Source organism: Cyanistes caeruleus, chromosome 7 (assembly GCF_971803275.1).
Source record: "Cyanistes caeruleus chromosome 7, bCyaCae1.hap1.1, whole genome shotgun sequence".
In the NCBI taxonomy this organism is placed as follows: Eukaryota; Metazoa; Chordata; class Aves; order Passeriformes; family Paridae; genus Cyanistes; species Cyanistes caeruleus.
Window position 1 is genome coordinate 2,427,999 of NC_141707.1, and position 138,920 is coordinate 2,566,918.

The following is a 138,920-nucleotide window of genomic DNA, read 5'->3' on the forward strand; positions in this document are numbered from 1 at the left end:
TGTAGCCCCCAGTCCCACCTCATCCTGTCTCCACTGGGGCAATGTCTCTGCTTCCAATCACTCACCTCCCCCCGGGGCACACCAACAGCCCGGAGATAAGGCAGGGAAGTGAGGGAAGGAATTCGACCCCCTGGATCATCCTCCTCCACGTTAATAAATCACCTTGCAGACTAATTGCTTCCTAGGCAGGGGAAGACTCCGCTCCTCACCCCCCACCAAGGTTCTGGCTCAGCCGGGAAGCCCCAAATTTCAATCGAGTTCCTGGCATTCCTGCCTCGGCATGAAGCCGAGGGGCTCCAGCAGCACCGCCACCACCCTCAGGACAGGTAGTCGGTGGAGGGAGGTTGGTTGCTGTCTCCCCGGGGGACGGGGAAGAAGGGAATTCCCATTCCCAGGCACTCCTTTCCCAGGGGATAAGGGAGATCAATGCACCTGGCACCCCGGTTAGCATTGTGGACAGATGTGTAGCAGGATGAGGGGAGATGAGGGAAGGCATGGAGGGCTTATGATCCGACTCAATGCCATCCCAACTGGAAAATCAGAGGAGGACAAGGCACCCAGGTGGGGTACACGTCCCCAGAGCTCAAACAAAACTTTCCAAAACAACGATATCCCTCAACTATGCCAACAATGTGACGGAGCAACAAAGCACTGTCAGCAGGTAACCCAGCAACAGCTTTGAAGCCTACACAACAGAAAACCAGGAGGTGCCCATTCCTAGCTGTTTTCCAGGACTTCAGACATGAAGAAAATACCAACAACAGCTTAAGAACCCAAATTCACCAAAGAAAATGCAGAAGAGCTACCAAGAGATGCTGTACCTAAAGCTACAGCGGAGCGTCACAGCCTCCATCCCGTGCAACAGCATCCGTCCTGCGCCTGCCCAGCCCGTGATGCCGGGTGCCAGCTGGTCCATGCTGCTGCAGGAGGCAACTGCCACAGATCATGGATGCTTTAAAGAGCCTCACCATGGGCTTTCAGGGAGGAAAACCACCCATCAGGTCATTAACCTCACCCTCAGCACAGCATGCGGCAAACAGAATCCAAGCTCACACGCTTGCTGTAGGGCCAGGTGGTGAGGAACGCTATTTTCTTAGGGAATGGACAGGAAAAGGGGGATCTGTGAAGGGGGCTTGTTTTGGGATTTCAGCTACAATCTCCAGCTCATCCAACCAGCCTGGCTCTTGTCAGTGCTGCCCTCCTGCAGCGCAGGGGACTTTGTTTGGCTTGGAAGCCCCCAGCTGTGCCCGTAATAAGACTCCGTGTCTGCTCCGTGGTCTTTCCACCTCTCTGCACTCCTCAGACAATAGTTTGCCTGTGCCGCTGACTTTGGCAGCATTTCCAAAGTTTTGGCTCCTTCCAAAGTTTCCTCTGCACCAGGCAGCCAACCTTGGCCACGGTGCTTTGTTGTCACATCCCACTGCATCCCACCCCAGGCTGTCTGTGGGGCACCAAGCTCTGCACTGGACCTTCTGGACCCCTGAACTGGGGATACAACAGGCACAGGTGCCTGGCAGGCCCTTTGGGGGTGGATGTTGGGGTCATGAACAGCCTGGATGAGGGGCCACTGGAAGAGGGAAAGCGTCACCCAGGCCTTGAGCCCAGCCAGCTGCACACGCCCCAGTGCCACAGTGAGACATCAATCAATGGAATCAAGTTGAGCGATGACAACCTGATGTCAGCCAAGGCTGAAATCCCCCTATCCCTGCCATGTCTCCACAAGTATTTAAGCAGGAAAGCTCAGATCTTTCAAGGAAGTCCAAACAGCCTTGGAGATGGATAATAAAGGGGTCAAACAGGTGGGTGACCCCTTGCTGCTCCATGCAAGTGCTGGGGAAAGCCAGCAGGAGCTAGATGAGGCCAGAACACACACCATCCCTTTCCAACCAACAAGCAGAGTTGGTATTTAACCAACTATTCCCTTTTTCTACAAGTCACTTGGTTTTAAAGCAAAATACAATGCCAGTGAGCAGCTTTAATGCATTGAAGTTCACTACCTGTAACAAGTCCCAAGAACAAGGAGAGGTGTAAATTGTATTGCTGCTTGCATGAAGGTGGAGATTCCAGATCAGGTTTGCCCCCACCTGAGTGCAGGGACAATGCCACAGCCGGGCACTATCCCAGGCCTCAGCGTCCCAAAGCAAAGCTGCCCAGCCCACGGGCACAATGCCATGAGCCAAGGCCATCCCTGCAGCACAGCACCACTGAGATACCAGGTACCCACAGGCTGTTTCCTGGGATGATAAGGGGTTAAAAAAAAAAACAAACCCAAACCGCACAAAAAAGCCCAGCAGGCATGCCTGAAGGGGAGGATTAGAGAGAATAGGGCCATTTCTCAGCAAAGACTGTGGCAACGTAAATAGAAAAGTAACATTACGCTCAAGACAGGGGCCCTTTCCCTTTGCTCCTGCCCCACAATGCCACTATTGTTTTGCTGACAACTGGTAATTATCCCAAGCTGCACACACTGGTATTCCCACCCTTTAACCGGGAGGGATTTTGCAGCCGCCGACCCTCTGACACCAGCAAAAATTCACATACCAGAGGGTTCAAAGGGGGGGCGGGCTGGGAAGGCTGGGCAGTCTCTCGGGAACGTCATTCACTGCTCCTGGAGGGCTGCGGCTGGGAAGGGACCTCTGGAGATCGGCAATCCCAAACCCTGCTGCAGCCGGCTCACCTCCCATGGCAGGACCATGCCAGGTGGGGTTTGAGCATTGCCACAGGAGAGCTCAGAGCCCCTTCCAGGGCCTCAAGGGGCTCCAGGAGAGCTGGAGAGGGACTGAGGACAAGGGATGGAGGGACAGGACACAGGGAATGGCTCCCAGTGCCAGAGGGCAGGGATGGATGGGATTTTGGGCAGGAATTGTTCCCTGGGAGGGTGGGCAGGCCCTGGCACAGGGTGCCCAGAGCAGCTGGGGCTGCCCCTGGATCCCTGGAAGTGCCCAAGGCCAGGTTGGACACTGGGGCTTGGAGCAGCCTGGGACAGTGGAAGGTATCCCTGCCATGGCAGGGGATGGAATTGGGTAGGACTTAAGCCAAAACTGGGATTCTGGGATTTGGGATGGTTTTATTCCCGATGGCCACGCTTTGGGTTCAAGGTGCCCCAAAAATCAGCGGGTCTTTTACCCCATTGCCATCCCAGATGAAAAAATGTTCACCTCCCAAACATCCAAGTCTAAGCAGTGAATCCTTTCTGGAAACAAACAACAGAAAGCAATGAAAAAACAACCCCCCACAAAAACACAAACCCAAAAAAATAATCCTATGAAAGGAGAGTTTCTCTTCCCTGCTTAAAAGTTCTGGGGAGCCAGGACCCCCAGGATAAGACCCTGCAGACTGCTGCTGTCCTACTGCAAGAGGATAGGGATGAGTCAAATCCATAATTTTTCATTTATGGGATGGAGGAGTCACAGTCCCAACATTCCCTGCTTAACAAGAGTTCATCCTGGTGCCAGCCCCAGCTCAGATAAGGTGATAAAAAAAACTGTGGAGACTGCCTCAAGATGGATTAAAACATTCCCGTGGTCAAAATGTAGATTTATTTTTTTTCTGCTTTTGCAGGCTAGTGCAGGAGCCACAAAGCCCAGAGAAAGTGCAAAAAATGCTTTTTTTTTTTTTCTTTCCCTGCCACAGGCTGCAAGCAGCATAGCCAAGGTCAGAACAAGACAGAAGACACACACAACCTCCAAAGGATCCAGCTACGAGCCCCAGGTCCTCTGGCATCTATTTATACATTGCTATTTTATTTTCTTCTGCATTTTAATTACACGATCACAGAAATTTCATCCTAATGGGAATGCTGGAAACCAGTTTTTCCTGCAGGAAAGCCAATTCCACAAATGCTAGCAGTGGCCTGTAAAGTTAAAAAGCAAAAAAAAGAAAAATCCCCATAAATCAGCAGAGCAACATCTTCCCTTCCTCGCAGCAGCAGCAGTGTCACTCGTCGGGCTGGGATTTTATTTACTGTTGTTTTAGGCACCCAGGAGAAAAGAAAACGCTTCTAAAACCCCACTTAACCCGATCCAGCTGCAGGGGGGAAAAAAAAAGAAATCCCACGTCGACAGGAGCTACGCTCTGGGACTCCGGGCAAGCTGCAGCCTGCCTCCAGAGCACCCAGCTGGGATTTGAGGGAATGACCCCCCCTCCTCCCAGGCACACAGCTCCTCACTAAAGCGTGTGGCCTCTTGCTGAGGCTCCAGCAGCTCAGAGAGAGCCCTGCCCTGGGACCGGCACCCCGCTTCAGGGGACGCTGGAGCCCGCAGGAGCTCCCGGGGCTGTACTGGGAGCAGCTCCTGGCCCCCCTCCATCCAGATCAAACCCAGGCTTTGCTCATCAAACCCCTTCTGGCTCCTTTGTGCCCCACACTTGGGAACGCCAGAGCTCAGCAGGATGGGGGGAATAGCAACGCTTGCACAGCTCGTGGGAGAAACTCTGGGCAGCCACTTCACAAGCAAAGAAGGCAGGAGAAAGCCCGGAAAGGGGCCGCTGGGAAAGCAGAGGAAAAGGCTGAAAAAAGATTGAAATGGGACAATGTTATCAGGCAGCTGTGCCGCGGATGTGGAGGGCTCGGGATGCACGGCAGCCACCCGTCGGATGTTTGGGTGCTGAGTTCTGGCACCAGCTGCACACGGGCAGGGAGCAACACACACCAGTAACCCCGGGGGCAAACTGGGGCCTCAGGTGATTGAGCAGCAACTTCGAGATAAAAAGATTAAACAGCTGAATGAAGAAAATTGGAAATATTTTTGCTCCCGACCCAAACAGACACATTTTTACCGGTGTTGCTGCCACCGAGGCTGGCCCCGAGGCCAGAGGGATGTAAGGGGTTATCAGCCACCCCTGCACAGCTGGAACAGACTGAGGGATGTCCTGGGAGACCCAGGTGCTGGCATACAGGGGATGGAGCGGGAGGCAGGGGATGTTCTGGGAGGGAGATCAGAGCATTGGGATCAGGGGATGCACCGGCAGACCCATTTCCACCGTGACACTCAGATTTACAGTGCTGGTGTGGCGCATCCCACTCCAGTGCGGTCCGCAAACCCGGCCTGGTGTCATTCTTGGGACAGAAGTGCCTCACCACCCACCCTGTGGTGGATCAAACATCCACAAGCCTGTTCTACCATCGGTATCCTCAAGTCGCCTGCCTGCGGCCTGACGTTCGGCCCCAGGAGCCGCGGGCAGAGGCCGGGGCAGGTGCAGGGAGCAGGGCCGGAGCCCAGCCCAGCTGCGGAGCTGCCCGGCCATGCGGAGCGACACACCGGGACCGCAGCGCGGCCCAAAGGCGCCGCTCGGACACCTGCGGGAGGAGAAACACAGAAATCGGGAGGAGAAACACAGAAATCCAACACTTGGCGGATTAGAGTCTAGACGGGCTGACCTTTCCCTCCGCTGCCGAGCTGGAACCGGCCGAAAACCAGGCCCCGTTGGCTAAAAGGAGGGATTTGGTCGCTGTTGAGGTGTTCGGATTTGTTTCAGCCGGGAGCCAGGGAGGGAGGGACATCGCCTTGTCGTGTTTCACTGCCTGCCCCTGCAGAGGGATGTGCAGGAGAAGGGCCCGGGGCTCAACCTGCTGCCAAGCCCGGGCTTTGCCCAGCAACTCGGCTGACAAAAGAGCCTTTCATGAGAGGGGACGATGTCAACTCTGCAATTAGCAGGGGAAAAGAAAAAAGAGCCGGTGGGAAAGGAGCCATCAGTGTCAGCACCAGCCGGGGGCTGGCTGGAGCCGGGCTGTCAGCCCGCCCTTGAAGGATGCCACGAGGATTCCCATTCCCCCTGGCAACCAGAGGGAGCCAGGCCCACCACCCCATTGCATCCCAGCTGGGAGTGATGTGTTTGAGATCTCCATCCAGCCCAGCACTGGGAAAATCCTGGTGGGATTAGACTCTGACCAAGAGCCCAGCCCAGCCCACTGGTACCACACACAGCCATTTGGGACACCGGGAGCCCCACACAACCTCCCACCTTCATGGCCTGACATCGCCATCTCCCCACCAAAACGATGTTCCCAGAGCAGCTGCAGAAGTAACAACTGGTTAACCAAATCCTGAAACCTAAGCTACCTGGGATAGTTGAAGGTGTCCCTGCTCATGGCAGGGGGTGGAATGAGATGGGCTTTGAGGTCCATTTTAAGCCAAAACATTCAAAGAATCTACAGTAAAAACCAAAAATCATTGGTGTGCTGCTGCCACACGCCTCCTTCCACCCACAGCCCCGGGGCTGGGACTTTCTCTCACTTCCTGATCTCCAAGGGCACTTAGTGCCACCTGAAATCATTGCAGGTTTCTGCTCCACCTACTCCCACCCATCAGTACTCCCCTGAGCCCCAGCTCTCAGCAGGACAGGGCACTTCTCCAGTTCTGGAACCCAGCTGGGGAGACACTGGCATCACTTAGAGGGTCACATGAGGTGTCCAGGGGCTCCATCTCACTTGCTTGTCCTGGGTCCCCAGGATAAGGGTCCTGACCCATCTAGAAAATATTTTGGGACCTCAGGGGAAGGACCAAGCTGTACAGATGCCTTCTCACCATGCCACAAGTGAGCAGCACCAGCTTCTCTGGGGGTTATCAAAAAGTTGCTGTTTATCCAAAAGTCAATAATCTCCAACTCAATTAAGTTACAGACTAACAAGGAGGGTGGAAAAGGATAAATTGGTTTGATTACCGTGTTTCCCAGAGGAAAGGCAGGTGGTTATAAACTCAGAGTGAGCTTCAAGGACCTTTGGGTCCGTCCTCCACAGATGGACTAACCAACTAATTATAGATTCATCAGGTAGTGTAGTGTACTACTGTATTGAGTGTAGTCGTTCCTCAGGCCACAAAGGTCTTTCAGGGAAAGGACTCAATATTAGCCTCTGATCATGTGCCAGTTGCTTTGACTCTTGGTTTTGTGTCAGGAGGCGTTGAGGGTCCTTCTCCTGCATCATCATCATCATCATCATCATCATCATCATCATCATCATCATCATCATCATCATCATCATCCACTGGTCGATCGGTTTTGTCTGTGCACTTTCCACTTCTTGTGCTAGTAGCAACAGCATTGGTTGAGGCTTGCTGTCTGGTTTAGCTACCAGCTTTGTAACTGGGAGGTTGGCTGCAGCCTGAGTAGTTGGGGTAACTGTTGATTTAGCTCCCTGTCCCCTTTCCTGTCTTTGCTGGTGCATGATATTGGTGATTTATGCCAGTGGTAACAGCAGGAAGAGCACAGGAATGGTGATGCTGGGTTCCAGGTGCCCCAGCTCCTATTCCCACCCTGGGCTGTTTGAGCAGCCTCCCACAATCTGGGGACAGGGTCAGAGGAACAGACAGATTCCTCCCCCAGGGGAGGAAGAAACCAGCAGACTGAGCTTGGGAATAAAATAAAACTACAATAAAATCCACTAATGACCAATTTCCATCTTAGAAAAGGGCTGGGAGGCAATGCCAAAAAAAAGCAATAAAAATTCCACAAAAGCAACCTTTTTAAGACACGGGATGTTCCGGACCAGATGTTGCTTGCTGAGAAAGCCCTGGTGCCGGGGCCACTGCTGCCAAACAGCACTGCTGGTCAGAGCCAGGAGCACAGCAAGCCTCTGGAGCCTTGACCCTGGAGCAGCCCCAGCCCAGAGCCCAGGGGGTGTCAGTGTCCTGCTCCCTCCCAGCACTCCTTAGGAGGTCAAAGCCACCCTCTTTTGGCTGGTGGAAACCACCCCTTCACTCCCAAAGGGCTGATTAACCACGCTCACACCTCCAGGGTGTGGAGGTTTTTTGCCCTCAAGCCTTCTCCAGCTCTCCCCTTTGTCTCTCCCAGTGGCTTCAAATCCAAATATTAAGGCAAAACCAGAGCCTGTGTTAGCTGTACAAATTTCCAGACCATTTTCTAACCTTTTTAGCTTCTTGTGCTTCAATGATGTCTTTGGCAATGAGCTTCCCAGGCCAACCAAGGCCAACACTAAAAGCCAACATGCTGCTACCGTATGCCTTCCTCCACCCACAAAGTCAGGGACCTGTTCCAAATCCCAAGGATTTAAGAGGATTTAGCACCAGCTGAAACCATTGCAGGTTTCCCCTGCACCACCTCTCATCCATCTGCAGGACAGGGAGGGCAGCAGCACTGCTGCTCCACACACACCACCACTACCCAAGGGATGAGGGACGTGGCTGGAGGACAGGAGAGCCAGCGAGAGCCCCCCACAGCTGGCAGGGAGGAAACTGGGACCTGGGATTCCCTCCATCATGGAACCTTACAGAGTGGTTTGGGTGGGAAGGGACCTTAAAGCTCATCCAGTGCCACCCCCTGCCAGGGGCAGGGACACCTTCCACTGTCCCAGGCTGCTCCAAGCCCCAGTGTCCAACCTGACCTTGGGCACTGCCAGGGATCCAGAGGCAGCCACAGCTTCTGTCATCAACCTGTACCAGTGCCATCCTTCAGAGGGAAGAATTTCTTCCTAACATCCAAGACACTGCCTCCAGGCTGCACCCTCAGTCAGAGAGATGCAGCATGCTCTTGGAAAGGATTCCTCTCCAATGCTTTCCCAAATGTCATCAGATACCCCAGAAGAATCGTTAGAATGTTTTATTAATCCCATACCTCTGGGCTGCTGATATACATCAGTACTTAATCCCAGATGTCTCCTTCAGCACTTTGAACTCTCTACTGAAATGCCAGAATTAATTCTTGTCTGGGTAAACTATCAAGAGTTTGGGAAAAAGGATGGTGCACTTGCTGGGATTGTTATTCCAGGGCTTAGAGCATCATCCCCAACAGTCATGATAGGCCAGAGTGGTGCAGGGGAGACATGGTATCCCTGTCACAGAGTATGGGTGGGTTGGAAGGGACACTAAACCTTCCCTTGTTCCACTCCCTGCCATCAGCAGGGACACCTTCCACTGTCCCAGAGTGCTCCAAGCCCATACAACCCAGCCTGGAACGCTCCCAGGAATCCAGGAGCTCCTCTGGGTAACCTCACTGGAAAGAATTCCGTCTCAGTATTCCATCCCTTCCCCTCTATCAGTGTGAAGCCCTTTACCCTTGTCCTGTCACTCCAGGCTCATGTCAGAAGTCCCTCTCCCCCCTTTTTATCAGAGGATGTAGCCTTCGATGAGTCCTTGCCCCCTGCTTCTCATGCTCCTGCTTCCTTATAAAGGAGTGGTGACATCCCCCTGCAAGAGCAAAGCCAGTTTCCCAGCAGCACAGTTTTTTTTCTGCTCAGGGATTTTTTAAGCCAGGCAATGACGCTTGAAGCAGGATTGCAAAACGTTTTCTCCAAGGGCTCGGATTTGCTGTTTGACAGCACCCAAGTTTTGTCGCCATAAACACTGGAAGGAGAGGTCAGTCCAGCTGCAGGCCAAAATAAATACGGAGCAGTGTCACTGAGAGGCTGCTCTTCACAGCAAAAAAGCCCTGCTTCTCCAGAATATGGGAGTGTCTGGGCAGCATTTTCTAGTGGCCGCAGGGAAGATGAGAGAAGCAATCATTTTGCTGAAGTCTGTGTTTTCTATATCAATCCAGAATGTTGCATCCAATTTGGGGATCCCAATACTGGGAAGATTTTGATCATCTGGAGCAGGCTGAGGGCCACCAAGATAGCTGGGGCTGGATCATATTTGTGCTCTGAGGAGGGGCTGAGGGAGTGGAGCTTGTTCTGTCTGGAAAAGGATCACTGCAGGGAACCTGTCAGGAACTTTGGCACCCATGAGGAGATTGCTGAGAAGTTTGCTGAAGCAAGACTTCTTTGCTAAGGTTCAGAGTTGAAATATGAAACAATGGTCATTAATTTACATGAGAGAGGTTTTGACTGAATATGAGAAGAAAAATTATGAGGGTAATAACTAAAAATGGTTGCCTGAGAGGTTGCAGTTTTCCAGATTCAACCATACTAAACACTGAAGCATCTTGTGTGAATTCAGTATGGACCCTGCTTTGAGCATAACTTTAGATTACAGATCTCCCAAATTCCTTTGCAATCTCAGCAATGCAACAATTCAATTTTTTAATGGCATCAGCCACTATAAGAGTCCATAAGCTGTTAGACTAAATACTTAGAGGCCTCAAAGCTTCTAATGAATCGTGCAGTGCATAGCCCAGTGATGTTCAGGTGTTGGTTCCTTTCTCTGAGAGAGAAAGCTCTCCATCCCTCCAGGGACATGCAGCAGTGCAGGGGGAGCTCCCAGCTATGCTGGGCCAGCAGACACCACACGGAAACCTAAAATCAAGGCAAGATCTCTGGGAGAACAGAGGCTGTGGATGGACCAAGCTCTGGTACAGAGCTGGAGAAGTGATGGAAAAATTAGGATTAGGGCTTGAAAAGGTTGTGTGCTTCAGAGGAAGCAAACGCCTGCCAGGAAGCACAGCCCCTCTGCAGGAATACTCAGTCTCTTTTTAAAGCTAATTTCCAGCCCCAAAGCACCATTCAAGCACAGCCACTTCATCCCTGCTGCCACCTCCTTAGGACAGGCAGGAGGGACAGACAGACATCACCTGCTGGGTGAGGGACCAGGAGCCCAGATGTGCTGCAGGGAGATGCCCGCAGCCTCGGCTTCTTCTGGCTGCCGGCAGCCCGGGGCAGCTCCCCCTCCCCAGCAGCTCCCAGGCACAGATAAGGCTTTGCAAACAGCAGTCCTGCCAGCTGATAAGGAGGTGAGGAGCCTGAGCACAGCATCCTCCCCAGTTCCTCCAGCCCCTGCTGGGAACCTCGGCAGTCAAACAACGCTGTCAGAGCTGAGAGGTGCCAACCCTGCCCCAGCCAAGCTCTCGATGCTGGGTGCTGCCCACAGCCAATCCCCCTCATGTCTCTTGAAGAAATTCCTGAAATAATGCTAGGAAAGCTCTGATCCACCTGTCAAACCCCCCAGGTGCTGACACCAGAGCAGTTGTGTCACAGGCTGTAAACTGCTTTGCACAGCACCACATGCTTGTGAGGAATCCCAGCCAGCAGTACCCACAGCCCACTGGGGATGGAAATTAGAGGAATGAACCTCTTCACCTGCAGCTCCAGCACCTGCTGTCCATAACAGTGGGAGGAGGCAGCTTGAACTCCCAGGTGCTGCCTGCACCCTTAGCAGCAGCACAGCAGAGAGATGAGGCTGCTTTAGGGGCTCCTCCCAGCCCCAAACTGATGCACAGAAATTCAGTGTGAGAGAAGATAACAGAATCATGGAAGCATCACTGTTGGAAAAGACCTCCAAGATCATCAGACGCAACCACTAACCCGGCACAGCCAGTTCCACCATGTCTCCAAGAGTCACACCTATACAGTTTTCAAACACTTCCAGGGATGGTGAATCCATCACTTCCCTGGGCAGTCTGTTCCAATGCATGGTTGTTTCTATCACCAGATTGGGGTGGCCTGACCAGTTGATCACCTGTCTCCAGGGACCTGGCACAGGATTGCCCCCCTGGGAATTGGAATTTCCCCAGTGTCTGACCCAGCCCATGCTTGGGGTCAGTCATAGCCCTACTTGTGATCCCCGCCAATGCTCCCCAGACCAGACCCATGGCAGCATCCCCACACTATTCCTCACGGCTATGTGCTCTTCCTGAGGAGTCCCAGAGATCCAGTGATAAGAGGCCAGCCCAGCTTGGGGCAGCTAAGCCCCCAAATTTGCAAGGCAGGCAGATAAACAGAAAGGTTATCTCCATGCCAGGACAGCCTTTGGAGCAAACATTCCCCAGGAGCCATCACAAAGGCGGGCTGGCAGAACAGGCCCTGCAGTCCTTGGACATTGAACCAAGGGAAGGGGTGGGGGGGAAAGAAAAAAAGAAAAGAAGGAAAAAAAAGCCACACCAACCCTCTGAATTCCTTTAAAACCCGATCCGCAGCCTGCCTTTGGGAGATGGCCAAGTCAGCTGGGTGAGACAGGCACCTCCCTGCCAGTGGTGACCGGCGCCGGCCATGCTCCCCCAGCACCCATCCCTTCTGCACATCCTGGGGCCCCCAGCGTGGCTGCTCAAAGCTGGGGGATGGACCTGCAGCTCAGCAGAGGGTCCTGGCCAGCCCCGAGTGCCCAAGGATGCAGGTGGAGAGAGGGTGGGAAGGCCACAGATAACTCTGAGTACCCACTATTAAAGCAGTGCCCAGCCCTCCAACTCAGCTCAGCCATGCTGGACAGTCTCCAGGGACCTAAAATAGCCAGTTCAGGATTTCACATGGGAATGATGTTCCCATCTCTGCAGATCTCTAAGGGGAGCTTTGTTCCTGCGGTCCCTGGGGAGGCACCCACGCCACATAAAGCAGCATCATAAATGCAGCCCTGAGCAGTTGGAGAGTTTCCCTCAGTGTTCCCAGATGTGCTCTGGGAATGCTGGGCATCCCCGCTGCCCCACACAGCCTCCTTCCCTCCACAGCTGACCCCGCTGCCCACAGAGCAGTGCCAGAGCTGTTCCTAGATGACACAAAGCCTTACTCCAGTAAATAATCCACCAATTTCACAGCCGACTTGGAGCTCGCCTGTACCTGGGGATGCCACTAACAGAATTGTCATGCCCAGCCTGTGGCAGCAGAGAGGGACACGAGTGATGCTTCACACCATGCTGGCACAAGCCAAAGACAGCCAGATCACTACCCCAGAGAAAATCCACTCCATCCTGGTTTTTGGATTGCCACTTGCAGCTCAGCTGCTTTGGCAGTTGGGGTTCCTGGGATCCAAGTGGGGGCTCCCTGTGTCAGCCGTGGCTGTTCCTGCCTCTGGGCGCTGGGCACGCATCCAGAGGGCTTTCATCCCGCCTGGCAGCCGGCAGGAAGCTTCCCTGTCGGGGAGGTAAAGTTCACCAGAAACACAGGCAGTGGGAGAACCGGCTCGTGTGCCTCGTGGGGAAAGGACTGGGGAGCTGAGTCAGCGCTGAATTCCCCTCTCCCGGCGCACCGGCAGCTTGAGAAGTGGGATGTTACACGGAGCCCCGAAGGCAGGGAAAAGCCCAGAAGGGTGTGGGAGGTGTTGCATCCCTAGGGCACACGCTCGAGGCTCCCGACCACTCACAACACTTCCAAGGACACGCAGCCACAAGGAAGACTCGTGGAGAAACCGCTAACACATGGAGCGCGGCCGCTTTGGGGCAACGCCATCCCGCCTGTCCCGCAGCCAGCACGGACCTGACAAACCACCCTCCTCTCCTCCCAGGGAACTGCAGCCAGGGATTTCCCCAGCATCCCTGGCCACCGATGGCATGGAGCACACGGGGACCCTCCGGGCTCGGCAGCCACGAGGGATGCGGCCATTGAAGGGATCACCCCCAGCTTCGGGAATCACGACTGGGCTCAGCATTTGGCCCGAGGGGGGACTCCAGCCCCCATTCCTGCTGGGGAGAGCTTCCCAAGGGATGGGGAGGGCTTCAGGACAGGGAGTAGGTATGGGACCTGGACGCGGCGGCAGGCACCCCCCTCCCCAGCATCCCGCAGCATCCCGTCCACGTTACCCGGCTCCTGCGAAGCGGCGGGGACCAGCAGGACAAAGAGCCCGAGCAGCAGCCGCGCCGGGGGGCACCTGCGGGAAGGGAAGGAGAGAGCGAGATCACCCACTCTCCTGCCGAATGCGGGGCGCCCCAGCCCCACTCCGAGGTCCTCCTGCGGTCACAGCGAGGACGCCCCGCCCCGGCGGCTGCAGGGTCCCGGTACCCCCCAGCCCCCCGGGGCACCGGCCTTCCCTCGCCACCCGTGCGCCCCACCCGGCGGCTTCCCGGTCCCGGTGACACCTCCCGCGGTGTCCCCGCGGTCCCGGTGCCCCAGTGATCCCGCCAGGGTTACACCGAGGACCCCCCGGCCCCCGAGGTCGTCGTCCTCCTCGGCTGCTCCCTCCCTTGTCCTGCCCCAGGGTCCCGGTGCCATCGGCGCCGCCTCTCCGCGGAGTCTCCGTGCTTCCCGCACCGCCTGCGCCCCCCATGCCCGGCGGCTCCAGGAGCCCGGTGCTCCCCGCAGCCCCGGCGCTCACCCCGTGCGCATGGTGCCCGCTCGCTGCCGGTAGCGCAGCGCGGCTCGGTTCAGCTCGGAGCGGCGGGATCGGCACGACCCGGGGGGCGGGGAGGAGAGGGGAGGGGCGGCAGGGCCGGCCCGCCCCGGGCGGGTGAGCCGAGGCTCAGCCCGCCCCCAGCCCCCGGGGCCGGGGCTCTCACGGCCGTGGGTCTCTTGCAGCCGGGGGTGGTCGGGTACGCTCCCCGGGGATGGGCGAGCGAGAGAGATACAGCTCTTCTCCCCGAGGAGCATCCCTCCCGAGGAGCATCCCTCCCGAGGAACATCCCACCCGAGGAGCATCCCACCCGAGGAGCATCCCACCCGAGGAGCATCCCTCCCGAGAAGCATCCCTCCCAAGGAGCATCCCACCCGAGGAACATCCCTCCCGAGGAGCATCCCGCCGCTGCTCAGGACTACGGAACACCCTCACCCCCAAAGGGTACCCAGCGCCCGCAGGACCTGCCCTGGCACCTCCTGCTCCACCAAGCCCTGGGCTTCGGCTCGCAAGCCGAGTCTGGTCTTGAAGGAGGGAGTGAATCAGCGAGTTGAGCTCATTCCCTCCGCCAGCACTTATCCGAGCCCCGGGGCGCTCCCAGCATGGCACCCGCTCCTTTCCCGGCCCTTCGCTCGCCCTCGCTGTGTGCGTGGGGCTCGGGAACGCCGGTCTTGCCTGCTTGATGGTGCCGTGAAGGCAGCCCAGCCCGGCAGGGTGCGGGGCCGCGGGGTTCCTGGACACGTTCCCGGGGCAGCTCTGCCTGCGGGCTGCAATGCCAGAGCCAGGGCAGCAGTGCCCCGCACCTCACCTTGCCCGTGCCGGGAAAGGGGTTAAAGCTGGGGCTGCCGCCCACTTTCACTCCTCCCCATTCCCCAGCTTTCATCTTCCTGCAGCCCCAGCCCCAGGATTATCCCAGCGGGATAATCCCCACAAAACCGGCTGCCACACCTTGCTTTGTCTTCCGCAACATTTTAGTGCCCCGCGGCAGCAAAAAGCTTCTGGAATCCAAGCCCTGGAAGCTTCGAGGGGATGTAGAAGTGATTCACTAATGATGGCAGAGGCGTGTTTAGTCTAAGGCAGGGTTTGGATCTAGCAGGATAAACCACGACATGCAGCTGCTCGGCCCTGCGCTCGCACAGGGGCACGCTAGCGCTCTCCGAAATTTGGCTGTAAATCTCCCAACGGCGCCAAAGGCAGGCAGCCTCTCAGTACAGCCCTGGTCGGGAGGCCATGAATACAACACCGGAGCTGCCTCTTGTTCAGCCGCAGAATGTTTTCACGTGGTCAGGACTCTTAAATTTATGCTTTCCCAGCTGGATGCTGAATGATTTACCAGCCCCTTTCTTCCCCCGAAGCTGAATTCCTTCCCTCCAGGTTGGAGTACCTGAGCTGCACAAAAGGCAACACGTGGCAGCCCTGAGTCACCTTTTGTGAAGGGATTTTGGAGAGGTGGATGGGCTGCAGGGCCTGGAGCAAGGGGGAGGAGAGTCCTGGAGCAAGGATGGTGCTTGGGGGGAAAAAAAAATTCTTGAAAAATGGAGAAGGATCCTGCCTGATAGCAGAGCCTTGTTCAAAGTGACCTGGCTTTATATGGGCTGGATCAGAGGGTGAATAAGTGCTCCGGTGGGGTGGGAGAGCCTGTGGGCAGCTCTGGGAAGGCCGCTTTGGCTCCGTGGGGGAATTCTGGCCCTTCCAATGTTATCAGCACTGCCGGGGCTGGGAGGTGCAAACACCCGGGGCTACACTGCCCGCCTGCCCGCACCTTCCCACACACAGAGCACAGCGATGTTATCGCTGCTGCAGGTGAACTGGAGCTGGATTACATCCCACGCTTCCTCCTCACTGCACCCCTGGGCTCTGCCTGACCCGGCTGTGCTTGTTCGAGTGCATCACATTCTGCCACCCTCCTGTCCCACCTGTGTCTCAGCCCTGGTGCTGTCCCCACTGTCACAGCAGGGCCGTGGTCCCCCCAGCAGACCTCCATGTAAAGCCTGCCTGACACCGGGGCAGTTTCCCATCGTAAAATCTCCTCCTGCTGAGCTTTAAAGTCCGAGAGCCAGGGAGGACAGCTAATGAGGCTCATCTTTTCCCAAGCAAACAAACACTGCCCGCCGCGGGAGGGGGGACACCCACGCTGCCAGTGGAGGCAGCTCTTTCGAAATCCGAGCAAATGGAAACCAGCGGTGCTCCGACGGTGGCTCTGCAGCTTGCAGCCCAGACTTCCCAAGCCCCAGCCAAAAAGGCTCTCCTACCCCGCAGGCTCCCAGCTCCAGCAAAGCTTTGGCATTTTTCATCTCTGCGTGGCTCCTCCGATGTCCCAGTGTCCCCCCAGCCCTGCGCCTGGCTCCCACCTGCATCCCGCGGCCGCTGGTCCCACGCTGCTGGGTGGCCCCGGGCAGGGGCGCCCCGGTGCGGGGACAGAGGGGCTGCCCCAGCTCCCAGCACACGGCCCCTGCCAGCTCAGCAGCCGCAAAAGCACGGCCGCCAAAAAATGTCACCCTGGCAACCCTGCGGGACACTGGCCTGGTTTTCCTCCTCTGGGAAGAGAGGAGGGGTCGGACACTCCGTCTGCTGCGGCCCAGGCGTGTCCCCGGCAGTGGCTCCGGAGCTGGCAGCACGGCCAGGGCCCAGGGCCCCTCCCGGGAGGGTGGCGTGTCCCCAGGCGGGCACCGCCAGCTGTCACCAGGGCCCGAAACGTGCCTTGTGCAAGGCTGCCTTCGGAGGCTGCTCCGACCTGCTCGGTCCCGCTGCCACGCTGAGAGAGGAGCCTGGGGGACACAGGAATTGGGTCAGGGGGGCAATGAAGGACAAGAAGGCGGAGGACAATATTTGGCGAGTATCCCTGCAGAAAAACAAAGGCTGAAGCAGGCAGAGGGAGCAGAAAACCACCCCCAGGCTAGGGCTATCCCATGTTGGCCAATCCCCAAGGGGAGGCTGTGGCTGGTGCTGCCACTTTAATGTGCCACTTTAATGTGCCATTTGTCCCTGTTAAAGCCACTTCCTTCCGGGGCGGCCTCCGGGCGGGAGCACTCGGGACCACCGGGTGCAGCTGCTTTTGCGTCTTGCTGTCACATCTGTTGCTCTGGCTCAGAAGTCTGTGTCTGCTGATGGCCCAGGACCTGCCAGGATGTCCTCAGGAAAGGCCAGCATCGTGCCCTGCCTTCAGCTGACACCTCTGGCGAGGACGTGGCGAGGGGTGACGTGAAAACCATCCCTCTTTTCCAGAGGTGAAGCACGCACAGCCACAAAGGTGGGCGTTTGGGAAGGGCCCAGGCAGGGAGTGGGAACAATTGGAAATCCAGACAATCCCTCTTTGAGGAAAGCTGGCAGGCACAAGGGCTTGCCTGAGTCGGGAGCACGTTACCTGCCCATGTGGGAGGGGAATGAGCTCAGGCAGGCCGGGTTGCCGGGGCCGGGAGTGGGGCAGCACCACGCTGGATGTGTTACCGAGGGGCTGCGGGAGCACGAGGTGTTCCACTGGACCACTGGAGAGCTGGCTGGAATCTGGAGCCCACCCGCATCCCACCCATGGATGCAAAGAGGATAGGATGGAACAGCGCAGATTGCCGAGGCTCAGCAGGGAGGTGAGCGGGCCCGGGGTGGTGGGTACCACACCATCACCTCCTGGCGAAACAGGGGCAGGACAGGTTCCAGGTGGCACAGTCCACGGCCCCGAGCCCTGCACATGGAGCTGCTGGGCGGAGGACACCGGCCCTGGCCGCATCCCGCAGCCGCTGCTGTGGAGAGCTCCCATCTGGCGGAATCCTGACGTGACAGAGCCCGTCTGGCGCCTTCCCAAGCTGGACGTTGTCAATGAAATTGCCGAGATGAGAAGGGCAAGTGAGGGCTCTGCGGAGCCAGCAGAGACACAGCCACTCGCTCAGCAGAGGGACAGCTGGGAGCTCACCCCTACGCACAGTGACCTCCTCCCCGGGGAAGGTTGAGGGGGACCAAAGGAGGGACCCCCCTTCCTTTCCCAGAACTGGGGAGCCCCGTGCGGTGTCGGCAGGGACAGAGCCGGCCCCAGCTCCCCGGTTCACACGCATCTTTCGTGCCCTCTGCTCGCACCCCTGGGCAGTGCCTGCTCCCTCCCACACAGCCTTCCCAGAGGACAGGGCACCTGGGATGTCCGGGCAGCCCCCGCTCCCTCCCGACTTTCTCCGTGACTCATCCACTCCAGAGGAAAACCAATACTTCAGCACACATCAGACAAAGACAGGGAGAAGCATTCCATGGGAAAGGGGACGCGGCGGATGCTTCTCGCATGCCTCATCCTAGCGGCTCGCCCTCGGGTCCTGCCTCTGCGCTGGCTGTGGGAAATGGCACTTGTTTCCCTTCCTGCTCTGCAGACACGGGCTAGCACTGCAAGAGAAGGGCAGAGATCTGCAGCCACCTCAGACCTCGGGGCATCCACGCCCCAGGTGCGGGGAGCAGGTTTGGTCCCCCCAGAGCTTCCGAGGGATCCATTGCAGAGGTCTCTCCCCATCTCACTGCACATCCAGCCCAAAACCCCCATCCCTCTTCAGGGCTGGGGCTCGCTGGGAACAAGGTGTTCCTCACCTCTGCCAAACTCAGGAAGGCTGGGAGAGCTCCCAAAACTTTCTGTGATGCCTGAATTGCTCATGCAAGGGAGGAGTCCTTCTCCCACACTGGAACACCCCGGTTGCCAGTTCCAGCCCCTCCACATCTCTCCTATGACCAGTGGGGGCTATCCACAGCCTCCAAGTCCTGGCTGGGATGGCTTTCCCAGGATTTCCCTCCTTTCCATGGACTGTGCCCCTGCCACCTTCCTGTTTTCCCCCCAAAGTGCAGTTCAATTCAATTCAGTTCAATTCAATTCAAGTCATCTCCTACTGCCTTCCCTGCTGGGTGTGAGCTGGGGCCAGCAGCCACAAAGCTAGGAAACTCATCTGGATTCCTGCTTCTCCTCACCAGCCCTTCCAGAGTTCATTTTTAACTGGAGAAAAAAGACCATGTTCCTCCTCCTTCCTGCATTGCCAGACAGGTGCTTTCTCAAGGGACAGCTGTGAAATCCAGCCAGGCAAGACAAAGAGCTCCAGGAGGGTGTAACGGGGCTGAGCTCAAGCTGTCACTTAGTGGACAGGCCTGAAAGCATCCCTGTCACCTTGGCAGGTACAGCGCTGATGGGGCTGTCTCTGGCCTCACCGGGAGTTGGATGTGGACAGGACACAGGCTGCAGTGCAGGGTGGTGGCTGCAGGAGGGAGCAGCAGTGCCCTGGAGATGCTGTAGGTCCCAGAACAAACCTGGGCTTTCCCTGTGTGCTGGTAGCACAGAGGAAACAGCCCCAAAATGGAAGATCCTGACATGTTCCCAATGCTTCCTTGGGGATTGTCCCAACAGCCTCAAGGCTGTCTCTTCTACTCTCCCAGGCTGCACTTGGCATCTCCTCTGCAGAGGAATGGTCAATTTTGACTCATCTGAAAAAAAAAAAAAAATAGAGAAAGAAATCAACATCCTTTGCTCCAGTAAGACCCAAAATAGGAGCTGTTTCCTCCCCACTGGAAATTCCCAGCTCCCCACTGAGGACTGGACTACTCCAGGCTGCTCAGCAGCTGGATACCCTGAGGTTCTGCCCAAGTTCCCTGTGCCAGGCTCCCTTCTGGGGAGGGACAGTGGCCCCAAGAAAGGATTGCTCCTGTTAAGATCCCCAGTTCAAGGACCTTCCCTCCCTAGGACAGGACTTGACCATGCTCCTGCTGACTGTCAGAGTCCCCATCCTGGTGCTGGCCACTTCCAAACTGCCCAAGGATATTTAGTTTGTCTCTCCAGGATAACACCACCTGGAATTCTATTCCAATTTAAAAGCTTTTCCCACCTTGAGGGAAAAAAATGGGTAGGAGTATGAATGCCCCCAGGGGAAAGCCCTATCACTGTGTCCATCTCATCCCTATGCACCCTTCCCACCTCCCAGTCCCTGCAGAAGACTGGCTGAGCTGGTCACCACTGGTGTGAGCATATTTAGCAGAACAAGCCTCCAGCTTTCTCCTAGTCCTCTTGCTTCCCTATTTATATCTGACTTGATGCATTTTTTCAGCTTTCATGTTCTTCTGGGAGACCTCCAACTCCTCAGCATCACTTTTCCTTGTACTCCCCACCCCGTGTGAGGGGTTTACAGGATTGCCCTATTTCCTCTTTGCTCCAGGTTTTACTCAGACAATTTATTTTTATCTGGGATTGGCCTGGTTTGTTGTTTTTTTGGGCTTTTTTGAGACACATTTCCTGATTTTCAGAGCAGATCCAGAGTAGCACCTTTTCCTGGTAGTTCTCAGACTGTTTCTGAGGGAATGGGACCATATACTGTATTCAGAAGTTTTATCCTTATGTTCTATTCCCTGATAACTTCAATCCAGCCCCAGTTAAAGTGTCCTCTTATTACAGCCTCCCCCAAAATCCATGAGTAGCTGGTTTAAGTGTCTGGTGTTGATGTGGGAGCACATTTAGGTTTTCCCTTGCTCTGTTGTCCAGGCAAAGGAACATGGAGTCATAGAATTCCAGAATGGTTTGGGTCGGAAGGGACATTTAAACACCATCTCATGGGCAGGGACACCTTTCACTAGACCAGGGTGCTCAGAGTCCCATCCATCCTAGCCCTGAATGTTCCCAGGGATGGAGCATCCATCTGCACCTCTGTGGGCAAGCTGTGCCAGTGTTCCACCACCTTCATACTGAAAAAATGCTGCCTTGTATCTAATCTAAATCAACGCTCTTTCAGTCACACACTTAGTGCTCTGTTGGCACTGCAGGTCAGATTTGCCTCCTATATTTATTGCAGTTACACTGTTTGTTTTCCTGCTGGCACTTTCAGAGATGCATTTCCCACCTCAGTCCCTCCATGCCCTCTCCCTCAGCCACCTGCTGCTGGTTTTAATCCTCTTTGAAGGGTTGCTTCAATCACTGCAGTAATCAGTGGGTGTCCCTTTCATCTCAAGATGTGCTTCAAATGAAATCACAGCTAAATGAGCTCTCTCTGACTCACCATTTCATCCCCACCCTAAGATTCCAGCTCTCCAGGTGTCCCCTGGGCCTCATCCCTGGGAATGGTGGGGTTTTCCTGGGCCCCAGTGTCTGGATGTAGCTGCCAGGTCACCTCTGATGCTCACACAGCGTGGCACCAGCAGCCTCTGCACCAAAGTTGGATCATCTCTCCAGAGGTGTGTGTGAAGCCAGGGATCATCAGGACATCCTCATTGGCTCCCTCATGGCACACAAAGCCTCTGTCTCCAGGCACTGCTTCCCCCAGAAAGCCTGACCTGCTGCCTAACCCCAGTGATGAGCAAACTGGGCCATTTTCTCCCAGCATTTACAAGCTGCCTTTGGCTCATCTTCACTTGCTCAGCAAACGCCCCCAAACAGGTCAGCACTTTCTTCACAGCAAAGCTATGCAAGGAATTTCTCTCCTAAGGCAGCTGGACCCTTTCCAAAGAAGGAGAGCTGCCAGATTCCCACTCCCCAGCCCCCAGCAGTGAAACAAGGTGCAAATTTGGCCCCTGGAGGCTTTCTGTTTGCTTCCACTTCTGCCCTTGCTGTCTGCTGGAGGTGGGGAGGAAGGAGTCCTCTCCCATGCCAGAGTTGAGTGTTCCAGGGAAAGGGCTGGTTCTGTCCCAGAGAGAATTCGAGGTGTCAGAGCTCTCCCCAGATGCAGCAGGTGGAAGACACAGGTGTGGGTTTGCAGCTCCCTGTACTCCCCTCACAGTGCCTGCTGGGCAGTGGCCACCTCTCTGCCCCTGATGTGCTCCACAGGGCTGGGGACTCTTAGGCAGTTGCCTCCTGTGATTTATTTTTTTTCATCTCCAATTGCTTCTCCATACTTCCTGCTGTTTACGAGCATGGCTGTTGCTGAAGGAAGGAGGCTGCTGATCTGGGCTGTGGGTTCACAAACACAAAAATTTCTCTGCCTCTCACTCCCCCTCCCCAAGGCCTCTGCAGAAGGTGCAGCTCCCCCACCCCTGCCTGGCTGCAAGTTCCTAGCAGAAATCGGCTTTCTGGCATGTCACCCCAGCAGCACAGCTGGACACTCATCTGCTTCATTTCTCTGGCTACAATTCACTGATAGGAAAGTTGGGGCTTTTCTCTGCTGCCCATCTGCTGGGAAGGGCAAAGAGCATTTCCAGGGGATGAGACCCCTGTGCACACTCACATTCTAAGTGCCAAGGACCCCTGAAAGCCAAGCGCCCAGGAGAGCACGAGCAAGCCAGCCTTGGGGAGCCAATGACCCTTTCCAAAGCTCAGTGACCCAGGTGCTCTTGGCATTTCACAATCCCAAGCAAAAGTACCGAGTGTTGGGGCTACTCTGGGCTCTAGCAGAACCTCTTTAGAAACACTAAAGCCTGGCTCTTCGCCCTTTCCTGAACCAGCAGGTCACCCCCAAAAAATCCATAAACTCCTGTCCACACAGGAGAAAGTTGCAGGGAACTGATCACCACCATTCAGCTCCCCTCAGCCCGTCCTGAGCAGCAGCCCCAAGCAGAGTTGTGACTCCAGGCACTCATTGCTCCCTGCTCAAACCCTGGGCTGCCCCAAGTGCTGGGTCCCTGAGGGCACTAAGAGGTCTCACCTGGGGTACCCACACACCCTTCAGTCATAGCCCCAGGCACCTGAGCTGAGCCCTGGCTGAGCTCGGGGAGGGTGTGTTTATTGATGCTTCTGGCTCCCGGTGGACCTTGCACCTGTGTAACAGGTAGCTTATCTCAGCTGCTGCTTCCTGGTGGATCCTCACACTGCTGTGGTAGCCAGCTTTTCCCTGTCTCCCAAAGGGTGCTGAGCGAAGGAACTCTGGCACCTCCAAGAGCGCTTATTTCCTGCCAGGAAAGAGGCACCTTATTTAAGAGGGCCCCATTTCCTGCCAGGGACCCTGCCCAGCTGGCTGCACCCTCCCTGGGGAAGAGGTCGACTGGGCACCTTGGCCTCCTAGTCATCGTACGTGCCACCCAGGGCACTGCAGTGGGATAGCGGCTCCTGGGAATTGTCCTCATCCATCCTTCGGTGGGATTGCCCTGCCCTCTGCCGATCTCCCAGCACATGGGCAGGACACCGACGGCAGAATGTTTGTGGCCATCTCCAAGGACGAGTTTCTCAGGGATCTTCACACAGACAACCACGTTTGCATAGTCTGAAGTCAGGACTGGATCCAGCGGATGCCCCCCTTGTTTGAAAGGCAGCCTAAGCTGTAAAACAGGAGTTTCCCCCCACGGAACAGAGGGCGGGATCATTTCCCTGCTGCCTGACCATTAATGAGATGTACCTGTAGTGCCGTCGGTGCTCACCTGGAGCCAGCACTGAGGCACACCGGGGAGCGCCCATTCGTGGTTTAAAAGGAGAGGAAAAATACTCATAGCAAAGCTTTCTGTGAATTTCAGTAAGACTGAAAAGCCAGGGTGTGTTGCTGGAGAGGCAGTGGCCATGAACATGAGTTTCTTGATGGAGAGATCATGTTCATTCAAAGGAAGGTGGATTGTGGGGATGTGTTGTTTTGAGGATGGCCCTGAACACAGACCCCAACAATCCGAGCCTGTGCATCCCTGGCAGCACTGTCCAAGCTCTCCTGGAGCTCTGGCAGCCTTGGGGCCGTGCCCATTGCATGGGGAGCCTGTGCAGCGGCCCAGCACCCTCTGGGGGAAGAACCTTTTCCTGATATCCAGCCTCAACCTCCCCTGGCTCAGCTCCAGGCATTCACTTGGATGCTGCCACTGGTCACAGAGAGCAGAGATGGGAGCTGTCTCTCCACTGTTCCTCATGGGGAGAGGATTCAGACCCCGTTGAGGTTTCCCCTCAGTCTCCTCCTTCAGGGTTTTCTTTTAATCCCAAAGGGTCAGACTGCAACCTCCACACAGGCCTCTCATCCTACAGGAGAAAGAGACAAAGATACCTCAATCAACAACAAGGGCAAATGAGAAGGCAGTAATAACCTAACACTAGATCTGCCTAGTCATAGGCACAGCACCCAAGATGGGCTGGCCTGTGGGCAATCTCAGTGGCAGTGGATCGTTTTCATTGCTTGGTACAGGATCATCACCCTTTGGAATCTGTTAAGGCAGAACACTGATTTTGAGGCTCCTGTATGTCCCCCAATGGTTATGGAGGGTAAGAAAACTCTGCCAGTCATGTGTCCCAGTGGGGTCAGGATCCTGTAGAGCTCCTTCAGAGCTGCCCCCAGAGCAGGGCAGGTTGGATGGGCTGGGGGAGGCCCCAGGGCATGTGGCAATGGGTGCCCTTTGTGACGGTGGGTGCCATAGAAAGGAATCTGGCCATGTGTCACAGGGCCCTTTGTAACACAATCACGATACAGCTGCTGCTGGCCAGTGTCCAGAGGAGGCAACAGCACAGGCTGGTGTTGCACAGAGGCCCTGTGCAGCCACCTTGTTCCTGTTGTCCCCAGGCTTTAACCATTTTTTTTCTCATGTGCCCTTAGGGACAGATCTTGGTGGGACAAGAGAGGGACCTTCCAGCATGGCCTGGAGAAGGAGGATGCAAACCCTGACATCACGCGGCCAACAGTGATAATCACACCCACTCACAGCATGGCAAAGACAAAGGCTTCTGCTCCCAACCTGGATTTTTTTGGCGAGAGAGTTGTTTCCCACCCAAATGAAGTGAGCAGCCTGTGGCCAGGGCTGGATCCCCCCAGGAATTGTGTGGCTCCTCAAGCCAGGTCCGCTGGGCCCCCCCCAGCCTTTGAAGACATGAGTGTGGTGGGAAGGGAAGCACTTCTCAGAGGAAGCCGGGGAAGCTGCTGTTCTGGCAGCTCTCCAGCTTTCCCTGTGCCTCTTCCAGGTGCCAGATTTTGTGAGGAACATGCACCAGAGACTTGTGTCTGGTGCACCTCCAGATGACAGGATGTTCATGGACATCCTGAGGCTGGCTGAGGCACACCCTGCTGATGTTGCAGTCACTCTCCTACGCTGTGCCCCATCATGTGACAGGTATGGGAGCCACCTTCCTTGTGGCCTCAGGGCTCACTGGCCCTTAGGGCCCATCACCCTGTACAGCCAGTCCAGTGTGGTCTGACAGACTGGTCAGACAGAGTTCCAGGACACACCAGGCCCTCTGTTTCACAGCCATGGCATGTCAACTACCCAGCCTGCTGCCAATGCTCCCTCCTTGCACCCCAGGGCACCAGGGCTCTGTCATCTGGGTTCCCACAGCTGCCCAGGCCAAGGTGCTGTGGCTGAAATGCTCCTGACACACAGCTCTGCTCCCACAGAGCTGCTACAATCATGTGGAGGACCATAGCTTCATCAGGAACGGCAGTGGACAAGGTGCTGCCAACACTGCTCTGTGTGCTGGAGGACTGGCCACTGCACAGAATGTCCACCTCTGATGGGGACAAAACAAGAGTCTTTGCCCTTGCTGTGAGTTTCTGGAATTGCCCTTTGCTCACCCCAAGGCTGCCTCTCCAACAACCCTGCAGCCTCCTTCCCCCACTGCATCTCCCTGCCTCAGGCGCTGGGCTGAAACCTGGCCTAGGGGCAGCTTCAGGGGCACCAGACGTGGAGCTCCCCAAGGCTTTCCCCTGACCTCTCCCTGCCACACTCAGGCCCTGCCACCCGGACACCTCGGCACTGAGCGCTGTCTCTGGGTGCTTTGTCCTCTGCAGGCAACCAAGGTGGTTTGGGAGATCCTCCGCCTGCCCTGGTGCCCAGCACCATTTATGGAATATTCCCCCCGCCTCCTTGTGGCTCTGCTCTTCCAAGTTTTTGTCAGCACATTAGATATGCCACAGGAGGTTGATACCTTCTGGAAGGAATGCCAGGAGCAACACGGCCTTGCCATCAGCCCCAACAGGTGCTCCATCCCACTCTTCCTGTCCCTGCCATGTCCCCAGGGCAGGAGACAGTGCTCGCAGTGTGACCTGGGCTTTGCTGTGCACTCAGGTTTGCAGTGCAGACTCTGAAGGCACTGTTCCGCCATCTGCGGTGCCTGGATTTACTGGTGGCAATGGAACGCAAGCGTGGCTGGGACACGCTGCTCTGCGCTGACACCCACCATCATGCTGTGGGTCTGCTGGCCAGGTGAGACCCCTTCTCCCCACTGCCTCTGGCATTTGTGCCCTGTGCCCAGGGTGCTCCACACAGTCCCCATTGTCGTGGACCAGAGGGCCTGGTCACCAAGGGACAGCCAAGGAGACTGAAAAAGGCTGGGAGAGGAGGGTGCCCGCACGGCTACCTCCCAAAGGGCCCAGGTCCCCTTGCAGGGTGGTGGTTGGGAAAGAGAACTGTGTGAGTCAGTCCTGGGAGAGGTTTGCTCCCACTGGCTCAGGGTCTTGGTGCCTTTCTCTACCTTCCAGGGAGATGCACCGTACCTCGAACCCCTTGTGTTCCTGCATTGCACTCCGCCTGCTGGGGCTGCTCAGCACACAGGAGGCACACTGGGATCTGCCTGCCCTGGCATTCCTTGTGGAGGTGAGCCCCATGGCCAGAACTGCCTTGCTGAGCTGCCTGCTACCTCTTTGTCCTTGCATAGCTGCAGCTGCCTGGGACGGTGCCCATGCCCTGTGCTGCCACCCGGGCCCAGCCCCGTGTTGGTTCTGGGCTCCTGCTAGCTGGCTCTCCTGTCAGTGCCCTGTGCCTTTCAGGTCCTGGAGTGCCATGAGATGAGGGAATGGAGTGACAGTGCCCTGGAGATCATTTCAAGGTGCCTGCAGTGCAAATCCAGGGAAAAACGTCGCTTGGCACTCAGAGGCCTTGTGGTTCTCAGCAAAGATCTCTCAGTGGTGAGAAGGGGGCAGCAGCTGAAGCTGTGTGGGCAGTGTGGGGCTGGAGAACACAGTTGCGTGGGTTTGGCTGGGCTTCGGGCACCGAGGCAGCTGCTGCCAGCTCTCCTGCCTCCTGGTTCAGCTGCCCCAGTGCTTTGGGACAGGCCTTTGGCCTCTTGGCCCTGCAGCAGCAGGGAGGGGTTGCAGCTCCAGAGTGGCATTGGTGGTACTGCCATTCATAAATGACACAGCACTTGAACAAATGCTAAATAAGTTTGCTGATGATACTACATTGGGAGGAGCTGTTGACTCCCTCAAGGGCAGAGGCCCTGTAGAGACAAATTTGAAGGCTGGGCAATGACCAATCAATTCAATATGAATTTGAACAAGGGCAGGTGCCAGACACTGCACCTGGCATGGACAGCCTGGCTATGTGTCTGGAGCAGGGAACAAGATCGGAGAGCTGTGCTGTGGAAAGGAACCTGTGGTGATCCTGTGATGGCAAGTGGGAGTCAACAGTGTCCTTGCAGCCAGGAGGGACATCTGGGATGCATCAGGCACAGAATCACCATCTGGGCAAGGGATGGCAATGTCCTGTTCTGCTCTGGGCTGGTGTGGCCTCTCCTCAAGTGCTGTGTGCAGTTTTGGGCACCATAATGTAAAAAATACCATGAAACTATTAGAGATTGTCTAAAGGAGGATATAAAAATAATGAAGGGTCTAGAGGGGAAGTCACAGGAGGAGTGGCTGAGGGCACTCGTTCTGCCTGGAGGAGACATGGGGAGACCTCATTGTCATCTGCAGCTTCCTTGCAAGGGAAGTGGAGGGCAGCACCAATCTCTGCTCTCTGGTGACCAGTGACAGCACTTGAGGGAACAGCTGGAGCTGTGTCAGGAGAGATTTAGTTTGGATATTAGACAAACATTCTTTCCCCAGAGGGTACTGGGGCACTGCCTAGGCTCTCAGGGAATGGGCACAGCCCCAAGGATACCAAAGCTCAGGAAGTGTTTGGGCAACACTCAGGGATGCACAGGCTGGAATTGTTGGGGTGTCTGTGCAGGGACAAGGGTTGGACTGGATGATCCTTGTGGGTCCCTTCCAGCTCAGGATATGCCATGATTCTACAGTTCATGGCTTCACAGTGCAGCATTGTGTCCCACACAGGCCGAAGGCATCCGGAGTATGACACCAAGTCTCATGGCCCTACTGCAGGATGCAGATGGAGAGGTGGTTGCACTGATCCTCTCTGTATTCCTAAATGAACTGCAGAACAGAGCCACCCTAATATCCAGTCCCACTGCCCTGCAGCTGGCTGGGGCACTCCGGCCACTCTTTGACAAGGTAAGGCTTTGTGGCCACGGCCACTGGGTGCTGCCCAGACACTTTGTGTCCTGCGGATTTGCAGGCCTACGCCCAGGTAGGCCTGGAGAAACGATTGCTGGTTCTTTTTTTTTCCAACAGGACAACAGCCATGTGCAGCTGCTCTCCATTCGCCTCTTCCAAGAGGTGATGGAGCTGGTAATGGAAGAGGGAAAAAAACCCCTGAAGAAACATGTGAGCAAGAGCCTTCTCCCACTCTTCTTCCACTGCCACGATGAGAACCAGCAGGTGGCTGAGGTGAGGACTCCCGGGCTGCTGCTGTCACCTGGGGAGGGGGCTCGGCTGCCTCCTGCAGGCCTGGCACCTTGCCGGCTGCAGCCTCCTGCAGGCCTTGGCACACCAATGCGGGTCCTGTGCCCTGGCTTGTGGAGCCATCTGCGGGTCTCTGCTGCTCTCCAGGCCGCTTGGAAAACACTGCTTTGTGCGACCAAGTTCATGAAGAGGAGGCGATTGAAGCAGCTGGTGAGGAAGGGACAGCTGTGGAAGTTCGCTGAGGTCCTGGTAAGGACGGCCTGGAAGGCCCAGCCTCAGCCTGGAGAAGCCCCCTGTCCCCGGCGCTCGGTGCATGGGGCTGGCAGCTGGGCCCCTGCCCAGTGCCGCAGCCGGGGCCACACGGCTTCTTCTCCAGGCTCCTGTGGCCCCGAGCCGGCTGCTGATGGAGCCCCGAGTCACTGGGGCTGCGGGGCGGGGCGGCACCGCGGCTCCCCGGGCAGCAGCCGGCCCTCTGCCCCCTCCAGAGCCCGGCGCCAGCGGCTGCTGCCCGGTGCCTCAGGGCTGGGCCGGCACGGGAGGCCGGGGCTGGCCGCAGGCAGCGCCCGGCCGAGGGGCAGAGCCCGCACCGACCCTTCCCTCCTGCCGCTCTCTGCAGCTGGCACAAGACGAGAGCCGAGCGGCCGAGCACCTGCGCCGGGCTCTGCCATATCTGGATAGCCCGCAGGAGTCCCTGCGAGAGGCGGCCGTCAGGTTCATCGGTGAGCAACGAGCCCGGGGTCCGTCCCTGTCCTGCCACAGCAGGATCTGGGCCACGGTCCATGACAGGCTCTGTATTCCCAGGGATTGCAGGGCGGTACTTGAGAAAGCAGCAGGAAGAGACCCAGCTCATCTACAAAGGTGAGGGCAGCGGGCTGTCAGCGGGGCTGGCGGGGGGAGCTGCAAGTCCTGGCCTGTCTGCGGAGGGCTCTGCTCCCTGTGCGGATGAGGGGCAGCGTGGGCAGAGCACACCGAGATTTCAGGGCCACGTGGGGCATTCGTGGCCAGCAGCTTCGGGCTGATCCCCTCGGTCCCTGCTCCCTGCTGCCCATGGCAAGAGCCGGCTGGGATGGCCCTGGCAGGGGGCTCTCATTGGGTCACCGCAGGTCTGGGATCTGACCGTGGCTCTGTTCCTCTCTCTTCCAGCCCTTCAGGACCTGACTGATGACATCAGCCCTGCCATCTCAAGCTTGGCACTTCAAACCGTTCAACTCTTAGCTGCACAGAGAGCTCCATACTCTCCAGGTTTCAGAAGGTGCAAGACCACTTCCAGAAGGGTGGGGGGTAGGAAGCCTCCTTTGTGGGGCAGCTTGTGCTGTGAACAACTAATTCCAGGAGCTAAATCTGCTCAGGCCACCTGAGCTTGCAGGGAAGACCTCATCTGGGCATGGAAATATGAAATCGCTGCTGTCATGCAGAGGTCCAGGATCTTTCTTTTGCTGCCCCGGGTCTGCAGGGCATAGGGGAAGAGAGGAAAAATGGTGCCTGTGCTCAGCAAGCTGCCCAGGCGTGCAGCGGTGCAGGGAAAATGGCCAGAAGCCCTTGGCCTTTGGCAGTTCTGTTGAAGGCACAAGCCCTGTCCTAGCCAGGAAGCGCCATCTGTGTCCTCGTGCCCGTGTGGTGCTGGCTGGGTTGCTGAGGGCTCCCAGGTGCCTCTTGATGCAGCTCCTCTGGAGCTCCTGTGGGGCTGCGGCGCTGCTGCCGGGCCACGCTGGGGGAGACGCTGAGGGAACAGGGCACTGGGAGGCTGTAAATGGATGAGGGAGCGTGGAGGCCCTGACGGGACAAGGCCGTGGGAAGGCGTGAGGGGGATGTGTGGAGGCTGGAGGCTCCAAGGGGACAGGAGGCCCCTGAGGGGCCGGGGTGGTGGGAAGACCTGAGGAAGTGGGTGTCAGAGGCCATAAGCAGCCCCCGCGGGGGCAACCGCCTGGTTCCTGACACCCGGCTCATCTGGCGCTTCCCCAGAATGTCTGCCAGGCCTGCAGCAGAAGGCCTCGGGGCTGGGACAGTAGCCCTGCAGGAGGGTGGGGACAGCCCGAGGTGTGCCCAGGCTGGGCTGTCTGGGGACATGGAGGGCAGGGGGTGCTGCCAGGTCACGGCCACTGGGTGCCTCCAGGAAGGGGCAGTGGGCAGAGGCAGGGCTGGCGGCCAGGCCGGGCCCTCGCGGCTGCCCAGGCCACGCTGCTGTGACCGAGGCCCCCCTGACACAGAGCTCGGGGCCCGCAGAGCTGCTGCCACCATGGGGAGGGCGGCGATGTCTTCTCCAGCAGGGCTGCCCAGTGGCTGCTGCCCAAGCGGCTCTGGAGCCCACAGAAACAGCAGCAGAGTGTGCCCAGGAACAGCAGCAGCCCCAACGTCGGCACCTGCGCACTGAGGCGTCCGCAGCAGCCAGGTGCCAAACCAGGGAAGGCTGTGGGCACAATTGTCTTTGCTTTGGCAAAAGGCTTCAGCAGAGTTGGCCACAATGGCTTTCTCTTGAGTTGCCAGCCTGAAATGAACAGGCAGAAGAGCTGAGTTTTCACTTTTTGAGCCATTACTGAAGTTCATTTGAAGCTGTCTTCAACACTTTTGAGAACAGACCCTTCTGCAAGACGTGACACAGTTGGCGAATTGCAGGCGTATCTCAGCTGTAGCTGGAGGGGATGGGCTAGGGAAGATGGAAGCAGATATTTTGCCTACACTTGGTTTCCTGAGACAGTGCTTAGAGTGCTCTGCTGTCACATCAAATCAGAGGGAGACACCATGAATGGTGCACATCATTCTCTTCTTTCCAAGAGGGCTGTGTGCTGTTGTTTCTTATATTCACTTTTTAAGGTTCTCCTCAGCTACAGACAAAAAGAAGACACAGAGGCTTGGGAAAGGCCACCTAGTCTTTACAGTCTGCCTTCAAGAGAAGGGTGAAGGGCTTTGTGCAGCTTGGAGCTCTCCTTCACCTCTCTGTCCTGATGTAAGCAGGCCCTTCCTTTTTTCAGTAATTAATAGCAACAGTCATAAGGGCAATGCAAGAATAACTGAGGAAACCCACACAAGCACATAGGACCATGCACAAACAGCAGCTCCAGGGAGCATCTTTTTACTGCCCAGTGTGACTTGCCAGGTGTCTGCAGCATTTTCCACTATGGTGCCAACTTTCCAAAGCAACTGGTGGCTCTGAGTGGCTTTGCTCTTGGCTGCCCAACTTGGAAAGATTTTCAAGGGTGTACTTTTAGAAAAGCAGAAGTAACTTCTCCAGTGAAGTGACTTCGGTTGAACATCCAAACTTGCTGGTTCCTCGTTCCCTGTGGAAATGATCAGCTCATACCTCATCTCACCTCACAATTCTCCCTCCTCACCAAAAGTTTCCAGTCAGGGAGCTGCTAATCCCAAAACTGCTGTCAAGGAGTCTCTCCTCATCTGTGTCAGGGCCCTGAGGGCACTAATAAACCTTGGTGGCCCTGACCAGCCCCTCTACTGGGATCTCTACTCAGCCCCAGCTCCTGAAGCTCAGCCCTGGATCTCCAGTGACTGATCCACATGGTGGGAATGCCAAGCTCTAGCTCAGCCAAGGGAATGTGGGTGGCGGTGAGTTTTTTGAGTACCTACTGAGCTTTCCTTCACCCTCTGTTCTTCCTCTGGTGTTGCTCTGGGAAGCATCGGAAGAGCCTTTGTAGAGACTCTTACAGAGCAACATCAGGGAGAATCAGGCTATTTCCAAAAAGAGGGGTAGGTACTCTCAAATCAATTAACAACCCCCCACACCAAGGTGATGTCTTTGGTGAGATTTTCAGCCAAGCCACACGTGTGGCATATAACCCTGGAGATCTCACTGCACTCCCAGGGAAATGGCAGGTCTTGGGGCTGAGGGAACTCTCTCTCAAGGCAAAAGCTCACAGGGAAAAAAACAATCAGTATCCTGCCACTCTTAGACCCCTGCACATATTGGAGTTTGTGAGGTTATGTGGGGTGGGGACACCATGGGCATCCCATGCACTTCTAAGTGCTAAAGTGGAACAAGACATTCTTGGGGATTTCAAACACATTGAGTACAAAGTGAACTCCAGGAAACAGCACAAGGGAATCACAGGAAGAGCTCTGGGACCTTACACGAGGTGGGAGAAAAAAAAAACACTTCTGCAGAAACAGAGGATTAAAACCCCATAAAGGACTTCAAGTGCAGCTTGGGGAAAATACCATGTTTAGGACACAGGATTTAGAAGATGTCAAGTAAATACCTAATTCTTTGTAGAAGTCCAAACCTTTGCAATACAAAGTACATTTTAAATCGCTATTTCAACAAAAATGCCAGCATTTTTTTTCCTGGAATCGGCAAACACTGAAATGAACATTCACTGCATTTGAAACCAGTTTTCTTCTCTGCTTGTGTTTTTTAAAGGAAATTGTTGGCTATCCCTGCCAATCTTGTGTATAATATACACATCTTCCAAACAGAGAGCTAAGTCTTGGCTGCAAATCAGAATTTTCCCTACTGAAGGGACCTCAGAGTCATGGAATGGTTAGGGTTGGAGCAGATCTTAGAGATCATCTGAGATAAGGCAAAGACAGGGACACAATGCACCTGCCACCCCCAGAAATGTGGTTTTTTTTCTGTTCAAACACACCAAAACTCCTCATTCCCATGAAATCCAAGCAGCTCTCCCAAGTGACAGAGGGCAGGTTTGGATCAGGTATTAGGAAGAGACTCCTTGCTGCGAGGGTGGTGAGGCACATCCATCGCCCCTGCATGCCTCACAGGGAAATGTCTGGCATTGCTGCTGTCAGCGTCACCGTATGTAGGGACAGACAAAGCCCAGACAGGCAGAACAACCAGCCTGCTGACAAGGTTATCCGCAAACCCCAAAGTCTGGAACTGCCTCTGGCAACGGCCTGCTCAGGGTTTACTGCAGACAGGGTGACCTGCCCATGTCACAGCTCATTAGCCGGGTGGCTCCCAGAGGGAAGGCTGCTCCAAGCTGCTGTGCTGCTCTTGGTGGTTCCAGCTAAAGCCTGTGGGTCTCTGCTTCCAGCCACAGGGGCCAAGATGGAGGGGAAGCTCATGGGACAGTTACTGAGGCTGGGCATACCCAGCCACTGTGGGAGACAGCAGGAATTTTAGGGACTGAAATCTCAGCGTGGCCAAAGCAAACACAGAGAAAAGCATACTATGATGGTTATGTTTTCATTTTATTACACTGGGACATGCACTCCCAGGGAATGGGAAGAGCTGTCCTCTTACCATAATCCCACTCTCTTGCCCAGAACTATGAGAAGTTTCTTGCTAGGGGCTGGTGCGACAGGGAGAAACTGAGAGCTCTTTGTGTTGAATGAAACCTCTGGACCGGTCCTTGAAGATAAGGAGCAGCAGAATGGCTGTGCTTGGTACAAGGCCTGCACCAAGTGACACAGGATGGCAGTAGAACCACAGAATCAGGGAATCACTAAGGTTGGAAAAGCCCTCTGGAGGCCCTTGAACACAACCATTCCCATAGTACTGCCAAGCCTGCCACTAAACTGTGTCCACAAAGAGCCCCATGGCCTTTGGTTGCCTACCACCCACTGGACAGGGAAATTATTTTCTCTTCTCATATTCCAATTAACTGATGAGCACTCAGCTGGATTCATGTTTTCTTAAAATTCAGAAGGATGCTTTTGGTCATTAAGGATATGCATTGAGGTCATGAAATTTGAAGTTCAGAAGGAGATATGTGGTCCTCACAGTTGTGATGTTAACTCGTGCACATCCTGTGGAGCACAATAATATGCAAGGAGTTTTAAGACTTCCATCTTGCTTTTTCCCCCAGCCACTTTCAGAGAGGCTCTGGGGAAAAAAAAAACCCCTTTATTCTTTGAGATATATCCTTTTCCCATTAAAAAAAAAAAAATAGGCTTTGGTATTCAATAAGATTTTGTAGTTTTGAGCACTGCCTTCTACCTAAGCAAAGTCCCTTCCCTTCAGAAACAAGATAAATTCAATTCCAAAGTAGTCAGCCCTCCTCTTGCACCCAAAAACCACAAATGGACTTGGAAACAGATTTCTGTCCCCAAAAATGTTCAGGATTTGGTTTTCCAGTATTTTCATGCAGCCTAGTGAGCTGTTAGCACCTGGAGATCTGATCCTGGAGCAGCACAGCTGTGTCCCAGCAACTGCCCCAACACACTGGGAAATGTCCCCCAACTCTGATGATCAGGATAACCAGGAGGAAAAGGAGAGCCAAGGGGATACCCAATGCCTCTGGAAGAGTGCCAGCAATGCACCACACTGAGCTTCTTCCTCAGGGCAGGCAAATCTCCTCCTCCAGGGATGTCACCGGCACTCAGGCTCCCTACCTCCATCCCAGCAGAGAGAACACCCTGGAAGCCAGATGGGATGCAGCCACCTCCTCTGTGTTTTGCCCTTTTGCAAATTGACTTGCTCTGTGCCCATCTCCTTTGCTTAATTGATCATCTGCCCATCTCCAGCAAACAAATTGTTCCCCTGTCTCATTCATAATGTGCTCCAAATAAAGTGTGTTTCTGCCTGAGCACATGCCCTTCGGGGGTACTTTAAATTGTCACAGTGCATAAGGCTTTCCCAGAAATCTGCCTTTTTACAGTACTCACTCTCCACAATGGCCCCTGGAGCCACACTTAATCAAGGCATGTGGAGCCTTTCTAAAACAACCTGGCTAGGAAAGCAAAGCTCGCTTTAAGCAGAGGCCTTTCCATCCTCCTTCTTCCCCCAAATCAGCTGGGTTTTCCTTTTCCATCCTGAAAACAAAGATGCAAACCAGATTCCAAAGAACATCTATTGATCCGGCTCCCAGAACCTGCCACAGCAAAGCACTGCCTAGCTGAAACTGGGCAAGGGTTTAAATCCTTGTAGGTATGAAGACCAGAAGCAGCTGCAGCTGATTCAACTCAGCCTTGCTGAGGTTATCAAGGAGGTTGAAGCCATCCAGAGCAATTAGCCAGTGTGTCCAGGAGATATGATCCTTCTAAGTTATTCCAGACCCAAGTACAGTACAGAAATACTGCTGGAGGAGCAGACAGCCCTGCTGATGAACAGGGAGGAGCTCAGATTTGAGCTTCTCTGCGGCCTACTCATGTATTTCCAGGACACAGACCCAAACCAAGCATCTCCCAGGAGAGAGAGCTCCCATGTTTCTTTGGGATGGTTTCAGGGAGCAAGGAACTCCTCAGCATAAGGAGGCATGGATCCAAATGCTCCAGTTTAGTCTTTAAATCTGCGTATTATGGAGGGGGGAGATAACCCCCAAACCCAACAACCAAGCCCAAGGCCCAGAGCCTCTTCCCCAGGAGCCCCAAAATGGGCAGCAAGGCTCTAAAAAAGGCTGCTAGAAGTTGAGCAGGGTCTTTCCCCTCAATTGATGCTGGCAGGTTCTCACCACGGAGTCCTGCCTTGCTCAGAGCCAGCAAGGGTAGATTTGGAGCCTGGGCTTGGCAGGATATTGCAAAAACTGGGATTAGAGCTGCATCCCAGCTGGAGACTAAAATAACTATGAGATTACCTCCACGGGAGCTCAGCCAGCATAGATGATGCTTGGCCTGTTCCTCTCCCAGCTTGCCACAGCCTTGCCTGGCCTCCCTTCCATGTTTCTTCAAAGCCTTCTTTGCTGCAGGAGCTTCAGTCCTGCTGAGTGGAAAGAAAAGGCTGAGCTTCTCCTGTCTCACAGGAGCTGCTCTGCAGGCAGCCCCCAAAGGCCCCTCTCCATGCTGGGCTGCCCAGTCCCACTGCACCATCCATACCCCACCATGCTCCCAGGAGTGCTCCTTTCCTGCCTGCGCTGGGAAAAAACCCTGAGCCAGAGGCTGACAGGCATACAGACACCTCAGGAAAACAACTCCAAAATAAGCTGCAGGCAAGTACTTCAGGCTCAAGTCTGTAAACCCCAGGGTCAAACCCCTAAGTCCAGCTTTTTTCCTAGAGGTGGGAGAGGAGAAGCACAGGCTTCTGTCCCAAGGCAAAGGCACTCTGGGAAAATGAAATTTATCTCTGTGGGATTAATTGAGCCACACAGGATCAACTGCAATCTGGAGAGCACCTCAGGAGAGTCATAAGCCCCTGTGTCTTGTTATGCTCCATAAATTAGCTCAAGTAACTCTCCCCATTCACCCCACAAGAAGGGAACAGGATCTGAGCAAAAGCCAGGACCTTCCCAGGCTGCTTGGCACAGCACTAGCCACACAGGTTTGCTGTCCCTTCTGCCCCTGAGGCGAATGCACAGCTCAATCCACCTTTGAGCTCCTCCACTTTGAGTGCAGAACTCCTATTGCTTCCCTGATCCTTCCCTGCCAGGCTCTTCTCTCTGCAGAGTAATCCCAGTTATTGGCAGTGCAGAGGGCCAAGGTGCAAATGGGTTTTCTTCTCCCTCAAGAGCTCCCTTCCTCTTGTGTGGCCAGGCCACCATCAGCCTGGGCTGGGATTTTTAATACTGAAGATACTTCAGACTCTAGGCAAGGGGATTTCTGGCATGAAACGTCCTGTGAGGAGGCAGCAAGCTCAGAGGTGCAAACTGTTCTTGGACAAGCTTGAGAAACACATTTCCTCCTCTGGAGAGCCAAACCCACCAGAGATGTCTGCAGCAGCTGGGGCTGGAACCCAGCACCAGTACAGAGCACTGTACAAGGTAGATGAGACACTTGATCCACCTGTTCAGCTTGGAAATCTTCCTGGACGCACTTGAGGGTTTAGCAGCCACAGCTGGCCAGGAAAAGGGGAATTAAGGACTGGGAAGGATGGTGAAATTTAAAGCAGAGTTGGGACACCATGACACCAAACAGCCTGGGAACACTCCTCTGCTCAGTGGAAAGGCATCTGGGAGACATCAGCAATGTAGTAACAATGGTACATCTGTTAGCAAGGGCAGGAGTCCTCACAGCTGCAGGGCAATAGCCCCCATGTCAGCAGAAGGTAAGGAATATAAAATATAAACCTTTCTAAACCCATCAAGGAAACTGAAGTAAATATCAGGGTAAAATAACTAAATGAGAGATAAAAACATTTCTTTTAGAGCCTTCCAGTGCCTAAAAGGGTTCCAAGAGAGCTGGAGAGGGATTTTGCACAAGGGCTTGGAGTCATAGGACAAGGGGGAATGGCTTCCCACTGCCAGAGGGCAGGGATAGGTAGGATATTGGGAAGTAATTGTTCCTCTGAGGGTGGTGAGGCCCTAGCACAGGTTGCCCAGAGAAGCTGTGGCTGCCCCTGGAAGTGTCCAAGGCCAAGGCTGGATGGGGCTTGGAGCAGCCTGGGATAGTGGGAAGTATCCCTGCCATGGCAGAGAATGGAACAGGATGAGCCTTAAGGTTCCAACCTAAACCATCCTCCAGTTTGGAATTTCCCATTAGATTTGAGATTATTTTTTGAGGCACACACATTTATCAAACAATACAGAAAGTTGTGGCCCATTCATATCAAACTCCCCTAGGTCCAGAAAATAACAATGATGCCAATATCTGATGATGATGATGATGGTAACACCACCACCACCACTGCCATTATTCCAAAGCACCTGCTGGCCATGTGCTGGTCCTTCACCCCAGGATGACAGTTGATGCGCTCCATCATTCTTTATATCCTTCCAGCCAGGCTTGGAAAGTCTTTGGACCTATTGGAAAGATACACTAATATATTTCTGTGGCCAGGTGGCTGCTGTCTGAAGTCTATTGTACTTGAAATCATGGGCACAGAAGGTTGTGTAGATGACTGGCCACTCAACTCTGCAGTAGGAGTTCCTATAGCAATGTTTTGATGTGGCCCCCTATTAAGAGACTTTATTGTTTGTCCAAATAATTATTTTTTTTTTAAATTATGTAAACCAAGGTGGAGCGTGTCTCAGCTGTTACTCCAGGAACACACTGGTTAACTCTATGCTTGCTGTCACAGGTATCCCCAGCCAGGCTGCAGCACCAGTCCATGGCTCTCCTGTGGCCCAGAGCAGGAGCTCAGCATGGCTCTGGCACTGAGCAACAGCCAGCAAACAGGACACGGGCTGGGTGTGAACAAACAGTGGCTCCCCATGTGCTCCTTCATCTCTATTTAATGCAGGAGCCATCACAGCACATTCTGCTCTGCTGCCCACGGATCCTGGCCCCATCTATAATGGATGGTGCACGGAGGTGGCGTGGGCAAACACCAGGCTGAGCTTGTAGAGAAATATTTACCTTGCTCTCTGCTACCCTGGGGCCCAGGGATACATCCTGGCCTCCGTGATGGCAGCTGGGGACCGGTGCTTTCAGCCTCATGGATGCAGCCGGTATCAGATGTAACCTTTCCCAGCTGGTTTGAGACAGGAGCCCCCTTTTGCTGCAGGCTATGTCTCACATATCCTCATCCTGGCTGCAGGAAGGGAAAGGGAAAAGAGACAAACAATAAATGCCCTCTGCTCTCCTCCTCCTGCCCCTCCATTGGTGCATCTTACCCTGCTGCAAGGAGCACTACAGCTCCTCCTGCTCTTTCCTGCATGGAGCTGAACCTACAGCCACACAAACCTCCCCAAACCCAAGCACACTGTAGGATTCTTGGAGCTGTCCTTCACAGGGCCAGGACTTCAAGTGATCCTTCCAACTCAGGATATTTTATGATTCTGTATCTCCCTACACTCTTCCCTTGGCCTCATCCAGCTCTTGGGGATCAATGTGCCCCTTGGGACTGTGCTACCTCCAGATGTGCAAACCAGAGCACAACAGCACAGCTGCCCAACTTCCCTTTCTTACCACCACAGCTCAGAGCAGGCTGCAGATGCTGGGGCGATGAAAAGAAGCATCTCCCCTACTGCAGCAGGAAGTTTTTTCTCCAGCCAGGCTCCCTGGGCCAGCCCAGCATGTCAAAAATCAATGCCATGAGGCCTAGGGAGCAGCTGGTGTGAGGATGGGCATGAATTATGGATGTGCCAGCCTGCTTTGGGAGCAGAGGGCACCTTCCTCCACAGAAACGATGGCTTGTGCTCCACAGGCCTCACAGACAGAGTGCTGTACAAATCCATGCTGTGCTCACTAAAACAGAACCCTGGTGACACACCCAGCAGGGTTGCAGTGTTCCTGAGGTCATCTGGGCTGCAGGGAAGCTCGTAGTGCTGTGGAGACATGTGGCAAGGAAGAGGAAAAACCCATTGGGGCATTTGGTCATGGAACACCACTACACATCCAGGACCTGGCTCAAGGAGAAAGTGTGGCAGTGGTCAGGTTGTGCTCAGCACCTTGGACTCAGTTGGGAGTCACCGAGCTGCAGCCCCAGGGATGCTCTGGTGCCATCCCTCTGTCCCCCTCAGCGCAGGTGGTGCTGCCCAGAGCCAATTCCTCTGAAGGAAAAGGGAGGAAGAGGCAGAGTAGGGCACAGAAACCATAAAAGATCAAATGCCCCCAGCGTATCTCCATCAAAAATTCAGAAACATTACAAAACTGCCTTGTTTTGCTAAGGAAAAGCAGGTACCAGGTAGGGGTGGGAATGTTGGAAAATTCATCATTCAGAGAAAACAGACCTGTGTTTTCTCTAGTTTCCAGGTCAAAAAACAGCAGTGCAAGGGAAAATAATCAGCTCATTTATCTTAAAAAATGTTTTCTATTACATACTAGAAACTATATATAGACACTTTAGAAATACACACACTTTATATTTCAGTACATCAACATGCAACTTTATATACATATAATATATATTATATAAATATTGTACATGTTTTTTTAATACACTCACCCTTCTCTGTCAGATTTCCCAATTCTTTTCAAACACTCCTGGCAGGAGCTGGCAGATGGACTGTGTGCATCCTAAAGGCTCCAAGTGCTCCTTGGGATCCCTTCCAACCTGACCCATCGTGTCCCAGGTAACCAGTGGCAAGGCCTGAGCTCCAGTGCTGCAGCCAGCAAACCCTGATGTGCTCCAGATTGGGAAGAGACACAACCAGCAAGGGAAACATCAGGGAAGATCTCCAAAACCATTTATTGAAACAAAACCAGTAAGAATCCGGATGAATCCAAAGCTGGGCAAGCAGGAGGAGAGATAAGCTTTGCCAGGTTTCTTAAAGAATCACTGTGTTTCTGATCTTTTAAACAACCTCTTCATCCCATTCCACTGGACGCTGCTTTGGGATGCTAAGAGGTTGTTTTTTCCTTCCACTGGAGTGGCATAAAAATAAAATCTGTCAATTCATATTATATACACACATATGGGCTGTGGGTTTTTTTTCTGTGGGAAGATACCACTCTCTCAGTACTTACAATTAAGCAGCATTATACTTACTTTATCTTACTGAAGTTTCTGGTTTTTAACTGAAAACTTTGAGACTTGAAGTCTGAGGGTACCTGAGAGGCCAGCACCCAGAGAAAATCAGCTTAGGAGCCAACCTGGGCATGTCTTGTACAGTACACAAAAGCCAGGGTGTTTGTTACAGGAGCTCTAACCTGGATCCCAAACACTGGGAACACCTGGGACACAGGGAAAGCTGAGGTGGGGAAGGAGCAGAGCAACACAAGAACATGATACAGGGCTGATTTTCCTTATAAAAACAGGCAGTATCTGTACAACATGGCCACAGCCACTGATACCTGGCTGGGATGGCAGGAGATTTAATACCAGAGGTGAAAACATTTTCTGTCTCTTTTTTTAGGACATGCGAGGCTGGTATCCATGCTGGATCATGTATGTAAATACAAAGTTTTGGTTGTACTTGTAGGCTGACCTGCAATCACAGCTCAGGTTGCTCCAGTGCCCTGGGAAATCTGTCCTCCAGCCCTGCTGCTGTCCCACCCCACACCACAGACACCAAGACAAGAACAGCACAGGGAGCAGGATGGTGGGAAGTTGAGAGAAGAGCAAAAACCCCCAGGTGACCCAAAGCAACCAACATCAGTAGCACCCGCAGGATGTGCACAGCAGTGGGGAAGGTTTGTTATCTGCAGCTTGAAGGCAGCTCCTTCACCAGGGAACAGTCCTACTTTGTCCATCTCTCCTAGAGACAGAAGTCCCCCCTGGAGGCGTGAGTGGGATCCGGCAGCACTTCTGCTTGGGACTGAGGCTGGCAGGGCAGTGCCAGGCTTCCCCCTAGCACTGGGTGGTCTTGGGGCAGTCCCATGGGAGAGCTGGGCAAACCACAGCTGCTGCGGGGCTAGGAGAGACAGAGAACAGTGGTGAGGCACTTTGCAGGGGGTTATTAGCACTGGCTGGGCAGACTCCCAGCACAGAAAACACAGAGCCCCAGAGTGGAGCAAGGACCTTACCCAGTGCCTGTCCTCCTGGCTCAGCACAGGGGCTTGTGTCCTACAGGAATTCAGAGTCTCCAGAGGGCTGCTGACGCTCCCTAAGTGCCCTGCAGCTGAGCTGGGGAAAGGGTGTTGAGGCACGGAGAGACCAGGGCTCAGCTGCTTTTCGGAAATAAGCTGGTAGGAAGGGGGAAAAAACCTGGGGTATGGAGCTAACTCTTCCCAGGAGTCTCCAGTGCCGGCACCTTCCAGGGTGCATAATCCATTCAGGTCCAAGTGCTGTGGGGGTACACCAGGCCCAGGGCCCAAACAGCCCTGGGGCTGGGAGTGCACGTTTTGGCTGAGGCCATGAACGCCAGGCTGAGCTGGAGAGCCCAGCAGCGGGCAAACGTAGTCCTGCCATGGGCTGGGGAGTGGAGAGGAGTTAGGGCTGTGGCCACATACCCCATTCAGCAGCAAGTGACGGTGTTTTGGCCAGCTGGGCAGTGCCACATGGTCCTGGTACTGGCTGGACAGGGGGAAAGACTGATGGGCATCCTCTTGGAGGGGCTGCATGGCTGGGAAGTCTCCTTGCAACTGCTGGGCCCCAGGCATTTCCTGTGGGCAGTGGGCTCCAGGGGCTGAGCTGGGGGCCCTGTCCCATGAGGTGCTCTGTGCTGGCTGGAAGTGGAGCACAGTCTCCTCCCTGGCTGGTCTCCACTGGGAGCCACTGGGCAGCTCTTCCTGCTCAGCCAGCTCTGGGAGCAGCCCTTTCACAGCACCGAGGGGCTGCTCCCACAGCGGGCCAGGGGGCTTGCTCAGGGCAGTGCTGTGCTGCCCTGCACCCTGTGCCAGGTGCCACCTCGAGTCCTTGTTCTCCATGTAGCATATAGCAGTGCCTCCCTGTGGGCCGGGGGACATGCCTGGCAAGGGACAGACCTGCTGCCCTCCCTCATGCTCATCCACCAGAGGCCTGGGGACGTAGGAGAGATTCTGGTTGCCGGCCAGGCTGTTGTTCAGGGACAGGGACTGGTCTGGGTCCATATTGACCATCACCATTTTCTCATCTAGCAGCAGGAGCTCCAGGTCCTCAGCATGCAAGCCCAGGCCCTCCAAATCACTGAAGAGCTTGTCTGAACAGCGCTTGTCACTCTTAATTGAGAGCAAGTCCATGGTGGCCAAGAGAGAGTCCTCCTGCTGCAAATCCAGCAGCTTCTCTTGGAGGCTGCTGCCCCTTGAAGAAACTGGAGCTGTGGCCATACTCCATGCATCCCCTCCTGCTCCTGGCAAGGACTCGCCCCCAAGCTGGAGAGTGCTGCTGAAGGAAGGGTTGGGAGGGGAAGCTAGGTGGGAGGCGTACACCACCTTGTCCTGTCGCACCACGGCGCCAAGTAGAGACCTGGGGTCAATGCTGTTCTTCTGGGAGCGCCCTACATGGCTGCAGGAGGGCTTCTTGGACTTGCTGGGCTTCCCTTTGCTTTGGAAAAGGTCAGGGAAGCCTGGGAGAGGGTGAGAGCTTTGGTATAGAAGTGCCTCTCCTGTAGCAAAGGTAAAGGGAAGATGTATGGACCGCTTCTGAAGGTGCTCTCCTCCTTCTTCATCTCTGCAGGCCAGGAAGAGAGCACTGTGAGTGACAGTGCATAAACCCACCCCACAAGTACTTCTGCAATGGGCAACTGTGATCTCCACAAGCCAAAGCCCCTTTGCTACAGCCAGCATCCAGTCACACAAATACACACACAGAAAACCCAAACATCTGCAGCATAATCAAGCATCACCCCCCTGCTGAGGGGTGGTCTTGCAAGCAGGGATGTGGCTGAACAGCAGCAAGAGCAGCAAGCACAGAATCCCACAGCTACTCCTTTAAAAGGCACAAGCAGCAATGACAAACCCAACATCCTGCCCTGCTCAGGACATCCCAGAACGATGGAAAAAGCCAGGCTGTGCCCATGCCAGCCCCAGCACGTACACAAGGGGTCTCTGTGTGACCACAATGTATTCGGGTTTGCCGTTCTTGTAGACAAGCTGTGCGTTGGCCTGCACCCACTTCCAGCGGTTGTCCTTGGTCAGCAGCCGGAACACTGTCAGGCCACTCTCCCCCGTCTTCATCACTGCCGGGAGGAAACATGAGGGCTGTCACCATGGCACACTGCCCTTTCCAGCTGGAAGCATGGCTGGCAGGCACAGGAGACACTGAGCAGCTGAACAACCCTCACTATGCTCCACCCCAAGCACCTGACAGGAGCAGCACAGCAAAGCATCGTGTGGGGAAAGAGCCACTGGGCTTGACAGAGCAGCCAACATATCTGCCCCACTCCCAGCCCACTCATCAGCACTGGTGACCAGGGAGGGGACTCTTACTCCTGACGTGGTTCTCAGCACAGTACAGCGTGTCAGCAGCGTGGACAAACTGGTACCCGGTACCACACATCCGCAGCTCTGCCTCGGTGTAGCCCAGGACGATCTTCCCCCTGTGAGAGACACAGAGCACACCCAGCTCACAGGCAGGGCTGGGCTGGGATGTTGGGAATGGAACACTGGAAGCTCTGCTACTTACTTGGCATCACACGCCAAGGGGGTGAAGTCCAACTTGTGCTTGGTCCTGAAGATCATGTTCTTGGTTCTGATCTGCAGGATGGATGGGGGCTGCAGGGGTGTGGAGATGGCGAACAGAGCGAGCTGGGGGGCCAGGGCAGAGCCATCTTCAGACCTTTTGTTCTGCCCTTGAAGGAATTTCAGCCTGCCTTGAAGGTTTAATGCCTGGGAAGAAAAAAAAATCTCAGTGCCATGCAGAGAAGTGAGAAGGAAGAGAGCTGCAGGGAAAGCAAGACATCTGTCTGCATTGTTGGTGTAAATAGAATCATCGCAACACAGCATGGTTTAGGTTTGGAATGACCTTAAGGACCATCTCCTTCCAATCCCTCTGCCACGGGCAGGGACACCTTCCACTGTCCCAGACTGCTCCAAGCTCCAATGTCCAGCCTGGCCTTGGGCACTTCCAGGGATCCAGGGGCAGCCCCAGCTGCTCTGGGCACCCTGTGCTCTCCAGTGCAGAGAGGAAGAGGGATGATGACCATCACCTACTAGATCTTAGGACATGCTTTTAACAGAAAAACCAAGCAAAACACAGGGGGAAAAGCACGTTTGTTCAAGATTCAGCATTTCTGAGGAACTCAGGGAAAACTCACAGGGAAAGGCTGTAGGTACAGGCCAAACCTAGGAAAAACAGGGCAAGTCTCTTGCTGAGACAGGTGCTGCGCATGGCAGAAGGGAGCACGGGCTCTTTCCATGGGGTGGTTTCAGAGGTGGTATGAACCTCTGTGGTAAGCCTGCCTCTCTCTGGCTGGGGAGGGTCTGTACTCACCAGGAAGCCGGAGGAATTATCCAGGAGGCAGCGAAAGCGGCACACAAAGCTCCTCTCCAGGAAGGAAGAGTTTTCTGGGGGCAGCTGATCTGGCTTGTAGATGGCAGCAGAAGAGTCAAGACTCTTCCCCGCTGTGGAAGAGAGGGACTGAGAAAGGATCAAGCAAGGATTCACCCCAGCGAGGGCTGGAGGTCCCCAGCACTGGGCACTGCAGCAGTTTGCAGAGCACAGGAACTCAGGGAAAGCCACAACATCTGGGTGAAGCTGTGGCCTGAGCCACATGGGTGCAGGTGGTCACCCCTGGGGAGCCACACAGCTCGTGCCATGCAAGATGGCAGCTCGCCTTCACCTGCTGGAGGAGCCTCACCCTTGGGAGTGAGTGGTGGGTCCACAGACCAGTGGAGGTTGCGCCTGAACTCCGGCTGGTCCTCAGTGTGGATCAGCTCGAAGACGCTCTGGTGCATGACATCTGTCTAGAGGGGACACACCACCTGTGAGCTCTGCATCCCCAGTGCCAGTTTTCATATCCCACCTGGGAACAGCCCATCACAGCCCCAGCTGGTTTTATCTTACCCAGCTTCCCTGGTGCTCAAATGGGTCCCTGGTTAAATGAGGTTGGAAACTTTCCCTAATGTTGGCGGAAACAGACAGCACATCTGGCTTTAAGAACCCCTTGCCCATGTTTGGCCTGACTTTCTCCCCCTGCAGAAGCCTAAAGAGCAAACACAGCTTCCCTCTGACATCCCCATAATTCAAAATCCTAGTGCTGACTTATGAAATGAGATGAAAACATGAATTTGGGAACAAAACAGCAGCAAGGCCACCCCATCCCTAGACTATTCCCATGAGAACAATGCCCTGGGACTTTCTCCCAGTGTCCAGGTGGACAGGTCTCATCTACCCCAGCTGCTGGGGACAGCCAGCTGTGTGTGGGTGACACCAAACCACAGTAGCTGAAGTAAGCCCCATTTCCCTGTAAATCTAGTGCTCTCCAGGTTACCTGGGTGCCCAAAGTGTTGGAACCTTGTGGGATTTACCAGGATTTGAGTGGATACCCCAGGCAAACAGGCAGGGAACCCAGGACATCTCACCGCGGCCATGAACCCTATGAAAGCCCATGGACATGGCTGGTAGAATGGGTTAGAATGTGCCTATGGGCTGATGAAGTCCCTTGTCACCTACCAGTGACCACGTCTGGCAATACAGGCTCCAAATTCCCAAGACCAAGGAAAAGCCCCAACAGCTCCCTGAGACCCTGTGATCCCTGTGGAGCCTCCTCCCTGCAGGGAACTTGGGGCTATTCTCCACCACCAAGGAAAAATCAATGCTCCACAGCAAGTCAGAGTCCCACCAACCTGATGAAATCCCAGGTAGTCCTGGATTGTATGTGAGGAGTAAAATATCAGCCCTTCTGCTGTCACCACCAGCACGAAGCCATTGAGAGCCTGTAGGAGAGAGGAGATCAGGCCACAATCACATCACTTTTCACAGTGACCAGGACACTGGTCACCCAAAGCCTGGCTAGCAGGCAGCTGAATCACCAGAGATGGCCTCTCCAAGGTCCCACAGCTCTTTCATATTCCTGCCCCAAAAATATCCTAATCCAGACCGATGGAAAACTGTGCTTCCATCCTGGAAGCATTCACTCAGACTTAGCTTCAAGCATTTATCCTCAGCCTGTGCAGGGAGCAGATAAACATCTCTGAACTACTTGCAGGATGAAAGTGGACACCATCAGGAACTGGTCCATTCTGGTGGAAATGAGCCTTTCCAACAGTCTCGAGGGCCTTGGCAGCTGTGTTTGGCCATCTTAAGTTCCAGAGAAGTGATCTGGAGAAGGATCATGGATGGTGTGCTTGGACTGTCCATGGATAAGGAGCAAAGCCAAGGAAGGTGATGTCTCCACTGCCCGCTCCCTCCTCAAGGTGGCCAGTGCTGAAAGGGCCTTAACCAGTGGAAATGGAAAAGCCACAAGCTAAAGCATAAGGGTTCAGATTCAAAATTGCAGCAAAAACAATCTGATTTCTGAAAAGCCAATTTCTTCTCAGCAGGGGATTCAGGCTGAGTCTGGTGCCTGAACTTGAGGGAAAACCACAGAATCCTTGGGTGACCCTAGCACCTTTTCCTTTCAGCCAATACATCCCAGAATTATTTAGGCTGGAGAATCCCTCTAAGATCTCCACCTCCAAGATCACTTCCTCTGGAACGTTACCTGGCTCATGCACACCCCACACCCCTTAGGGCTGAATGCTGTACTCTGTTTTCACAAAATAAATACCCAAAGCTGCTGTGCCTGTGTGGGTTTGAAGCCCCAAGCCCTCCCCACAGAGAAGAGCAAATGCAGCCATCAATCTGAAGTTTCCATTGCATTTTTAATGTTACACACTTAAGACATTTCACAGTTTGCTGGCCCTTCCATCCTCTCCTCAAGCTCCAGGATTGCAAAGTCAATATTCAAGGGAGCACTCGGCTTCCTGGCAGGAACAGGCTGAGCTGATCTGAGCCTCTGTCTTACTGAAGAGGGACTCAGTTTAAAAAATCTGGGAAGTAATTTGGTTGTTTTCCCTGAGCTAAAAACCCCACAGCTGCCAGGACAGGACACATGAGAAGGGACCAGGGTGCTGGCTGACAGTGTCCTTTACACCTGGAGAAGACTAGAAGGAGAAGATGAGCTTCCCTAGCAGTTTGGGAATGCAGCTCCTTTCCAGGAGCCCTGGCTCTCCATCCCTGCTCTCCGGCAGCAGGAAGGAGCCCCCAGGCAGAACATTGCTGACACAGGCACTGGCAGGATCAGGGAAGCACCCTCAAGTGCTGCAGGCACAGCACCAACCCTTGCAAGCCTCTGTGGCACAGAGCCCAGGGCTTTGGAGACCTTGTCACCCCCCTGCCAGGGCTGAGAGCAGCCCCACAGCAGTACTCCCTGAGCCCAGCTGGCAGATACCACTCTCTGGCTCAGTGTCCTCAGCTCTGAGAATCCCCAGAATCACCCAGCAGACACCTTCAAGCCCGTGGTGCTGCCCAAGAGCAAAGGCAGTGAAACCCCATGAAAATCATTGGTTTATTTTCCCAGAAGCTGAAGAGCTCTCACTGCCCTGGCACCACCACATGGCCACCCCTCCCTAAGGACAACAGATCCCCATGGGGACACTCTGGCAGCACAAAGCAGAACCACTTTGGAAGGCAGGGCTCCTGCAGTTGTGGCTTTTCAGAGCCAAAATCATCCTGTACCACTAACCTGGCAGGGAAGCCACAGTGGCCGGCCCTGGCCTGCTTCCCCCCCTTCATAATGTACAGACATCAGCATTAATTAGGGCCTGGCATGTAGTCTCAGCCAAGCCCAGCTATTGTTGCTGCCAACTCCTGTTTCATTGTCCAGGTCAGAGTTTCTCCCCCCTCTCCTCCCCTTTATTTCGGGCACAAACACTCTCTCTATTTACTGGGGTTGATCTCAGTGTGTGGGAATCTGCTGCAGAGGTTAATTAGTGCAGCCAAATGCACTTTAACCCTTTGAGCAGCTTCAGAGAAGGAAAGGGGAAGAACCAGAGCAGACCAAGAGACAAAGGAAGTTTGCCTATCAGAGGTGACAGACCAGGTGGAAGTATGTTTATAAGTATGGAGGAATGTTTCCTTGGGGGACTGAGACAGACTTCTGAGCTCCTGCCACATCCGGGCTCACACAGACCCTGAGAGAGCTGAACCAGCTTTTCAGGCCCAGTTTGGTACCCCTAAAAGGATGGTACCTGTGGGAGGAGCTGATGAGCAAGACTTCAACCCCCAGCAAGTCCTGCTGAGCAGTTCTCTTGTATCCTGAGGGGAAACCCGCAGGCTTCTGCTTATTAACTAGGCTGGCTTTAGTGCCTCTCCCAGACACAGAGATCCTCAGCTCTCAGGCAGGACAGTAATTACATGTTGTGCTGAGTGAGCGCTCAGACAGGAGCTGGGGCTGCCCAGCACACTCAGCCCATTCTGGAGGACAGCCAGGCAGGCAGGGGACAGTGCCACAGCCTGTGCCCGGGTGCCAAGCAGGCAGGGGACAGTGCCACCGCCTGTGCCCGGGTGCCAGGCAGGAGATGGCAGATGTGTCCTTGTAGGACCTCGTGCTGCCAGAGCCTGACCTATTCCCATTCACTGCGCACAGTCTGGGGACAGAAGGTACCCTCCTGGCAGCTCTAAACAAACCATGACAGCTGCAGCATCACCAGCCTCGTCTCCAGCATCACCAAAGGAGATCACTTGGGAAAAACAGCTCCTGGGATACAACCACCTACCCTGTGTTTAAGGGATGAGCACATGGCCCATCAGCACCTAGCTGTGTCCTCAGTGTCACACATCACCTCCTCAAAATCAGGAGAGACACCCACAATGTTTTCTTCCCTGTTTTCACCAGCATTTGACCAATATCCTCCAGTCAGGATCAGTGTGCCCATGATGAAAACTCAAACACTTTGCTCAGTTTGGTTCATTTCACCTCTGGCACATTTACACATGTGGGTGGAGAAGAAGAAAAGATCAATCTCCATGACTGGTAATCCAGCAAGATGTTCCCTACATATAGACTATTTACAGATGGCATTTTTTTCCAGGAATAATGGGAAAAGCAGGGAAGAAGCAACACAATATCTGCCCCAGGGAATTTTGGAGGTCTCAAATCTTTGCCCAGTGAGAAACACAGTGAGCTACACCACAAGAAATCACAAATCACCTGCCATCAGGGAAAGAACAGCCTGGTTTTGGGGTAAAACTCAAAGGAGATGGAAGAGGGACAAGAGGAAGATCCCATGAAGGCATTTGTGCGGAGCACTAACCTGTAGGAGCAGCTCACCCTCTGGAACCGCTGCTGAGCCTGGAGCCGGTCCAATGCCACAGGCTGCGTCCGTCTGGGCTTCTTTGGCACCAGGATTCTTCAGAGCAACTGCACCAAGGAAAAGGAAGGGACACCAGTGCTGCAGCAACACAGTGCCACAAAAGCTGGAGTGCTGTAAAGCTGGACAGTAGCGCAGGGGAAGCCACCACGCAGTCACAGCCTTTTGCTTCGCCCCTCACCAGAGCTGATTTTAAGGGGATGTTTCCCCACCCCTCAAACACCCTCAGCTGTTTCAGTCTAGTGGTTTTTTTCCCCACTTCTTTTGCCCCACTTTCAATAACATGAAAGAAGCAGTTAAAGCCAGGGATCCTTAAAGCAGGTAGGCATCAGAATCATTGAATTATGGAATCCTTAAAGTTGAAGAAGACCACCAAGATCATAGAGCTCAACCATTCCCCAGCACTGCCAAGACCACCACCAAACCATGTCCCCAGTTGCCACATCCACAGGTCTTCTGAACGCTTTCCAGGGCAGTGAATCCATCACTGCCCTGGGCAGCCTGGTCTAATGCCTGACTTCTTTTGTGACAAAATTTTTCCCAATACCCAAACTAAACCCACCCTGGCACAACTTGAAGTCATTTCCTCTTGTCCTGGCCCTTGGTCCCTGGAAGCAGAGCCAAGCCCCTTCCTGTCAGGGAGTTGTGGAGAACAAGAAGGTCCCCTCTGAGCCTCCTTCTCTTCAGGCTAACCCCCTTTCCCAGCTCCCTCAGCTGTCCCTCATCAGATTTGTGCTCCAGACCCTTCCCCAGCTCTGTTCCTTTCATTGGACACACTCCAGCCCCTCAATGTCTTTCTTGTTTGTGAGGGGCCAAAACTGAACAGAGGATTCAAGGTGTGGCCCCAGTAATGCCCAACACAGGAGACAGTCACTGCCCTGGCCTTGTGGCCACTCCATGGCCTTCCTGAGCACCTGACAGATGCTCAGCATGAGTATGACAGATGTAGGGCAGCAGCAGTCTGCCCTACACAGGGGGCATTGCAGCAAATCCCAGGATCAGGAACGAGCCATTTTGAAGGATACAGCTCAGTCAATGATGTCTCATTACAGTTCAGCAACACACTGGGTTTACTCAACCAAATTAAGGCAAGCCACAGCTCACAGTGGGAGAAAAACAACACAGAAAACACACGGACCCAGACCCAGACACTCGAGATCTAACAGCGGTCAATGCACTATCCAAACACGGGGGAATCTGTCACTCAGCTGAACTGAAGAATGTGCCTGTAAATTTTGCTCTGCACTCCCCAAGAGAACGATTCCTGGGGATAATTTGGTGTGGATAATAATTAAAGGGTAAGATGACAACCAGTCTGTGCATGACAGGCCTATCCAGAGGACAGAGGAGCTCACAAGAAAGCTGGGAAGCCTCTTGCCAGCACCACAAGGACAGAGGACAGCATTTGGCTGCTGGTAAACCAGTTGCTCCCACTGGGATCTGGGAGGAAAGGTGCAATACACCAGCTGCAGCACCACTGTGGCCTGCCAGCACACAGAACAGAGCAAGAGCTCTCTTGCATCTGCCTTTCCCAGCTCCTGGACTGCAGGGCTGCCAGGCTCAGAGGCAATGGGAGCATCAAGTGGACTCCAGAAGCAACTGGACAGCGAGTCAGAAGGCAACAGCCACCAGCACATTAACAAAGCCAGGCTCTGCAACAGACTCTGCTATCCCTGTGCTTTGCCAAAGCAGCTGGTGAAACTCAGCTCCTCCATCTCCATGGAGCACATCCTGAAGGATCTCAGATACTACAGAAAGCAGCTGTTTCAGAGTCAGGCTTTGGAGACAAAGTTCTTTCACCAGGCACAGGACCATCCCAAAGATCGACTTTGCTCCATAACCAAAGGCAAAGTCCACCCCAGTTCTAATACGAGAGAAAAACACGTGATACAGCAGCAATCCCACTGCTTCTGGGAGCTATGGGGAATTCCCCGAGCTCAGCCTGCCCAGACTACTTTTAGGAGCTGGCCAGGGGTGGGCTGACACCAGGACTGAGGTTACAGCACATGCTTGTAGCACTGTGTGTCAGGCCCCAGCCAGCTGGGGTGAACACGCACAGGCTGCTGTGGCCTCACTCTTCGCCACCCCAAAGGCCCACCAGATCCCCTGTCCAGATTGGAGCCTGCACAAAACCTCGGAGAGGGCCAGGCCAGCAGGCAGAACAGCATGAGAGAGGCCACAACACCCAGGTGGGGCCCTGGGCTGTGGATGGAGGTTTGTGCCAGCGCCCTTCCAGCAACTCCCTTTTCTGATTGCTGGGAACAAAATGCAGGAGCTATGAATTATTAAAGGACTCCAGATCTCCTCTGCGAGCTCCCAGCCCACTGTGCTGGAGGTGAGAGATAAAAATAAACCTGGCTGACAGGAGAACATCTAAAGATGCTGCCCTCTGCTCAGGGCCCTGGGTTAATGGTTTGGTATCGCACCTGCAGACAGAACTCTTGATCCCAACCACTGCCTAGAAAGAGGCTTTGCTATCATTATCTGGGCTGTGGGCCCAGAGGAGACAGAGTAACAGCAGAGCACAGCCCACTGTCCTCCATGGGGATGTCTGCCACCAAACAGGATCCAGTCACCAGTGTGTGAGGGATAAACCAGAATTTCCATGGAGGCTTCCCCACCAACTTCACCAAAGAGCACCTTTTCTGCCCGAGTCACCCAAGGACCCCCAAAGAAGACAGGCTCTTGGCTGTGGCCATGCCAGGCTGGCATCCTGCCCAGTGTCCCCCAGCTTTGTGTGTCCATAAATAACCCCGTGCAGCCCCTGGGGTCAGCAATTCAGCAGAACTGTCACAGCACATCAGGCTGATGGAGCAGAATGAGCCAGGGAACCACGGCATCCTCCCTGCTGTGTGTATCCTGCCTGGAGCTGGGCACCAGGAAAGGTGGGATACGCTCCAGACACAGCACTCTCCTTCACCTAGGGCACAAAACCAGGTGCAGCCTTTGTCCTCGCTGCTTAAGGGGGGACAGGCACTTGCAGGAAAAAAAGATGGGAATAAAAAGGAGAGAAGTGGCTTTTCCTGGGCTCCCTCCCTCAGGCCACTGGTGTCACCTTTGTCGCTGGAGGGTGAAGCTGGTCACCTGAAAGTAGTGAGGCTTGCACAACTTTCCTGCTATTTCTTCCAAGAAACAGCTTCTGCCAGGACCTGCAGGCTATTTGGCCCCAAACAGCCTTTAGCTGAGACTAAGAAAATCTCTCCATCTCAGGGAACGAGCTCCCAGCCCACGCCTGCCTCCTCACAGGAGGAGGATGCTCCCTGCCCTGCAGTCATCCTCACACGTGGTGCTCACCAGCTCTCTGCTGCCTGGCCCCGTGCTGTCACTAGGAGAGCAGGAGGGGCCACCAGGGCTGGGTTTCCTCCCTCCATCTCCAAGTGCTTCCCAGCCTGGGAATCTGTTTCACATGGTGCTGCAGGGACACCTCGCTGTCTACCAGGTTTGCCAGTGAACTCCTGAACCTGCCAGGGCTTTGCAGACCTAGAAAATCTCTGCACCACCAAGCAGGAATTAACATTTTTGAGAGGATATCTCCCAACCCCCTTCCCTACACACAGCAAAAGCTCCTGGTGGGAGCAGGGTTTCCACCAGCAAAGGAGAAAAATTAAAACAACTCGATCCCAAACCTGCTCCAGGTGTTGATGAAGGAGAAGGAAACCAAACTGCTTCCTGACTCTTCAAGAGCTGCAGGAGAGGGCTGGGCCACCTGCATGGCCACTGTTAGTCTGAGCAAGTCGTGGAGAGGGGAGAGAGGAGGATTTTGGTAATGGTGCTCCCTACAAGCTTTCTGTCAAACACCCCAGCATGTACCAGCCATTCTGGGGGAAAGATTGATTGACTTCTTCACAAAACTGCCTTTTATCCACCTCTTTCAGTCATTTGTGCCAACCCCCTGAAGAGCTGGTCTTACTTCATGGTAAAGTCTCTACTCCCACGAGTGGATCTGCAGATCTCCCTTTCCCATCCACTTCTCCAGCTTCTCCTTGCTTGCTGGCAGAGGGACCTGCAACTCTGCTGCTTGCTACACCCCCCTCACATAAAGTAACCCCTCAACATTGCTTTTTTTTTACATTTCATTGCTAGTAAGAGAGAAAATATTGGAAATTCAGAAAACATCATATAAATGATGAGGGAAGTGGAAACAGATTTGCTGAGACCAAGCCACAGAGCCATCTTCTCCCTGCCTTGCTGAACCATCACTTGGGTTCTCATCATCTGTTCAAAGCCCATTTTCCAGCCGCTGGCAAATACTTCCTGACCTCCCATTTGTTAAATCATAATGGATACCAGAGTTTTACTTAACTTCGTACCTGCCACAGCTCCCTGTTGGCAAAAATTTCATTAAACAGATAAATTATTTATCCCTGCCTGAATGGTGTGGATATCCCACTTTCCAAGAACACTTGTGGTTAATAATGGATGGCCTCTTAAAAGATCTCCCTGCACTTTTAGAAGCAAGAAGGCCTTGACTACATGTAGCTTTTGGTTGTGTCACTTGGGTCTCAAAGGGAGAAGCATGCGCAGGAGTTTAAATAAGGACAAAGACACAAGGACCTGCCAGATTTTCCTTCTTCCTGCAGCATCATCAACCGTTGGAACACTCCCTCAGGAGCTTTACTGTCCATCACAGAATGGTTTGGGTTGCAAGGGGCCTTAAACACAACCTGGCTCCACTCCCCTACTGTGGACAGGGACACCTTCCACCAGATCTGGAAGGATCATCCCAGCCCAAAGCCTCAGCCTGGAGTTTGTTCCTACCCTGCTCCCCTTTGCAGGAGCCCTGAAACAGCCCAGTTGCTCATAAGCAGCCCTCAGGAGCCCCAGGGAGCTCCAGCAGCATTCCATCAGCTGGTCTCCAGAGAGCCAGGGAAAAAACACCTGGCAAGGAAAGCATGCAGCAGAAAAACTGCCTACCTAAGGAAAGCCACAAGAATTCTCCACTTTAAATTGCTCCTCCGAGGTCAGCTCATTACCTAGTCAATAAAGAGAACAACAGTGATCAAAGGACCAGGCTTTGTTTTTCTTAAACCAGCCCTTAGGCTTCACTGCTACAGCTCTCTGCAGTGCTTGACAAACAGCTCAGGAGGGAGGGCACACAAGTGAAGAGATGAGCAGCGTTAGTCCCATGCACCCTGTCTCAAGCCCTCATCCCTAAGCAGGGGTTTCAGGGGCACAGTTATATAGTATATAATTATATAATTAAAAGCACTTTTCCAGACTGACCTGACGGCAGCTCAGGCACTTTTTGGGCCACCACAGCCCCAGCAATAACAACCTGGGCTCATATCACAGTTCAAAGAGTGAGGCTCAGCCCCGAGGCAGCACATTGATCCTACAGCAGCCCCCAACGATTTAAAGAGGACTCTGATAAAATCTCCAAGCCCCCAACATCCACAAGAGTGCTATCTTTTGAAGATACATGGGAGAGAAAAACTGCTTGAGTTCTGGATACATGACCTTAAGCATGCAGAGCCCAGAACAACTCTCTGACCCACAGCCAGAGACTGTGCAGCCGACAAGCTCCTCTGGAACCAAAAGTTTCAATGGCCACAACACATGCCAGGGAGCCAGGCAAGATGCTGAACACAGGCAGAGGTGCATCTCCATCTCCGAGGATCCTCACTTCAAGGTTAGCCCATTGCTATGGGGTTCAAACATCCATCTCTTGGCACCACAGACTGACCTCTTCCTACTGCTCTTCCCACAGCTCATAAACCCCAGACTTGACTGAGAGTATCAAGAGTAATCCCACAGGTCACTGAACATCAGGTGCCTATGATAGGCATAGGGCATCCTGGGGACACCCAGCTGGCCCTCCAGGTCAAGTGAGTGCCCAACAGGGGCGACACACACAGCAGGAAGGGCCAGGCTTGCTGTAGGATGGGAAGCACAGCTCAGATGACCTCCCCAGTGTGCTGCAGGAGCAAACGGCAAGAGACACTTCTCCAAAGTGACCCTTGGCTGTTGTGACATCTGCCAGTTGACTCCCACTAGGGGTGTAAGTGGCCCAAGCTACACAGATGGCACCTGACACCCACATGACAAGGTGCCCTTGAGGCATCTTTCTTTTAGTAAGAAATCCTCACACAGAGCAAGCCACCAAACCTTTCCCTGGAGGGTCTTTCCTTCTCTCCCCCTTTCCAGGAGGTGAGGAAGGCAGAAAAGACAGGGACCCCTCCTCCCCAGCCAGCAGCATTTGCTGGGCCTTTGCTCCAAGGGGCATGACAGGGAGGGATTAGAGGGGAGCAGCCCCACAGGCACCACCGGGACAAGCTGCTGACACACAGCTGGTGTGACACACTGGGCACCCCCAGGGCAGTGGCACAGGGACAGAGAGGTGCCCTGCAGCACAGTCCCACCTCTACCGAACCCCATGAGCTGAAAGAGCCTCCAGCAAAGCAGGGAGGAAGGTCAGGGTAGTGAATGAGAATTCGAAGTATTTGCTCACCAAGGTGGATAAGAAATAAGGCATTTGAGAGGACTGTTGTAGGGGAAGAGACCTGGATGGGAAAGGAGGAGGTACAAGCCTTTAAATCAGCTGGCACTGATGTTTGGATGGGAGCCTCAGCTTGGAAGCCAACCTCAGCTCCTTTTTTCCTACCTGCTGCAGGTACTGGGTTCTGGTCAGTGCTGCTTCTCCAGCAGGATGGATGTTGGATGGGCTGGATATCCTGCCCCCTGGCAGGACACCTCTCTCTATGTTGCCATCCCTCCCATCATCCTGCTCCCCTCGTAAACTCGCCTCTTCCATGGTAAGCAAACACTTGTGTGAACTTGGGATTGCAAAATCATGCAACGGGGAAAGGGAAAGGCACCTGGGAATCTCACAGAAGACAGCAGTGCTGTCCCATCACAAAGGGAGCCTCTTCTACCTGCCATGGATCAGGAGGAGACCTTGGCTGTGATCCCTCCTCTCCCAGAGCTGCTGAACACACCTGGCACGAGCTGCTTCCTGCTTTATTAATCTGGAGAGATTTGAGTGGAATCAGTCCACAAACACACACAGGATGCTCTTGTCCTCCACTCTCCTAAACCTCTGCAGAAAGCTACCAACCTAGCACACCAGCCTGAGGAAGGGTTTGTTTGGGTAATAACCCTGTTGTTGGGTGAATGACCCTGCAAAGGCAGTGCTTGATGATGTCTAAACCACTCCAAAGATTAAACAACAGAACACTGAACAGCCTTAAATCGTCTGATTCCTGTCACTGAATTGAAGGCAGAGAGGCAGCAGGGACAGCTTCCCTTGGGGCTATATAAAGAATAAAAATCTTCATGACCCCAGGAAAAAAGCATCCTTGTAAAAATAAAAGACATTTAAGCCCATACAAACTTCCCCACATATCAGCTATGTGTAAACCGAGATGGTGAAGTAACATTAAAATTGATTAATAATTAATAAATCAATAATGATTTATTTATTCTGGCAGGGAATGGGCTGGCATAAACCTGCTGGGTGAATTGCTGTCAGCAATTGTGGGCAACACCTGAGACCTGCTCCAGATGTTTCTCCTCACAATCCATGGCAGCACATCCCACGTTTTGTCCTTGCTTTCCCACAATCTTTTTTCAGGGAGCGCCCAAGCAGGGTGGATAAATAAATAAAGTCACTTAAAATCAATTATTTTGTTGATAAGCTTGACCCGAGTTCCATTTAAGGATTCTATTTAATTTTTATTAAGCTACTTGCATCTAAAAGGCTGAAGCTGTCTTCCTTCCCTGCCACACCTGATACCTGGTGTGGCAAGGGAAACAACTCTCCCAACTCACCCACTTGCAGGGTTAAAAGAGTGGAAAAGGTGGGGGGGGGGAAATTAAAAAGAAATCACTGAATATATTCAGTGAAATTGTGGAGTTTCTGTGGCCTGAAAACGCAGCGTTTTCAAGCCACTGCTACTCCACCAGGAAACTCCAGGGATGCCTCGATGCCCTCCTGAGGGATCCTTGTAATCACAATTACAGTGCGGTGGAATGGCTCCCAAAATTAAAAGAATCCCAGAAATAAAAGGCTCCCACATCAGCTCTAAGCGCATCACAGGGAATTATTGCCCACTGCCAGCACAGTGAGTCTATCGCAACAGAAGGAAAAAAGTCACTTCCATGGAGAAACTCCCCAGCCGGGACGCACAAGGCTCTGGCTCACCCTCCCGCATAAACCAGAATTTTCTACTTCAGCTGAGCCCACAAACAGAATCAGATCCCTCCAGATCCCTCCGATCCCACGGCAGTGCCGGACGCAGCACCAGCCTGGCAGCCGGAGATGGCACAGCGAGGAAACAGGGGCTAGAAAGGGGAAAAAGCAATTCTAGGGAAAGAAACCAGAATTCTGAGGGGTAAAAAGATGAAATTTTAGGTCAGGTGAAGAACAAATTTTTCGGGGGGAGGGGGAAGCAAAATTCTAGGGGAGCACGGCAAAATTCCAGTGGCATAAAGACAGGAAAGACACAAAATCCGAGGGGGTAAAACACACCAGAATTTGAGCTGGAAAAATAAAATTAGGGTGGGAGCCCCAAAATCCAGGGAGAGGTGGAGAGGTGGGGAGGACGGGAGGAGAAACTAAACCCAAAATTCGAGGGGGAAAATAAAAACCAAAGCAGCAAAATTCGAGGGGGAGAGGGAAATCCCACAAGTCAAGTGGGGGAAAACCCGTCAAAATTCAAGGAGGGAAACACAAAGTGCGAGGGGGGTGAAAAAAAACCCCACAAAATCCGAGGAGGGATCGATACGAAATTCCTGAAAGCGGGGGAAATTCCAGGGGGGAAAAAAGCACCGTTCTGGAAGGGAAAGAAGACAAGTTTTTGATGAGGGAACCCCCCGCAGTACTATGGGGAAGGAAAAAAAAAAACAAACCGCTATAAATCCTAAGCTCTAAAATACTAAATAAAAAATACTCTAAAATACTAATATAAAAATACTCTGTGGAGGAAAACAAACGCACTAAATATTTTGGAGAGAAGGGGGGAGAGGAATTGCCGAGGGGTGTCACAGCCCAGGAAGGGGTGACACAGCCGCAGGAGGAGGCAGTGCTGAGGGAGGAGGGGGGGGGCAGGAAATCCAGGCAGGGATTGCGAGCAGGGGGAAGCGCTGGGACCATCCCTTACCGCCCAAGAAGCTCCTGGCTCGCAGGAAGCCGGCGCTGAGGCGGAGCACCGACAGCTTGTCCAGCCCGGCCACCACGTCGGGCGGGAAGGGCAGCAGCCCCGCCAGCCGCTCCAGCTCCCGGTTCAGCCGCTCCCGGTGCCGCTTGGACGGGTTGGAGCCGCCGCCTTCGGCCGGGCCCTGCCGCGTCCTGCCGGTCACAACCGCGTTACCGAGGACCCCCCTCAGCCCTTCCCCAGGCCCCTCAGCCCTCTCGCCCTCACTCACACCCGCGGCACCGGCTTCCTCCGCCTGCGCCCCGCGTACATGACCGGGCCGGCCGCGCCGCTCCCTCAGGGAGAGAGGCAGCGAGAGCGGGAATGGGAGCGGGAGCGGGAATGGGAACGGCCCGCCCCCGGCGAGGGGGGCGATGGGGCATGGACGGGGATTTAGGGCGGCAGGGGACTGATGTGTGATGGAGCTGGGAAGGGATCTGGGCGCTGATGGAGTGGGTTAATGAGGAGGTGAAAGGGCTGTGGGTGGCGGTGAGCAGGGAGCTACGGGTGGGTGGGGATGTGAGGGTGGCGAAGGGGAGGTACTGGACCGTGGGTGCTAAGGGCTCGAACAATCCACCCAGTGCTTTGCCAGCCGTTCGCTGAGCGGCCTGCAGCTGCAGAAGGGCTTGCAGATAAGGGAAAAGGCTAATAAGAGGCAAATCCTGCTATGCGGAGAAGTCTTTATCATGCCAATGTCCTCCCCTACTAAATGGCTCAGCTGTGAAGGCTCCGTTCCCAAGTACGGGACATTCACACATAAGCTGAAGGTACTGGGCTCACTTGGAGCAACATCTCAGAAGGTGACAAGGGTCCCCAAGTGTCCCGTGATCCACAACATTCTCCGGTGTGAAGCTTCCCGTCCCAGGGGATGTTCCCACGTAGCCTCAGCAGAATATAAACCAAATGGGTGTGGTGTTTGTCGGACTCTTTCCCTTCACCACTCGACGGGTGTAGTCTGCAGTCATCACCTCGGCAGCACACTGAGACACCAGCGGAACATCACGGAAATCTACAAAGTAATGGTATTTTTCTCTGCGTAGGCTGTTTCTCTGTCACTTTTTCTCTACCCTCCTCCTCTTTTCCCTCTTCCCCCTCACGTTTACCGTTAAATAAAAATCCATACTTTTGGCGTTGACATATGGTGTCGTTTACACCTTGTTTCGAGCAGAGGCATCTCTGTAATAATTTTTAATAGTCGGATATTAACAACCACGCGTGTCAGTGCTGAGTGTAACCTTGCCTGTGAGCCCCACAATGCCACAGGGCAGTTTGGGGGTGCTACTGTCGCTGCAGTGAGTGCCTGCAGTAGCTGGGACAGTGACAACAGGAGTGTCACACACCCAGCGCCCAGACCAGGCTTTTCCCAGCACTTGCTCAGTCAGGGAGGAAATCGAGAGACATGGTTTCGGCAAACAAACATCGGCACCACACAAAGCAAATCGCCTTTTTTTAATACATAGCCAAACACAGGGGTGAGGCTCCGGGACAGCTCTTTTCTCCTCAGCACCTTCTGGCTGCCACCAGCAGCACAAAGAAATCACGGAGCGGAAAATGAGATGCTGCCACCAGAACAGACTTTATCTGCACAGCCAAGAGGTACAGAGAGATCAGACACCAGTGACAGAGCACAGGGGGGTCTGGCAGGGCCCCAAGCAGCAGTGCCCCCACCCCAAGGCCCATCTCTTGCAGCAGTGGGAGGCCCTGGCATGCCCCAGCACTTTCCCACAGGTGCCAGAACAGCAGAGGCTGGTGAGCAGAGTCCGTTCTGCTGCTTTTTGGATCCAGATCACAGCCAGTCAACTCCTTGCCCCATCCTAGGTGCTCCTCGAAGCCACCTCAGTGGTCCAGCACATTTCAGCATTGCTGTGCTGCCAGGTTGCAGACAGGAGCTTGCCCTTTCCCAGGCTTCATCAGCTGAGGCAAAGCTGGGCGTGAAGGAAGAGACCCATGGAGATGAGGCCACTCCACACCAGGGCATGTGGGCTTGCTGCTGGTCCTGTGCTAATTAAATTGCTGATTTAATTTGCTTGCTAAATGCTTAACACTGGTGTACAGGCAGATGTGATACTCAGGGTGATGGGTGCATGAGGGGAAGGTGTGAATGTCCCTAAGCACTCTGATCTCTCTGGCCCAATACTGCAAGCCAGTGTGGTCTCAAATCATTCTCTCCCTCCCCAGTCATTGCTTTTTTTTGTGGGTTTTCCTGATGGATCTGCAAGACTTTGCTCGGTGGTGGGGAAAAAACAATTCATTCACATCTGAGGTTACATAAAAAGGAAGAGAATTCAACCAAGTGGTTGTGCTGGGCTGCAGGACAATGGTTTGAGGAGCACCAAGTGGGTCTGACATGGAGAGGAGTGGTTATTGCATCCCTCCCTGCCTTTCCTTCTCACTGCTTTGGCAGAACCATGGGGGAACCCTCACTGTTCCTCAGTCCCATGGCACTGTGGAGCAGAGGAGAGGAAGGCCATTGACAAACCCAAGGGGAGCTTGGCTGCACCTTCCCCACCCCAGAAATTTCACAAAGGCCTGGTACCCATCTCTCCCAAATTCCCCTGGAAAGCTGCTGGAGAGACCAAATCCCCGAGGTGCCTCCACTCCCACTGAGACCCTTCAATGCTGCTGAGCTCTTTGAAGTGCTTGGTAACACCTTTCTGAAAGGATTTGGGCGGTCTCTGGAGGAGATGGAGAACACATGAGGAAAAGAGGCTCAGGCAGGCAGAGATGATGCAGGGGACCAAACAGCAACAAGACAAGGGTGATCCAACACAGGAGATGAGGAAACCACACTGTTCTGTTGAGAAACAGCATTCGGTGCTACCTGCCTGTGAGGGACCAGTTCCATCTGGAAGAGGCTACCCCAAGTACGTGGACGTGCCAGCAAGCAATGTCCTTTCCTGGACCCCAAGAACCTGTAAGCCTCCCCAGTGGCACAGCTGCATCTCCCTGAAAGACTTCACATGGAACAAAAAGTCCAAACCGCTTCATCCTAGACTGCTTGACAGCATTGGAAGACAAAATCCTGGGAAACCAGGGAGCACCACTGGCAGGTATGAGAAGAGCTCACAGCTGTTGGTGGCTTTCCAAGACAGGGCTCCTGGTTCACAGTGAGCTCCAAACCAGGCTGCCCACAAAAGATGGTGTGGCTGCATCCCTGGCAGACCCTCCGTAGGAGCCAGGTGCCCTTCAGCTCCTAGAGCTCTTGCACTTCACCTTGAGCTGGATCTCACAGGCATGGGGGGCTGCCCAGCTTGGAAGGGAACTGAGGGGCAGCCAGGGCCCTGCCCAGCACACAGGGGTGCTCCTGCAACCTTCACAGGGAGAGCTGCTGAGCACCTCGAAACTGAGCCCGGTGAGGAGCAGGGTGCTCCAAGGTGGTTCTCAGTGGGACGAGGCAAAGCACCCAGCTGCTGGGGAAAGGACACTTTAGCAGCATCCCTCAGGAAGCTGCTCTCATGCCTAAAAAGGCTGTTTCCATACTGGCACTCAGGCAGCACAACGCAGTCCATCTGGTGGGCACTGGGATCTGTGCTGGAGCCCAGCAGGAGCCTGCTGGGATGCACTGGCCCTTCCCCGTGGCTCCTCTGAGAAGCTGCCCCAGCCTGCGGGAGCCACAGCTGCGAGAACCACTTGTCCTCTTGGAGCACTGCCTGCTCCCCTTCCCAGGAAAAGCTGGGCTCTACATGGGCTGCCAGGGGCTGTTTGGGGAAGCTGCCATGCCCTGGCAACTGCCTGACTCCTAAGGGTGCAGGGAGAGCAGCCTCCACATCACAGAGCTTCCCATCCCTGCGGAACAGGGACTCTTTCGAGCCCTGGGCAGAGCAAGGAACAGACTGGGACAGGGGTGGCAACCACAGCCCAGCCCCCGGGGGGCTCTCAGGGCTGCCAGCTGGCAGAGTTTGGGATTCCACGTGTGCTCCTGCAGCTTCCAGCTGTTTTGGAGCTCTGGCCAGCCAAGCCTCCCATGGGCAACTGGCTGGGTTTGCCTGGAGGGGGACATTGTGCCACAGAGTCACCAACTTGTTTGAGTGCAATGGGGGTGGGCAGCTTGAGCCCACCAGCTGGCACCCAGGCTGGCTCTGAGCAGTAGGAACAGTGCCACCAACAGCAGCAGAGGGGGTAGCTTCTGCCTGGAATGCTTGGCTTGCCAGCTGAAGTGCTGCAGAGGATTTGCTGCCAGAGACAGGGATGCCCAGCACCATCCCTGCCACCGGCCCGGCTGGGTTAAATGGGCCCTGCTGCTCTGGCTGGGCAGAGCTGCCCTCAGAGGTAACGGAGGCTACAGAGCCCACAGCCCCCTGGCCTCCCCGTGTGCCCGCTGCCCAGGGCTGTCCTGGGGCTGGCAACACCGAACCAGCTGCCCAGCAGCGCTGGAAGTGAGCCACAGCACTGTTTTCTTCATGGCAGGGTGGGAAGTCCAGGTTCTTCCCAGCAGCCTCCCTGAGGAGCATCTGCTCCACACAGGATGTCACCTTGGTGCCCGGCCTCTGGAGCCCCTGAGCTGGCAGCTCCTCCTCTGCCTCCAGGCTGAGCAGAGCCTCCTCCCACTGCTGCAGCTCTGTGCTGTCCACGCCGAGGCTCTGGCAGATGTTTCCATCCACCTCACTCTTCTCAAAGAGGGTTTCGATGACCACCAGGAGGGAGTTGCTGTCCTCCTTGGCACCGCTGACGTGCTCATTCTGGCTCAGCCCATCAGGCTCAGGGATGAAGCCTGGCAGGGAGAACTGAGGCACATTATCAGCATTGGAATTGTATATGGATGCATCCTGCTTCAACATGGCCCCAAGGAGAGAGCTGGGGTCTACCAAGTGCTGCTCTGAGTTGGAGCTTGCTTGCACCTGCAACTCTGCCTTGGTTTGGAACGAGTCCAAGAACCCAGGAAGGTCATTCCCATACAAGACTGCTTCCCCCGTGGCAAAGCTGAAAGGCAGCTGCACGTTTCTCTTCCGGAGATGTTCCTCCCCTTCTTCATTCCTTTGGTGCAGAGAGAAAAGGGGATGGAAGCAGCATGAGCAGTTCCTCCAGGCCAGGCAAAACCACCCTTCTGACAGCAAGGGGGGAACTCACAGCCCTGCCCCTGGCTTTTCTAGAGGAAAAGGAGACTGGATTGGGCCAGCTACAAGAAGGCTCTGGGGAGCCCACGGGGAGATCTGCATGGCTCAGGAAAGGGCTGCTGCTCCCAGGCAGCATGTCCACAACCACCTCCTCAGAGCCGCTTCAATCACACTGCAGGAGGACAAACGCTGCAAAGCTCCAACCCCACCGATCCTTTCCTCCACCCTCACGGCCTCTGCATGCCTCGGGCATGCCCCCCACGCCCAGAGCAGCTAAAGGGGGCCAGCAATACTCACGACAGGGCTCGCTGGCGGGCGATGATGCAGTCAGGCCTGTCCCCTTTGTACACCAGCCGCGCATTGGCCTGCACCCACAGCCAGCTGCCCCTCTTGGTCAGCAGCCGGAACACCGTCAGCCCGCTCTCCCCCGTCTTCATCACTGAGGCAGGGACACAAGAGAAGTGCCACCGACAGAGCTCCCCAGCAGAGCCAGACAAATGACATGTGCAAGATGCCATGGGGTTGAGCATCACCTTGTGGCCGTGCTATGGGGGCAGGAGATGCAGGATGCTGTCTCTCCGCCAGCTCCCTGAGCTCATCCAGGAGGAAGAGCCTTTATCACAGCTACTCCAGCCCCGGGACAGACAGCACCAAGGAGCAATAGTACAGCAAGGCACCTTGAGGGTGCTCACAAACACCCTCCCAACAGCCCCCCAGCACTTACTTTTCACGTGGTGCTCTGCGCAGTGCATCATGTCAGCTGCATGCACAAACTGGTACCCGGAACCCCTCCTGCACAGCTCCACCTCCGTGTATCCCAGGACAACCTTGCCCCTGGAAACAGCACAGGAATGCAGTGACACCAGGGATGCACTCCCCATAGCTGCACCCCACAGGCTGGACTCCCACTTTGGGTGCTGCAGTGCCCTGCCCTGGGCTGAGCTGCATCCCCTGTTTCACAAACCATGGCAGACAAGTGCCAGTGCCCTGTTAACCTGCTCCCCGTGTTACTGGGGGCCTGCAGCAGAGGGACAAAAGCATCAGGCCATGGGAGCTGGGTCAGGTGTTCCTTGTCCCCACCAGGTCTAGTTTTCTGTCCAGAACCAGGGATTTTGTCATGGGGAAAGTGAGAGATGCCTTACCGGGAATCACAGGCCATGGGAGTGAAGTCCAGCTTGTGCTTTGTCTGAAAGATCAGCGTCTTGGTCCGGAGCTCCAGGATGGAGAGAGGCTGGAGGAGTGTGGCGATGGCAAAGAGAGCAACTGGGGACTTGTCTGCTGCTGACTTTTGCTGCCCAAGAAGGAACTTCAGGCGCCCATGCAAATTCAAGGCCTTACAGGGATTAGAAAACGTGGGTGTGAAGCAAACAAGGTGGTGGGAACTGGCTGTGCTCTCATCCCTGTGGGACACAAGTGGCTCTGGGGGAACACCTTGTGGGCACAGGGGGAGCAGAGGGGTGTCCCAGCATTACCAGGAATCCCGAGGAGTTATCCAGCAGGCAGCGGAAGCGGCAGGTGAAGTTCCTCTCCACAAAGGATTGCTTCTCAGCATGGAGGTGCTGGGGGCGGGATGTGATACTGCATCCAGCCAGCAGCGGCTGCTCAGAGGGAAAGGCTGGAAAAGCAAAGAGAAAAGGAAGCTTTCCAAGCTGTGCTGCACACCCTGAGCTCATGGCTCAGAGCTGCTCAAGTGAAACCCTGCAGGGACCACCCTGGCACTCACTGTCAGCAGCGTGCAGTGGGGTCCTGTGCAGCTGGTGACGGAAGGTGGCCCTGTCGTCCGCGTGGATTAGCTCATACACACTCTGGTAGATGAGATCTGACTGGAATGACACAAGAGAATAGTGCCTGCTCCTGGACAGCTTGGCAGAGGTGTCAGGAGGAGGACACAGAAGGTTTCCCTTCCTGGGCACTAGAAGCGCAGGGATTGAGAGTAAAGAACAGGCCAACTCCAGTTCCTTCCCCTGCCACAGGAGCTGCTGCCCTTTGGGAAGCTTTGCTCCCCATCCACACCTCCTTCCTACACCAGGACTGCATGTATCTGTTTCCAGCCAGGAAAACACAGTACTCACCTGGTGGAAGCCCAGGTAGTCCTGCACAGTAGGGGAGATGTAGAAAATGTAACCATCTCCAGTCACGGCGATGACAAATCCATTGAGTGCCTGAAAGCAAAAGTTCTGTTCAAAGTTACTCTCCCCAGCTTCAATCCAGCTGCTGAATGCTGAAATCCCCCAGGTGTTTCTTTAGCATCCAGGGACAAGAAGGGACCTTCTTCCCACAAAGAAGGACAGCATCTGGTAACCATGCAAGACTCAGTTCTGTGGAGTATTTTGTACCCAGCACGATGGACCAACTTCTTTCTCCAAACCCCCATGGAGCCCCCTCTCACTGCAGGGCAGCACCTGCATCAGGAGGGACCAGCTGAAGAGAGGTTTCATGGAGGACCTGCAGCTGGTTTCCTTCTCTCCAGCTGGGAATAGCTACACTCTCCTGGGGCTCTGCTTTGGACACGATGATCCTTGTGGGTCCCTTCCAGCTCTGGATATTCTATGATTCTGGTGACAATTTCAGGCTGATTTCCCCCAAAAGCAAAGCACTGCATTAGATAGTAACTCATGCCCCCTGCTCTTGACAGTGATATGCTTATTAGGGAATAGGAGAGAAATTAGGGAAAGAACACCCTAAATGGAAACCCAGCACACAGATCCAGCTTGCTGGGGGACCAGTTCCTTCACTTGGTGTGCTGCAGCCCCCTGAGGGACACTGAATCAGGGCTTTCTGCAAATCAGTCTGTGCTCAAAATGATCTTTGTGGGGAGGGGAAAAAAGCGACCAGAAAGCTCAGTGGAGGGATTTCTGTCACAGTAACACCTCATAAGCTCTCCAGATGCCTTCAATCACCTCAGTCTGCCAATGCTCAGGTGGCTCAACAAATTGCCATCATATGGTTCGAGTCCAGAGCCCTTGGGAGCGGCTAAGGAGCAGCTCCATGCTGGGGCAGCCTGGAGCTCCCTCCTGGTATCCAGCTGCTCCTCCATGACTGTCACACTCACACACAGCTGGTGCCATGGGGGACCCTGTGTGGTCCAGGATTCACTGCCAAAAGTCACACTGAGCTCCCAGGAGTTATTGCCTCGCCAAAATCTCACATGGAGGCTCCTGCTGGGGATCTGCTCACACTGCCTGATGCCTGGAAGGCTCTGCAGGAGCAGGGCTGAAGTGACCAAAGTCAGGTTCAAGGAGAGCCAAGCATCCATCTGCTGGTCTTTGGAGAGGTGGGAGAAGAGAACTGAAGCCCCAATAACCTAATAACTCAATAACCTAAGACCATGGAGAAAGCTTCTAAAACTAAGTGGAGAAACTGAGAATATGAACGTGTATGATGGAGGGAATTATATTAAGTCACTGGGTGAGAAAGTTAGAGTTTGGAGTTTTAGCTATATTAGTAAATTAAGTACAAGATGGAGGATTTAGGGGAGTGTTTCCTTCTTCTTTTCTCTACAAGAGAGCTGGAGAGGGCAAGGAGAGACAGGACAGGGGGAGCTTCCCACTGCCAGATGGCAGTGAGAGATGGGGTATTGGGAAGAAATCCTTCCCTGGGAGGGTGGGCAGGCACTGGCACAGGGTGCCCAGAAAAGCTGTGGCTGCCCCTGGATCCCTGGAAGTGTCCAAGGCCAGGCTGGACAGGGCTTGGAGCAGCTTGGGACACTGGAAGGTGTCCCTGCCTTTGGCAGCTCATCACAAGATGAGCTTTAAGGTCCCTTCCTACCCAAACCATTCTGGGTCTGTGAGAACCCAGGCACAGGAGATGCCAAGTTCACGGAATGATTGAAGGTCTGGCACAGGCTCGCCCTGCAGACCCAGTGAACAGCATGTTCCTCAGCAGGTGTGCCCAGCAGTCAGCCTTTCCATGCCAGACCCTTCTGGCTCACAGTTACAGATGGCAGCCCAAACCAGCAGCACTATGGGAGGGATTGACCAGCTCCTTGTGCTCCCAGCTTCACTGTCACCTGTTTCATGCCACACATCTGACCTTTCTACAAAGCAAAGCTCTCATTTCCCACTGGTTTTGTCCACTACCATTTTTCCAACATCCAACTCCTTTTCTCCCCCACAATCTACAAACTGAACCTGGGCTTTTCTCATCCAATCCCATCCCAGACAGGCTGTGAACTCATCCCTACGGAGCTCATGCAGTGCCCCAGGCAGGGCAAGGAGTTCCTGGGGGATGTTTTGTGCCACAGCTCTCAACATTCCCCTCTTAGCCTTTGCTAAAGATAATGAACCAAGCCAGCACCTTGGGAACTACTCAGGGATCAATCCTTACGCCACCATATGACATCCCTGAACCTCTTGGTTGGGATGCAGCTTGTGTCTGTGAGATGTAAGGGACAGCAAATTGCACTGGGATGAGAGGGAATGGTGTGAACAGGATCTGGACTGGTCCCAGCCAGGTCACACAGTGAGTGTCACAGGCCAGCAGTGTCAGTGGTGTCTGTCCCCAGGAACTCAGTGCCTGCAGGAATCACAGTGAAGCAGCTCTGGGCAAGGCAGGGTCTCCTCTTGCTCCACAAGAAGGGACCACAAGCTGCAGAGCTGCTTGGAGAGACCCCAAATGACCAAGCTACATCACCATACCTGGAGCAGCAGCTCCCCCTCAGGAAACAGCTCCCTGTCACTCTGTGGCTCTGTCCTTCTGTCCCCTCCTGGGGCACTGGGCTGATCCATGCAGTTGCTGACCTTTGGAGATGCAGCTGCAATGAGAAGGCAAGAAATCAGTGTGGAAGACAGTAGGAACTGGCACAGAGCCCACTTGCCCGAGGCTTCCTCCAAAAGATTCTTTCCCCTTCTTGATCCCCTTTCTGGGAAACCTCGTTCTTGCCAGAGTGGGAGGCAGAGAAGCAAAGGACAGAGTGGGGTTGAGTGCTCCTGGGCTGCCAAGGCTGGGAAACACCACCTGCTGGAGTCAGAGGCACAAAAAATATCCCTTTATCTGTGCTGACAGGCTCAGACACTCTAAAGAACACTGAGTTTAACCTAAGACCATGGAGAAAGTTTCTAAACTAAGAGAAACTAAGAAAACTAAGTGGAGAAACTGAGAATATGAATGTGTATGTTAGATAGAATTATATTAAGTCACTGAGTGAGAAAGAGTTTGGAGTTTTAGCTATTTTAGTAAATGAAGTACAAGATGGAGGACTTAAGGGAGTGGCCCTTTCTCCTTCTTCTTGGGTTCTTGGGTAATATTAGGTGACTGGATGGAAGAATCCACTTTGCAGGACACAGGTGTTTGGCTGCTGGGTTATAAATAAAAATAAGTTTCTTGGCATTTCATTATTGGGTGAATTGACACCTAAGAGACCTTGGAGAGATACCTCATCCCTCCTTTTTGTAGCTTGTTAGCCTTGTGTACATAGCTCCTCACTGTCTGTAAAGATGTAATATAGATAAGGAAGAATAAACAACTGAGCCCAAACATGAAAACAGTCTCTCTCTCATTAATCTTGGTCCAGAGGAAAAGAACTGAGTTATCAGTGTCACACCCTGACAACCACCCAACACAGCCAGGAGGCTTCTGGTTAGAGCCTGGCAGAACTGGAGTTGGCTTCCAGCCAACCCACTGGGCTGCTCTGTCTGCACTGCTGCCCTTCAGGGTTGGAGAAAGACACAGGCAAAGCTTCCCAAAGCACCTGAGATGCCATCAAAGCACCCGAGATGCCATCAAAGCACCCATACTTGTTTTCTCCCTTCCACCTTTGGCTGCTTGGAAGCAGACCAGGAGCTGGTTACTGTGGCACTCCCAGTGACACCTGAGTGACTCCTCTTGGCTCCCAGGACCTGCTGCCGTGAGCTCCCCAGGCAGATTCAGGAGCTGCCTCATGCCTCAGCACTGCATGCCTTGAAGGCAACATCCCAGGGTGCAGCCAGCATGAAACCTCCTGCTGACCCACTCATGGGACCTCAAGCTCCATGGGACTCGCACAGAACCGGTTGTTCAGGGAACAGGAATGAGGACAGAAGCTCCCAGGGATATCCCCAGCATGGTCCTTTATCTGCTGATTATCACTGAAAAAACTCAATCCAAGCTCAGCTGCCAGCAAAAGGATGATTTTTCAAGGCATGTTTTAGTGCCAGCTCAACAAAAACAAAACAAAATCACAGAAAAGCTCAAAGCAGCTGCCATGTGGGAGCCACCCCACCTCTGCCACCATCTCCAGCTCCTGCAGCTCCCAGAGGTCCAACAGAGCTCACATGTCCTGTGTAATTCACATCCCAGAGAGCACTGCCTGCCCCATCTCAGCCCTGCGTGTCAGATAGTGCTGGATCCAAAGGGGAAAGATCCTCTGAATGCTGGAAATGAGGAAGAACCTCAAACCATCCTACGTCTGACCATACATTTAATTTGCTCCATGGCATAAGCTCTCACTTCACTACTGAAATGATTTAAAGGTTTGTTTGGTTTCTTCCTTGGTAACACCAAGTTCAAAGCCAAAACAATTTGGACTCTAAAGAAGTTTCATGTGCAAGTGCTGATCTGCTCTGCAGCAAACCACCAACATGCAAAAGCATTTTCCCTGATGGACTGCCATGTTTGAATTCAAAACAAATTTGGAGTCAAAATGTCCCTGGGATCTATTTACATCTGGAGCCTGAATGCCAACAAGCACCCACCCACAGAGGTCAGCAGCCAGGGCATGGATACAGTAGGGTAGGGTTATTAGCTGCAGGTCTTGCATAAAGTGACACAAATAGCAGTGGAGAGGGTGCTCTGGAGCAGGGTCAGTCTCCATCTCCACAGAGCTGGGATAAGTCTTCCAACCCTAAACCTTCAGCACTCCTTGGACATCCTCAGGCAGCATCTCTACCTTCCCCATCAGCCACAGCTTCTGCTCTTTCCCATCCTGTGCTCTCAGACCAGCCTGCTCAGGGGATGTGAGACCTCTGGGGAAGGTTGGGAAGGATGAGATTCAACAGGGAAACACCAAGCAAAAAGCCTCTTCACGTGACTGGCATGTGATTCCCATGGAAAAGCATCCCATCTGGACCACATGGCTTCAATTCACACTTCATGGAGCATAATAGTTTCAAAATGAAACATCAATTCTCATTTAAAATTTGATTTCTTTTGAAGGCCTGGCTCCTCTCTAAAGTATTGAAATGAAGCAGGCTGGCAGGGTTTTTCAAAAAGAAACAAGTTCTTCCAAAACAAAGCTCCAAAAGGGCACAGAACTTCTTGAGAGCATGCACATCTTGAGAGCATCTGGTCTCCAGCTCTCTCCCAGTGTCCACCAGCAGCATCTGCAGGGAAAGCTGAGGAGAGCTGCTGTGGCTTTCAGCATCCAGCAGGAAATACCGATCTTGTGCTTTCCAGCAAAATTTCTTCACCTCTCCCACTGATCTTAGCAATTAAGCTCCCACCAAAGGTGCTTACTTTCCCTTCTCTCAAACACAGAGCAGTCAATTTCTGCACAGCTAAGCTCAAAAATCCTCCAGAATCTGTTGCCCATGTGACACGCTTGACCTGGGGAGAAGGTCTGGAGCATGGAGGGAGGGGAGGAAACTCAAAGAAGTGCTGTCCAAAGTCCTGGTGGTGTGGAGCAGCTGGTGCTCACATCCAGCTCAGTCCTCAGCATCCACAGCCAGGTGCCATGGTGTTCCTGTGGCTCTCCTCCTCCAAACTGAACTCAAACTGAGTCTCTGAACTCATCCTCACTCAAACTGCCAAGAACCATTGGGATTGGGAGCAATCCCCAGAGAAACCCAAGCACTTCCATGCCCATGCAACCACCAGGGATAAAGAGGCTATTCCCAGTCACTTTTTGACTTGGAAAGGAAAACCCAACATTTTAATCCTACCCCAGGCTATTTACAACATGGGGAATCTCATGGGAGGGAGGGATCACTCCTGAAAATGTTGCTTGAGACAAAATGGGGAGATGCCACCCTCTGGAATCCCACCTGGAGCCATGGATCCCTCAGCATGCTGAAGCCAGGTCTCCAAGGGGCTGATGGCTAAGATGGGCTGGAAACACTGGCTGGCAGGAGGAAAGGAGCCCCACTGGCTGCCAGGCAGGACAAAGCAGGTGAGGACCTGTATTAAAAGCTGGCTAATTCATCCCATTTAACTCTAATGGAGCAGTTGAGAGCCCCACACAGAGCAGCTGAGACCACAAATTAATGGGATTAAAGGAAACAGGTCCAATGTGTATCCAAGCTGTAATATACCCACAATAGAAGTAACTGGGTAAAAGGACGGTGCACTTTTGCTGTTTGTGCCCAGTTTTTCCAACCTCCTGCAGTGCATCTTGGACAATTAATGGGAATTAACATGTGGATGTGGTGCTTAGGGACATGGGTTAGTGGTGGGCTTGGCAGTGCTGGGTTAATGGTTGGACCTGATGATCGTAGAGGTCTTTTCCAAGCTTAATGATTCAATAATTCTGTGAAAAGAAGACCATGGCAAAAGCCACTGCTCCAGCAAATGCCAGGAAGTCCCAGGCATTTGCTGGAGCAGTGTGATGATCACTCACATTTTCAAAGTGCTGGGACAGAGGCTGTGTGTAATTTTTAAGACAGGAGGGGGAAATCCAGCTCTGTCCTGAACCCCAAGACCAGCCAGAAGATGCCAGACCACATATTGGGGGTTAGATGTCCTTCCTTTAGTTCTGGCTCACCTGTGAAATTTTTACCTATTATTTGTGGGGAAAACCTGACTGCTGGTACTTGGTGGGTGCTTGAGAAACGCAGAGTTCAGCTGGGCCCAGGGGGGAAGGGGGCAGGAAAAGGGGAGGGCGGGGGCAGTTTTGGCAGGTATCTTTGGCTTGAGAGAAGGACATTTTGCTGGGAGCTGTTGTGGGACAGAGAAGGGAATTCACCATCACCCAGACGGAGCTGCTGCTTCTTCTTCCCTCTTCATTGGTGGCCTCACACACCCTGTCCTGCCGGGATGTGTGGCAGTGCCAGGCACCGCCGTGGAGCTGCTGATCCACCTCATCCACCAGCCCAGGATCTCAGCTCATCCCTGCTGTTCCACCTCAGCCACCAGCCCAGGATCTCAGCTCATCCCTGCTGTTCCACCTCAGCCACCAGCCCAGGATCTCAGCTCATCCCTGCTGATCCACCTCAGCCACCGGCCCAGGATCTCAGCTCATCCCTGCTGTTCCACCTCAGCCACCAGCCCAGGATCTCAGCTCATCCCTGCTGTTCCACCTCAGCCACCAGCCCAGGATCTCAGCTCATCCCTGCTGTTCCAGCTGAGTGATCCTCGGAGCCCTGCAGGAGCACCGGTGTCCTTCTGATTGGGAATGGCGATAAAGAACGACACTGACTCTCTAGGGAGTCACAACAGGAGAATCTCTCTAGTTTATTGCTCTAGGCTTGTCTTATAGACAGATATGTGGAAAAGTACAGAGAAGAAACTCTTATTGGTTAGTAAAGTGCTACATCACCATCATTGGTCAGGGGCACACTACCCCCCTGACTCTCTCCTGCAAGGAAAACAAGAGGACAGACAAACAGCACCTGGCAGTTGTTTTCTGTCTCTGAGGATTGTTTTGAAATCCTCCTATGAAGTTCTCAGGCTAGCTTCTCAGGCAGGACTGAGAGGCCATGGGCCTGCAGTTTCTGCAGCTTCCTGCAGCCTGTTCCAAAGCTAGCATCCATACACCGGGACTGCCCGAGGGGTTTGTGAAAATAAAGCGTCTCCTCCTTCCTGTCTCAGCCTAGAAGGCTGTCACGGGGCCCCTTGTTCTGTTTTCTTGTTAATGCTGTAGTTATTGTTGTTTGTTTGCCTGGTTATACTAGTAAAGAACTGTTATTCCTATCCCCAGATCTCTGCCTGAGAGTCCCTTGATTTCAAAATTATAATAATTCAGAGGGAAGGGGTCTACATTTTCATCCCAAGGGAGGCTCCTGCCCTCCCTAGCAGACACTTGTCTTCCAAAACCGAGACACAGGATCAGCAGTTTCCAGCATCAATGAATCGGGATGTACCCCACACATCCCCAAAAGCATCTCCCTATGGGCTGGCTTTCTTGCCTCTGCAAGGAGGCTCCTAAGCCCTGCGATGGAGGAAAAACTTCCAGCAGGAGAAAGAAGGAAAAAGGAGCAAAGTCATCTAATCTCTTCACTTTTTTTCCCAACACATTCCTAAAGAAAAACATGGCAACTCAGCCATGGAAGCTAAAACACACCCCTTGCCTCTGGCACGGATTTGGCACTGAAAATAAAAAGTCCTTGGTAACAACCCCAGAGCCAGTGCTGCCCTCACAGACTGGGTTACACTGAGGGGAGTTGACAAGCTTCATCCATAGCAAACACTTCTCTTTGAACAGGCTCCAGAGGTGCCTGGCATCCAAAAACCAGGAGCTCCCAGCTCTTCCAGCAACACCAAGCCATGCACAACTGTTTTCCTCTTGGATCCAATCCCAAACCCAGTCAAATCAGCATCAACCTCTGCCTCAGCTGTTTAACAAAGGCACGGTGCCATGCAGAGCAGGCTTGTGCCATCCAAGTGAAACAGACAAATGCCAAACTTACAGATTATGAACTACTAGGAAAAGTCATTTTGTGTTTTCTGAGGAGCACTGAAATGCCCTGGGGAGTGCTGGCATCCCCAAGACAACACCAGCCTCTCAAACCTGCTGCTGCAAATCTCCATCCCACACATCCCTGCAGGATCTCACCCAGGGACAGATTTGAGTTTGACTCCTTTCATTGTTTCAGTTCCTTTAGGCCCAGACCCCTGCAGCTCTGGCCCATGGTAACAACAAACAACAAGGAGATGAATAAAAAAGCTAATTTAGTGTTGGCTACAGTGAGATTACCCAGGGAGACCTGCTGCCAGCTGCCTTGCAGCAGAGAACTGGGGAGGGAACCACTGAAACCAGCACCAGAGGTGGGAAAGGACCTGGTGAGACCTCCTAAGCTCAGCCCCTGCTCCAGCCAGGTCAGCTGGATGGGGAGGTAGCCCACTCTTCACTGTTTGCTAGGAGCTGTTAGATATCTCAAGCTTTGCCAGACTCCAGAGTGTGGTCTCATACCACAGCATGGTTTTCTGTGGGTTTTGAAAGAGATTGGGTTAGGTTGGATGTTGGGAAGGCTGTGAGGGTGGTGAGGTCTTGGCACAGATTACCAGAGCAGCTGTGGGTGCCCCTGGATCCCTGGAAGAGTTCCAGGCCAGACTGGATGGGGCTTGGAGCACCCTGGGATAGTGGGAGCTGTCCCTGCCCATGGCAGGGTGTGGCACTGGATGAACTTCCAAACCAAACCAAACCAAACCAGTCTGGGACTCTGTGATCCTCTCACAGATCTCCCTGCCTGGTGTCCTAGGAAGAAGGCGTGGCAGCACATTCCCTAATCAGTCTCTCCACCTCAGCGAGCATTTTAAGCCCCATTTTATTGCTCCCCCTTAGCAGAGCCACTATGCAGCCCCAACATCTGCTTCCTTTGTTACAGGAACAGTAGGAAACGAACCCCAGCACAGCTCTCCAGCTAGCTGGAGGTTTTCTGAGCCACTCAGCACTCAAATCCACCCAAGCTTTTGTGAGATCTCCCTCTTTACACCAAGTGAGGCTCCTGTCACACCGCAGAGAGCCCTGAGCATCGTGGCAGTCGGCAACACAGACACAAGCTTTTCTCCTTGGCACTTGCTCTCAGGGACAGGGATCAGCAAAGTCACTCCAGATTTGTCTGGGAGACTGTCAGACATAGGCCAAAGTAGCAACCACTGCAAATTGGTTTGCAGACAGAGCTCAGCACAAGTCTGGCAGTGAGGTTCAGCCACTGTTTACCCAAGTGACAAAACCTTTCAAGTGCCTTTAAGGCAGGCTGGGATAGCGCCAGAGCTGTCACCGCTACCCAGCATCGCTCACAGGTTGTGCCCAATGGGCAAAGCTTGGGGAGACCAAGCTCTGAGCCCCCTGATTTTGCTCAAGGAAGACTGAGATCCCAGGCAGCAGAGAGCTGTGCAACACCTGCGGCGTTTTCCCCAGGGCACAGAGGAGTTACAGGTGTGCACACCATGAATCAGCCCATGGAGGTGCAGAGGGAGCTCTGAGAACTCCCTTCTCTAGGCCTGAAGCTTGGCATTTCCAGCAAACTACTAATTAGCCTGGTTTCTCATTAAAGCACAGAGAAGAACATTTAAAAGCAAAGCAGATTCCAAGGATGATGAAGTGAGTCACTACCCTGCAATGAAAGCCAGGATCCCACGCAGATGACAAGTCCTTTTCCTCGTATCCACTGTGGAAGCAGTGATACCAGCACCCACACCCACTGTGGTTGTCCTCTGCTCTGTCCCACCCCAAACCCTGATGCCTGGCTTCCTACACCTCATTAAACAGGTCTGTTCCCAAGCCAGAGGCACACAGTACCCACACCTCAGAAATGCCAGAGAAGATGGAGAAGGCTGGAAGCCTCTTTTCAGGTTTCTCCTGGTGTTAGAAGCCAGACAAGCTGCAGACAGCGCTGGGAAGCTCCACTCTGGGGCTGGAGAGACACAGCACAGGGAGAAAAGGAGCCTCAGGGCACCACCCTGAGCCCACTGTGCAATTGGTCTCTCAATTGCCTGGAGATAAGGCAATTATCGCTCTCTCAAAACATCCATCTCCCTCCTGTCTGGAGACAAGGCTGGGCTTGGGCTGCAGATGGGGAGTGGGTAGGGATGCTCACCAGGTGATGCCACATTCTCCTGCAGCAGGAGAGGAGCCTGCAGGAAGCACAGGACAGCAAACCTGAGGCAGAAAGCAGAGCACAAGGGGTACCACTGTGTCCCCCCAAAATGCCCAGCAGGACACACCAGCAGCAGGCTGTTGTGACCTGCAGCTGGCACGGGTCATCAGGCACACCCGAGAGCCAGGCTGACCCTGCTGAATCTGGGACGATCTGAAGTCAAACAAGATGAACTTCAGGGCAGAGCAAGGGGAAGGAGCTGGAAATCACAGGCAAGCGGACAGATGGGAATAATTGGCCTGGAAGAACAGGGCTCCGCAACCCCTGCAATGGCAAATGCTTTCCCAGAGCAGCTCTCATGCTGGGAAGCACACTCTGAGCACATCCAGAGGGAACCAGCTCCTGCTCAGAGGCACAGGTCCCATCTGGAGAGTCTGGCACAGGAGTCTGCTCCTGGAGCCCAGCATCCCAGCTGGAGAGGGCCCTGGGAGAGCCCAGAGGAGTGGGCATGAGGAAAAAGCCAAGGGAGCCAAGTTTATCCAGTCTGCGGCAGGGAGAAGACAATAAGAGCCTCTAAATAGAAAAAGCTGCTGCTGCCTTCCTGCCCCAGTGCTCTGCCTTCCCCAGTGCCCATCACCCATTCCATCAGGCCCGAGCCACTGGAGAGGGAACATGTCCCTATCCACACATGTGATGACTCCCCCCAGCCAGGCTCCACATATAACCATATATAATGTTATAATTTATTCAATGTACAGTAACTGTAATAATAATAACAAAGGGTTGAAGAAGAATAGGGAGGGAGGAAGAAGGAACTATATATATAAATATAAGAATACCAAATATGGAATAAGGAAATACAGAATATGAAATACAATAAAAGGGAACATGCAATATATTATATTATGAACATTCAATTATTTAACTAATTTAATTTTAAGTTGCCATTCCAGTTAGATGAGGGCAATGTTGCTGTTCAGTGGTACACAAGAGGTGGGTGTTTTACCCACCTCTGTCTCTTCTCCGCACGGTGGTGGGAATGTGACACAGGAGAGGTTCTGGACATAAAGGATGGCTGCTAATGAGATGGACAAACTTTGCAGGAGGTCTCAGCTGCTGGCAATGCCTCCAAGCTGCTCCCTCCATCCATGGTGACATTTTCCTGCCAGTATGGACATCCAAGGTCCTGCTCCCACAACTCACCGTCATGTACCCTTCAGGAAACACAACTTCCCATCCCAAAGTCTGGGGTGGGACATGAGCTGTGCAGGGGGGATTGATCCCAGGGGCTTTTCCCCACTCCCAGCAGGGACACTCACCCATCAGGTAGCTCTTCACCTTCAGGTAGCCCACGGCCAGCCGGAGGATGGAGAGTTTATCCAGCCTGGAGCACACATCCTCGGGGAAGGGCAGCAGCCCTGTCAGCTTGTTTAGCTCCTGGTTCAGCCGGTCCCGGTGCCGCTTGGAGGGGTTGGACTTCACACCCTCGGGAGGGGGTGGTTTGGGGCTGGAAGAGGCAGAGGAGAGATTAATCAAACTGGGATTGTCCAACAGGCTCTTTCCAAACCCAGCACTAACTTTGGTGCAGCCACAAGAGTGAAATGGTTAAGATTTTTCCACACACACCCTGCTCCTCTTAGAAATCACAGAATCACGGACTGGTTTGAGTTGGAAGAGATCTTAAAGCCCATCCCACTCCACCCCCTGCCATTCCAGGGACACTCTCAACTATCCCAGGCTGCTGCAAGCCCTGTCCACCCTGGCCTTGGACACTTCCAGGGATGGGGCAGTCATGGGGCAGAATGAGATGAGCTTTAGGGTTCCCTCCTACCCAAACCCTTCTGGGATTCTATGACTCAAACAAAGGGATATCTCAAAGGGTGGTTTAGGGCACTGCACTTTGAAAAAAGCTGTCTTTAAAAAAAAAAAAAAAAAAATTGATGAAAAAGTTTTGTTTTCTTCCAATATTGTGATTTCTGACTTTCAGATGGGCATTTCCAAATTAAACCAGCATTTGATGCCAAACTTGGGCCCTGGGGGCAACCCTCAACCTGCAGAAGGAACGGCATCCAGGAGAGCAGCCTGAAGCCTACACCAGGTCCCATCGCTGTGAGCTGCAGTTATTTTAGCCAAAATCCCAGCACAGCAGTAAAAGCTCTGTTAGTAACTTTAATGAGACTTAGATGTCACCCTGTGTCCTTCATTTTTTAATGCCAATCTGAATTTTGTAGCTCAAAGACAAACCCCTCAATCCCCCCCAAGCTCTGTATCTCACTCGGCTGCATCCCCTAAGATGCATCTCGTTTGGTTTGATGTAATTTGTCTAACCACAAACTCCCTCTCTGCAGGCATCCTCACTTCAAGAAGGAGCTTTGGATAACAGGATTTGCCAGCATTTACCAGCAATTTAAGCTCTCTCCTCTACAACCCCTCTCCAATCTCATCTGGCAGGGCTGCTCGCATGTGTGATGTGAGAGGAAATGAGCATTAAATGAAATGCACTGAGGTGCCTCAGCTCAGAGAGAGAGACTGAGAGGTCTTTTAAGGCTGAGTGGAAAATTGCAGCATTTCCCCAGGAAATCTCAAGCCTGCTGGGTTGTAAGAGCAGCATCAGGAGGGATATTCCCTCTCACAGGGAGGCTGGCACAGCCCAGCTCCAAACTAGTCCATGCAAGTGGGGTAAAACACGCTGGCACCAGGGCTCTTAGAAAGTCTAAACACTTCTGAAATCACTGTCACACACCAGGAAGGAGAAAAATGAAAATAGTTTTCCTTTGATTAAAAAAAAAAAAAAAAAAAAAAGGTGAAGAAAATTTGTCTCAGATTCCTCAGGTATCCTTTAAAGTCTTCTGGCCACTCACCATCCAAATCCAGCCCCAAACAGCCAGGAAGAAGAGAAGATGAGATTGGAGATGAGCATGGCAGTGTGTAAAACACTGAGGTGTAACAGAATCACTGGGACAGCTTGGCCAAACACTGAAAATCCTCTGGCTGAGGCACACAGGGTAACACAACCAACAGCAAGTCACCCCAAGGCCCAAGGAGAACACCCCAACACCTTTGCTCCTGCACATCCCAGCAGCAGCACATTCCATGGCCAGCCTTAAGAGGGGGGATACCAGTGAGGAAAATACCTCATGGAAACAGTGAAGCTTGCTCTAGACATTTAAAAGCTGTTTAAATTCCCTTCCCTTTGACCCCATGGTTATGAAGCACACCGTGCCACGGGGGTCACAGTGAAGCTGGTGGCCCCTGTGCCGAGAGAAAGCTCAGCTGCCAGCGGGGCAAAGGCTGTGGTGCTGCTGGGGTTTGTTTTTCCCCAGCTGCTCTTTGAACAGTAACCCAATAGGAAGTGTATCCCCTCTGCAAGCTGGCAAGTACCAAGGGAGATTATTCCCGACCGTGGATTTTGCCTAAGCTGATCTATTGTCTCCTAATTCTTATTAATTGTTGTGGGTTTGTGGGTTTTTTTGTTTTGTTTTTTTTAGCCCTGAGCAAACCGCAGAGGAGCTAGAGATGCCACTCAGCCCATCCTCCCTGTCCCCTCCGGCCGGCCGCACATCCCACTGCCACCAGCCCTGCTCCAAGATCCGACCCATCACAGGGAAAAAGAACCTCTTCCTATTCCCATTCCCAAGGCTTACCTTGCAGAACAAGGGCATGAGGTCCCTTCTGCGCTCCAAAGACACACTTTCTCCTGAGCCACACAAATCCAGCCCGAACCCTCAGGCTGGACCGCCGGAGGGCTGGAATCGCCACTCCGAGATGAGCAGGAGACAGGTTTGTGGCAAAACAGCCATCCTTCGTGTTCCACAGCAGGACTCCCAAATGAATTCCCGAGAGAGGCTCAGGGTCACCGCACCACAGGTTTAAAGCATTGCTGCTCCCTCCCGGGCTTGGACTCAGCTCATCCCCGGCCCCCCTCCACAGCCTCCCATTAATATATATCCACCTTCAGCTCCTACACACCTGGAAAAGCTGAGCTCAATCGGGCTGGGGGGACCTGGGAGTGGGGGAAGGCGCGAGGGAGGCAGGAAACACCGGGAACACACCGAGGAGGACGTTATGCAACAGCTACGGAGCAGCGTGATAATTAATAATTAAGGAGCCGAGATGTTTTGCTAATTACTAATTGCTACATGTGCGATTTAGGCGGGCACCAAACCACAGCGCAGTCCGCAAATCACTGCTGAGCAGCTCAAACTCTTCGGCGAGCTTCCTCAGCGGGATGCAGTACGAGCATCTTTAGGATTCCTGCTCTCCCCGCAGCTGCCAGAGCCGACACAGCGTTATCTCCAATGAGCCCTGGCTAGAGGCGAGTAAGGGAGCCCGCCGCTCCCTTCCGCTCGCCCAGCGCTCGCACCACAGCGGCTCCGGGCACTTAGGACCGGACCCCGCTGCCCGCTCCCACGCACGGGGGTGGCCAGGGGGAGCCTCCTCGCCGCACTCACCTCTTGGGCACCGGCTTCTTCCTCTTCCTGCCGGCGTACATCCCCGGGCAGCAGCCGTGCCCTCCGCAGCGGCCGCGGCTGCGGCGCCGCGCCCGGGGCGGGGCTCTGGGGCAGCGGCCACGCCCTCGGCAGCGGCCACGCCCTCGGCTGCGCACCACGCCCTCGGCAGCGGCCACGCCCTCGGCTGCGCACCACGCCCTCGGCAGCGGCCACGCCCTCGGCTGCGCACCACGCCCTCGGCAGCGGCCACGCCCTCGGCAGCGGCCACGCCCTCGGCAGCGGCCACGCCCTCGGCTGCCCGCCACGCCCTCGGCTGCGCACCACGCCCGGGGTACACCAAATCCTAGGAAACATCGTGCACCTGGGCCACAATCCTCAGGGGACGCTAAATCCTGGAAAACACCGTGTTCGTGAGCCGCTCTTCCTAGGAGCTACTAAATGCTGGGAAGCACCATGACTACAGACCACCGTCCTATGTACAGGTGACACTGAATCCTGGGAAGCACCATGGCTACAGACCACCGTCCTATGTACAGGTGACACTGAATCCTGGGAAGCACCATGGCTACAGACCACCGTCCTATGTACAGGTGACACTGAATCCTGGGAAGCAGCGTATCTGTGGGCCACCAGCCTCGGGGAACATCGGCTTGTGGGAAACACAATGTCTGTGGGCCACTGTGCGCACGGGACTCGGAATCCTGGCAGACACCGTGTCCGTGGGCCACCATTCCAGAGCCTGGCATCCTCGCCCCTTCAGGAAAAGCCAGCCTGCTCGCTCTCACTTTGTATTTCCCTGAGTTAATGCTGCCCAAAGCTTTTGCTCTTCTCCTAAAGCCAGCTCCCGTTCCAGCAGTGAGGCTCTGGCACAGCTTGGCCAGGGAAGCTGTGACTGCCCTGTTCCTGGAAGGGCTCAAGGCCAGGCTGGACAGGGCTTGGAGCAGCCAACGGGTCTGGTTGCAGGCAAAGCTGCTGAGGAAACCCTGACCCATCCTTTGTGGATTGTTTGGTTGGGTTTTTCAAGGTGTTTGCAAAATTCAAGGGATAAATCCTTGAAATGCAGTTTGATTGCTTCTTGCCAGGGGGCAAAGCAGAAGCCGCTAATGGTGGCACAAATATGCCAGGTCAGCAGAGCTGATGTCACATTGATGGGAAATGTGTAAAACGCTTGGTTACAACCTTCCCAGGCCCGGTAAATTAACTGAGCTTTAAATAAGGGTTAGGGCTATGCACGTGTTCCAAGCCAAAAAAGCTTGGAGATGTCGATCAAGTACCTGAAGCAAGGTGCAGAGGGAATTGGAACGATTCGATGTGTGGAACGGGATGCATCCCAGCCAAAGAGCAGGTATCCTGTCTGTGCCTCATCCTGGCTGTTCGTGGTCCTGGTAACTCCTGGTCCCACCTGTTCCCTAACCCAGCTCTCCCCTGTTATAAATGACTTTCAAATTTCCAAACAATCAAATTTAATTAATTGATGACATACTTTAATAAATTGGATACAAAATAATAAAAAAATACAATTTAGTAAAAGAATACAATTTAATAAAAAAAGGTACAGTTTAGTAGATATATTCAGATATATATTTCTATATATACGTGTGAATATAATTGGCCAGTGGTTACAAATGGTTAAGGCATAAGCAGAACTGACTGGGGTACAGGGCAGGGGGGCTTCTCACTCCACCTCATGTACAAAACAAAGCACTTCAAGCTAAGCTTATATACTGTATGCTTATACATATTCATTAATGTTTCCTGTAAGTTTCCTCCTATTTCTGATTTTTCTGACTTTACATCACTTTTCTTCACAACACATGCCTCACTTGTTGTTAGGGGGTCTTCAGTCTTCTTTTGGTGATCTTTTGGCGAAGGCTTCTCCTCTTCCTCGTTGTCCTTTGGATAACCTTACAGGTTTGCGCGTGCGTACTAAGCTTTGTGTTATGTAAGTCTACTAATTAGTCTGATATTTACTAATCTTTAGGCCCAATGCCTAAAGTTGTTCTAATTTTGTCCATCTCAAGGCCATTTTAGTCTTGAGACACCGCTTATCTTCCAAACTACACACTGTACCTCAATTTTGACATGTAACATCTGCAAAGGGGTACATCTGCTTTATAACACTGATTCTTCATCGTTTCTAATACTAACTTTAGTAACAATTACAATTTAGTTAGCACGAATCAATTCCATTTATTACACCCCTGTCCCACCTGTTCCCTATTCCCTCCCGCTCTCTAACTCCGTTCTTTATCCCTATCCCGCTGATTCCCGCTCTCCATCCCGCTGATTCCCGCTCTCCATCCCGCTGATTCCCGCTCTCCATCCCGCTGATTCCCGCTCCCTATCCCGCTGATTCCCGCTCTCCATCCCGCTGATTCCCGCTCTCCATCCCGCTGATTCCCGCTCTCCATCCCGCTGATTCCCGCTCCCTATCCCGGTGATTCCCGCTCTCTATCCCGCTGATTCCCGCTCTCCATCCCGCTGATTCCCGCTCTCTATCCCGGTGATTCCCGCTCCCTATCCCGGTGATTCCCGCTCCCTATCCCGCTGATTCCCGCTCCCTATCCCGGTGATTCCCGCTCTCCATCCCGCTGATTCCCGCTCCCTATCCCGGTGATTCCCGCTCTCTATCCCGCTGATTCCCGCTCCCTATCCCGCTGATTCCCGCTCCCTATCCCGGTGATTCCCGCTCTCTATCCCGGTGATTCCCGCTCTCCATCCCGCTGATTCCCGCTCTCCATCCCGCTGATTCCCGCTCCCTATCCCGGTGATTCCCGCTCCCTATCCCGGTGATTCCCGCTCCCTATCCCGCTGATTCCCGCTCCCTATCCCGGTGATTCCCGCTCCCTATCCCGGTGATTCCCGCTCTCCATCCCGGTGATTCCCGCTCTCCATCCCGCTGATTCCCGCTCCCTATCCCGCTGATTCCCGCTCCCTATCCCGGTGATTCCCGCTCTCCATCCCGGTGATTCCCGCTCTCCATCCCGCTGATTCCCGCTCCCTATCCCGCTGATTCCCGCTCTCCATCCCGCTGATTCCCGCTCTCTATCCCGGTGATTCCCGCTCTCCATCCCGGTGATTCCCGCTCCCTATCCCGGTGATTCCCGCTCTCCATCCCGGTGATTCCCGCTCTCCATCCCGGTGATTCCCGCTCTCCATCCCGCTGATTCCCGCTCCCTATCCCGGTGATTCCCGCTCCCTATCCCGGTGATTCCCGCTCCCTATCCCGGTGATTCCCGCTCTCCATCCCGGTGATTCCCGCTCTCCATCCCGGTGATTCCCGCTCTCCATCCCGGTGATTCCCGCTCTCCATCCCGGTGATTCCCGCTCCCTATCCCGGTGATTCCCGCTCTCTATCCCGGTGATTCCCGCTCTCCATCCCGCTGATTCCCGCTCTCTATCCCGGTGATTCCCGCTCTCTATCCCGGTGATTCCCGCTCTCCATCCCGGTGATTCCCGCTCTCCATCCCGGTGATTCCCGCTCTCCATCCCGGTGATTCCCGCTCTCCATCCCGGTGATTCCCGCTCTCTATCCCGGTGATTCCCGCTCTCTATCCCGGTGATTCCCGCTCTCTATCCCGGTGATTCCCGCTCTCCATCCCGCTGATTCCCGCTCTCTATCCCGGTGATTCCCGCTCTCTATCCCGGTGATTCCCGCTCTCCATCCCGCTGATTCCCGCTCCCTATCCCGGTGATTCCCGCTCTCCATCCCGCTGATTCCCGCTCCCTATCCCGGTGATTCCCGCTCCCTATCCCGGTGATTCCCGCTCCCTATCCCGCTGATTCCCGCTCCCTATCCCGCTGATTCCCGCTCCCTATCCCGGTGATTCCCGCTCTCTATCCCGGTGATTCCCGCTCCCTATCCCGCTGATTCCCGCTCCCTATCCCGCTGATTCCCGCTCCCTATCCCGGTGATTCCCGCTCCCTATCCCGCTGATTCCCGCTCCCTATCCCGGTGATTCCCGCTCTCCATCCCGGTGATTCCCGCTCTCCATCCCGCTGATTCCCGTTCCCTATCCCGCTGATTCCCGCTCTCTATCCCGGTGATTCCCGCTCTCCATCCCGGTGATTCCCGCTCCCTATCCCGGTGATTCCCGCTCTCTATCGCGGTGATTCCCGCTGCCTATCCCGGTGATTCCCGCTCCCTATCCCGCTGATTCCCGCTCTCCATCCCGCTGATTCCCGCTCTCCATCCCGCTGATTCCCGCTCTCCATCCCGGTGATTCCCGCTCCCTATCCCGGTGATTCCCGCTCCCTATCCCGGTGATTCCCGCTCTCCATCCCGGTGATTCCCGTTCCCTATCCCGGTGATTCCCGCTCTCTATCCCGCTGATTCCCGCTCCCTATCCCGGTGATTCCCGTTCTCTATCCCGGTGATTCCCGCTCTCCATCCCGCTGATTCCCGCTCCCTATCCCGGTGATTCCCGCTCTCCATCCCGCTGATTCCCGCTCCCTATCCCGGTGATTCCCGCTCTCCATCCCGCTGATTCCCGCTCTCCATCCCGCTGATTCCCGCTCTCTATCCCGGTGATTCCCGCTCTCCATCCCGCTGATTCCCGCTCTCTATCCCGGTGATTCCCGCTCTCCATCCCGCTGATTCCCGCTCTCTATCCCGGTGATTCCTGTTTCCCGTCGCTCCCACCGGAGCCCACAGCGCCCGTGGGCGTGGCCTCCCATCAGGGGTGGCTCCGGGGGCGTGGCCTACACTGTCTGCATCATCCCGGGGCGCCGCCTCTGCCGCCTGACGTCATAGCCGCGCGCCGCCGCCCTCCGCCCGGCACCGCCATGTCCTTGTGGGTGTCCCGGCTCGGCCGCACCGCGGCCGCCCGCGTTCGGCGGGGGAGCTCCGGGCCGGGCAGCGCCGCGCTGGGCTCCGGCCTGCCGGAGGTGAGCGGGGAAGGCTGGGCAGGGCTGCGGGCGGGGCTCTGTCCAGAGCTTCGGCCTGCTGCGGGTGGGTGAATAGAGACAACCTTTGGGCCGGGGCTGGGCTGTCCCCTGCGAAGCGATGTCCCCAGCCGGGAGAAGCGGCGAACTGGAGGCAGACTGGAGCAAATGGCAGAGAGAGGCGTGCGGTGACCTTCAGTTGCGGCTGTGGTCAGCGGTGCTGCGAGGAGAGGAGTGTTGAATAGGAATGGACGCCCTTGTGTGCAAGGGAGGGCACAGGACCTCTCAGAATGAGGTTTGCGGTGTTTGTCGGGCTCTGGGGGACGCTCTGAGCAGGGCTCAGAAAGGCCCTGCCTTCAGCCCCACAGCCCAGGGGGGCGTCCCTCTTGCTACCTCTCACGAATCGTGGAATAGTTAAGGCTGGAATATATATCCAAAGTTACCAAGTTGAAACTTTTTCCCTCTAAGCCATATTGAAATAAAGGTGTAACTCTCCCGAGAGTGAGTTTAGTGTTGCTATGTGCCCAACAACAACAAAAAAATACAAGCAAAAATCTAATGTGGAGTCTCTCTTGGGAACTCTGGGTGTGCTGTGTGTCTGGCCTTCAGACTGAAAATTGTTTCGTGCTTTCTGTCTTCCCAGCCTAAGCAGTGCTGCAGTTGCTAAGCTGAAATGGCAGTGCTAAAGTTACTGAGTGAAAATTCCTTGTATGATGTGTGTGGGAGCACGTCCTGTGTGAATGTCTGGAAAAGGTGCACTTTCAGCTAAAAAGCCCTCCGTGTCTGCTGATTTCCATGCCTTTTCCTCTAGGCAAGGATCCACAGCAGCCCTGAGCAGAGCCTGCAGTATGGGTGGCTGGCCTATATGTTGGGAGAAAGGGCCAGCAAGAAGTTCACAGAGCATAGCAAAGTCTTCACGGTGGAGGGCAATCTGTCTTCTGGGAAGGGCCGGCTGGCCCAGCAAATAGCAGAAAAACTGGGTATGTGTGACTGTTTCCCTGCGAGCTGCTAGAGTTTAACTGTGACTCTTGTGCAGAGGAAGTTCACTGGAGCAGCAGTTCCCAGCTGGGACATGCCGGAGGGAGGGGGTGGGGGGGGGGGCATTGTGGGTGGTGTTGGTGAGGTTTGGGATGGGGGTGTGTTTCGGGTGTGTGGGATTTGTTGGGAGTGAAGCTCCAGTTCCGATGGAGTCGGTGTGCTGACCGTGCTCCCGGAGAACTTGGATTTTCCACATGGATGTGCTTGGAGCAGTTCAGCTCTCCCTGTGAAAGCGCTCGGGGTTTGGGTTCATTGCCCTCTGCTGTGATGGCCAGAGGGGTTGGGGCTGTCTGGGAGCTGTTCAAGGAACAGCTGTGTGTTCACTGGCTGAGGGGGCTTTTGCTGCAGATGGATGCAGCTGATTTCTGCCATGGGCTTCTCTTTGTCAGGAATGAAGTACTTCCCCGAGGCAGACATCCACTACCAGGACAGGATCTTGGGGGATGGGCAGCTGCTGCCTGAGAAGTTCAATGGTTTCTGTAACCTGGAGAAGTTCTACACGGACCCCAGGTCTCCGGACGGGCACTCCTACCGCCTGCAGTCCTGGATCTTTGGGAACCGTGTCCTGCAGTATGCCGATGCCCTGGAGCACCTGCTCAGCACAGGTTGGGGAATCATGGAATGGGTTGGGCTGGGAGGGACCTTGCAGCTCCTCTCCTTCCAACCTGGGGCCTGCTCTCCCTTGCAGGTCAAGGCGTGGTGCTGGAGCGCTCTCCCTACAGCGACTTTGTGTTCCTGGATGCCATGTTAAAGCAGGGATATGTCCACAAGAGATGTGAGTTCCTGCCAGCAAAAGGAAGCTGCTTTGCCATAATCTCTTGGAAGTCTGGGAGTTTACTTTAAAAAAAACAAAAAAATTCCTGCTTGGAAGGAGGGATTCCTTTAAATATTCAGTGTTCATGTGTTTCTGAGTGGATCTAGTCTGGTCTTAGTGGCTGTGGGAGAACAAAAATAAAGGGCACAAATTGAAATGCAAAATCTTTCATTTGTAAGGAAAAGCCCTTTTTTGCTGTGAAGGGAGTCAAACCCTGGAGCAAATCACCTGGGGTCTCTCCCCTGGAGATACTTGGAATGCTGTGGGTGGAGTTCTCAGCAGAGTGGTTGAGCCAGGTGATTTGGGGATGATCCTCCCAACCTGAGTGATTTGGTTTGGGGTTATGGGTACTCGGTGAATCTTTTCTTTTGGCTGCTCCTGACATAGAGATAACTGTTTTCTTGACTGCCTTCTGTTTTTGCTGTTGGATTTAAGAAGTGTGTGTTTTTTACCACCTGCTGTAAGTTGCTGGATTGCTTTGAGAGCTGATTATAATGACGTGTGTCTTCTTCCTCTGCATTGCTAAGGCAGCAAAGCCCAGCAACCCACAACTTAATACAAAAACCCAGTTTGGATTGTACTGGAGTCCTTAGGGAGCAAACATCTTGATTAGAGCTACCATGGCTTACTGTCTGTAAATGGTGGAAGAAAAGCTGAGATTCCTCTAAACCTCAGTCAGGAATAAAGTCTCTCTTTGATAATGGGTTTAGATTCTTATATCTCAGTGCATGGAACTTTCCTGGAGCTAGCTTATTCTGTAAACTTCCTGAATTCTGTTTGAGGAAAAGCCTACCTTAAACTTGCTCTATGAGCCCAGAAGAAGAGACTGCAAATACAGAGGTGGGGAATGTGATTTATTTGTGTTTTACACAGGCCTTGATCACTACAAAGAGGTCAAGGAGATCAGCATTTCTGAGTTGCTGCCACCTCACTTGGTCATTTATGTAGATATGCCTGTCCCTGAGGTGCAGAAGAGGATTCAAGAGAAAGGCAAGGTAATTTGATCTCTGATTATTGCCTATTTATCTCTTATCTTTGTTACTTGTCTCTCACAGTTGCTGCTTGCTAATGTCTGCCGTAATCACACCTTATGTGGTCCTGTGGGGTTTGCTGCTGAATTCTGCTTCTGAGGAGCTGCTTGTCCTCTGAGGTGTGAGATCTGTGTGGTAGTGATGCCTTTGTGGGTATTCTTATATGTTTGGTTTAGAAAAATAAAAAGCAAAAATCAACTCTTTTTTTTAGTGACTGCATCAATATGTTGTCATTTGTGGAATGAGAAATTGTTTTAAGAGCAGGTGAATTTTTATACCAGATGCTGTAGCTGCCACTATAGGAGCTGTGGGCAGTGATGTGCTGCTTGCAACGCACTTGGAGATGATACATTTCTTAATCCTGAGTGCCAGGAGCCTGGCTGGGCTCCCTGGCTCTTGCTTCCCAGTTGACTGCTTCCTCACACCTGTGCTGGGGTTCATGTGTGAGTCACCTGGGATCAGCAAGTTCACTTAATTCCCTGAAAACCAGCAAATCACTGCTGGATGACTGTGTTATTGAACTGATCTTAGCTCAGGAAAGCTGTAGGGTGCTTTTGGGGAATGACTAATCTAAGTAAGGTTTGTAATTTGGGTTTTCTTTCCCCCCCTTTCTCTGATACTTGTATGTCTGCTTGTAACTGTTTGCAGGTGTGTTATGAGGGTTGAAAGATGTTTGTCTTGCCTTGTTCAAAGGCTATGGGAAATGCAGTTTAACTCTGGAAAACCTGACAGATTAAAGGAAAGCTTTGGTTTATTAGAAAAAAATTTCCGGTTAAGAAGTTCTTCATGTATTGGGGGAACTTGTGAATTCTTAGCCCTTGTGGGCATGAAAATCAGTGGCGTTTTTGAAACCTTTGAACAGGAGTTGCTGACTTAGCCTGTGCCTTTCTGGGTCTGTGGCAGTGCTGAGCTCTGGGGACACATGGTAAATCAGAGAAATTCCAGGTGTTTTGCAAATGTGGCATTAAAAGTACACTGCGTGCAAAGCAGGTTGGTTAACAGCAGGGGTGATATCCATGAAATTTCACAGGAGTTTGGAGTGGGTGTTTGTCCATGCACTTGTTTGAAACTGTGGAAATAGGTACAAGTTTGGCCTCCTTATGGAAAAGGTGGACTCAGTCTTATCCTGTTTTCTGGGTGAGAAAGCATATTCCAACTCCCTGGAATATGTAGTTGGGAGGAATGAAATCAGTCCTTGGAAAGCTGAGGGCTACTCTAGGTATTTCATGGCATGTAAGGAAATTGCAAACACTCTAAATGCCTTAATTCTTTGAAACTTTCACTGATGTGCATGTGGTTCACCTGGATGTTTGACTGCTTATTCCAGAGTGAACCTTTGGCAGGTGGTGGAGCAGCCCTTGGAGTCTGTGCTGGTAGGAAAAGAAAGTTGATTCCACAACTTTTTCTGTTTGTTTGTTTGCAGCCATATGAGAAAAAGGTGTCTCCTTCCTATCTCCAGAGCATTGAGGATGCTTACAAGAAGACCTTCCTACCAGAGATCAGGTTAGCAAAGCAAAATATTTTGCCTCTTTAGGTCCTTGAGCAAAGGTGTGTGCAGATCTTAAACTCTCTGACAATATCAACAAGTCACGTAAAAAAATCCACCTTGTTGTGCTGCAGGGTACAGTATTGTGCCATAATGAAGGGGTGGTGCATTCACAGCATAAGAACTGTGTGAGTGTAGTTACCTCTGCCATCCCAGAAGCCTAATGCCAGTGTTGGAAGATTAAAAGGGGCTCAGGAGTGATGTGCAGAATGCCACAGCTATGGCTGTGTGTGTTTGCTCGACCTGAGGAGAGAGTGATGCAATACAAGCTTTTCTCAGGCCTTTTTGGAAAGCTGTAGGGCTTTTGTTTCTTCAAAAAGTCCTTTCAGTTTTCACAGAATCCCAGAATGGTTTGTGTTGGAGGGACCTCAAAGCTCATCCACTGCCACTCCCCTACCATGGGCAGGGAAACCTTCCACTATCCCAGGCTGTTCCAAGCCTTGTCCAACCTGGCCTTGGACACTTCCAGGGATCCAGGGGCAGCCACAGCTTCCCTGAGCACCCTGTGCCAGGGCCTGCTCACCCTCAGAGGGAAGGATTCCTTCCCAGTACTACATCTCTCACTGCCCTCTGGCAGTGGGAAGCCATTCCCCGTGTTCTGTCTCTCTCTGGGCTTTCTCTAGGTGGGAAGCAGAAACATGTGCTCTGTAAACCTGGGATGGAACAGAGCTTGCCAGCTCTCCCAGTTCTTAGAAAAGAGCTCTAGGGAAATGAAAATCATCCTAAAAATCTAAAAGCAGAATTACAGTCTCTCATAATTCTGGCAGGGAAACTCTCAAAGGGTATCAAATGAATTAAATGTGAAAGTTCTGGTGTGTGCAGGAGGCTGATGGAAATCAGAGTGAATTCCTGGGAGTTTTGTAGCCTGCCTGTGTCCCGCTGGTGCTTTCTTCATCTCCCCAGGTGGATCAGTGTGATGGCTCTGGCAGCTACTGAAGGGAATAACTCGATGTTGAGCCTGTCACTCATGCAGGCAGGGGTTGTTGGTGTCATGGATATGTGTCCCCACAGCCAGCACACAGCTCTCGAAAGGAATGGGAAACCTTGGGAATGTCATCCCCCTGAGGGCAAACTGCTGTAGTCACTGGTGGGGAGAAACCTGCTTCTTGTTCTCTGGGTCAGATGGAGCCCCACATACATCTCGTGGTGCTCAGTGAGGCTAAATCCTATAAATCCTGCTTGATTTCACCTTTTTGCCCTCTGTGTGTACATGGTCAGTACCCCTACCTAGCAGACCCTCTGCTTGGCATCCTGGTGGCAGGTGCTCCCAGCAGCCTGTCACACTGATCTGTGGCTCTGTCCCCTGGCTCTGGCGGAGCTGAGAGTGTGTGAATTCAGCTCTCTGCACCTCAGGGTGCCTCCCATCTGGGATAAAGGCAGAAGCCACAGCTGCCTTTAACTGTTTGTTTGCTGGCAGTGGTGCAGGCAGCTGTGTTTGCATCTGTTATCTTAGACTGCCTGGTTTGATTCCCTGACTCCTAGGCAGGCTAAAAAGAATTGTTATAGACTGCTGAGCAAACTCTTGCATGCTTTCCATGTTGAAGTATGTCTGCTTGTTCCTTGAAAAGCAGTTTATGGGGCAAAACTCCCTTTATCTTGTGTTGTTTAACTGGAGCAGCCTGACGCTGCCTAAAGTGGTTTGTCATGGATTTTTGCTTTAAAATTGATGCTTTCTTTCTGGTTGACTTGTTGTGAATGTCTTTAATGTTTTTACTGGTAATGATTTGTGAGCTGGGTGCTGTGGCAGGTGCTGCCTGGTGATTTGGAGCAGACAGTGTTTGGGTTCTGTTTGATTTTTCCCTTTTCCTGGAGCAGAGCCTTAAGTTTAGTAATGTTCTCTTTCACATCCAACACTGCTTCCACTGAGCAGCTGTTTTCTCTTAAGGAAAGCTCTGATAACCTGCAGAGTCACTGAGCAGCTGTTTTCTCTAAATGAAGCCCTGATAATCTGCAGAGTCAAATCAAGAGATGGGATCAAGTGATTTGATAGGAGTTGTTGATGCAACTGCCAGTTTCAGGCTCTGCTGAAGGCTGACCTCTCCCTTGGGCTGATTCTGAGAAGAGTCTCGTGTTCCAGCTGCCTGCCCCATCCTTAGAAGTGTCCAAGGCCAGGTCCTACAGTGCTTGCAGCAACCTGGGCTAGTGGAAGGTGTCCCTGCCCATGGCAGGAGGTGGAACAGGATGAGCTTTAAGGTCCTGTCCCACCCAAACCAGTTGGGATTCTATTAATTTTTTCTCCCTGCTCCTGAACTTTGCTGTGTGGTGTTTGATATAATGTCCACATTTGGCAGCCATTCCAGGGCCTTCCAGGTTTTCCAGCTGGAAACAGCTATTGCTGAATGTGGTTGAACACATGTAGTGTGAAAGGTTCATGTAAAAACTCCTGTTGTGGCTCTGCTCTGCAAGTGCCTTTTCTCTAAGGGCTGCTGGCTGATTGAAAAAACAATCTTTTAACCAGGAAACATTACCTTTTAAAAATGTTTTTACACTTACAGATCCTGCTGCCTGCATTTGTATTCATTCAGCTAGCTCAGCCTGAGTAAATAATGATAAATGAATGCATTCGTCTCTTGAAATTACTCAATGGCAGTCATGCACTGGTAAAAAGGAATGTCTAGTGAAGTTCTGGATTAGACCTACAGTTTCACTTATTTTCAAGTAGATTGGGCAGCTGTAACAGGGGCAAATATCCCCATTAATTAAATGTAAACAGATTCATATGTATGGTTTTTACAAATGATTTTCAACTCAAATTATGTAGATATCCAGGCCATTTGCCCTTTAAAAGCAACTTTCCACCAGCAAAGAAGCAGCTCACAAGTGCAACAGGAATTCTATTGCAACAGCTGGGAGCAATCTAAAAAACTGCAATAATTCTGGTTTGGTTTGTGCCTTTTAACTTAATTTCTGCTGCTTTTGGAGTGGGGTGAGGAGGATGGGTAGAGCAGTTTTATCAGGGGAATTCAATTTCTGTGTTCTTTGCAGTGAGAGCAGTGAAGTTCTGCAGTACACAGCAACTGCAGCTGAGGATGTGGAGAAGGTAAGTTTTGCTTTTTTGGGGGTGAGTTTAATAGATTTCCCTTATTTCTGTGTGCTTCCCCCCCATGGGAGGTTCTTAGCAGGATAACAGAAGCTTTTTTGCTTCACCATCATTAAATTTTCTCTCTAGCTACTGTTCCCGTAGGGGAAGAGCACCAAGGTTTTTGAGACTCCGGACAGGTTTAGTTCACGGGATAGATCTCTGTTAATAACAGAGTTATTATGTTAACTGCATAATAATAATGCACGTGGAAGCTTGCCAAGGAACCATCCCTACTTGGGAGGGGGAGGACGAGAACTGCTCCTGGGCTGTCTCCTAAGGGCTTTTTTGGGTCTTCATCCTAATGAGGTGAAAGTCTTACCTTACTTATACACAGCCCAAAGTCCCTCTTCTTTTGTGTTATGTGCAGTGTGATCTTGGCAGAGAATTGAGTAATAGATCTATAGATGCAGTAGCCTGTACCTCATTAAGCTTATTAGCATATTCAGAGCATGCATTTTAATATGTAAATGACCCCTATCAGACTAAAATTACTTTTTTGCCTGAGGTGTCCTTCATAATTCTGGTTATATGATTCTGTGAAGCAGAAAATATTGATGAGGACTATCCTGGTCCTAAAATGAACTCTCCATAGCCCCCCCCGTAGATGCACTGCTGTTTGTCACTAGGCCTTTTGGTTCCCATTACAAGAACAGAATTCTGGGTTCTCTGCAGTTGTGCATTGATTTTTGGGTGCTCTGCACTTGATAATAAAGGTTATCATTAATAACTAGTAGACCTGTGGGGAAATGTGAGTTTATACCCCTAAAAAGGCTGGTGGCTTCAGTGTGACAGCAAATAATAAATAGAAAAATTATACCAAAAATCAGGCTGAAATGAACAAAACAGCTGAGGCTGTGGTGTGAACATAAAGAATCTAGAGCAATTACAGTTAATTTTTCTGGATAACAATATAGAAGCAAGGAAATGAATTGAGAGCTGTGGTGTTTCAAGATGGGAACTTGGTGAATTAAAGAAAAAGTGGGATGGGGGTTAAATGCCTCTTTTTTTCCCTGTCTTTCTGGACACATCTCATAGTGGTCAGAGTAAGGCAGCTTGTTTCCTCCCTAGATTTTTTTTGTAGTAAACCCCATGGCTAGAGATTTGATTTTAATCCTTTAAATCGGGGTTTAAAGTCAGTCTAAAGCTCTTATTTGTTCAAGGAGTGACTCTCCCGAGCTCAGCAATCTTGTCATTGCTCTAAATAGGGTCATCAGATGCACCAGAGGAGTCCTTAATTTGCTTGGACAAGTCTGGGCTAGGGGAAGGATTATTATTTGGAAGTTAAAGTACAATGCCACAGAATGATTAAGGTTGGAAAAGACCCTGTAAGATTATCCAGCCCATGATGCTGTCATTATTGGGTGTTGGTGGTAGATATTGGTACTTGGAAGAATTCAGTTGGTTTTTTTTTCCCCTTTTCTGTTCAGATTCAGTTCCCTTTGGGGTGACACAGCAGAAATTTGGAAATAAGGGTTGGTGGGAGGGCTGTGGCTTGTAAGATGTGTGTTTGCACAGGTGTATCCTCTCAACAGACAGCAGCGTTCATTAGCCCACTCCAGTCTGTTTGCTTAGGGATTTGGGAGCTGAATTCTTTATGGCCTTAAAGTTTAATAACTTTTGGTTTGCTCAGAGCACACATGCACAGCTTAGGAATTATTTTATAAGTGTCCTAAAAAGGTCAGTTGGGGTTTCCTGTTGTTTCCACAACTTTGGTTGTGGTGGCTGAAGAGGTAATGAGTGCTGAAATGAGCTTCATTAGGGTGTTCCACACTGGTTTAGCACAAGGATAAAATTTGGAATACAAAGTTAGCTGTATGTTTAATTTCTTTTAAAGCCTTGGATATCTGCTGCTAATTCCTGGGGGGTACCAGGGTATTCCTTATAAATTTGGAAGTTGTTGTTGGGTACTGATCCTGTCCTGGTTGGGATACTGATGCCATTGTTAAAGAACTGCTGGGGGAGAGATCTTCTGACATGATGATTACAGTGAGCAAAACTAATTTGGATACAGATTCTTTTTTCACTGTAGCACATTCTTAGCCCTATTGTAACAACTCTGTGATGGCTGTTATCAGGTGCAGAGAATTTCCAGAGCTTTGCTGTGGAAAAGAAATTGCTTGTGTTCATCTTGTCAATTAAATAATTGAAAGAATCTAATGACTGTTTGAACTAATTTACCTTGCACTGCTCTTCCTCTGGAGTTATGTTGCAGCAGTTTGTGCCTTGAAAGTGTTTATTCAGTCATGTCCAAACCATTTTTTCTTACCATGAAAACACAATTCTGGTAAGAGTAGATCTTTATAGTCAAGGCTACTTTGTAATAGCACTTGGTTGGTTATCATTTTTTAAGTGGTAATAGCTGGGATTTAGTGTTAATTACAGTGGATTTAGTGTAAAGAATACAAGGATTTTTCATCTAACTTTCTGTCACTTCATTGCTGACACGCGGTCACCTGTCAATGGGTTGACAATGCACCATCAGGGATTTGGTCATGACCTCAGCTTTATCCTTTCCATGTGGAAAAGGTCTCTGGAAAGGGATGTCTGGAGCTGTAACAATCCACTCCTACTCAGGCTGCTCCAAGGTGCTGTCTCCACCTCATCAGGCATCTGAAGTGCATTCTCCTGACACCAGGGCAGGTGTCCCTTCAGCTCCAGGCAGCCAAGTGTGATAAGCAATTACTTCCTGGAGCAGCAGAGATCTGTTCTCTGGCTGTTAACAAAGCTGAAACCTGGGATTGCTAAGTTTGGGGATGCTGAAGGAATAATTTGCTGAGCTGGCATTGCTTGTTGGAAGGGTTCTGAGCTGTGAGTGTTACCTTTCCTTTCATGCATGGGGGTGCCTGATGGCTGGTGAAATTCTGAGTCCTTGGACTCATGGCTGCAGCTGCAGCTCAGCAGGCCTGAATTTTCCAGCCTGAAATGTGCCTTTGTTTCTGTGATGTGAGCCACACAGCACAGAGGCAGATGCCACACCTGCTCCCCTGCCTGTCTTAGGGAATGTGTAACTGAGCCTCTCTGCGAATAAAACCAACCAGACATTATTTTTGTAATGAAAAGGAGTTAAATTTTACTTATCTCCATTTCCTCCTCATTCTCCCTTAGGGGGGTGAGGTGGTACCTTCATTGCTTTTCAGCCCCAGAGGCAGGTTAAGGAAGAATGTCTTGGATCAGGTAAGAATTTGGCAAGAAGGCACCTCTCAGGCAGTTTACTCCTTGTCACCCAAAGCTGAAAGCACAGGATGTTAGGAGATCCCCCACATGTGTGCCCAGTGCTCCTGGCAGGGCCACAGCATCCAGAAATGGAACTGGGAGATGATCATGTTATCCCTGGGCATTTGCCTTGTTACTACAGCTTTAGCAGGCAAGCCTTTCTCATTTGTTTAATAACCTATTTTAATTATTTCATTGATTTTTTTGGATCAAGCTACCCCTTAATGAGCTTTCTTTTCTGATTCCAGGTAATTGAAGACATCGAGTACCTGAAGTTTGACAAGGGGCCATGGGTGGAGCAAGATGATGTTTCTTTCCATCACTTGAGACTTTAGTAAGTGTGATGTCATTCAGCCACTGAACAATTCTTGGCATCAAAACCTGGGAAAAATGGTCAAAACCTTGAGTTTTTGAAGGTGGGGTTATATTTTGTAATATTGGTGCTTGGCACTGGAACGTGGTATGGCATTTTTGCTGCTGATTGATGAGACAAGGGGCTCCAGAGAAGTTTAAAGTGGTTTTTGTCAAAGATCCTTGTCTGCCTAATTGGAAGAGATCAGACTCAGACAGTGGAAAGTGTCTTGTTGGAATAGAATTTAATTTGATTTTAGTAATTCTTTGCAAGTGCATCATGTTTAATTTGGCAGTTTTGTTTGTATAAAATACAAAGATATATATATACATACATATCTATATATAGCTATATATATAAAGAATATAGTTACATTTTTAAGAGAAAATTTAAGCATTACATTATTTTCATTATTTTCTAGTCATCTCACATGTAAATAGAAACACAGTATCTGCCCCTAAATATGTGACTTTATGACAGGCATTGGAGTAGCAAGTTAAACTCTTTTTTCAGACTTGTGATATTTCATGCATTTTACTTTTCTGTGCTGTTACTTCAAATACCTCCTAAAAACAGAGATAATGCTCCTATTGTATGTTTTTTCTATCGAGGAGGGAAGGTAGATCACAGAAGAGCAGTGCTTGGTGTTGTCTGACAGGAACAAGTGATGATTTGGGTGCATTTTACGTATCAAAGATGAAGTTTCTTTGTGTAGTAATTGGAGGATAACATCTGGTGACTTAGGCCCTAAAAAATGCTCACAATCAGACTTCCTTTCAAAGAGGGGGTAAATTGCTTGTTTTCCTGGAACTCGACACTAGTGCAGGTATTAAGAAAGGATTTTTAATTGTGGTGAGTAGGAGGGAGTTGAAGGAAACCTTACAGTTAGAGCAGTGTGTTAAGATACTGCATGAAAATTCTATTTCACAGTTTTAGAAGGGAATAAATTACTTTAAGGACTCAATTTTTCATTGAATCCTGGAGAAGGATGAGAGAGTCTCCTGCTCAAGGGTCTTTGTCACTGTAGGTAATATGAAATTATTTCTTCTTTTGGCAAAAACACGGGGTTGTTTGAAGACCCCAGAATGCAATAAACAGCTTGTTTAAACCACAGAATCGTAAAATATCCTGTGTGGAAGGGACCCACACTGTTCATGGAGCCCAGCTCCTGGGGTTTGCTTTTGAATCTTTGTGCTGAGGTGTCAGGACATCGATAAAGGGCTGACAACACATCCTGTGCCAGTCTCGAGCTCATGCCTTGCTCAGCTGAGTGGGGGAGTCTTGGGCAGCATCTCAGGCAGCCTGGGAAGAGCCTCTTGGTAAAAATGTGTGTGTTTGGGCATGATCATTCCCCATGGTAACTCCAGAAACGCAGGGAGCCCTTGTTGGAATTGTATGCTGGATTCAATGCCTGGCCTAGGTGTGAGTCTGTGAACTTAAGCTGATGCTTTTCTCACTTTTTCCATTGCCCGAGTAGTAACGAGCCTGTGGTCCCCAAGGTGTGCAGGTGTCCCGTGCCTGTGGGAGTCTTTCCTTTAGAAAGTGATTTTCCTGCAGGTCCCCAGTGCCTGCTCGTGCTGGCACATGCTGCCCTCTCCTGGGTGCTCCTGGCACCAGGCATCCATTCAGGATGGTTCAGGCTTGAAAAGCCCTCTGAGATTGGGGAGTTAACTGTTTCCCCGGTGCTGTCGAGCCCATGTCCCCAAGTGCCACACCCACATGGCTCTGGAACGCTTCCAGGGACACTGATTCCACCATTGCCTGTTCCAAGGCCTGGCCCCCCTTCCCGTGAGGAAGTTTCCCCTAAGATCCAATAGAAGTTCTGCCCTGCTTGGCTTTCCACCTGCAGTCGCTTCCTTTGCTGGCCTGCCAGCCCTTGGGACTGCGTCAGCAGTGTTCCCTTCCACCCTCTGCTCACACTGATGCCTTGAGGAGGCTGACCTGGAACAGAGGCTGGACAGAGTTAAGAATAAAGCAGGTATTTATTGAAAGGCCTTAAAGGACACACCTTGGGCAGTTCAAGAGCCTGGCCAGGGCTACACCCAAGAGGGACCCAAAATGGTCACAAAATGGATGACTGGTCATGAGGTCTCACATTTTTATCAGTTTTGGTCCATCTGCATATCAGAGTCTAATTACAGCTTCAGGTTATGAAGTCCCAGCCTTCTTGTTTTCTCTCTTCAGTCCACCCCTGTTTATGCTTTTGGGCATGAAACTTGTAACAACTGTCCTTGGTTTCAAGCTAGAAAAGGGTTTTGTCTTCCTGCTGTGTGAAGAGAGCTCGCTAACACTTAACATGAAGCTGAAAACTACATACCTAGGTAGCACAGACTATGAAAAATAGGAAAGCTAAAACTTAAGGCATCAGCACCAGCTTGTCTGGGGGTCTGGGATGGGTGAGCAGGGCTGAGAACTTCTTTATTGCACACGAGTAGGGCCTAATGGAAACCCCAGCAGGGCCTCTGGGTGATTAATGCAAATTAGCCAGCTAATGAGCTGCACCCATGGGCAAGCAGTTGCATAATGATCCCTTTTATCCCCCTGCCTGCCCTTAGGTGCTCTCTCTTGTCCTGACAGCTGTAGCTGTGGGATCTTGATAAAAGGTTAAAAGGGCCTTCATTTGTGCTTTGGGAGCTGGAGGGGACTTCCAGAGGATGTTATTCACATCTTCCCTTCCTCTCCTGGAGTCCAATAGAAACCGTTCTGGCTTTTTAAATGTCTCAAGGAGCTCTTCTGCTGCCACTGCACTGTCTCAGGGGTGTTTTTATCTGGGCCCTTCCCAATGACATTTGTCTGCATGTACTTCAGAATAAATCACGTTTGGGATGAGGAGTGTGGGCTGTGTAACCTTGCTTGTGTTCCTTTGTCAGCTCCTGGGGGGAGCTTGATGCACTTGTTGTATCAGACAACTGCACAGCTAAATCTGATCTGTCCCTCAGAACCTGTGAGTCAGGGACAGAGGCCCTGCAGCTCTGCTTCCCGGTGTAATTTTGCTTAGCAAAGGGAAGAAATATCCCTGTTTAAATATCTGATTGCAGATAGCAGGACAAGGGGAGCTGGCAAGAGGTGCATTGGACCTGGCTTTGAAACTGCCATGGAGACTCCAAAAATCTCATGAACTATTAATTGTAAATCTTCTGGTACTGTAAACTATTTTCTTTAGCATCTTGGTTCTCTCTTCAGCATGAAATCACAGAATCCCAGAATGGTCTGGGTTGGAAGGACCTTCAAGCCCATCTCATTTCTCCCCTTGCCATGGGGGAGGAATGGGATAGTGGAACCTTCCACTATCCCAGGGTGCTGCAAACCCTGTCCACCCCATCTTTTTGCTGCAGTTGAAACACTTATTTTGTGATTTTCTCTTTGCAGTGGCTTTTCTAGGTTTGAAGAGCTGTTGTTGCACCTTCTCCCCTTTCCTTGCAGATCTGCTTTTTTTTGGAAAATGGGTTTTTTTTTGTTCTTGATATTGATGGTGAGTTTTTGCTTACCAAGGGAGTAACTGTGCCTCACCTTGGCCATGCCAGACCTGTTCTGCTTGGCCAAATGAGGGAATCGGAGTCCCTGCAGCAGAAGGAGGAATATTAATTTCATCTGTCAACACTGAGTTTGTATTGAATGGTTTTGTGGTGTTGGCTTTTAGGTCTCTCTTTTCACTTGAGTTTTTGTGACTATGCCAACATCAGGTGTTGAGAAATCATGGCCCAGGCCATGCAAACTCAGGGTTTATTGTTGCATTGCATAGTTTATTTATTTTTTTTCTAACCAGTCTCCTTCCCTTACCCCACCTCGAACCTTTGGTGAGGTTCATCGGACTCTGATGTTCATGGTGTGTGTCCTGCTGTGAGCTGCCTGTGAAGGAAGCAGGAATTCTTTCTCTAAAAAGAATCAGGAATGTGTCAGTCCTGATCCTTCTGCTTGTTCAGTTGTGCTGGATAAAGTGTGTGAATTAGCATGTAATAGGTGCTTTTGGAGAAGAGATGAGTTATCCATTGCTGTAGGGTACTTCCAGGTGGGATTCCTGTGGAACAACCATAAGTTAAGAGGCTTAAGTGAGCTAAAACTGCATGTTCCTAAAGTCTTGGGAGCACACAGTCACTTTCATGCTCTCAGTTCCTTTTCAAATATTACCTAATCTGGAAGGTAAAGGTGCTGCATGCTGAGAGCTCCTTCAGGAAAGTCTGGTAAAGTGTCAGAAAAGAGTAAATAGTGAAAATTTTCTGCTGGGGACAGAGAGAGAAAATGAAAGAAACATAAAAGGTGCCTGTAAGCACTTCCTGCTGAGCAGGGAATTAGTCCTGGCAAGTGGCTATGGTTTTGTGGTTAGACGTTGTTGTGGCAGGTGTCTTTGGGTGTGCTTTTGCTTAGTATTCCAAATTATTTCTGAAGGTGCAGAGAACACAGAGAAGCCATCAGTAGCTTTCATTATTTTCTTGTGCAAAGAGGTTTTGGGAGCAGAAGGTTTGTCATTTGGCCTTTAAGTAAAATGAATTGTGCCTGGGAGTTGTCCTCTCCAAATGGCCATTTGGCTGAGATTCAGGAAGGAGTGGATTCACTGCAGAGTGGGTGACCACAAAACCTTATCTCTGTATGTGATATTATGCTTTGTAGGTGCCTTTTTGTGCCTTCCAGTACCTGAAATACACATTTAATGTTGTTGAAGTTTAATAATGTTGCAATTCATAGGAAGCATCTTTGGTGTTGATCCTGATCTTGGACAAGGGCATTTATCCTCATCTTCTGCCATCTTTGATTTGATTATTGTATTTCCTTCCAAATCTGTCTGTAGTAGGATAATTTACTTTTTTAAAAAGTGTGAATATCAGGGTATGTTAGCAAACCAGTTCACTTGTTGGAACACTTCATGGCTAGGAGGAAAGGTCCCAAAATTTATAATTTGAGGATAAAATAATTTCTTGAAGATGATGAACTTTGCTTTGCTCAGGGCATGTGCTTGATGTGCATATTGGTATTTGTTGAGAAGTGTAATTCCCTGCAAACAACCCAACTTGCAGTGTTCCTGGTGCTGCATTTAGGGTTTGGTCAGTGCTGACTGGAAAGGGATGTGTTTTTGCCAGCCACGTGCAGGTGGCACTGTTGGCCTGTGCATAACCACAGGCAGCAGGAGGCTTTCTAGCAGTTTCTCAGGCGTCTTCATTTCAGGGTATCTGAAGTGCCGGTGCTGTGCAGAGTAGATTGCTGGTGGATCCTGAGATCCATCACTGGAGCTGTTGCAGCTTTCTCCAGGTGTTCCCAGGCAGGATGCTGGAGGCACTGCCTCCTTCCAAATCCTCTCGCTGTCTTAGTACTAGTCCGTTTAGGATGGGAGTTTAGCAAGGTGCTGTGTGGCATTCAATAAAACCACTGGTTTTTACACTGCTTTTACAGAAAGCAAAAAAGCCAGGAGGGGATTCATAGAGAAGGGTCCCAGGAATGATGGAGCATCTTCAAGGAGGAAGAACCTCCTGTTGGGGGGAATGGAGAAGCAGGAAGTTGGAGAAGGAGCAAACTGGAGGCAAAGATGAGGGGCAGTACCTCATAGATTTGTGAGAAGTATAAATGTTTGGAAAACAGCCCAAACTTTTGGAAACTTTATTTAACAGAAAAGTAGTTTTGTAATCATAGAATGATGATTATGAATCCTAGTATGGTTTGGGTTGGCAGGGTCCTTAAAGCCTGTGCAGTCCCACCCCATGGCACAGGCAGGGACACCTTCTGCTGCATCAGGTTGCTCCATCCAAGCTCTATCCAGCTTGGCTTGGAACATTTCCAGAGGTGGGACCATCACAGCCTCTCTGGGCACAACACTTGGCTTTTGCTGGGGCAGGGTGTGAACTGACTACTCCTTTTCCCCTCAGTGTGCAGGACAAGGCTGGAGTGGTGGATTCCGTGTCCATCCCGCACTTCGTCCCCGAGATCACCATCGGCGGCTCCGAGTATGACAAGCTCTACTATGAGTACCAGGCGGTGAGTGCTGCTGGGGACATGGCCAGGGGCCCCTCTCTGCTGGGGACAGCCAGGGGACACAGCCAGGAGCCCCTCGCTGCTGGGGACATGGCCAGGGGACATGACCAGGAGCCCCTTGCTGCTGGGGACATGGCCAGGAGGCCCTTGCTGCTGGGGACATGGCATGGGGACATGGCCAGGAGCCCCTTGCTGCTGGGGACAGCCAGGGGACACAGCCAGGAGCCCTTCGCTGCTGGGGACAGCCAGGGGACACGGCCAAGGAACACAGCCAGGAGCCCCTCACTGCTGGGGACACCCTGTCTGCCACCCTCTTGCCCATTGCTACCTGGAACTTCTGCATTCTGCCCAAATCCCCACCTTTTCTGAAGTCTAGCTTCCCCCCAAGAGGAATAACACAGCAAATGGTTTGTTTCATAAGCTGATTTTCTTTCCTTTTTTTTTTTTTTTTTTTTTGAGATCTTTAGATGTAGACTAAAGGATAAATGTTTTTCATTTGTTTCTGTTTCTTGTGCCCTGATGAGTCTGTGACCTCTGAAATCTAAAATAATCCCTTAAGTCAAACAAGAAAATTGGAAACCCATGGTAACTCCTTATGGAGTGCTGAAGGAGGGGGTGTTTTTTTTGAGGAGGAATTGATGCTGCCTCGCTTCCCCAAAGTGCTGTTGCTTTAAATAGAGTGTTTCTGCACATTGGCACACATCCAAAGCCTGTTGTGCCCAGCGCTCCCGTACACCTCATGCAGGCTCCCACTCAGGGTTTTAATTAGCTCCTGCCTTGCTGCTTCTGGAGACAGCAGCTCCCAGTCCCCTCAGAGCTCTGCCCTGGTGCTGCTCCCTGGTTCCCTGGCATGGGGCCTCTTCCCTGACACAGGGCTTGCCTAAAGCCCAGGTGTTGGAAAAGCTCCTTGAAGAAGTTGTGGAACTGATGATAATTAATTTTGAGTGGCCAAAGTTACAGGTGAGCCTCTGTTTTCCAGTTGGGTTGAAATCTTCCCTGCCACTGCATCTTATTGTTTTCCAAGCAGTCCTGAAGACAAAGGGAGGAATATACAATATTTATTGTTAGAAGCCATGATTTGCATAATCCAAACACTATCATTTTTCTTTTCCTGGTAGTATACAGTCTCTTACTGAGATTAAAATGTAAGCTACAGATTTATGGACTTGTTTGGAAACTGAACCACCAATGTTTTCTTCTGGAATAGACAGAATATTCGACATAATTTGTTCATCTTCTGCTGGCTGTGTACTGGAGAGGCTCCTGGGTTCACACTGTTCTGCCTCATTTGAGATGTGACCTTTCCAGCTTGTAAAAGGGGCTAAAGCTAAAGGTTAAAGCAGCAGAAAGCATCTGAGCTTGTCTAATGGGTTTGAAAACTCCCTAGTCCAGCTGAGAAATTGCTATCAGAATTTCCTCCTCCTTGCTGTCACATTTTTAAATCCAAAACTTTGGGCTCAGGATTTTTGGAGCCTTTCCCTCTGAGAGCTGCCTGTGCTGTGCAGCACAGATTTGAGCAGGATCTGCTGCAGGCCTCGTCTCTAGCACACAGCAGCCATCTGCACTGCCAGTGCCTTTCTTCCCCGAGATAAGAGGGCCTGTTTTGGGCTGAGATGTCCCTTTGCAGAGGAGCTGGGAATTACTGAGGCTGCCTGACACACAGCTAGATGTGACCTCTGTGCTGTGTGCTGAGAGCCAGGGCTGAGACTTCTGAGAGCCTTTTTTCCTCTGGCTGTACAGCAGCACTTTGTGATGGCAGGAAAGTGAGAATGTCCTGGCCCATCCAGTGACTGGTTGCCAGGAGGAATTGGTGGCTTGCCTTGCAGATGTAGCAAAGGGATGCCTAGGAGAAGGAATATGGGTACCTGGGGAGGAAAGCTGTGCTCTCAGATTGCTCTGCTCCACGCCAGTTAGTTGACAGCTGAAGCTGAGCAAAAAAAACATTGCCAGAATATGATCTCCCTTCTGCAGCCTTGTTTGTAGGCCCTGGTTCAGGAAAATGCTGTGGAAAGTGATAATGTCCTTTGGAATTGGGAGGCGTTGCTCGCTTCAGGAAGTATTCTGTTAAATTTAGGCTACATTAATACTCTTTCTGTCTCTTCTGAATGCTTGGATTCTTGTAGTCCTTCAGTGGTGTGGGGGGTGTACAGGGATGGTGCACAATGCAAAAGATGCTGAGTTTTCCTGTCTTCCATCAGCTACTGGAAGGGGAAGCACAAAGCCAGCCCCACCTGCTGTTTCATGTTCTGTGGATTGCATTCTTTGTGCTGAAACTTTGAAGATCTGGGTGTTTTTTTTACCTTCCAACTTTGTTTAGCAAATGAAGGGCTGATTTTTTTTTTTTCTCAGGCAAGGCTTCTGGGCAGAAGTGGCCAACCAGTACAAGCACAGAGAACAACAGATGGGCTTCCAGACACTCAGATTTGGGCTGGGAGGTTGTTTGGTCTGTAAGGAGGTAATCACAGGCCCCTGCCTTGACCATGTCTGTGCAGGGATGGTCACAGCTGTGCTGCCACTTTGGCATTTGAAGATAAAGGGTTTAGGCCACTCTTAAGTAAAGTTTAGGCTGACTTGTAGGTAAAGGCTTAATTATGGGATAATTGCAGAAGTTTAACTTTTCCTCGTGGGAAATACATGCTTTTAAGGTTGGTGTAATGATGTTTACCACATAAATACAATGATTTGCGTAGGGGATTTTTTTCCCCCAGTAACTACTCATAAATCCTTGATCTCTCCAATAGGCAGCAAACTGCTGTGCTTTTCAGAGCTCCATGCACACAATTCCTGCCGCCTAATAATGGTGGTTTTCAGGGATTTACAAATTCCAGGCAGAAGCTGGGTTTTGTTCAAAATATTCATTAGAAGCAACCAAGAAGGAGGAGGAGGAGGGAACACTCTTCAGTGTTCCAAGATTTTAGTATGTGTGCTTTTCCACGAAATAATGAGGTGGCCACATACAGTTCTGAATACTTGGAACTCACTTTTTTTTTTTTAATGTATATCCTCTAAATTTCTTCTGTAAGGGCTCTTTTTATGTGGGAGGAGGTGGCTTTTAGCAGCCTTCTTATAGCATGAAGTCCTCTGGCAGGGTCCAGCAGTTCTGTTGAAGCATTCAGAAACTTCTAAGGATGCTTTTCTGGCAAGGGAGAAGCAACCTTTCAGTCAGGTTCTGTAGATCAGAGATAAGCATGTCCGTTCTTCAGGGAAGCAACATTATTTTAGGAACTGTCAGACTAGTAAAGGCTTGACTACCCTTTTTTTTTTTCTCCCTTAACAACTGCTGTATCTCTCTGCCTTTCTTGCAAGTGCACACAATCCCCAGGGATAATACTCCAAACACTGTGTGCGCCCTGCGAAGCTGGAGAGCTGGAGCACTTAGGCAGATGTGTTTGCAGTGAAGATGAAAACAAATGGCTCTGTTTAATGGAATCAGTGTACTTAAATAATGTGCTGATGTACTTCACACTCCTGCTGCATCTCCTGGAGTGGGGGAAAACGGCTTCTTTGACGTGTCTGTGCTTTTCTGTGTACATAAAAGTGCAGCTGTTTGCTGGAATTCAGAAAATCAAAGAATCACAAAATGCTTTGAGTTGAAAGGGACCTTAAAATTCATTCCCTGCCACTACCACGGGCAGGGGCACTTTCCACTATCCCAGCTTACTCTAAGCCCTGTTCAACCTGGCCTGGGACACTTCCAGGGATCCAGGGGTAGCCACAGCTTCTCTGGGCAACCTGTGCCAAGGTCTCACCTCCCTCACAGGGGAGGGTTCCTTCCCAATATCCCATCTAACCCTACCCTCTGGAAGTGTGAGGCAATTCCTCCTTGTCCTGTGCCATGGAAAGGTAAGAGAAGGCTCTTATTGTGTTTCCCGCCCTGTTTTCCAAGACTGCTTTTGGAATATAGGGATGCTGAGCATGAGGCAAGGAAAGCTCAAGCAGATCAAAGTTCTGGCTATGGCTGTGAGATGCAATCCAGCTCCTTCCACAGCAGCTGCACAGCTCAGCTGCCTTTGCCAAACTTCATCTCTGTACCCTGCTCCTCCTCCTCCTCCCTCCTTCCCCAGGGCTTGGGAATGTGGGGCTGGCAGGGCCCTGCAGTGCTGTGGAGCAGTAAACAGAGGAGAGGGAACAGGATGAAGGGGAATCCCACACTGTTTTCCCAGGCTTTTCATCACTCTTTTCCATAAGGATGCAGCTTGGGAGGGGAAATCCTCCGATGTCTGCCGTGCCTCCGGGTTTGGGGTAGTTGCAGGGCGATAGCAGGTGAGCCTGCAGCACGAGTCAGCTCTGTCCCACACCCCAGCACTGAGAGTGCTGGAAGAGCTTGTGTCTGCCATGGGAAATCACAGCTCCCCCAAGGAGGGGACATCCAGGTTTAAGGTGGCCCAAGAGCCACCCTGGTCCTTTTTGGCAACTGTGGGGCCAAAGGTGGCTGCTGGCAAGCAGAGGGTTAGCAGGGCCCTTGGCTCCCCATCTCTGCTGAGAGTACAGGGAACTCCTCACATAAAAATCTCCTAAAAGAGCTACAGAAGGGGTACTTGAGCTTTCAGAGAGCCAGAGTCTGGATCAACAACAGGATCAACTCTTGCCTTTGCAGGAGCAGGGAGCTTTAGGATATCTTTCCCTTTCCATGTTTTTGATCGTTGCCATAGCTGCTTCCTTTGATAGAACCTTCTGTTTTCTCTCTCCTGCCATTTCTTTCTTGGCTTGATGAAGCTTTCATTCTTTTTAGGATCAAGATCTCCTTTCCTAATTCTGTTTTAAAGGAGGTGTTTGACAGCTGTAATGCCCAGCCCTGTTTGCTGTTGAATCCAGGAAGGAATGAAAGCAGACACACAATAAATTAGAAGATGCTTCATTTAACGTTTTGGGGTTTTTTTCTGTTTTATCTCTGCAAATGTATTTTTAGCCCTTTCCAAAGTAACAAGATGTTGCCTGGCTAGGTATCAGTAAGACCAAAAGAACCTGAGGAATAACAAAAGCCTGGGAATGACAGGGTTGTTGCTCAAGGATACCTGGATTTGCTGTTCTTCCCACCTTCCCACTTCTCCTTTGCTCTCACTAATCCTGTTCATATGGGGAGACTGTGAGAGCAGCCCCTCTTTAGCAACAGGCAGCTTCTCCACCCTGCTCCCCCTTAAAAGTATCATGGGCAGTTGGCAGGGATATCTATCCCAGAAAGAGTAGAGAAGGAACCTGACAGACCTTGGAACTTTCTCAAACTTGGGCTTGGTGGTTGTGTCTGTTTCATTTTAGGTGATGGCCCGTGCTGTCCCAGGCACTGGGTACTTCTGTAAATCAAAAAGACATCAAATCTCACTGGCATTAAAGTAATCCATTTTCATCTTGACAGTCTGTCCCTGTGAAAGGAAACACGTTTTTATGTGGGAGCACATCCCCCTTCCCCAAACCCTTCTCAATCCCATACCTATGAAGGGATGCGATCCCCAGGATAGATCTCTCTTAAATTAAAATTAATTGGAATATAATTTAATGGGGGGGTAACATCTCCATGGATCTTACACTGTGAAGTAGGGTCAGTTTGGCGTGTTTAACTGTGCTGTGTGGCTTGGATTAATTCCTTGGCTTTCCCCTGCACTCTCTAGTGGATAACTGATCCTCTTGGGGGCACTTCTTTTTCCAAAGGTTATTGTCTGTTTTTCTAATGAATGAATGAAGAGCAGGACAGCAGTCATTGAACAGTTCCAGCAAACTGGAATTGTTTTAGCCTCAATGCAGTGAAACTTTTGGGTGCTCTTTTTTTGGGCTGTGATGGATGTTAACAGCATTGAGGGTTTATTTGAGTCAGGGATGGCAGGAATGAGGCTGTAACAAACACCTGTCTGTGCCAGGTCTTTGGGAACCAAGCCATGCACACCTCAGATGTGTGTTTGGGGGGAAATCAGTCCCCTTCCCTGCTTTAACTGCTGCTCTCTGGAGCACAGGAGCAGTGGGATTGGAGAAGATCTTTGAGTGCAACTTAAACCCAGCAGTTCCAAGGCCACCACCAGCCCATGGCCCCAGGTGCCACATCCACTCTCCTGGGCAACCTGAGCCCCACAGTGCCACAGTACCAGCCCTTTCCATGAAGAAGTTTTTCCCTTAATACCCAATTTCAATGTTCCCTGATGCATCTTGAGGCTGTTTCCTCTTGTCACTTGGGAGGAGAGACCTGGCTACAGCCTCCTTTTGTGTAGCTGCAGAGAGGAACCAAAGGAGGAATAATAAGGAACAGTCAGGAGCCAAACTCTCCCTGAATGCAGCTCCACAATCCTAGATTCTCTCAGATTTTAGCTGTGTGCCTACAACTCTGCCAACCCTTTGGAAGTGAGGATTTCTCCTGTAAGAAGTAGTCATCTGATACCAGCAGTGATGTTATTGTGGCTGTTCTAAACAGCCACTGAAGGATGGGGTGGGGATATTGATGAATGAACCCGAGCTCCCAGAGTAATGACTCTGCTTTAAGTGCTCTTTGCTCAGTGCTGGTCCAAGCAGGCTATTTATAGAGCTTCTGGAGCTGTGGAGCCTGGCCATCAGCACAGAGCAGCACAGGAATAGAGGGCAAAACCGGTCACTGTTTGTTCCCCAAAGGCTGGAAAACCAGGCACAACCTTTGCAGGTGGTTAGAGCTCTCCAGAGCTCTACCTGCACGTGCCTGATGTGGAATGATCTGGAGCAAGCAGCTGGCTAGAGCTGCTTGTTGCTCCTCCACAGCCTCTGCTACTTTATAGGGCTTTTCATCATGTTTATGGTTTTGACAGGCACTTCTGTGGTGGATTCTTAATTTAACTGATGAGACGGTCTTGTTTTCACCTCTTTTCCTAATGCTCTTTTTAAAGTTGAGCTGTTTGATGCCTTTGAGCTGGCTCTACCTTTGGGTACAGCTCATTTCAGGAGTTTCATGCTCTGTGGGGTGGATTTTATCCCATCCCTCTGGAAATAATCTTTGCTGCCAACTTTTGGGATCTGTGCAGTGTAATGCAGCACGCTAAGGCTTCATTCTCACTTAATTTCCATGGAGTGGAAAAATCTGCTCCTTGGTGACCTGGCAGGAGCTCAGCCTTGCCTCCTGCTGCAGGGATGTGGGGGAGCTCCTGGGGCTGCCTGGTGGGATCTCTGTGGTCATAAAATTGTGAAAGGGGATGGGTTGGGCTGGAAGGGACCTAAAAGCTCATCTCAGCCCCTCTGCCATGGGCAGGGGACACCTTCCACTATTCCAGGGTGCTCCAGCCTGGCCTGGGACACTTCCAGGGAAGTTGGACTGCAAGAGAAGGTGAATATTCAGTCCCTCTCTATTGTCTCAGCTGCTGGTGAGCCTCACAGAGCTTCTTCCTATCTCCTTTCCATCAGCTCTTGCAGCCAGGCTGCCCAGCCTAGACAAACCCAGCAGCCTCAGGGCTGGTCCCCGATTCCCATCCCTGCTCTTGTGCTGGCTAAGAGGAGCCTGGGAATTTCAGCTTGGGTGCACTTTGGAGCACCAGCCTAACCAGAACCAGCGCATCCTACCCCTCACCCTGCATCCCCACATCTTCCCTGGTGCTCCTACCACTCCTCTCTGCAGAATCCTGCCCTGTTCCAAAGTGTGCAGCTCCTGTACTGCAGTCACAGCTGGAAAATGTAGGATTTGAAGAGCACACGTTGGGGAAGTGGTCTGTGTCACTTGTGCAGCTCATGCTCAGAACATGAGCTCCTCCTGCCTCCTAGGTAATATGGGACTTGTTTATTCTGCTTCCCTCTTCCTTTATTTTTTAATTTTTTTCTTTTTTTTTTCCCCTTTTTGGCTATTTTGAAAGCTTAGCTGTGACAAATCCTCAAACTCTCTTGCCTTTGCCAAGGCCCACTGTGAATGATGGAGTTATGGATGAATACTTATTATAACACTTGCTTTGATGTCTTGCATGTCTTTAACCAAAGGCACACAGGGAATTTGTTTTGGACAATGAATTTGAATTCTGTTGGGGATGATATTGTAGCTTTTTAAAGAGGGCAGATGTACCCAGAAACAAAACTGTAAACTGCTGTATTTTCCCAGAGATCTCCTGTTGCTTTAATAATCTACTTATCTGGGAATCTCTTCAAGTATCAAAGGGCCAATTATGTGCTGCCTGGAGAGGACCAGGGAGAGCTGTTTTGGTGTCACAGGCTGTCTCATGTCCTCCCTGGCTCACTGCTGGAAATCTGTGGGACAGAGATAGTAATCATTTATTTTCATCTCCCATCTTCTCTTTGCTCGGTGGGGGGAACTCTCAACAGGACTGTGTAGTTTCTGCTGATGTTTAGACAAGACATTAATTGAAAAACCTCAGAAAAATTGATCACAAATGGTTTGTGACAGGGCAGGTCGGGAAGTGCCTCATGGAGGAGGTCAGGTCTTGTCAGCCTGATTTTTAGGGAAAGAAGTGTCTTGTTTTTCGACCTTCAAGTGAATGTAAACACAACTCCCCTTCCTCAAAACAACAGGCTTCATCTTTTATTAAATAGCTCATTTTTGCAGCCTGAGTACAGATTTTATCAAGACTGCATCTTGTTTTTCTCTGCAGGGGCAGCTCTCCCCAACAGGATCCTCTTATATGTTTTTTTGGAAAGGAAAAATCCTCAGGACAAGTCTGGGGTCTTGTGTGAAACCAGTGCTTGTGTGGAGACAGAGCAGATGATCTGTGCTTAATTATTTGGAGATGCTGCCAGCAGATAGCTTATTTTTAAAGGAAGAGTTTTATTACAGCATCTTTGCTGGCTTCAGCCTTTCTCACCAAACTCATTGGCTTTTTTTTTGGGTGGTTTGCTTCTGGGGTCCAGTACTGGAGCTCAAAGATGTTCTGTTCTGTTTCTTTCTTTCCTGGAGGTAGGAATGGATGGTAGAGATGGATTCTGCTTTTGGAACCAGGATCTCACCATCTCTGGCATTCCAGGTCAGGGTCAGTACCTTCCAAGGGGTGCTGCTTCAGCACTGAGACTCACAGGCTGCTGCTTAGCTCCCAGGGTACCCTTGAAATTTGGGTAAAGGCTTCAAAAATCTTAGGGTTTTTCCATCAAAAAGTGGATCTTGGCTTTGCTGATGAAGGCAGGCTGATACTGCTTTTGCTTTAGCGAAGTTCAGTTCTTGAAGGCTAAGTCTGCAGTTTCATTTGAATGGTTTAATTTAATGTGGTAATTAACTCAGTATCTCATGCATGAAGTATTCCATATATTTAATAATGTGTATGCCTATTTTGGAATGAGATGCAGTTCCTCTCCTCCATGATACAGTTAAGGGAGCCATCTCATCAGGCTGGGAGGGGCTGGATGAATCCAGGTGGAGTGTGATGCTGAGATCATTGGCCTGGTTTTCATACACACATTATGATTTTTGTATAGTGGTTTGTGCAGTCCCTCCTGCAGCTGCACAGCTCAGTCTTTTCTGAGAGACTGGTTTTTCTGTAAGTTTTATCATTACAATGTAAAAAACAGTATTTTGTGTTCTACAGATCCCACGAGGCACTCCAGAAGTTTGTGGGGGGTGCCCAGAGTTCTGACTGAGCTTTCTGCTTTCTTTAGCTCCCTGGACGCAAGTACAAGCCAGGCTACAACGCCGACGCTGGGGACAAGTGGATCTGGCTGAAATGAGATCTGTTCCTGCTGGAGCCCTGGCCAGGATGGCCCATGGGACCTGAGGGAAGAGGAGCTACATTCAGTGCACCTGCTCCACATCATTTGTGTAGCACCAAGGAAATGCTGCCTAAATCATTTCCCATCCCCAGCAGAAGGGAGTAGACTCCCAGAAGGAAAACCATTTTGTTGTGGATTGTTTTTCCCTGAGGAGCCTCAGGGATGTGGGATAACCAAGTGAGCTGGGGCAGGCTCAACATCAGAGCTGAACTTTCTCTTCCTCAAGGCTGTGGCACATTATTATCCAGGATTATTGTTGTTCTGCTGATTCAAGAGAAATTAAACCTGTACCCTCCTGGCTCTCACAAAGTTAATTTCTTGCTCTGTCACATGTGGTGTTTTATGAGGTTCATTAGAAGCAGTGATGTGTTCTGAAAGGCGCTGACTGGACCTCAGGAAAGTATCATAGAGATTCACTGAGAGATGGGAATAAGGGATCTCAATTCATACAGCAAAAATCTCCACTTAAAATTATAAAAAAAATAGTCAAAATAATTGCCAGCAGTTGTGTTCACAGCTTCTAGCTTTGATTCTACTATAGAGCCAAATGTTTGTTGGGTATAAAAGAAAAGTGTAATTATTATTTTTGCAAGTCCCTGAAAGTCCCAGTTGGAGGGGTTTTTAAAAAAGAAATGATTCATTTGGTATTAGTCACAGAAATGAGGCACCTTGGCATTGGTTCAAGCACCACTGTCCAGATTTAGGCTGCAGTTAATTTTGCATTTCCAGCACGGGGCTCACTGCTTCAGTCACTGAGGAGAAGTGCTGCCAGGCATTCCAGAATTCAGGGCAGTGCCTTGGAGTTAAGCAGCCAAGTCTCACTCCTGCCCCTTCCCCCATCAAAGCCAGTATGCAAAGAGTCCCTTAAGGAGAGCCTTGGGTGCCTGCTGAGGTACTGGATGCAGGAGCAGTGGGACAGGAACGGGGCTCCTGTAGCTCTTTGTTTCTGTGCTTTGTGTCTCACCTGTGTGTCCTCCAGGAAGGGATGCCTGAATCCCTCAGGACTCCCAGGCAGTGCAGTGAGAGCCTGAGGAGTGTGAGCCTCCCTCTGTCTGCCCAGAGCACCAGCTTGAGGGGTGTGGGGATGAAAGGAACAGCTGTTGTGGCTTTAGGATCCCCCTGGAGAGTGCAGCTCTGTTTGCACACGTGTCCTCCATCCTGGTGTTGCCGACATCTCCGGCTGCTGGAATTTGCTTGGCAGTGTGTGCAGCCCGATGCCTGATATGGAGAGGTGTTTTGTACTGTGAGTGGAGCTGGGGAAACTGCTGTGGGACATTGGGGGGCTCACTGGGGTGCAGAGCAGCTTTAGGAGCCTTCCCCACCTGCTCTAGCAGCACAGAGAGCTGAGCTTTGGATAGAAGAGACTTCAGTTCCAGTCAGGAAAAGCAGTGCTGCTGAGCCCTGTGGCATGATAGCACACTTCTAAAAATTTTATTCAGGCTTTAACGCTGCTTTGAAACTGCTTATAAGCTAAATCTGTGAAGGAAATAACTTTCCCCTTGCTGTAGGAAGGAACACTAGCTGTGTGTTTTTCTCTTCCCTCCTCTGTGTTTTTCTCTTCCCTCCTTCCCACTCCAACACCTCAAAAAAAATCTCTTAGCAAACCAGCTGTAAAGATTTGGGTTTTGGAGGCTATGCTGTGCCAGTTGGAGGAATCCATCTCCAGTTCTTACTTAGATTGGGAAAGATAACATAGCTCAAGTTCTCCCTGTGCTTCTGCGTAGGTGCATGTGTGAAACCATCTGCAGTCTGTCCTCCTGTCCCAAATTCCCATTGCCTGGGGTTTGCCTCTTGCCTGTCATGTCCCATGCTTGGTTCTGCCTGCTTTCCCAGGGCAGATTCCCTGGGGAAGGTCACATCTGTGGGCAAAACCACCAGCTTTTCCTGTGCTCACTCCAGTTCAGCAACAACCTCCCCGCTGGCTTCCCTTTGCACAGGAGGGGGGAGAGAGGAAAATCCAGGCCATGGAGATACCTGTGCATAGCTGAGCTTCTCTGTGAGGAATTTGCTCCTCAGCAGTGACATCAAGCCCAGGGCTGCAGTTCTGAGATCCAGCAAGTTTCTTCTTCTTCCTTCACAGTGAAACTCCAATGCTTTCATTACAGAACCACTGAAAGGGATTGGACTGGAAGCCCATCCTGTCCCACCCCCTGCCATGGGCAGGGACACCTTCCACTATCCCAGGCTGCTCCAAGCCCTGTCCAGCATGGTCTGGAACACTTCCAGGGCTGTGGCAGGCACAGCTTCTCTGGGCAACACAAGAGCAGTGAGGTTTCAGTATTATCCCTGCTGCCTCAGTTTTGCTGTGTCCCCACCACAGATGTGGTTGGAATGAATCCCTCCTGTGGAAGAGCTGGCTGAGCAAGTGCAATTTAGGTGCACAACAAATCCCAGCTGGCTTCCAGTGCTGTTCACAAAAGCAAAATGAATCAATTGTGCAGAAGTGAGGAGAAGCAACCAAAGCAGAGGGGTGGTGGGATGGTGCACTGGCACCTGATGGGCTGCTTCCCAAAAACGTGCCTGCGCAGGTTAATGTGAGCTGAGTGCTTATGGAGAACCCAGGAGCCATCTGTGCTCAGGGAGGGCTTGCAGAAAAGGAGGTCTGAAGATGAAGGAAAGGGATGGACCCTCCTCCTTGGGCTAGCCTTCTGTTGACTTGCATTTGATGTGAGGATGACAGGAGAGGACAGCCTGAGGGAGGCGAGGCCCTGGCACAGGCTTCCTAGAGTGGTGCCCCTGGATCCCTGGCAGTGTCCAAGGCCAGGTTGGACACTGGGGCTTGGAGCAGCCTGGGATAGTGGAAGGTGTCCCTGCCCACAGCAGGTGCATTGGAGCAGATCTTTAAGGTGCCACCATTCCATGATTGTGTGATACTGGCAAAGGCTCCGTGGGTGTGCCTGGCCCAGTGAGCTCCCATCCGTGTTGGCCAACAGCGATCCCATCTGACAACACCGCTCCCTGTGATCCTGCCGTGCTCCTACACCTGGCACCGTGGGTGGCAGGGTGCCACGGCACTTGCTCTGCTTCCCAGCTCTGAGGCCTGTTTTCTGCCAAGCACTCTTTCCCAGCGAGGCCAAGCTCTGCCTCCCAGTGCTGTGTGATTCCTGTGCAGGTGCTAGAGCCCAGCCTGGCTGCTGCTATCTGATGGGACTGCTCCTGCTGTACTCTCCACCCTCCCAGGCAAAAACTGCAGCTACAAATCAGACTTCAATTTTCCTTGAAGATTTCCTGAGAGCTTTGTCTCAATTAGCTCAGTGCTGAGCACCTCTAAAGGCGGTGGGTGCTGCAGTTCCCTCTGGAAGAGGCGGGCACTGCTCCTCATTCCTCCACCTGTCCTGGAGCAGAGCACGGCTGGGGAAGCAGCTCCTGGGGCACAGCAGTGCCCTGTGCAGACCAGGAAAGGGGATTTATCCAGCTGCTGATGCACAGGTGTGCTCTTTTGTGCTTCCTCTCCTGCCCTCAAGAAGGTGGCTGCTGCAAGCATTGCTGCTCACTGTGGAAGCTGATTTCCATTTTGGGAACCAAGTCCTTTGATATAAAGCTCCCAGGAGAGTTTCTGGTGTATAAAAGGAGTTGATGCATGCAAAAAATCCCCAAAAAAACCAGCAACATATGGTGCTAAAATACAGCAGGCATGACCTATGCAGCCCTGGCAGCATCCAGGGCAGCTCCCAGGATGTTCCCTTCACCTCTGGGTGTTCTGGGAGACAAGGTTGATTGGTTTTATGTCACCAAAGGTGAGGGTGTCAGAAACTGGGATTTGCCATTAGGACACAGACTCAATTTGCTGCTTTTCGGGGTTTGGTTTCTCTGCCTACAGGAAAGACTCAAGGCTGAAGGAGGGAGGAACTTGATGAAATCCATTTCCACTTTTATCTTTGGATATGGGTAAAAATCAGGCTCCCATTGCCTTCGGTGGGCAGCTGAAGCAGTCCTGGAAGTCAGGCTGGCATGGGTGGGGACTGTACCTTCAGTGAGGAAGGGAAACAAAGCCACCGTGGGCTCTGAGGGGTCTCCAATCCCCTCTGACTCCCCCCTGAGGTGTTTGTTGTGAGCCAGGAGAACTCTGGAGGGAGGTGAGGGGCTTGGGAGCGAGGCATCAAAGCTGTGCTCTGGTTGCTGCTCCCTGGTCACAGGCTGGGTTGTGAGCTGGTGCTCCAGGCAGGAGCAGGGACGAGAGCAGACCCTCCTGGCAGTGCCTTTGTGACTCTGCCAGTTCAGTAATTGAGGAGATGGGGCCCTTGCTGCTCCCAGCAGTGCCCGGGGTGTCCCATGGAAGGTGTTGCTTCTCCTGCTGATGGAGAGGAGTGGGGTGGAAGGCTGTGTTCAGCGCTGTGGCTTTGGCACAGCGCACCAGTCCCTGTGCTTTCCTGGCACAACCACTCCTGTTTCTCCTAGCCATGCTGATTTCCATCCCTCATCCATCTCTGGAGTCCCTGTGGGGCTGCTTTTCCCTTTGGTGTCTGCCTGCACGCAGCATTTTGGCCAGGAGGCAACTTTACCGAGACAACATCCGCTTCTTCGGGGAGCTTCACGTTCTCTGGGCTCTGCTGACAGGAGCTTTTATGAGCTGTGGGAGGCAGCGAGGGGAAAACGACTTTGAGACCCAATAAAGGCTTTTCCTGGAGTGCCCAGACAGATGTGGGTGGTGATAGCGCTGGGTCACGAGCGGCTGCTTTGCTCCCTGGCACGGCTCCGAGCGCACAAACCCCTCTCCCCTCCTGCCCGGCCCCTCTGCTTTGTGCCCCAGCGTTGGTTTGTGGCAGAGCCGGGCACGGCTCGGTCCTGCCGGGCTGGGGAGCCTGAGGCACCTGCAGAGCCCCAGAGCCCTGCTCTCGTTGCTTTCCAGAGGGATGCTCCGGCTTTCCCAGCACATCCCATTAGGTGGCAATGCAGCCTGCTCCTCTGGGCGGGATGATGGCACCGAGAAAGGGGCTGCAGCCTCCCTAGGGTGGGCTGGGGTGGCCGAGGCTCTTCAGAGCGCGTAGAGGGCTCTCAGAGCTATGCTTTTAGCTCCATTTTGCCTGCTGGCACTAAGCACGCTGCGATTCGTGTCCTTCTGGCTTTGGGGTGCCCTGTATCGTGTAGCGGTGGCCGTGGCCGTGCCTGGGCCAGCTCTGTGGCTTGCCTGGGCTACGCAGGTTCTGTTGGCAAGTGCTTGCTTTGTCCACCCTGGTGTTCCCTTTATTCCATGCCATTTCCAAGCGGGAGAAAGCAGCCAAGTGGCACCAGGGCGAGAGGGACACTTGGCATCTTCTCTGGGGTGCCCAGTGAGCAGGAAAACTCCTGCCACAGCCAGCCTGGGCTCCAGGTAGGACAAGGTTGCTGCTCTCCATGCTCCCAGCAGCCCTTCCCAGGACGCAGACACCTGTGCTGCCCTCTTGCCAGGTGAGTCAGGAGCTCACCTGGGCAGTGCTGGCCTGCAGCCAGGGGCTTCCCAGGCTGCCTGCTGGGCCAGCCACTGCGGGAGCGCCCTGTGCGTGGGGGGAGAACAGGCCTGGATCCCAAATGGGAGCTGAGCTCAGAGCACGGGGCTGCAGGCTCCCTGGGTGCCCAGGGATGCACCGTGCTCCGTTCCCCCTTCTCCTGAGCTCTGGAGGCTCGCTCATCCCACGGCCTGCCTCTCCCTGCGATAACTGCGATGCTGCTGGGCGGTGGGAGAGCCCTCAGGCCCGCATCTCGGAACGGAGCAGCGTTCCACGGCAGCCCAGCCAAGGGGAATGAAGCAATATTAAAGTGTGATATTTCATTGCTCTGTAATTAACTCCAGCTGCTTTCAAGCTGCAACAAATTACCCTCAAAGCCCGTTTTTGTATCGAGAAGAACTTTGAACTGCCTTCGCAGCCCTCGTGGCCGGGAGGGAGTGGGGAGGCCACTCCTGCTGTCTGTGGCTGCCGCTCCGTGTGTGCTTTGGGACCAGGCCCGGGCACAGGCACAAGTGCTGGGCTGGCACCAGGCATGGGGAACTACCACAGCATCCCGGGAGAGCCTCTGGCTCCACCTGGAGAGTCTTCTCTGCTGGGATATAGCCTGGTGCACCCAGAGCTATGGGTGCATGCTGCCATCCCAAGGTCTTCCCAAAATGCCGTGGGCAACTTAATCCAGGGCCTGAAGCTTCAGACAGCTTCTTGGAGAGAACATTCAGCTCAGCTGCTAGAAGGCAGCAGCCTCCTTCAGCTGATGTTCTGATGATCTGATGTTTTTTGGGAGCCACTTCTGCCCCTGAGTGGCTCAAAACTCAGCTCTGCATTTCCCTCCTGCTCTAGCTCCCTAGATTCATTGGAGAACACATTTGTTTGTGGTTACTTTCCATCTCCCATCTCCAGCAGGATCCATAGAGATGGGCCTGTGCAGCCCAGGCCTGGGAAGGTGGTGCAGGCTCCCGGCACACATGGCCTGGCTGCTGCCAGATTTCCAGGCAGAGGCTGTGCCTGGCCCGATGATGCCAAGCCCTTCCCATCCTGCTCTGGAAGATCAGAAGGACTCCAGCAGCTTCTCTGGGATGCCTCAGCCAGGGGCAGCTTAATTCCCTTGGATGAATTCATGAGCTTCTGAAGCCAGAGGAAGATGGGAGCTTCAGTCCCGCTCCCCTGTCTGCCATGATCAGAGGTCTCAGAATGCTCCTGGGGCAGGGCTGGCTCTTCTCCTGGGGAGAGCAGGAGGAAACTGGGCTGCTCTGGGCCTCTCTGCCCACCCATGTGCCCACAGAGGAGGTGGTCAGAGGAGTTTGAAGAGCTGCTCAGTTTCTGATGGGGGTGATGGGGGGTGTGAGTCTTTGCTCTGGATGTGTTAAAGCATGAGGAGCAGACAAACCTTCAGCCCAAATCTCCAGGGAGAAAGCCACTGGCCCAGACCCTGCTGTGGCACCCCGGGCTGGCTCAGTCCCAGCCTGGGTCCCCAGCAGCCCTGTTACACCTGTGGGTGCCACCTGCAGTGGGGTTCCAACCTCTGGATGTAGCATGGGAGGGGTCACAAGGAGCTTGGTCCATGGGTGAGCCTTAAAAAAAGCTGGGGAAGCTTTCACCTCTGTTCCCAGTGACGCCTATGGAGCGGCACTGGAGCCCAGCCTCATGCTCTGCTGGGGATGCAGGAGGAGATGTGAAGCAGTGACACTTAGCCAAGCTTTAATTACCCTTAATTACCCAAACACATCCACCTGGGTCCAAATCTGGGGCAGGTACATCCCAAGGGGACATGGGAAGAAGGAGATCTGGCACAGCTGTGATGGAGCTGCCCTTCCTGGGAAAGCCAATTGGTTTGGATCCCCCTGGGATGGCTGCAGCACCAGCCTTATCACCTTCAGCTGGGCCAAGTGGAGTAGATTAATGGTTAGATTTATCATAGAGCGATCTAATGAGCAGTGGTAGAGCCAAATGCTTTCTGTTCAGTGACCCACATCCAAATTTGGATGGGAGCTGACAGCCTGACCTTGCGACCGTGCTCTGACCAAAGGAAATCAGCCTGATTGTTCCCTGGAGAGAGTAGCCATGGCTTTAAAGTGTCTTCTCAAAACATTTATCTGACCAGCTAAAAAAAAACAAACCCAAACACCAAAAAACCTGAGCTGTGGAGTTGGGTTATGTGACCTTCTCAGTCTCTTCCCCATCTCTGCAGCTTGAAAAGCCTCAGCCTGGCAATGTGCTGGGATGGCTCAATCCAGCACGGAAAGCTCCAGCAGGATCCCACATCCTTCCCAGGCTGTGCTTTTGCATCTACATCACCAGAACTCAGGGGGAGAATTAACATGCTGTGAGTGCTAATAGGGAAACTTCGATAATTGAAGGTTTTTGGAGGCTTTTGTTGGCATGTTTGCTTTTGGAGGTAATGTTTTACTCTAGCAGCTCTTCCTCTGCTCTAAACCTTTCCTTCCCTCTGCAGTTTAGAAGGGAAGCAACATGCTGTATTCCAAATTCCCAGGGCAAGTCTTCATGAATAGAGAGGTTGTGGAATCTCCATCCCTAGAGGTGTCCAGGGCAGGTTGGACAGGGCTTGCAGCACCCTGGGGCAGTGGAGGGTGTTCTTGTCTATCACAGGGGGTGGGATGAGGTGAGTTTTGAGGTCCCAACCCATGGTATTCCATGGTCTGAGCAGTGGATGCAGCTCCTTGCATGGCAGGTGCAGAGATGAATAGGAGGACCAAGCCAGGTGGAAGGAAAACCAGCCAGGAGTGGCTGGAAGGAGAATCCTTGTGGTGAGAGGAGTGTTTGCCACTGTGGCTATCAAAGGGGTTTTATTGGCTCAGCAGCTGGTGCCAGGAGCCTCAGGGAAAGCTGCAGGGTGTCCTGCAACCTTCACCCAGGCTGCTCCCAAGCAGTTTGCTGTTCCCAGCAAAGGTGTTCCACCCATGGGAAGTCTCCTCCAGCATGGTCCTTCAACAGCCTGAGCAATTTCTGCTACTCACACTCAGTGGGTTTTCCCATCTTTGACATCATGTCTTTTTTGGTTTGAACAATAGCAATACCCAGGGCTGGCTCAGCTGTTGTTTGATCCCACAAGTCTCTGCCCCTGGCCACGTCATATGACACAGAGTTCCTTGAGGCAAATTGTGTGAAAAGATGCTTTTTTTTTTCTTTTTTGTTCATCACTTCTGGATTTGCTGTCCCTTCATTCCCTCTGAACAGCCCGTTGTTTTCAGAGCCTGAATACGAGCTCTGTCCTGGAACCAGCATGACCCCATCCACTGGGCACCAGAGGACCCCAAGGAGGCTTTTCCCTCAATGTGCTGGTTTTCAGAGCAGCCCCCCAAGGCAGAGCCATTGCTCTGGCTTTGTATGACACCCTTCCTTGAAGAGATGGCCCAAGAGGAAGGTGGGGATGGTGGCAGTGAGCAGACCCTGGGAGCAGGGAGGGAAGCCAGCCAGCTCCAGTGGGAAGAGTTCCAGACCCCTCTTTGTGCTGCTGGAGCACTGACCCTGTCCATCCCCTGCCCTTGCCTCAGTGCAAGTGCTGTGAAAGCGCCTGGGAACCCCTGGCAGAGCAGGGCATGGTGGGGCTGGAATTGTGCTCATTCCGTGCTCGTTCTCTCCTCAGCCCTTCACCGAGCTGCTCTCTCTCCTTTGCTTTTCTTCATGCTGGATCTGTTCCCCATCTCTGGAGTTATCTGAAGGAGCAGAAGGTGCTTCCAGGTTTGGAGGTGTTTCTCACCTCGATGAAAACAAGCAGGGTTGATTTGTTCCTTAACTGCTTGTCCACTGGAGCTGTAAAGCTTCGTCTGCATGGGGCGGGAGCTGGGAATCTTGCTCCGTTTGATCGAGTGCTCTCCCACCCCAGCTTCAAAGCTCTCTTTGCTTTTTCACTCCCTTTTATGTCCCATCTCTTGAAATTCCAGTCCTGCATGAAGGCACAAACCCAGGATGGCTGAAGGCTTCCAAATGCAATTATTTTCCAAAGCATTTCAATAAATTAGCAGCTCGTTCCTTTGCCAGACAGCACTTCCCTTCCCATTGACCTGCCTGTGATGTGCCTTGGACCTTTCTCCTCTGGGATGTCAGCTCAGGAGGACACAGCCAGGCATTCTCAGCTGGGATTCAGACCTGGGCTGGCACCCCGGAGAGGTTGGCATGAGCATCTGCAGATGTAGATATATATATTTTTAATAGCCTTTTATTTATGAAGCGGCTTTGGAGTCTGATTCCTCTGCTTTGTTCGGTATTTATTGGTGCTTCACCCGCCTTGAACTGGGAGCTGTGAGCACTTTGATAAATGGATTTGCCTTTCCTGGAACTGTGTCCCAACATCAGCTCATCAGCATCCTCAGCCAAAGTGCCACTCCTGTAAATCAAGGATGGCAAGGAAAAAAAGCCCCGAGCAGGGCAGGATGGCAATCCAAGCCCCAGCTCCTCTGTTCCACAGCATTTGTGTTTAGATAAGGGATTGCTCCAAGTGACTGAGCTCTCTGTTTAGTTCAGGGAGGAATTCCTCCCCAGTATCCCATCTAACCCTGCCCTCTGGCAGTGGGAAGCCATTCCCTCTTGTCCTGTCACTCCAGGCCCTGGTCCAAAGTCCCTCTCCAGCTCTCCTGGAGGTCCCCTTTAGGTCTCTCTTCCCTGTCCTATCACACCACAGGCTAAAAGGAACCGTGTGCACAAGGATCGGGGACAATGTCAGTGTAGCAAAGAGTCTGGGAATAGCAGCTAAAGGTGAGCTGCTGTCATTGCATGATGAACCCCCCCAGGCTGGGATCAAACTGGGATTTTCCCTGAAAATGCTTCTCTGTGGTAGGGAGAGGTGGCATTTAGCAAAGGCAGTTTTGGGATCTATACTGAATGTCTGGGTGTTGCTATGGAGAAGCTGGATGGAGGCCACCAGGAGAAAAGGAGACTCAGGAGGGCCCTTCTGGCTCTGCACAACTCCCTGCCAGGAGGGGACAGCCAGGTGGGAGTCAGGCTCTGCTCCCAGGGAACAGGGACAGGAGGAGAGGGAACGGCCTCAGGCTGGGCCAGGGGAGCTTTAGATTGGCGATGAAGGAAAAATTCCATCACCAAAAGGGTGGCCAGGCACTGGACCAGACTGGCTAGGGCAGTGGTGGAGTCCTCATCCCTGGGAACATTTGGAAGATGTGGCACTTGGGGACATGGTTTAGTGGTGACCTTTGTGGTGCTGGCGTTGGGCTCAAGGATCTTGGAGGTCTTCTGCAGCCCTAATGATGCTGTGATTCCATGAAACAGCACACGGGAGGAGAGGAACTGTGGCTCCAGGGAGATGTTCCAGGGGAGGTTCCCACTTGCCCAGGTGCTGGACACTGGGATGGGCTGGAGGCCTGGGGTGGGTGAGGGGACCAGCCTTGACAAGGATCTGCACCCACAGCTGTCCCCTGTGCACAGGGAGCTTTACTTTTAAAAGAATGACCAGGGAAAGACTCCTATCACTTAACAAAAACATTTCAGGCCTTTCGGGTTTTTGCCTGTGACTTAGTCTAACGAGAAGAGACAGCAAAGGGTTTATCAGTATCTGCTCCCTGATTCCAGCTTTCCCTCTGTGCTGACAGGAGATCCAAAGCTGTTACTCCTGAGCAAGGACTTCGTGCAGTGTGACCACAGACCTGATGGCAGAGCCGCATCCTTCAGGGGAAGCTGACCCTTCCTGAGGTGTGGAGACGGTGGGGGGGAATAAAGCAGCAGGGAAAAATTGGATTCAGGAGAAGATGTGAACCTTGGCAGCATCACCATGGTAACGGGGGACCTGCCAGCGCCTGCTGCAGCCTGGCACAGGCAGCGTGGCACCGTGGGCACCGTGGCGCGCTGTCATCCAGGATGGAGAAGGCTGGTGCCATGGAGAGGCTGTGCTTTCCTTTCTGGAAGGCGGCAGAGGCCTTGGGAAGATGCTCTGGAAGCTGGTGGCAGGGTGAGAGAGAGGCAGATGTGGGACAGGAGAGTGTCCTGAGCAGGATGCAGCTTCTCGTGCCTCACCTTTGCCGTCCATGTTGGCAGTGCCAGTGCTGCTCCCAGGCTGGCTGCTGCTGGCTGGAGCACACAGGCCGTGGGGCAGGTTAGTCATGCTGCTGGGCAGCAGGGATTCATTCCCCTCTGGGAAAAAACACCGAGGCTTGGGCTGGGTTGGAATTCCCCCAAAGAGTGAAAGCCAGACCTTTGTACGTTGCTTATCCCAACCAAACGCATTTAGTGTCCTGCAGCCTCCTCTGGGCCAGCACACACAGCTTTCTCCCTGGTCACAGCATCTCCTGAGCGTCCCAAACCCTTTTTCCCAGCTGCCTGCCTGCAAGGCTTCACTTGGGAAAGCCAAGGAAGGCAGGGCCAGGCACAGAAAACTCTGTCCCAGAGGGGCCATGCAGTGCCCCAGTTCCTGCCTTGCTGGTGGCTGTGGCCAGGGTTGGGCTCCCATCCAGCTCCCAGGGCTTTCAGCTTGCTCCAGCAAGGATTGCCTTCCTGTGGCCGAGCTGTGGGTCCAGCAGGGAGAGGGACAGCAGGAACTGGGGCAGGGATGGGGATGTGTTTGGGTGGGGTAGCACTGGGGGCAGCCTGGGCAGCAGTGCTGGATAGGAGCGAGCTGAGCACCCTGAGGCAAGGCTGGCAGCAGTGACTGATTAATGAGGAGGCTGTGCTGTGATCACTGCCAGCTTGTTTGCCCCCAAACCTGCTGCACTGGAGAGGGAGAACGTGTCCTTGCATCCGCTGCCATCCCTCCCTGTGCAGCCATGTGAGAGGCAATGGAGGCAAGAGGAGCTAAAAATAAACCTGAGTAAAAATAGTCCCACGTGTGCTTGGTTTCAAGGGGAAATGAGGGGAATTTTCATCTGAAGGGAAAGGGAAAAAAAAAAAAAAAAAAAAAAGAAGAAGAAAAAAAGAAACATTATTTATGTTTTCCCAGCTCACCCTCTGGAAAACAGGACCTGTGTCCAGGCAGGGGAGAAGTGGGTCAGTGATGCCACGGGTTCAGGACTCCATGTCAACCTTTTGTGCTAATCCACAAAATGTGGCAGGGCACCTCTCCCCTCTGCCTTGCTGCCTCCCTCTCCTGCAGTCTCTCCTGGCAGAGGGAATTTCTCTCCTTTCTGCCCAGCTCAGCTCTCAGTGCTTCAGCAATGCCTTAGGGCTGACTTAACACCAAGGGAACAGGATTCATCCTTACTGCACCAATGGGGGAAAACTGTTCATGGTATTACAATGGGAACCCAACTCCACTGAAACTTGTCCGTGCCCTGGCACGTGTGGGGCTTCTCTAGGGCTGCTGGGGCTGTGAGTGGACATCCTTGGAGAGCTTAGTCCAGGGAAAGCTGCTGCCATCCATGGCAGGAGGCAGGGACAGGCAGATCCAGACCCTGCCTGAAAAGGAAGGGCTCCTGGAGCTCATTTACCATGGAAACATGGAACCGCAGAATGGTTTGGGTTGGAAAGGACCTTAAAGCTCATCCCATTCCACCCCCTTCCATGGGCAGGGACACCTTCCACTGTCCAAGGGTGCTCTGAGCCCCAGTGTCCAGCCTGGCCTTGGGCATTTCCAGGGATCCAGGGGCAGCCCCAGCTGCTCTGGGCACCCTGTGCCAGGGCCTGCCCACCCTGCCAGGGAAGGATTCCTTCCCAAAATTCATCGTGGCTCCTAATTGCTGGGAAAGCAGCTGAGCTCAGTAAAAACAATTGTTTAAGCTGAAATAGAAGAAAAGAAATGGTCATTACAACACATTCCAGGCTGGCACGTGGAATGTTCTTAACTAATGGCATGGTGGCAAGGAAAAGGAAAGGGGAATGTTAAAGCAAGACTGTGGACAGATGCAGAGGAGGAGCCCCGTCAGGGAAGATGTCCATGAAGTCTCTCCAAGCACACAGCCTTCAAAGAGCCCCTGGGAGGGGACGGCAGGGCCACACCTGGCTCGGTCCCCGCGCTGCTCCGAGCTGCTCTAGCACGGGATGCTTTGGGCCAGCCTGGGATGGGGCTGGGGCAAGGACGGGAGCAGGCAGCCGGCATGGAAACGGAGCAGCTGATGGATCTGCAGGCTCTCCTGTCCAACAAGAGATGTGTTTGGATTCCTGGCCCAACCTCGGTCTCCCGGGGCACACCCGAGTTTTCAGGCTGGGAAGGTGCTTCCCACCTGTGCTTTCTCCCCCAAGCGCAAAGGAAGGTGGAGGAACGGGGAAGAGACCCTTTGACACCTCATTCCACACCTTTCGTGAGGATAATCTTCCTTTTCTGTAGGTTTTCCAAGCAAGGCAAACACCCCAATTCAGGAGCCAGCCCCGTGGCCTCCCCGCGTGGCCACCCTGGCCAATCTACCCACAAGACATCAATGTGATGGATGGCAAAGCAATGGCGTTTATTGCAGGAGAATTTGACTTTTTATAACCTAGGGTCATTGTGTTACTCCCATCTGCTTACGTTACACTTAGATGCTATTGGCTAATTACAGAAGGTTTTACTATCCTAACAGAGAGGGGTTTTTGCTAACTTTCCGTTACATCCCGAAATCTTCCGCATCGCCAGGCCTTAAACTACAACACTTTTCAAAGCCAAACGTGGGCTCTCCTTGGTGCCGTCTTTGCCGTGTTTGCTTGGAGGGAGCACTGGCACACACTCCAGGAAATTAGCTCTTAACTAAAAGCATTTATGTAATTGGGGCGGGAGGGAGGGGGAGGTGAGTGTGCACTGACTTCGGGGAAGTTCAGTCTACAAAAACAAACCTCGCTAACTACGCTTGGTTCTGATTAAGGGAGATAAATCTGTCAGTGAGGGGCTAAATTTACCGAGAGCGTAACCCCCTGCCCCTCGCCCCGCCAGCCATGGTCAGGCTGCGTTTATTTCTGTTGGGAGCGCTCCAGAAAGCGCTGGGAGGTGAAAAACAATCCCCAGAAATGTGAAAAATGTGGAACGAAGTGGGGGCGGCAGGAGGAAAAGCGGGGGGAGCGCAGAGAGAGCCACCAATGGCAGCACGGTAGGTGCGATCTCAGCTCCGCTGCTGAAATGAGAAATCCTGAGATGCTCAAAGCTGATGGGGAGTGGCTGGGAAAGGGACTCAGCCCGGAGAAGAGGAGGCTCAGGGGGAGCCTTGTGGCTCTGCACAGCTCCCTGACAGGAAGGGACAGCCGAGGGGGTCGGGCTCTGCTCAGGGAACGGGGACAGGAGGAGAGGAAATTACCTCGAGTGGCATCGGGGAAAGTTTAGGTGCCTTCCAAGGCAAAGCATCCTGCGATCCATTATCCTGCTGAGGAGGATGCCTCTGGCATCGCTCATGGCTCATGGGCTGGAGCCATCCCTCTCTGGCCGACAGAATGCAAATGTGCTTCAGGTTTGCTTATCAACCCAAATCTCTCATTGTACTGATTAACCAAGGAGTCATTGTCATCCACTGCCCATGAACTGGGGGACAAGCCCACTTGTTTTTTAGCCCTCTAAACCCATGTTTTTTTGTGGAAGAAGTACCAGGAGAGGGGGAAAAACTTGCTTGCACGGTTGTTGACAAACAAAGACCTATCACTTCCCAGTTTTTGCTCTTGGAACTGTTTGAACTGCCTGATCCCTCCTGGGTTTTGGGGGTAACTGAGCTGAGGAAGCCATCCTGATGCTACAAGGAGGGTTTGGCTCCAGGAGAGCCTGTCGTGCCTTGCTGAACTGCTGCAGGACGTAGTCTGGTGACAGCCACGTGGCACTGTGGCACCTGAACCCCACCATTCTGAAGATTCAGCAGGAGAAGCCATCCCCGAGGAAATGTCAAACAAACAAACAAATGAACAAACAAACAGCTGCATCCAGCTGCTCCATTGGTGTGAATGGGTTGACTGAAGCCAGGTGGATTCCTGCCAGGTGAGGCTCGGGCTGTGCTGCTGGAGCATCTCTGTGCTGCCCTGCTCAGCAGCCTTGGTTCTCTCTGCCTCTCTGTGTAGCAAGGACATGTTTTTGTATCAGGCTTCGCAGCTGCCAAAACAAACCCAATCTTAGATGCAGCCCCAAAAGGCATTAACAATATTGGCATGTGCTCCGGCGGCTGCATTTCCTCACAAACCCTGAGCTGGACCTTGATAAGCCTGATTGCTTTGTCACTTAACTCTGCCTCCTCCTTAACGAGCCTCCCACTGAAACCAGGCTGGCTTCCTGGCTGAGGGAGAGCAGGGCAGCCGTGCTAGCAGGCATCCTTGGGGAATTTTGTCCAGAGAAAGCTGCTCCCGCCTGTGGCAGGAGGCAGGGATAGGCAAATCCAGATCCTGCTTGAAGAGGAAGAGCTCCTGGAGCTCCTTTATCACAGAAACAAAGAACCACAGAATGGTTCGGGTTGGGAGGGACTTCAAAGCCCATCCAGTCCCACCCCTGCCATGGCAGGGACACCTTCCACTGTCCCAGGCTGCTCCAAGCCTCAATGTCCAACTCGGCCTTGCACACTGCCAAGGATCCAGGGGCAGCCACAACTGCTCTGGACACCCTGTGCCAGGACCTGCCTGCCCTCCCAGGGGACAATTCCTTCTCAAAATCCAACTTAATTTAGTCCCTTTCAATCTGAAGCCATCATGCAGTGTTTAAAGACATGATACATGTACTCTCTTATTTCCCTTCTTCCCTGGCAAAACCAATTGGGTTAACACATGAAAATGATTTACAGCCAAGCCTTTGCACTGGTATTTTCTCCAGGCAAGGCCAAAAGGTGTGTGAAGGTGCTGCTGCCATTCCCTGAGTGGATGGCCCTTCATTTCTGGCATTAGCAGGATGGTGTGCATGGTAAAACAGGGTTTCTTCACAAATCAAACCAGTGCCTGCACTCCCATGGGCTGCAAAGGTTCCTTGGGGTCACTTTGAGGTGCCCAGGTCTCCAGGAGATGCTCAGAGCTCTGTAATGCTGAGGGCTGGACAAAGCTACTGTGACCCAAGCTGGCTGTGAGCGAATCCCACAGGGAGTGATGCCTGTGAGAGGCTGACCTGGAACAGAGGCTGGACAGAGTTAAGAATAAAGCAGGTATTTATTGAAAGGCCTTAAAGGACACACCTTGGGCAGTGCAATAGCTTAGCCATGGCTCTGCTCAAGATGGAGCCGAGATGGAGCCAAAATGGACCCAAGATGGATCCAAGATGGATCCAAGACAGACCCAAGATGTTACAAACGAGGCTTGAGACTTTTTGATGTAATTAAAGCCTGGCCTGTTTATTAATACTGAGCTGCAGCCCAAGGAGAACACGGGCTAGTCCTGTGTGCTCCAAGCTACAAACCAGGACAGCAACAAAATACCTAAACAAATTCGGGAACAGAAAAAGCCCCTGCTATCACTAACACCCTATTTTATACCCTCCCTTAGGCTTGGATTGGTCCGTTTTGGATCCCTTTCAGGATTGGCTGCTTTCTTGGGCTCTGATTGGTCCATAGCCATGTTCATCCTGGTCCAGTCATTCTCCCAGGGCGTCGAATGATTAGTGGATGTTTCTTCCAATCATTACTCATGGTGCTGATGACATCATGTTCTTGAATGTTCTTTTCCAGGCCCCCCATAAGCCCCGTTATGTCTTTTACCAATCCCCCATTCTATCCACCCATCCCCAATCTAGTATCAACCCTGAACACTCCAAAATCCTTAACAATCATCTTAGCAATCATCTTAACAACTTTACAACATAATTAAACATAGCTAACTTTTGTCATAACATCAATTAATTCTCTAACAATAACAACTTTAATTAGCCTCCCAAGTTCAACAAAAAGATCCCTTATAACACAAGATAGACCCAAGATGGAGCCAAGATGGAGCCAAGACGGAGCCAAGACGGAGCCAAGACGGAGCCAAGACGGACCCAAGATGGAGCCAAGATAGACCCAAGATGGAGCCAAGATGGATCCCGATCACGAGTTTTCACACTCTTTTAAGTTTTGGTCCATTTCCATATTGGGGTTAATTATCCAGTTACAGCTCCAAGTTATGAAGTCCAGTCCTCCCAGATTGCTCTCCTCAGCTTGCTGCTGTTTGTACTTTTTGGGCCCGAAGCTGTAACGGTGTCCTTGGTTCTGAGGCTGGAAAAGGATAGTTTTGTCTCACTAAGCTGTGAAGAGAACTTGCTAACACTCTATATGAAGTTCAGAGTCAGACACCAATGCAGTGCAGAATCTGGAAAATATGAAAACTGCAGCTTAAAGCATCAGCCCCAGTGGACATCCTGTGCAGCCTCAGTGGTGCTGGGATGGTGTGAGGGGTGTCTGGGATGCCGGGACGATGGAGAGCAGCCGGGAGCACAGCTGTTCTCCAGCTCTCCTGCCTCCTCGGCTGCTGCTGGCACCTCTCCCTGACCAATGAGCTGCAGCACGCTGGGGAGCGGCGTGGGGGCCGAGGGCTCACCGTGGGCCCCTCTGCCTGGGGGAGAAGGTGCCGCCGGCAGGGCCGTGCAGCTCCTGCCCAGGCTGCTCTCCTGCAGAGCTTGGCTCCACCAGCACCTCCTTGGATCCTTCGCCAGATCCCTGTCCCACGCTGCCTCCGGCCTTCGGCCTGGGCTGCTCTGCCGGCCCCGGCAAAGGGGCGCGAGGCACGGCGGCGCGTTCTCGGGCTCAGGGAGTGTCCCAGCTGTCTTCTGGGAGGGATGGGCAGGTGCTGTTCTGTGTCCACCCCTGACAGCATGTGGATAAGATTAGGGAAGAAGGAAGACTAGAAGGGAAACGGTGCATTTCAGCAGGGATAAATGAGTGTACTGAAAGGGAAGGGGAGGGAGGAGAAGCTCAGGCCTTCTCCCAGCTCCCTTCCAGATGGAATAAGATGTCCAGTGCCCCCCAGTACCAAATGGTCTCAATTTGCTCCTGCGTCAGAGGGAGCTGGTTCTGCCTTGGCTGGGGCCTTGGCGGGGCCGTGAGGATGTGTTTCATAACAGCAGCTCTTGTCAGGAACAAACAACAACAGCTTCAAAAACCTGTTGAAACTGTGCTATGCCCTGAACAGAAAACACATGGGAAGAGGGAAAACTCCCTCCACGGAAAAGCCAACACAATTAGCCCTGACAGGCTCTGCTAGCCAGCAGCAGCCAAGAGGCGGGAGAGGAGGGACAAACAACCCAACATCATTTTATAGGCAAATCTAAATGGCTCATTAGCTGTCTTCGAACAAAATGTTCCTTCCTGGGGAAGGCAAGGGACCAGCCTCTTTGGAGGAAATGTTGCAGAGGGTCTGGCGAGGCTTCCTGTGAAAGCAGCTTCGCTGGGATGCAAAATGAATGGATGAAAACGTTCTTGCTCTCACTGGAAGCAGAGCTCCTGGGATTTTTGCCTCCCAGCAGGGTTAGGGTGGCAGGGCACAGGTACCCGTGGTACATAAAAGCCAGCTCTGAGCCCCTTCACATCACCTTCTCCATCAGCAGAAGCATCACCCTGCTCCAGGGTCTCAGGAGCAGTTCCAGACCAAAGGTTCTCCAGGTTAGGGAAAGTCCTGTGCCAGGTGCTGCAGGGTCATTGGAGAAGGCACAGAGCCCTGGCGAGGTGCAGGAGGGAGGGCAGTGGGAACAAGAGGAGCATTGTGTGCAGACCTTGTCCAGAATCAAACCCCACCCAAATGAGAGAATCACAGAATGGTTGGGGCTGGGGTTGGGAGGGACCTCAGAGCTCATCCAGTGCCACCCCCTGCCATGGGCAGGGACACCTTCCCCTGTCCCAGGCTGCTCCAAGACCCAGTGTCCAACCTGGCTTGGGACACTTCCAGGGATCCAGGGGCAACCGCAGCCCCTGGGGACCCTGTGCAGGGAAGAATTTTTGCCTGAGAGAACTGAACTCCTTGCAGTGCCAAGGGTTTCTCCTGAAGCTCCCTTCAGGTGTTGCATTTGCCATTTTAAATGTTTTTGATCCAACCCAAGCAGCAAAAATCAAAATATTTTCCTCTTTGGGCTCCATCAGAGCTCTCAGGTGATTTACAGCCTGGTCCTGGCAGCTGATTTGTGTTATTCACACCTTGGCTTCAGCCAGTTCAGGTCTCTGGTGACCCCTCTAGAATGACCACAGACTGCCATGAGCTTTTGTGCATGAAAAAGGGGAAAGGGGTTTAGTGAGACACCAAGTCCTCTTGTTCGATTGCGTTTGTTTCTGGTCTCCCTGTGGAAGGTCTGAGAGCTCTGTTTGACTTGTCCCGCCAGGAGGGTGCAACAGCTGGATCCAGGTCAGCACCTCCTGCGCACCCTCTCTTAGTAAACTCTTGACTCTCGTACCCTGCATGTTACCCAGGCTGTTTGCACACCACTGGCTCTGGGAGCCTGTGGGGAGGGGGGCAGAGCTCCCCTTTGCCATTGTGCAGGAATGCTGACGGAGCATTTTACCCCTACTCTGAATTTCAAATGCTTCCACTTGCCCGTGACAAACAGCGGAGGAGTGGCAGATGCCAAGCCTGGATCTCTCTGTTGGACAGGCCAGACTGGAGCAGCACAAGAGCCAAATCCAGAACAGCTGGCATGAGAAGTTTCCTGGACAGCTGTTTTAGCGTCCCTGCATTCAGTGGAGAACCCGGATGCTTCCTCATCCATCTGAAACTTTCTGGGAAGCTTCCCGTGCTTCTCTATTCTTTGCCTCATTCCTGGAAGTGTCCAAGGCCAGGCTGGATGAGGCTTGGAGCAACCTGGAATAGTGGGAGGGAACCCCATGGCAGGGAGTTGGAATTTTGGAAGGTCCCTTCCCCAACTGTTCTGGGAACATCAGATTGGAGAAGAGGTGACTCAGAGCCATGTGCCTTTGGGGAAATCTTGTAGTGGGGGTATTGCTGTGTTGGATGGAGAGGTCCTGCTGCTGAGCTTGGTGTCATTAATGCAGGGCTGAGGGCTTGTCAGGTGTCTCTGGGAATCAGGGACTCGGATCCAGTGGAGTCAGAGAGGTATTTGCCGCATAACTCGGGTAAGATCTGCTGTGAATACCGTGAAATGTCCCCCTTGTGTGTCCTCAGCGGAAAGGAGATTAATGTGAGGTGCACAGGGGTGCAGCCTGCTGGGGGGTACAGGTGTGTCCCTGGCAGACTTTGAAACCTTCTTTCGCCTGCTTTTCTGAGTTCTTGGTGCCTGAAGGTCTGATTTTGAACAGAGTGGTTTAGTCCTCCCTCAGCCCTTTCCTCATCTCTGGATTTTGCCTGGGGCTAGGCTCTCTCGGAACAGACTGGGCTGCTCATCCTTCCTGATGCCATCCCCTCGGTGAAGGCTTCATTTGAAGGCAGTGCTTCAGAGGCACCTCTGAGCTTTTAAACTCAGAGAAAACTTTCATGACACTATTTCCCGTGGGCCAGCTCCGTGTCTGGGGAAGCGCAGGGAATAGCTGCACACTTGCAGCTGCAGGTGTCAAGGGAAGCTTCATTTTTGAAAGCCTAGAAAATGGGACTCCCAGTGCAGGATGCACCCTCCAATTCCTCCCCTCATTTTCAGGAGCAACAAGAGCTGTGGACTGGTTGCAAACAGCAACACTCCGCTTTGTCTACCCTGCTTGACACATCCAGGGACTGAGCTGCTACTTCCAGACACCGTGGTGTGACAAACCTGCTGTAGCCTCTTTGTACTGACCGCGTCTCATTGTGAGTAAAATTCAATTTAAAACCACAGTGGTGATGTTGGACTCCAAGCAGGATCCTGCCCCTCCTGCTCTGAGGATTAGCCTGCTGATACTTTGCTCTTGGAGGGGAGGCCTTCATGATGCCGTCCCTCTGAGCCTGCCCACGTGGATCTGTGGTGTTTTGCTCCTTGGGCTGCAAACTCCCAGGAATTTATAGGTGGAAATCCGACTTTTGCTGGTGTTCTCAGAGCCTGGTGCTGGTGCTGGTGCTCCAGCTGTGCTCCTCTAGCATGGGAACCTCGAGTTTAATAACAGCTCTGGAGTCAACTGGAGAGCAGCTATTGTTCTCAGGGAGTCTCACACATGTATCACTTCAAGGTTTCCCCCTCCTTCCATTCTAAGTGTTTGGGGATAGAGGAATGAGGGAAGCAAGCTGCCAGTGCCAAATGTGTGTTTCTTGGAGCAAAATGTATTGGTTTATTTTGTTTTGAACAGCTTATTGCAAATGGGGAGCAGCTGTGGATCTCGTGATGACTTTTTTTGTTTTAGTTTTTGGAACTGTGGGGTCATCTCCCTATTATTCCATAGCATGCCCGCTGTAGAGGAAAAAAAAAAAAATCTAATTTTGAAGAATTTCAAAGCAGTTATTTAGACTTAACTGAATTCTTCATTCCCTGATCTGTTAAAGCCTATTCAGTAATCAGCCTGATGAGGAGGAATGTGGAGTTTCCTCAGGGCTCCCTCTTGGCCTGCCCTTCTGTGTCTGAAATTAAAGGCAGCCCATGGCCCCCCGCAACAGGTCCATGATGGGATTTGGGTATCCCAGTCCCTAAACACAACATCCTCAGGCACAGGGTGGGACTGTGGGCACTGCCCCATGCAGAGCCAGGGGTTGGACTCCATCATCCTCATGGGTCCCCTCCACTCAGGATGCTGTGATTCTGTGAGATGGGCTGGGAGGCTCCATCCCCAGAGACATTCCATTGTCCCCCTGTCCTGTTTGGGCCTCTAGCCACACCTGAGTGTCCCCAGGGTACCTGATCCCAGCATCCCTGTGCATCTCCTCCAAGGAACCTGGCCAGGGAGGATTTGGGGAGGTAATAGTGCTGTAATAGTGCTGTGATTCAGGTTTAAGCACTTTTCTCCCAAAGAGCAGATGGAAGGGTTCTTCCTGTTTGGATCCCCTGAGTGTGCTGTACAGCCTGGGTGTAAAGGTCAAGGAGGGAGCACAGTTCCAGGGAAAACATGAGGTCAGTGAAGCTCTGTCTCCAGCCTGGCAATTCATTTCACAGAATCCCAGAACGGTTTGGGCTGGAAGGGACCTTAAAGCTCATCTAGCCCCACCCCTGCCATGGACAGGGACACCTTCCACTGTCCCAGGCAGCTCCAAGGCTGGCCTTGGGCACTTCCAGGGATCCAGGGGCAGCCACAACTTCCCTGGGCACCTGTGCCAGGGCCTCACCTCTCTCCCAGGGAACAGTCCCTTCCCGATATCCATCTTTATCGCTGGCAGTGGCTGAGTTCCATGTGTGTACAGGTGTCCCTGAGGCACCTGGATTTCAGCACAGCTCCACGGATACAGACATCCCATAACAAAGGAGCAGGCCCTGAGTATTTTGGGGAAGGGAGATAATAAAAAGCCAGTTTGGCCCAGCTCTTTCCTAAGCCTGGCAAGTCAACCCTGACGATGTAAACAGCTCTTTCGGGGTGAAATGTTGCTTTTCAGTTTCACAAATCTGCTGGCTGAGCTCTCTGCCAAGGCGTGGTGGGAATGAGGTGCCCTGTATTTTCTTGCTTGCCCATCCAGTCCTTTTACTGCAGAAGGGAGATAACTGCTGGCTCTGCAGGGCTGGCCTGCAGCCTGGGCAGCCTCGGTGCTGCTGTGCTCCACTGTCAGAGCTGCCCGAGGTGCGGGAGGCAGCTCCAGATCCCTCCCTCCTGCAAGGATCCTCTGGGACTTGCACAAGTTCTGCTGGGGAGGAGCGGGAGCAGGGTGCTTTCCTTCCCGGGGTTCATGTCAGCCCTCACAAATCCCCTGTCACCTCCAGCTCTGCCCTGCACACCCCAGCTCTAGGCTCTGAAGTTTGGGAATGCTGGCTTCTAACTCTTGACCTCTCACACGACTCCAATTCCAAGAAACTATGCCCTAAATCTGCTGGCAGTGACAGCTTGCTGATTCCTGTGGCATGGCTTGTTAAAAGATCTGAATCTACTAATAGGGATTGGCCTGAAAAAAGGGAGATTTTCTTTTTTTTGTTCTTTTTTATTTTTTATTTTTTTTTACCTCCTCACTTAGCAGCTACATGCAGCCCGGGGAATCTAGAAATTAAATTGGCTTTTTGTCAAACCTCTTCTGTGCAACAGCAATGGGACCCCTGCAGTGCGGTGCAGTGTTTCCAATTATATTTTGGAGCATGTTGCTAATTTTTGGCAGACAGAGAGAGGCAGGCCAGGCAAATGGCAGGTGGCAGGCTGTTTTCATATTTCACCAGGAGCGTGGAGGAAGGGAGAGGGGAGAAGGAGCCAAACTCCCTGCCAAGAAATGTGACCTCGCACGAGTGTGAGCAGAGGAGTTTTGGCACGTGGCGGAGCACGGAGGGCTGGGCAGGCCTGGCTGAGCCCGCTGACATCCCCTCCTGCTGGGAACATGCCCGCTGGGAAGCGGGGCTAAAATAAACACGCTCCAGCAGCGACAGCCTCCGGATGTGGGTCTGGGCACCTCTGGGCCGGGCTGATGTGTCCTGCTTGGGCCAGTGCTGCCATCGCGCTCCGCCTCTCTGCTGCTCCTGCCTCGCTCCTCTGCCCTCGGCACACAAATAAAACTGGCTTGGCTTCACCCATTTGTTCCTAGCACCACTAATGCATTCAGCATCGCACCAGCAGTTGAAGCTGGGTGGCTTCAACATGGAGCTGTTGCACAATCTGCAGCTCTCTGTGTGCGCACTGAGGGCAGCAAGGACCAGTTGCTGCTTCCCAGGTTTTGCATCTGTCCCAGGGTGGCTTTGCCCATCAGGACAGAGGTCTGGAGGTGTGAATTTTAGGGGTCACATCACAGAATGATTTGGTTAGAAGGGGCATTAAAGCTCATCTTGTCCCAAACCCCTGCCAGGGGCATGGACACCTTCCACTGTCCCAGGCTGCTCCAAGCCCTGTTGTCCAACCTGGCCTTGGACACTTCCAGGGATCCAGGAGCAGCCACAGCTTCTCTGGGCACAATTCCTTCCCAATATCCCATCTAATCCTTGCCCTCCTTCAGCTCAAATCCATTTGCCCCTGTGCCCAGAAATGCTGCTGTGTTTGGCAAGAGCAGCCAGAGCTGGTCTGTGCTCACATGGACCAGGAACAGAGCATCCACCTTGACACAAGGATTTGTCAGCCAGGAGGACTTTGGGGGAAAAGCCCCAAGACTGAGCATGGAGGCCTCTAAATTCTTAATTTAGACATCAAACCTAAAAATGAAATGCTGAACTCTGTCAAAGAGGGTTATGAGAGATCTCATTTCAGGTCCATCTGGAGCTGGGTTTGTATTGAAGCTTGCAGGTATGGTTCTTGTTACAATTGCTGAATGTTGTTCTGATTGCTAAATGTTGTTCTGGTTACTGAATTTTGTTCCACAGCAATGATTTCACTGGTAAAACCCAAATGCCTTTCATTTGGAAAAGACCGTAAGGCGAGACTGGAGACGGCAAAAAAAATTTCCAGTAGAGGAAAACCACCAGTGATCTGGGCATGATGTCAGCAAGCATTTTTGTAGTGTCCTTTGTAGGGGACTGGGCATGCTGAAGGTTTATTTCCAGTTGACTTTGCTGCTGTGTGCTGAGATCTATTGCCAGAGGTAATTGTGGAATTATTAAGGTGGGAAAAGACCGCTAACATCCTCGAGTCCAGCTGTGAACTGTCGGGGTCCTCACGGTAACAGAGTCAGTTCTGGCTGACAGACCTTAAAACTCTTTTGTTTACTCTTCCCAGTGGTGGAGGCACCCCGAAAAGCAGCCCCAAATCCTCTCTGCTCCCCCATGCCTCTGCCTGTTCAGACACTGCCATCACATCCCATCCTCCTCCTCCACTTGCCACTGTCTTGCTGCAGGGATGAGCCCAGATATTTTTGGCACCAGTGCTAATGTTCTTGAAATGCCTTTGAGCTGATAGCAAGCCAGCCAGTCAGGGACTTATGGGATCCTCAGTGACCCTGTCAGGGTTTCAACCTGTTAATTTGCTTTCTTGCAACCTGCCTGAAGGGCTTAGGAAGCATGGCCCTGGTCGGCTGAGATGCTGGCAGTGTGCTTCCAGGAGGAAAGGACACGGCAGTGGATGTTAGTGCTGTGCTGCTGCTGCTGGGAGCGCATCACAAGCCCTGTGCCGGCCATCTGCTGGTCACATGGCTGACATCAGGTGACAAGCCATTTGCTATGGGACCTTCTACACGGTGACAGGCTCAGTCTGTGCTTGGTGGCAGCAGAGGTGCTCTTTTGACTCCACCTGAGGGACGCTGGAGGAGAAGATGGGCTTGACATTTTTTTATGGCATCATCTCCTGGTGTTGTGTTGCTTCTCCCACTAAAGGCTTTTCCTGAGTGCGTAGCCCAGATTCTCCTTGCTCTCATTGTGTGAAGACACAGAATGTTTAGTGATTAGGTCTGAATTAGCCCCAGGACAAGGGCTAATTCGCCTGGAAACACCTGTGCATGATGGAAGGGGGAATGCCTTTGGGTTGGGAGGGTCCTCAAAGCCCATCCAGTGCCAGCCCCTGCCATGGACAGGGACACCTTCCACCTTCCCAGGCTGCTCCAAGCCCCAGTGTCCAGCCTGGCCTTGGACACTGCCAGGGATCCAGGGGCAGAGATTTCCTCTCTCTGACAGTGAGCAGGATTAGGTTCTTTAAGACTGTCCACCCCAATAAAGCCAGATCCTTACTCCTAGTGAAGGCTGTTCTGAACCCCGGAGCAAAGATGAAAAGGGAAGTTCAGTGAGTACTTAGGGAAATGTGAAGAGCGTTGTTAGCCCCAGCACAGCTTCAAGTGTGCCTTGGGCTGAGACACATCCTTTGTTCTCCTGCCTCACTCTGACTTGCAGAGAGACATCTGACACCTCTTCATCTTCCCCAAGCTGTCCCAGCGTGGTCTGTGCTCTTGGAGCCAGTGGAATTCACCCAGGGCGCTGGGAACGGGAGGATGCTTTAAATGGGAAGCATTTAAGTGTGGCTTTCCAGCATCTTTATCCCCAAGCCCTTGTGTGTTCCTGGAGTGAACAAATCCAAATAGCCCCACTCCTCCCCAGAAGCCTGGGGCATGATCTGGAGCCTCCTGGCACAGTGAAGATTGGGTTTCACATTTTCCTAGGGCTTGTAATATCCATTTAAAATAAAGGCAAGGCACTTGGAAATTATTTTGGGAGAACCAGTTTATGCCCCTCCGTTCCTCTTCCTGATGAAGATCCTCACGGAGCTCTTAGGATAAAGATGGATAATATTTCTTGTCCCTTACCTGTGACTT

At 52.4% G+C, this 138,920-nt stretch overlaps 4 protein-coding genes and 1 long non-coding RNA gene across 14 annotated transcripts; 2 read left to right on the forward strand and 3 right to left on the reverse strand.

Annotated features, from left to right (window-relative positions):
• Positions 1 to 16,698: 16,698 nt before the first annotated feature.
• LOC147652065 (uncharacterized) lies at positions 16,699 to 23,289 on the reverse strand. Its single transcript, XR_015289378.1, has 3 exons — positions 22,496 to 23,289; positions 18,480 to 19,358; positions 16,699 to 18,281 (listed from the first exon to the last, which is right to left on the reverse strand). It is a non-coding gene; the product is annotated as an uncharacterized LOC147652065 (long non-coding RNA).
• A 727-nt stretch (positions 23,290 to 24,016) lies between these two features.
• On the forward strand, positions 24,017 to 29,674 carry LOC111922052 (maestro heat-like repeat-containing protein family member 7). Of its 2 annotated transcripts, none has more exons than XM_086898226.1 (14): positions 24,017 to 24,264; positions 24,350 to 24,530; positions 24,712 to 24,860; positions 25,142 to 25,289; positions 25,535 to 25,722; positions 25,812 to 25,949; positions 26,225 to 26,339; positions 26,513 to 26,650; positions 27,797 to 27,973; positions 28,094 to 28,249; positions 28,412 to 28,513; positions 28,881 to 28,983; positions 29,066 to 29,122; positions 29,408 to 29,674. In XM_086898226.1, the coding sequence occupies exons 1-14, from the start codon at positions 24,110 to 24,112 to the stop codon at positions 29,620 to 29,622; spliced, it is 2,022 nt and encodes a 673-aa protein (XP_086754352.1). In that variant the 5' UTR covers positions 24,017 to 24,109; the 3' UTR covers positions 29,623 to 29,674. The 2 variants fall into 2 exon arrangements, with proteins under 2 accessions (XP_086754352.1, XP_086754353.1); XM_086898227.1 differs by having other exon boundaries at positions 24,177 to 24,264; positions 24,350 to 24,589.
• A 3,726-nt stretch (positions 29,675 to 33,400) lies between these two features.
• On the reverse strand, positions 33,401 to 59,688 carry LOC111931834 (aryl hydrocarbon receptor-like). 9 transcript variants are annotated; one of them, XM_086898225.1, is made up of 15 exons: positions 59,548 to 59,688; positions 58,735 to 58,922; positions 49,580 to 49,686; positions 46,130 to 46,219; positions 45,142 to 45,247; positions 44,775 to 44,905; positions 43,968 to 44,170; positions 43,772 to 43,881; positions 43,380 to 43,521; positions 41,450 to 43,013; positions 39,930 to 41,337; positions 38,399 to 38,573; positions 37,747 to 37,842; positions 35,746 to 35,867; positions 33,401 to 33,979 (listed from the first exon to the last, which is right to left on the reverse strand). In XM_086898225.1, exons 5-11 carry the CDS (start codon positions 45,236 to 45,238, stop codon positions 41,182 to 41,184), a joined length of 2,403 nt encoding a protein of 800 aa, XP_086754351.1. In that variant the 5' UTR covers positions 45,239 to 45,247; positions 46,130 to 46,219; positions 49,580 to 49,686; positions 58,735 to 58,922; positions 59,548 to 59,688; the 3' UTR covers positions 33,401 to 33,979; positions 35,746 to 35,867; positions 37,747 to 37,842; positions 38,399 to 38,573; positions 39,930 to 41,181. The 9 variants fall into 9 exon arrangements, with proteins under 9 accessions (XP_086754351.1, XP_023786314.2, XP_023786312.2 ...); XM_023930546.2 differs by lacking the exon at positions 59,548 to 59,688 and adding an exon at positions 59,000 to 59,349; XM_023930544.2 differs by lacking the exon at positions 59,548 to 59,688 and adding an exon at positions 59,000 to 59,349 and having other exon boundaries at positions 38,399 to 38,569; positions 45,124 to 45,247.
• Positions 59,689 to 61,914: 2,226 nt separating this feature from the next.
• On the reverse strand, positions 61,915 to 81,049 carry LOC111931833 (uncharacterized). The gene is given in 11 exon segments (XM_023930537.2): positions 61,915 to 62,003; positions 62,006 to 63,741; positions 64,119 to 64,260; positions 64,546 to 64,655; positions 64,964 to 65,154; positions 65,294 to 65,436; positions 65,545 to 65,644; positions 65,894 to 65,998; positions 68,459 to 68,574; positions 77,812 to 77,999; positions 80,944 to 81,049. Coding segments are annotated over 11 exon segments (2,922 nt in total). The 5' UTR covers positions 80,985 to 81,049; the 3' UTR covers positions 61,915 to 61,953.
• Positions 81,050 to 85,660: 4,611 nt separating this feature from the next.
• Positions 85,661 to 112,823, forward strand: NDUFA10 (NADH:ubiquinone oxidoreductase subunit A10). Its single transcript, XM_086898228.1, has 10 exons — positions 85,661 to 85,830; positions 86,639 to 86,807; positions 87,255 to 87,470; positions 87,554 to 87,640; positions 88,553 to 88,674; positions 90,134 to 90,213; positions 93,242 to 93,296; positions 96,800 to 96,885; positions 102,759 to 102,867; positions 112,399 to 112,823. The coding sequence occupies exons 1-10, from the start codon at positions 85,729 to 85,731 to the stop codon at positions 112,465 to 112,467; spliced, it is 1,095 nt and encodes a 364-aa protein (XP_086754354.1). The 5' UTR covers positions 85,661 to 85,728; the 3' UTR covers positions 112,468 to 112,823.
• The last annotated feature ends 26,097 nt before the right edge of the window (positions 112,824 to 138,920 follow it).

Excerpts from the sequence above, each read along its gene's own strand:
- LOC111922052 (XM_086898226.1), top strand. The coding sequence starts at position 24,110 with ATGGGCTGGGGGAGGCCCCAGGGCATGTGGCAATGGGTGCCCTTTGTG. Across the intron at positions 25,950-26,224 it reads GCTGTGGGTCTGCTGGCCAG|GGAGATGCACCGTACCTCGA; the intron begins GTGAGACCCCTT and ends TCTACCTTCCAG. Across the intron at positions 26,651-27,796 it reads TCAGCAAAGATCTCTCAGTG|GCCGAAGGCATCCGGAGTAT; the intron begins GTGAGAAGGGGG and ends TGTCCCACACAG.
- LOC111931834 (XM_023930544.2), bottom strand. The coding sequence starts at position 59,040 with ATGTACGCGGGGCGCAGGCGGAGGAAGCCGGTGCCGCGGGT. Across the intron at positions 45,248-46,129 it reads ACTACCTGGGATTTCATCAG|ACAGATGTCATGCACCAGAG; the intron begins GTTGGTGGGACT and ends TGTCCCCTCTAG. Across the intron at positions 43,014-43,379 it reads GTCACACAGAGACCCCTTGT|AGATGAAGAAGGAGGAGAGC; the intron begins GTACGTGCTGGG and ends CCTGGCCTGCAG.
- NDUFA10 (XM_086898228.1), top strand. The coding sequence starts at position 85,729 with ATGTCCTTGTGGGTGTCCCGGCTCGGCCGCACCGCGGCCGCCCGCGTT. Across the intron at positions 96,886-102,758 it reads TTCCATCACTTGAGACTTTA|TGTGCAGGACAAGGCTGGAG; the intron begins GTAAGTGTGATG and ends TTTTCCCCTCAG. Across the intron at positions 102,868-112,398 it reads TCTACTATGAGTACCAGGCG|CTCCCTGGACGCAAGTACAA; the intron begins GTGAGTGCTGCT and ends TGCTTTCTTTAG.